General features: G+C 40.7%; 3 protein-coding genes and 13 non-coding genes across 16 annotated transcripts; 1 reads left to right on the top strand and 15 right to left on the bottom strand.

Moving 5' to 3' along the window:
* Positions 1–7,570: 7,570 nt before the first annotated feature.
* Positions 7,571–7,642, bottom strand: trnaq-cug (transfer RNA glutamine (anticodon CUG)). Its single transcript has one exon. It is a non-coding gene; the product is annotated as a tRNA-Gln (tRNA).
* Positions 7,643–7,826: 184 nt separating this feature from the next.
* Positions 7,827–7,898, bottom strand: trnap-cgg (transfer RNA proline (anticodon CGG)). The gene has a single exon. It is a non-coding gene; the product is annotated as a tRNA-Pro (tRNA).
* Positions 7,899–8,888: 990 nt separating this feature from the next.
* Positions 8,889–8,960, bottom strand: trnap-ugg (transfer RNA proline (anticodon UGG)). The gene has a single exon. It is a non-coding gene; the product is annotated as a tRNA-Pro (tRNA).
* A 2,064-nt stretch (positions 8,961–11,024) lies between these two features.
* Positions 11,025–11,096, bottom strand: trnap-agg (transfer RNA proline (anticodon AGG)). The gene has a single exon. It is a non-coding gene; the product is annotated as a tRNA-Pro (tRNA).
* Positions 11,097–11,848: 752 nt separating this feature from the next.
* On the bottom strand, positions 11,849–11,920 carry trnaq-cug (transfer RNA glutamine (anticodon CUG)). Its single transcript has one exon. It is a non-coding gene; the product is annotated as a tRNA-Gln (tRNA).
* A 394-nt stretch (positions 11,921–12,314) lies between these two features.
* Positions 12,315–12,386, bottom strand: trnaq-cug (transfer RNA glutamine (anticodon CUG)). Its single transcript has one exon. It is a non-coding gene; the product is annotated as a tRNA-Gln (tRNA).
* Positions 12,387–29,539: 17,153 nt separating this feature from the next.
* LOC140679682 (nucleoporin NUP42-like) lies at positions 29,540–43,584 on the bottom strand. Its single transcript, XM_072915580.1, has 7 exons — positions 43,369–43,584; positions 35,084–35,330; positions 34,881–34,975; positions 34,735–34,793; positions 34,588–34,656; positions 32,312–32,411; positions 29,540–30,141 (listed from the first exon to the last, which is right to left on the bottom strand). The coding sequence occupies exons 1-7, from the start codon at positions 43,499–43,501 to the stop codon at positions 29,687–29,689; spliced, it is 1,158 nt and encodes a 385-aa protein (XP_072771681.1). The 5' UTR covers positions 43,502–43,584; the 3' UTR covers positions 29,540–29,686.
* A 17,680-nt stretch (positions 43,585–61,264) lies between these two features.
* Positions 61,265–61,336, bottom strand: trnaq-cug (transfer RNA glutamine (anticodon CUG)). Its single transcript has one exon. It is a non-coding gene; the product is annotated as a tRNA-Gln (tRNA).
* Positions 61,337–61,520: 184 nt separating this feature from the next.
* Positions 61,521–61,592, bottom strand: trnap-cgg (transfer RNA proline (anticodon CGG)). Its single transcript has one exon. It is a non-coding gene; the product is annotated as a tRNA-Pro (tRNA).
* Positions 61,593–62,591: 999 nt separating this feature from the next.
* trnap-ugg (transfer RNA proline (anticodon UGG)) lies at positions 62,592–62,663 on the bottom strand. The gene has a single exon. It is a non-coding gene; the product is annotated as a tRNA-Pro (tRNA).
* A 1,551-nt stretch (positions 62,664–64,214) lies between these two features.
* On the bottom strand, positions 64,215–64,286 carry trnaq-cug (transfer RNA glutamine (anticodon CUG)). Its single transcript has one exon. It is a non-coding gene; the product is annotated as a tRNA-Gln (tRNA).
* A 521-nt stretch (positions 64,287–64,807) lies between these two features.
* On the bottom strand, positions 64,808–64,879 carry trnah-aug (transfer RNA histidin (anticodon AUG)). Its single transcript has one exon. It is a non-coding gene; the product is annotated as a tRNA-His (tRNA).
* Positions 64,880–68,331: 3,452 nt separating this feature from the next.
* On the bottom strand, positions 68,332–68,403 carry trnap-agg (transfer RNA proline (anticodon AGG)). The gene has a single exon. It is a non-coding gene; the product is annotated as a tRNA-Pro (tRNA).
* Positions 68,404–69,678: 1,275 nt separating this feature from the next.
* Positions 69,679–69,750, bottom strand: trnaq-cug (transfer RNA glutamine (anticodon CUG)). Its single transcript has one exon. It is a non-coding gene; the product is annotated as a tRNA-Gln (tRNA).
* Positions 69,751–88,450: 18,700 nt separating this feature from the next.
* Positions 88,451–100,587, bottom strand: LOC133620931 (nucleoporin NUP42-like). Its single transcript, XM_061982603.2, has 7 exons — positions 100,367–100,587; positions 94,361–94,607; positions 94,158–94,252; positions 94,012–94,070; positions 93,865–93,933; positions 91,179–91,278; positions 88,451–89,008 (listed from the first exon to the last, which is right to left on the bottom strand). The coding sequence occupies exons 1-7, from the start codon at positions 100,497–100,499 to the stop codon at positions 88,554–88,556; spliced, it is 1,158 nt and encodes a 385-aa protein (XP_061838587.1). The 5' UTR covers positions 100,500–100,587; the 3' UTR covers positions 88,451–88,553.
* A 15,481-nt stretch (positions 100,588–116,068) lies between these two features.
* On the top strand, positions 116,069–143,299 carry LOC133620932 (protein phosphatase 1 regulatory subunit 36). The gene is made up of 10 exons (XM_061982604.1): positions 116,069–116,084; positions 116,164–116,228; positions 116,511–116,647; positions 118,563–118,632; positions 118,708–118,797; positions 121,282–121,431; positions 121,655–121,697; positions 129,051–129,262; positions 139,289–139,489; positions 142,761–143,299. The coding sequence occupies exons 2-10, from the start codon at positions 116,164–116,166 to the stop codon at positions 142,849–142,851; spliced, it is 1,059 nt and encodes a 352-aa protein (XP_061838588.1). The 5' UTR covers positions 116,069–116,084; the 3' UTR covers positions 142,852–143,299.
* Positions 143,300–144,179: the final 880 nt, after the last annotated feature.

Here is a 144,179-nt window from a genome sequence, read left to right as displayed (position 1 = left end):
ATGGCGGAGAACAAACGTGACTAATGAAACAAAACTTGCACAAAGGCAGAGACTATGAACATGAAAACGAAAACAGCACTTACTGTGGCGTGAAACAGCATGAATGGAATGAAAGGTAGCAGAGGTAGATATGATATCAGAAGTAGCATGGTATGATAGGATGATGTCACCAGGACGATCAACAGACACAGACAGGCTTAAATAGCATTGACATGATTAGTGACAGGTGTGCGAGTGCAAAGCGTGAGACAGGTGCGTGACATGAGGACAGGTGGAAACTAATAGTAGTCACGGAAACAAAACAATGGAGCGTAAACAGAAAACTAAAGAGTCCAATAACCAAACAAAACAAAACATGATCCAAAAGACATGACAGTGAAAGAATGGGCCGCTCTCAGTGATTTCCTCGCTCCTAAATATTCCAAAGTCAACTTTATTATATGAAAAGTGAAAAGTTTGGGAACAACCGCAACTCAGCCACAAAGTGGTAGGCCACGTAAACTGACAGAGAGGGGTCAGCGGATGCTGAAGCGCATAGTGCAAAGACTCTCTGCGCAGTCAGTTGCTACACAGCTCCAAACTTCATGTGACCTTCCAATTAGCCCACGTACAGCACGCAGACAGCTTCATGGAATGGGTTTCCATGGTCGAGCAGCTGCATCCAAGCCATGCATCACCAAATCCAATGCAAAGCGTGGGATGCGGTGGTGTAAAGCACGTCGCTACTGGACTCTAGAGCAGTGGTCCCCAACCTTTTTGTAACCGCGGACCGGTCAACGCTTGAAAATTAGTCCCAAGGACTAATACATTCATGTGTGCTTACGAACTGTATCCCTGCAGACTGTATTGATCTATATTGATATGTAATGTAGGAACCAGAAATATTAATAACAGGAAGGAACAACCCTTTTTAGTGTGAATGAGTGGGAGGGAGGTTTCTTGGGTTGCTGCACTAATTGTAAGTGTATCTTGTGTTTTTTATGTTGATTTAATTTTTTTATTTTTTTTTATTTCTTGTGTGGCCCGGTACCAATCGATCCACGGACCGGACTGCTCTAGAGCAGTGGAGACGCCTTCTCTGGACTGATGAATCACGCTTTTCCATCTGGCAATCTAATGGACGAGTCTGGGTTTGGAGGTTGCCAGGAGAACGCTACATTTCGGACTGCATTGTGCCGAGTGTGAAATTTGGTGGAGGAGGAATTATGGTGTGGGGTTGTTTTTCAGGAGTCGGGCTTGGCCCCTTAGTTCCAGTGAAAGGAACTTTGAATGCTCCAGGATACCAAAACATGTTGGACAATTCCATGGGATGGCACTTCAAGTTCATATATGAATACTTTTGGCAATATAGTGTATCTTATGTGGTACTGTCAAAATAAAAATTGCAAAAAAACATATTAAAAGTGAAAAAATAAAATATTTGAACTCACTATTCAACGCCGTATAACCCGTCGTCGACTTATTCGAGTGGAAATAGCGAGCATTTCCATATTTCATCGCCGGAACAGCTGAGTTTGGCCGACATCGTCCCACAAGATGTAGTTTCTCTTTAAATATCCTTCTTGAAAATGGCCTTGCAAATATATATCTGCCACCTAATCAACGTTTAGTTCTCCTTCTCTGCTATCCTGGTCTGGCTACGGCGCAACACTTCCTGCTTCCTGCTGTATTGAAACTTGTGAATGGATACCCACTTTGGAATGACGAGTGAGTATCCAATCACAGTCTCATTAACATCAGGCTACCTAGATAGGCTACTGTCAACAACTTGTGATCTGATTGGCTATCGCAACTGTCTCTCAACTCTATGTGTTCTCAAATTCATCCGCCGACGGTCCCGATGAGTATCCAATCACAGGACGCGTAAATGTCACGTTCTACCTGAGACCATAGAAGGCCTTACTGACAACAACTCCTGATCTGATTGGCAGTGTTGGGTTAGTTACTGAAAACCAGTAACTAGTTACAGTTACTAGTTACTTTATTTCAAAAATAACTCAGTTACTAACTCAGTTACTTACACCAAAAAGTAATGCGTTACTGTGAAAAGTAACTATTTAGTTACTTCTACTTTTTGTTTTTAAAGCTCCCATTAATGCCCTTTTAGCCTTCATTTCAGTACTGTTATTGCACTGGAGAATAATACAATCTGTTGATCAACTTGACATGCATTTGCATCACTGAACTCTGCTAAGCAATGTGCTCTACATACAACACACAAACAATGTGCTCTACATACAACACACAAAGACAAAGATATGTTTCAAAAGGCCAATTTATTTTGGACCATAACAAATTGACAAAACTATTTTAAATAGCTGCAACATAACATACATAAGTAACAAACAGCATAATAACACTAACACTAACACTAACCACGTTAAACCCAGATTCCGAACTAACAAAGGTCTTAACTCCTTCTCCTTCTATGTCACATCAATATGGAATGCACTCCCAACAAGTGTAAAATAAAGGGCATCTCTATCCTCTTTCAAAACCGCACTAAAAGAACACCTCTAGGCAACTACAACCCTAAACTAACACCCTCCCATCCACATAATACCTCTTTGGATTGTAAATAATCAAATGTAGACATTTTTTCTTATACTTTCTGATCTCTCTCTCTGTGTCCACTACTTGCTGTACATATCCTACCAAGTCAGTCATACACTGTTTCAATGTCCATTTCTCTGATGATGCAATTGTTGATGCTGATTGTTGATGACAGAAGTGTTGATACCAACCAAACCTAACCCACACCACCCCCCTCCTCTATATCCCACACCCCGGATTGTAAATAATTCAATGTCTATACCCTGATGATTATCTTGTGTGATGACTGTATTATGATGTTAGTATATATTTGATAGTATATATCTGTATCATGAATCAGTGGACCCCGACTTAAACAAGTGTGAAAAACTTATTTGGGTGTTACCATTTAGTGGTCAATTGTACGGAATATGTACTGTACTGTGCAATCTACTAATAAAAGTTTCAATCAATCAATCAATCAACAACATAGCTGTAAAGCTGGCTTCACCTAAGGAAGGCACACGTGACATACACAGAGCCTAACCAGGCAGATTGGAATTGTTGTTTTGGGCAGTAGACGGGATCTTTGATCCAAGACACAACTTACATTTAACTAAAATGTTCTTTTCTTTGTGCTCGACAAAAGAAAAGAAGTGAGAATATCTCATACTTGCCAACCCTCCCGAATTTCAGTGCCTCTCCTCGGGACAACCATTCTCCAAATTTCTCCCGATTTCCAGCCGGACTTAAGGCACGCCCCCTCCAGGTCCGTGCGGACCTGAGTGGGGACAGCCTGTCGTCACGTCCGCTTGGCCAACCAAAAAGTAACCATAGAACACTATACCGTATAGGCGTTTAGTGTTCTGTGGTTACTTTTTTGTTGGCCAACGGTTTACGTTGTATTGCGCACCCCCCTCCCCTCCCCTTCCCACACCCAGACACGCACACACACACAGAGAGCGCAGAGGAAGAATCAGAAGCATGCAATAAAACACGATCAGATCCTCAGTTTCCAGCCGATACTACATAAAAAATAACGTAAAATAACGCAGTAACGCATCATGTAGTAACGGTAACTGAGTTACTGAATATAAAAAATAACGCGTTAGATTACTAGTTACCGCCGAAACTAATGGCGTTACAGTAACGCGTTACTTTGTAACGCGTTAGTCCCAACACTGCTGATTGGCTATCGCAACTGTCTATCAACTGTATGCCCTCGATTGCTTACAGTGCGTAGACACTCGCATTGTTGATTCTGAAGGCCTTGGGCAGATTTGGTACAGCATGGCAACATAAGCTAGCTGAATTCTGATTGGATAAAAACTCTAAACTAAAAACAACAGCACTGGAAGGAGCATAATATGACATGAAGAGAATATGAATATGTTTAGATATTTAGGGAAAGTAAATAAACAAATAATTTTCTGGTTATGTTAGGCCAGCAGAGAAGGCCTTGCTGGCCCTGACGGCACACCACTGATTTTCTCATATACTTTAATTAGCAAACCAAAACAATGATTATATGCATACATTTATTTCAAGCATGCATAAAACATTGACATTTGCACAAATCACCATGGTCAAAAAGGAAGTAGGAAAAAGCAAATTGTATATTTTACTTTGAAAATGAACTACATAATATACATATTATGTAAAGTATATATATTTTTTGCTTTTAAGTATTGAAAATTATAGAAAATATTATTTATGTTGTTATTATGATGGTTATTATTAACCATATGTATTATTTACAACTTATTATATAGAAAACAAATATTTATATTATCATAATACAAAATATTGATAACAATAATATGATTATTGCAATCATAAAAAATAAATAACAAAAATAATAGTCAAAATAATTATTGCCTTTAAATAATTAATAGTACCGTATTTTCCGGACCATAGGGCGCACCGGATTATAAAGCGCACTGCCGGTGAGCGGGTCTAGTCAGGTCTATTTTCATACAAAAAGCGCACCGAATTATGGGGTGCATTACAGAAGTCTGTGGAGGGGGGCGTGGCCTGCGGGCCTGCCATGGAACGGGGTGTTGCCAGGACCGGCCTCAGAGACAGCGACAGGTGCGTAGATGGCCCAGGTGGGCCTTGTTATCTAATCACCTGTTGCCTTTATTAGCAGCAGCCGTGATGAGACGAGTAGTTGGAGTTGGAGGTGCTGCTGAGCGGACGCAGGAGAGAAAGACAGTTTACTGGAAAGCAAAAGACTTTGCACTATTATATGAAAATAAATTAATATACCCGGAATTCCTGGCTCTCCTGGCAGTGTGCGGTGGTCTGAAGAACCCACTAGAGGGCAACCTCTACAGAGTCATAATATTTTTTAGTTTTTTTCTAAATGTAAAACACTTCCTTGTGGTCTGCATAACATGTAATGGTGGTTCTTTGGTCAAAATGTTGCATAGATTATGTTTTACAGATCATCTTCAAGCCGCTTTTCTGACAATCGCTTCTGGATGCGCCGTTTTGTGACTTCATCAGGACACCAGCATTGAATCACGGGCAGTTTGTTACATTTGATACAAAAAGAGTATGGGACCGGGGATAGGTTGATTGGCAACACTAAATTGGCCCTAGTGTGTGAATGTGAGTGTGAATGTTGTCTGTCTATCTGTGTTGGCCCTGTGATGAGGTGGCGACTTATCCAGGGTGTACCCCGCCTTCCGCCCGAATGCAGCTGAGATAGGCTCCAGCACCCCCCGCGACACCGAAAGGGACAAGCGGTAGAAAATGGATGGATGGATGATATTAACAATTGACTTCAGGACAACACACTGCTGTTTAGAAAATTGGGGTAAACGTTAAGATCAAGTCTCACGTCACAAATGAAATGATTTTACAACTGTCTGTGTGAGGTAAAAAGTCACGATTGAATAAAGGAATTACAAACACCAGGCCTTGCAAAATGTAAGTTAATTGGAGGTCACAGCTTTCACAAGGAGGTTCCACTAAGATTTGAACTTCGATAACTGGATTCAAAGTCCAGTGTGCTAACCATTACACCATTGAACCTGCATAAACAAGTGCAAAACTATGGGATCCAACAGCACACAGGGTTAGATTTCATAGATTTGTATTGATCCATTGAGTGTGTGCCGTGAGAAAAATAGAGGTTAAAGTTTAAAATTAAGTCAAAAGTCATACATGAAAATAAATTACACTGTGGACAAATGGAAAACTCATGCCTGATAAACACAAGGTCTTGTCTAGGAATTGAATTCAGGGCCTCTCGCACCCTTAGCGAGAAACATACGACGAGACCAACAAGCCCAAGGTAATCATGTTTCAACAAAAAATGTCATGAATTGTGAGATTTTTTACAGGGAACACAATCTAAAACTAGGTTAGTATATTGCACTTTTACCACTAATTTAAAGGTACGGCTATTTTCATGCAAAAAAGAACTGTCCTAAAACAATTAGAGTTCGTAAATTGAGGTACCACTGTATTTGATTTTATACATTTTCATTGATCCCTTGAGTGTGCAGTTTGGAAAATTGAGCTAAGAGTTTAAAATCACCGTTAAAGGCTTGTCCAGGAATTTAACCCAGAACCTCTCGCAGCCAAAGCAAGAATCGTATCACGAGACCAACAAGCCCTGAGGTGTGCTTTACCCAATTTTTAAAGAACAATATATTTTATCTGGGGAGACAATCTGTAACTGCACTTTTATTAACACAAATTTTGATTCACTACAATTTTCATGCATAAATGAACAAGAGCTTTTTCAGGAATTGAACCTCAGACCTGAGCCAAAAATCATACGACTAGACCAACAAGCTCTGAGTTGTGATTTTGCAAACATCTCAATAAATATTATATTTTACAACGGGACACAATCTGAAACTGGGCTTCAATATTGCACTTTTAACCCAAATTGGATTTACTGCAATTTTTTTTTATACCAAAATGAACTAAGGCTTATTGAATACGACAAAATGTGGTCGTAGATTTAAGTACAACTGTATTTGAGTTTATAACATTTCGTTGATCCCTTGAGTGTGTGCAGTTTAGAAACTTGAGCTAAGAGTATAAAATCACTGTTAAGGGCTTGTCAGGGAATTTAACCCAGGACCTCTCGCACACTAAGCGACAATCATACGACTGGACCAACAAGCCCCAAAAAGTCATGTTTCAACAAAAAATCTCGTGAATTGTGAGATTTTAACTGGGAACGCATTCTGAAACTGGGTTAGTATATTGCACTTTTACCACTAATTTAAAGGTCTGGCTATTTTCATGCAAAAAAGAACTAAGGGTTACAAGCTCTGTCCTAAAACAATTAAAGCTTGTAAATTGAGATACCACTGTATTTGATTTTATACATTTTCATTGATCCCTTGAGTATGTGCAGTTTGGAAAATTGAGCTCAGAGTTTAAAATCACAGTTAAGGGCTTGTCCGGGAATTGAACCCAGGACCTCTCGCACCCTAAGCAAGAATCATACTACTAGACCAACAAGTCCTGAATTTGCCTTTACCAAATAAAAAAAAAAATTTATAGTTGAGGAAAATTGAGCGAAAGTCGAAAGTCAAAAAAAAAAAAAAAAAAGACAAGACTTACAACTGTGTCTACGGGGGAAAGTAATGACTGAAAACAGGAATTATAAACTCAAGGGCTTGTCCATGGCACACAACCTGAAACAGTATTTTTCCACAAATCTCATGAAAGGTGAGATGTAAATAGGGTACACATTCTAAAATGTAATTACAGGGTACACTTTTCACCTAAATTAAAATTAAAAGTGATTTTCATGCGCTCAGGCCAAAAGCAACTTGTATTGGTAAATGTATTTACCACTGTATTTGATTTTATTTGATAGATCTTCATTGATCCCTTGAGTGTCTGCTGTTTGGGACATTGAAGTAAACGTTAAGATAAAGTCTCACGTCACAAATGAAACAACTTTACAACTGTCTGGTTGAGGTAAAAAGTCATGAATGAGTAAAGGAATTAGAAACACCAGGGCTTGCAACAAGGAAGTCAAGTGGAGGTCATAGCTTTCAGAATGAGGTTCCCCCAAGAACTGAACTTGGATCACTGGATTCAGAGTCCAGTGTGCTAACCATTACACCATGGAACCTGCATAAACGTGTAAAACTATGGGATCCAACAGCACACAGGGTTAGATTTCATAGATTTGTATTGCTCCATTGAGTGTGTGCCGTGAGAAAAATAGAGGTTAAAGTTTAAAATTAAGTCAAAAGTCATACATGAAAATAAATTACACTGTGGACAAATGAAGAACTCATGCCTGATAAACACAAAGGCTCGTCCGGGAATTGAACCCGGGACCTCTCGCACCCGAAGCGAGAATCATACGACTAGACCAACAAGCCCTGAAGAATCATGTTTCATCGAAAAATCTCATGAATTGTGAGATTTTAACGGGGAACACGATCTAAAACTAGGTTAGTCTATTCACTTTTACCACTAATTTAAACGGCTATTTTCATGCAAAAAAGAACTAAGGGTTACAAGCTCTGTCCTAAAACAATTAGAGCTTGTAAATTGAGGTACCACTGTATTTGATTTTATGGATTTTCATTGATCCCTTGAGTGTGTGCAGTTTGAATAATTGAGGTAAGAGTTTAAAATTACACTGAAGGGCTTGTCCGGGAATTGAACCCGGGACCTCTCGCACCCTAAGCCAGAATCATACTACTAGACCAACAAGCCCTGCAGTTACCTTTACCAAATAAAAATAAAACATTTCATTTTATTTGGGCCGACTCTGTAACTGCACTTTTATTAACACAAATTTCGATTGACTACAATTTTCATGCATAAATGAACAAGAGCTTTTTCAGGAATTGAACCCCAGACCCCAGGCGAAAATCATACGACTTGACCAACAATTTCTGACTTGTGATTTTTCAAGAATCTCAATAAATGTGATATTTTGATAGGGGACACAATCTGAAACTGGGCTTCCATATTGGATCCTTTCATATTACAATTATATTTGCAGGTTCCATGTTGTAATGGTCAACACTCTGGACTTCAGAGGGGAGACAATCTTTAACTGCAGTTTTACAAACACAAATTTTGATTCAATACAATTGTCATGCATAAATGAACAAGAGCTTTTTCAGGAATTGAAGCCAAGACTCGAGGTGAAAATCATACGACTCGACCTGAGTTGTAATTTTGCAAAAATCTCAATAAATGTGATATTTTGATAGGGGACACAATCTGAAACTGGCCTTCCATATTGCACTTTTAACCCAAATTGAATTTACTGCAATTTGTATTATACCAAAATGAAATAAGCTTATGAACTCAGTCCTCGAGTGGACAAATGAAAAACACATGCCTGATAAACACAAGGGCTTGTCCGGGAATTGAACCCGGGACCTCTCGCACCCAAAGCGAGAATCATACGACTAGACCAACAAGCCCTGAAAAATCATATTTCATAGAAAATTTCATGAATTGTGAGATTTTAACAGGGAACACGATCTAAAACTAGGTTAGTATATTGCACTCTTACCACTAATTTAAAGGTCTGGCTATTTTCATGCAAAAAAGAACTAAGGGTTACAAGGTCTGTCCTATTACACTTAGAGTTCGTAAATTGAGGTACGACCATATTTGATTTTATACATTTTCATTGATCTCTTGCGTGTGTGCAGTTTGGAAAATTGAGCTAAGAGTTTAAAATCACAGTGAAGGGTTTGTCTGGGAAGCTCTCGTACCCTAAGCGAGAATCATACTACTAGACCAACAAGCCTTGAGTATGCCTTTACCAAATGTTTTTTTTAAATTTCATTTTATTTGGGGCGACTCTGTAACTGCACTTTTATTAATACAAATTTTGACTGACTACAATTTTCATGCATAAATGAACAAGAGCTTTTTCAGGAATTGAACCCCAGACTCAAGGCGAAAATCATACGACGAGACCAACAAGCTCAGAGTTGTGATTTTGCAAACATCTCAATAAATGTGATATTTTAATAAGGGACACAATCTGAAACTTGGCTTTCATATTGCACTTGTAACCCAAATTGGATTTATTGCAATTAGTTTCAAACCAAATTGAACTAAGCTTATGAACTCAGTCCAAGAATAAAATGTGGTCGTAGATTTAAGTACGACTGTATTTGATTTTATACATTTTCGTTGATCCCTTGAGTGTGTGCAGTTTGGAAAAATGAGCTAAGAGTTTAAAATCACTGTTAAGGGCTCGTCCGGGAATTGAACCCGGGACCTCTCGCACCCTAAGCGAGAATCTTACGACTCGACCAACAAGCCCCGAAAAGCTATTTTCAACAGAAAATCTCATGAATTGTGAGATTTTAACAGGGAACACATTCTGAAACTGGGTTAGTATATTGCACTTTTACCACTAATTTAAAGGTATGGCTAATTTAATGCAAAAAAAGAATTAAGGGTTACAAAGTCTGTCCTAAAACAATTAGGGATCATAAATTGAGGTACCACTATATTTTGTATTTTCATTGATCCCTTGAGTGTGTGCAGTTCGGAAAATTGAGCTAAGAGTTTCAAATCACTATGAATGATTTAACCTTCTCGCACCCAAAGTGAGAGTCACACTACTAGACCAACAAGTCCTGAACTGTGCTTTACCAAATTCTCAAAAGAGTTGATATTTTATTTGGGGAGACACTCTGTATCTGCACTTTTATGAATACACATTTTGATTCACTACAATTTTCATGCATAAATAAACAAGAGCTTTTTCAGTAATTGAACCCCAGACCCGAGGTGAGAATCATACGACGAGACCACAATAATTATGTTTCAACAAGAAAATCTCATGAATTGTGAGATTTTAACAGAGAACACAATCTAAAACTAGGTTAGTATATTGCACTTTTACCACTAAAGGTACGGCTTTTTTCATGCAAAAAAGAACTAAGGGTTACAAGCTCTGTCCTAAAACAAATAGAGCTTGCAAACATCTTGCAAACATCTCAATAAATGTGATATTTTAATAAGGGACACAATCTGAAACTCGGCTTTCATATTGCACTTTTAACCCAAATTGGATTTACTGCAATTAGTTTCATACCAAAATGAACTAAGCTTATGAACTCAGTCCAGGAACAAAATGTGGTCGTAGATCTAAGTACCACTGTATTTGATTTTATACATTTTCGTTGATCCCTTAAATAAATGATAAATGGGTTGTACTTGTATAGCGCTTTTCTACCTTCAAGGTACTCAAAGCGCTTTGACACTACTTCCACATTTACCCATTCACACACACATTCACACACTGATGGAGGGAGCTGCCATGCAAGGCGCTAACCAGCAGCCATCAGGAGCAAGGGTGAAGTGTCTTGCTCAGGACACAACGGACATGACGAGGTTGGTACTAGGTGGGGATTGAACCAGGGACCCTCGGGTCGCGCACGGCCATTCTTCCACTGCGCCACGCCCTCCTTTGAGTGTGTGCAGTTTGGAAAAATGAGCTAAGAGTTTAAAATCACTGTTAAGGGCTTGTCCGGGAATTGAACCCGGGACCTCTCGCACCCTAAGCGAGAATCATACGACTAGACCAACAAGCCATGTTTCAACAAAAAAATCTCATGAATTGTAAGATTTTAACAGGGAACGCATTCTGAAACTGGGTTAGTATATTGCACTGTTACCACTAATTTAAAGGTATGGCTAATTTAATGCAAAAAAAGAATTAATGGTTACAAAGTCTGTCCTAAAACAATTAGAGCTCGTAAATTGAGGTACCACTGTACTTGATTTTATGGATTTCCATTGATCCCTTGAGTGTGTGCAGTTCAGCAGTTGAGGAAAATTGAGCTAAGAGTTTAAAATCAGGTCGAAAGTCAAAACAAAACAAAAAAGACAAGACTTACAACTGTGTCTACGGGGGAAAGTAATGACTGAAAACAGGAATTATAAACTCAAGGGCTTGTCCATGGCACACACCCTGAAACAGTATTTTTCCACAAATCTCATGAAAGGTAAGATGTAAATAGGGTACACAATCTAAAATGTAATTACCGGTACACTTTTCACCTAAATTAAAAATAAAAGTGATTTTCATGCGCTCAGGCCAAAAGCAACTTGTATTGGTAAATGTATTTACCATGTATTTGATTTTATTTGATGGATCTTCATTGATCCCTTGAGTGTCTGCTGTTTGGAAAATTGAAGTAAACGTTAAGATCAAGTCTCACGTCACAAATTAAACGACTTTACAACTGTCTGTGTGAGGTAAAATGTCACGATTGAATAAAATAATTACAAACACCAGGGCTTGCACTAAAAAAGTCAAATGGAGGTCATAGCTTTCACAAGGAGGTTCCACCAAGATTTGAACTTGGATCACTGGATTCAGAGTCCAGCATGCTAACCATTACACCATGGAACCTGCAAAAAAATGTGTAAAACAAAAGGATCCAACAGTACACAAGGTTTGATTTGATTTGATAGATTTTTCTTGATCCATTGAGTGTGTGTCGTGAGAAAAATAGAGGTAAAAGTTTAAATTTAAGTCGAAAGTCATGGATGAAAATAAATTTGACTGTGGACAAATGAAAACCCCACTTCTGATAAATACAAGGGCTTGACCTGGAATCAAAGCGAGAATCAGACGGCTAGACCAACAAGCCCCGAAACCCTGTGTTCAGACCAAAGATCAAGTCTCACGTCACAAATGAAACGACTTTACAACTGTCTTGTGAGGTAAAAAGTCATGAATGAATAAAGGAATTAGAAACACCAGGGCTTGCAACAAGGAAGTCAAGGTCATAGCTTTTAGAAGGAGGTTCCACCAAGATTTGAACTTGGATCACTGGATTCAGAGTCCAGTGTGCTAACCATTACACCATGGAACCTGCAAAACCATGTGTAAAACGTTGGGATCCAACAGCACACAGGATTTGATTTCATAGATTTGTATTGATCCAATGAGTGTGTGCCGTGAGAAAAATACAAGTTGAAGTTTAAAATTAAGTCAAAAGTCATACATGAATAGAAATTCAACTGTGGACAAATGAAGAACACATGCCTGATAAACACAAGGGCTTGTCCGGGAAGCGAGAATCATACGACTAAACCAACAAGCCCTGAAGAATCAGGTTTCTTTAAAAAATCTCATGAATTGTGAGATTTTAACAAGGAACACGATCCAAAACTAGGTTAGTATATTGCACTTTTACCACTAATTTAAAGGTCTGGCTATTTTCATGCAAAAAAGAACTAAGGGTTACAATCTCTGTCCTGAAACAATTAGAGTTCATAAATTGAGGTACCACTGTATTTGATTTTATACATTTTCATTGATCCCTTGCGTGTGTGCAGTTTGGAAAATTGAGCTAAGAGTTTAAAATCACAGTTAAGGGCTTGTCCAGGAATTGAACCCGGGACCTCTCGCATCTGTAATATTCTTAGGTAATACGATCTCCGAGCGGTCCCTGAAGTATACACGAATATGATTGGCCCAAGAAATGAGGTACTTCCTGTTTAAGCGTTGCCGGACATGTGATGTGTTATCCCACGAGTCGTGAATAAGAGTACAGTTAGCAGCACGTCGTGTGTTGGCTCAACTTATTTCCACAACACGGAACAAGACATGGTGTCAGAATAAAAGGAAAGAAGAACTTTGCAACAAGATGGACGTCGCTGGAGTTCCTTCACCTCGAATGGATTGGGATGCGAGCAACCTGCCCGAAGCATGGCGGAAGTTTAAGCTCCACGTAGAGTTGATGTTTTCAGGTCCTTTTAAGAAAAAAGGAGAGGAAGAAAAGTGCAGCTATCTTCTCATTTGGATTGGCGAAAGAGGACGGGACATATTTAACACATGGACACTTACAGACGACGAACGAAAGGTACTGATTACGTACTATGAGCGCTATGAAGCATACGTGATGCCGAAGCCAAACATAATATTTGCTCGTTATAAATTTCACGAAAAAGTCCAAGGAGCTAACGAGCCATTTGAACAGTTTTTGACGGATTTGAGACTGCTTGTGAAGGACTGCAATTATGCAAACAAGGAGGAGATGGTGAGAGACCGTGTCGTGTTTGGGATCCATTCACCTAAAGTAAGAGAAAAGCTAGAGTGTCGGTTCCGATTTGACGTTGGATAAAGCTAAGGCTGAAACGACGTGTCGACGTCATCGGTTACGTAAATACGTCGACGTCGTTTTTATGCTTCGACGCGTCGCATATTTACGTCACACTGCCGTCATGGCGGAGCGCAAAGCAGATGATGCGAGCGGTGCGAGCGAGGGAAAAAAAGCACGCCAAAAGTCGTCAAAAGTGTGGGAGTATTTCAATAAACTGCCTAATAATGTTGTAGCGGTGAACAGCTGTCTCATGTGTGCTTAGTCTGGAGGCTAAATACACACAGTGTGTTATGTAACTGTTGTTTAGTGTTGATATTCTTTGCTTAGTTTGATAAATGTTGGAGCAGTTTGCTTCATCAGGAGGGTGAAGTCGCTCAATTTAAAGTGTTGGATTTAACTGTGTTGGTGAGGGCGTAGAAAAAGGGGCATTTTTCTACCAGTAGACAGCGTTTAAGATTGAGTGTTTCACTGCTAAATTAATAATATATTTATATTGAATATGGATTTTAAATATGTATCTAAATAGGTGGTTAATTGGTTAGGTATTTATGTATTTGCATATTGGGTTTTCTGTTGCATTTATCTATTGTGTTTCTGGTGTTAAATGTATTTTATATGTATCTTGGTGCATTTATGTTGAGACAATTTATTTAAAATCTGTTTTAACTTAAAGGGAAAAGATGTGTCCATTTTCTTGCACTTGTTTAATGGTTAAGAGTTTGATAGCCTAATTAATAGTTGTAAATTATGGGATTGATAATTGATTGATTTTTTACAGCATGTTTATCTTGTGGTGTTTTGTCCTTAAAGGTTTTTCACCTACTAAAGAAACTAAAGGCTACTAAAGGCTACTAAAGACAGCTAATGACAGCTAAAGAAACTAAAGTCTATTAACACTGCTAAAGACTGCTAAAAAGACTAAAGAAGAAAAAAGAAGCTGTTTCTTGGTTGGAAAAACTGTTGCAAACTAAAGGAAAATAAAAGGAAAAAGTAACTACGGTCTGGTCTTTTGAGTGAAATCCAGAAGCCACATTCAGCATTGGTACATCCCTTCAAGTGTGGGATAAGCACAGCGAAAAAAGCAAAACACTTGACAGTTGTTGTATGCACACTGTGTCGAGCGGAAATGGCTTATCATAGCAGCACAACGGCTATGAAGGAACATTTGAAAAGAAAACACCCGACAGCGTTCTTGCCATCACCATCAACTAGTCAATCGTCCGCGTGAGTATACGTTGTCATCATTACACAAAATCATGAATGTGTCATTTGTATCTGCGTTGTAAATTCATAAACTAAAACACTGTTTCGCTCTGAGAGGCGCGTTTGGCGTGCCTGTTCAGTGTTTACAAAGACGCGCTCCTCTTTAACGCTAACGTTAATTAGTTGTGCAAATACCTTTTACAACATTAACAGTTACATATACTATGTACAAACCAACAATTAACTTTCACTTTAATCATACTATCATTGTTGTGTTATTAAGCAAAATAAGCAATACTTTTACTTTTGTTGAAATGTTTACACTGTTACAGAATATTTCGTTTTGCACTTTTTTGTATTGGATGTTTATCTTTATTTTTGCACATTTTAAAGCAAAATAAGCAATACTTTTACTTTAGAAATGCTTATAATATTGCAGAATATTAAGATTTGCACTGGATGTTTACTTTTATATTTGCACATTAAAAAGCAAATAAGCTACTTTTAATTTTGTTAAATGTTAAAAGTTTTAAATGTTTACATTGTTACAGAATATTTTGTCATGTTGTTGTCAATGTTGACTGAGTGGCCATACTTTTTTTTTTGTATATAAAAGTCATGCCTTTTGAAAAAACTGGCCAACATTTATTTTTTCATCTTCATTTTAAATAAAAAAAATAATCGGTAAAAGGAAAAATAATCTATAGATTAATCGAAAAAATAATCTATAGATTAACCGATTAATCAAAAAAATAATCTATAGATTAATCGATAGAAAAATAATCGTTAGCTGCAGCCTTAGATAAAGCTATAGATATAGTCAGGTCTCATGACATGGCACAAGCACAGCTCAAAACTATAGCTAGCGGCTACAGCGGCCTGCACGAGCAGACTGTCCATGCTATCAGTCGCCATTATCCAAGGAAGACAGCTTGGAAAACGCGCCACGACAAGGCAACAGAGCACACCTACAGACCTGATGGGGACAGAGAGCGTCATAAAAGTTGTGGCTACTGCGGAAACAAGACTCATGGAGCAAAAGACAGCTGTCCAGCCAAAGGTAAACAGTGCAAGATATGCAGCAAATGGAACCATTTCGCAAAAGTATGCCGCTCAAAGCAGAGTACAGGAGTGCACACTGTAAGTGAAATAGACTCACTCAACAAGACAGACAATGAAGAATTATTTATTGATGCAGTTACACAAGGCAGCGGTAACAAAAGAGAAACTGAACAGGCATATGCAGATGTGTTGGTTGGACCAAGTAAAACTACTGTCACCTTCAAGCTAGACACCGGAGCTTCAGCTAATGTCATTCCCACTAATGTTTTCCAAAGGCTTGGGATACAGGACACACTACAACCAACAACACGCCCTCTCTATGGCTATGGGGGTGAGAAGTTATCCGTCAGAGGAAAATGCAACATTAAATGCCAGTACAAAAGCATCCATCTGACATTAAAGGTCCACATCGTTGACACACAAGCTCCTCCTGTGTTAGGATTAAAAGCCTGTTTGGATTTTGGACTCATTAAACTTATACTGTCCGTGCACAGCACACCTGAGACATCGGTTATGGATGAGTTTGCTGATGTGTTCACAGGAATAGGACTGTTTCCTGGAGAGTGTACAATTCACATTAAACCCGAATCAGTACCTGTAGTTCACCCACCTAGGCGCGTCCCTCTGGCCCTTCGTGACCGCCTCAAAGAGGAATTACAAAACATGGAAAAACAAGACATCATTGTAAAAGTCACTGAACCAACCGAATGGGTTAATTCAATGGTAGCAGCAGAAAAACCACGCACAGGAAAACTAAGAGTATGTCTGGATCCAAGGGATCTAAATAAAGTCATCAAACGCCCGCACTACCCCTTACCTACCCTTGAGGACACCACATCCAAATTGGCAGGAGCCTGTTTCTTCAGTGTAATGGATGCAAGGTCAGTCTACTGGGCCATCAAGCTTTCAGATGAGTCCTCAAAGCTGACAACCTTCAACACTGTTTTCGGACGATACAGATTCCTCCGCTTACCTTTTGGACTGATTTCGGCTCAAGATGAGTTTCAGCGTAAAGTTGACGAGACTTATGAGGGTTTGCAGGGTGTCACAGCAATAGTCGATGATATCCTCATCTATGGCAAGACTAAAGAAGAACATGATACCAACCTCCGTGCAATGTTGCAGTGCTCCAGGGAGCGAGGAGTTAAGCTCAACCCAGATAAGAGTACAATCTGTGCTACTGAAGTCAGTTACTTTGGGCACCGAATCACCAAGGATGGAATCAAGCCTGATCCAGCCAAGATTACAGCTGTGAAGGACATGGAGCCACCAAGAGACAAAGGTGAGCTGGAAACAATCCTTGGCATGATTAACTACTTGTCCAAATTTGCCCCTGGACTGTCTGATGTCAATGCACCCATGCGTCACCTATTAAAAGATTTGAGTGAATTCAGATGGGATGCACAGCAAGGGGAAGCATTCGGAAAGATTAAAGAGCTCCTCACTCAGGAACCAGGTCCAGTGTTAAGGTATTTTGACCCGAGCAAGGAACTCAGACTCCAAGTTGACGCATCAAAATATGGATTAGGGGCAGTACTATTACAAGAAGGAAAGCCCATAGGCTATGCATCTAAGTCACTAACTGATTGTGAAGTCAATTATGCACAAATTGAGGAGTTATTTGCTATTCTGTTTGGGTGCAAGCGTTTCCACCAGTACATATATGGTCGCCACATCACCGTGGAAAGTGACCATAAGCCACTTGAATCCATTTTGCAAAAACCACTTGCAGCAGCTTCTCCAAGGTTACAAAGAATGATGCTACAGCTACAGAGGTATAACTTCACCATCACTCACAGACCAGGAAAAGACATTCTTGTCGCAGACACTCTCTCCAGAAAGTCACTGCCTAACCAGGACACCAGCCTCAGTGAAGGTATGGACATGCAGGTGCACACCGTTTATAGCAACCTACCTGTCAGTGACACCAGACTTGAAGACATCAAGGTGGAGACTGGAAAGGATGCTCAACTCATCTTGCTGGAAAAGATAATTAAGTCAGGATGGCCCGAGGAGAGGAAACGATGCCCTCAGAACATAGCGGAGTATTGGAACTACCGGGACGAGCTCTCGCAGATGAATAACATCCTGTTCAAGGGGGAAAAAATCATCATACCCAACTCACTGCGCACAGAGATGTTATCCCGTATCCATGCAGGTCACATGGGTATGGAAAAGTGTAAACAAAGAGCGCGTGACATCATCTTCTGGCCTGGGATGAACAAACAGATTGAGGAGTTAGTTGGTAAATGCCACATCTGCAATGAACATAAACCATCAAACACTAAAGAGCCAATGATAAGTCACAAGATCCCAGACAGGCCATGGCAAACAGTGGCTACTGACCTGTTCACTTGGAACAATGATGATTATTTAGTCACAGTAGACTATTACAGCAGATACTTTGAGCTAAACAGATTAAACAGCACCACAGCTGCTGCTGTTATACATAAACTAAAATCTTCTTTTGCAAGACACGGGATACCAGAGACTGTTATATCAGACAATGGTCCACAGTACAGATGTAGAGAGTTTGATGTTTTTGCCAACACATGGGGATTCACACATATTACCTCCAGCCCATGCTATCCTCAAAGTAATGGGTTAGCCGAGAAGTCGGTTCACATTGCAAAGTCCCTTATGGAAAAGGCCAAAGCTGATCAGAAAGACCCTTATCTGAGTCTGCTTGAATATCGCAATACCCCAGTGGACAACTTAAAATCACCAGTTCAGCTGCTCATGAGTCGTCGCACACGATCAATCCTGCCTAACACCCATCAACAGCTGCAACCCAAAACTATATGCCACAAGGATGTTCACATCATGAGAACCAACAAACAACACCAGCAGAAGAAATACTATGACAGATCAGCTAAGCAAATGTCACCTTTGCATGAAGGACAATACATCCGTTTTCAGGAGAAAGGCTACTGGAAACCAGCAGTTGTCATTCGTTCAGCTGATACCGAAAGATCATGCCACATACGTGCATCAGGAGGACAAGAATATAGGCGAAATAGACGACATCTCTTGGACACAAGAGAGACACTGACCACTCAGACTGAAGAAAACACAAAACATGACACACAACATGCACCGCACACTGACACACCACACACCTCAAAGATAACAGAAGAAACAGCCCCACAGCATGTGCGGTATCAGACAAGGTCTGGACGTGAGGTTAAGCCCAGAGTTGTTATGGACTTATAAAAATTATGCTCAATGGTGTTCAGATATACTACTCAGTGGCCTAGTGGTTAGAGTGTCCGTCCTGAGATCGGTAGGTTGGGAGTTCAAACCCCGGCCGAGTCATACCAAAGACTATAAAAATGGGACCCATTACCTCCCTGCTTGGCACTCAGCATCAAGGGTTGGAATTGGGGGTTAAATCACCAAAATGATTCCCGGGCGCAGCCACCGCTACTGCCCACTGCTCCCCTCACCTCCCAGGGGGTGATCAAGGGTGATGGGTCAAATGCAGAGAATAATTTCGCCACACCTAGTGTGTGTGTGACAATCATCGGTACTTTAACTTTTTAACTTTATATGTACAATTCAATAACATTGTGATTGTGTTTCTATTTACAACAGTATGACATTCGAGCAGGTTAAGTGATAATTGAAATCTGTTGTTGAATTCTTACTTTATGACAGTCGTACATGTGCTACTTGAATTTCAATACGTTTCAGTAATGGTTATTGCACAGAGTGTGTTTTCTTAAATGTTGTGTTCCATATTTTTCTAAAAGAAGGGGGATGTAATATTCTTAGGTAATACGATCTCCGAGCGGTCCCTGAAGTATACACGAATATGATTGGCCCAAGAAATGAGGTACTTCCTGTTTAAGCGTTGCCGGACATGTGATGTGTTATCCCACGAGTCGTGAATAAAAGTACAGTTAGCAGCACGTCGTGTGTTGGCTCAACTTATTTCCACAACACGGAACAAGACAGCACCCTAAGCGAGAATCATACTACTAGACCAACAAGCCCTGCATTTACCTTTACCAAATAAAAATAAACAATTTCATTTTATTTGGGCCGACTCTGTAACTGCACTTTTATGAACACACATTTTGATTGACTACAATTTTCATGCATAAATGAACAAGAGCTTTTTCAGGAATTGAACCCCAGACCCGAGGCGAAAATCAAATGACTAGACCAACAAGCTCTGAGTTGTGATTTTGCAAAAATCTCAATAAATGTGATATTTTAATAAGGGACACAGTCTGAAACTGGGCTTCCATATTGCACTTTTAACCCAAATTGAATTTACTGCATTTTTTTTTCATACCAAAATGAACTAAAGATTATGAGCTCATTCCTAGAACAAAATGTGGTCGTAGATTTAAGTACAACTGTATTTGATTTTATAAAATGTCGTTGATCCCTTGAGTGTGTGCAGTTTGGAAAATTGAGCTAAGAGTTTATAATCACTGTTAAGGGCTTGTCTGGGAATTTAACCCAGGACCTCTCACACACATAGCGAGAATCATACGACTAGACCAACAAGCCCCGAAAAGTCATGTTTCAACAAAAAATCTCATGAATTGTGAGATTTTGACACGCAACACAATATAAATTAGTATATTGCACTTTTACCACTAGTTTAAAAGTATGATTATTTTCATGCAAAAAAGAACTAAGGGTTACAAGGTCTGTCCTAAAACAATTAGAGCTCGTAAATTGAGGTACCACTGTACTTGATTTTATGGATTTTCATTGATCCCTTGAGTGTGTGCGGTTTGGAAAATTGAGCTAACAGTTTAAAAATCACTGTTAAGGGTTTGTCTGGCAGTTCAACCCAAGACCTCTCGCACCCAAAGTGAGAATCATACGACTAGACCAACCTGAGTGGTCCTTCACCAAATTCTCAAAAAAAGTTGATATTTTATCTGGGGACACAATCTGTAACTGCACTTTTATTACAGTTTTTTTTTCCATTTACTTACACACAATTTTACTAACTGTGTCTTTTTTTCAAAAGATATACACACTTTTCCAAACACCACATTCAATCTTCTTGATCCCTAGATTATTTGCAAAATGACACACTTCGGTCAAAACATATGCCCATTCTTCAAAATAAAGCAAGCATTTGTAAAAACGCAGTTTTATTGTCATCTCACTCACACAGACTTCAAATGATAAGACACTATTGGAGTGTCTTGCACCTGGCTCGCTGACAACAAGCTATCCATACACTTGGGTAAAACGGAATCCATCCTGTTTGGGTCCCACATCAACCTTAAGAAAGTCAATGACTTCACTATAAAAGTGGGTGACATTGTTATCACCAGGAAGGATGAGGTCACCTACCTAGGTTCCATTCTAGAGGCTAATCTTTCCTGTGATAAAATGGCAACCAAGGTAATCAAAAAGGTCAACCAACGAACGAGATTTCTCTGTAGAATTTCCTCTCTGGTCAACAAAAGCACCATGATTTTAGCGGGAACTCTCGTTCAACCCTTTTTCGATTACGCATGCACCTCCTGGTACCCTAGCACTTCCAAAACCCTCAAATCTAAACTCCAAACATCCCAGAACAAGCTAGTCAGATTACTTCTAGACCTCCACCCCAGATCCCACCTCACTCCTACCCACTTCTCCAAAGTGGGCTGGCTCAGGGTGGAGGACAGAGTAAAACAACTTGCACTGAGCCTAGTCTATAAAATCCGCTACACCTCCCTGATACCGAAGTACATGTCAAACTACTTCCTTAACGTAAATGACCGCCATAACCACAACACCAGGGGGAGCTCCACTAACCACGTTAAACCCAGATTCCGATCTAACAAAGGTCTTAACTCATTCTCTTTCTATGCCACATCAATGTGGAGTGCGCTCCCAACAGGTATAAAAGAAAGGGCATCTCTATCCTCCTTCAAAACCGCAATAAAAGTACACCTCCAGGCAACTACAACCCTAAACTAAAACCCTCCCTGGATTGTTAATAATCAAATGTAAACAATCAAATGTAGATACTTTTCTTATGCCTTCTGATCTCTCTCTCTCTCTCTCTCTCTCTCTATGTCCACTACTTGCTGTACATATCCTACCAAGTCAGACCTACACTGTTTCAATATCCATTTCTCTGTTCTCAATTGTTGATGACTGATGATAACAACCAAACCTAACCCCCACCCCCCGAATTGTAAATAATGTAAATAATTCAATGTATACACCCTGACGATTATCTTGTGTGATGACTGTATTATGATGATAGTATATATGATAGTATATATCTGTATCATGAATCAATTTAAGTGGACCCGACTTAAACAAGTTGAAAAACGTATTCGGGTGTTACCATTTAATGGTCAATTGTACGGAATATGTACTTCACTGTGCAACCTACTAATAAAAGTCTCAATCAATCAATCAATCAATGAGTTACCCAGAACAGTGATAAATACAAAACACATTTAAAAAAAAAAAAAAAACTATTTTACTATAAGAAATCACATGATTGGGACATTTTGCCCGACCCTTTTAGCATATGTGATGAATGATTACCGTAACTTGACAAAATATATTGGCAAATCCATAGCAATCGTCATTGTTTACTTTGAAGTGGGCCTATACGTAAGTAAGGACCTAAAGATAAAGTAAAATAATCCTGTAATCTTTTCAAGAATTGCTCAACAATGATGCTGCAAACTGAAAATATTTATTTTTTTACCACAGTCAGGTAAAGTAGCATATCACAGTAGTCAACAATGACATGCAATAAAAATTATAATCTGAGACAAATAAAAAGGTTTGAAAAAAAATCTGGATAAAGATGTGTGTATCACAATCCTAGAGTGTGTGAAAATGTGTGTATCACAATCGTTGTGTGTAATATTTCGCAAACACTGTGAAGCAGAGTCTATGCCTAATATTAGGCAAATCTGCGCAGTGGTTTTGTTTACTGTGTGTAGACTTTGTTAACTGTGTGAACATTTAAAATGTAGTGTGTAAGCAATTGGAAAATAATTTAATTTGTACTGCATGTCATTGTTGACTACTGTGATATGTTACTTATAAATATATGAAGTTTGCAGCATCATTGTTGAGCAGTTCTTGAAAAGATTACAGGATATTTGTATTCTCTTTATTTAGGTCCTTACATATAGGCCCACTTCAAAGTAAACAATGACGATTGCTATGGATTTCCAATATGTTTTGTCAAGTTACGGTAATCATTCATCACATATTCTAAAAGGGTCGGGCAAAATGTCCCAAACATGTGATTTCTTATAGTAAAATAGTTTTTTTTTTTTACAAATGTGTTTTGTATTTATCACTGTTGTGGGTAACTCACTCCAATAGTGTCTTATCATTTGAAGTCTGTGTGAGTGAGATGACAATAAAACTGCATTTTTACAAATGCTTGTTTTATTTTGTTGAATGAACGTATGTTTTGACCAGTGACGTGCAGTCAGGGGAGGCAGGTGAGGCAGGGCCTCACCTGCCATCATGGAAAGAAAAAAAATGTAAAAAGAAAAAAAAAAAATGTAATTGTTATATGTATCCAGTGATTATACTATCGAGTTATTTTCCATTTAACTTCACCAGTTTTAGATTATTTTTTATTCAAAATCGCTGAATTTTCACATTTGCCGTTCAAATACTGAAAAGAGACTTGCGGTGAGTCACCAGCCAGTTGAGGCACGTCACTGAGTTGAGCCTCACCATGGATTGCGCAATGACTCGGCTAACTGCTGGCCTGCTGTGCAGTGAGACCATATTGCTATATGAATTATATTATACATTTCCATAGTTTAGTTAGCTGAGGTATATAATGTACAGTGTATTTTGTCAACAACTGTATGTGTGTAACGTATTTCTTGTGCTGAGCAATGATAAAACTGCTGCGAAGACGCACTGTGTGAGGCTCGCAGTAATCCCGCCTCATGGTGGTAGAGGGCGCTAGTGATCCCAGAGATCATTTTTGCCACTACTCGGCTGCAGAATAAGTGACAACAAGCAGCAACAGCTAGCAGCGATCGTTTATTTTTTCCTCTCGCCTGGACTATTAACATGGAGGATTACATATCTAAAATAAAACAGTTTTCTAAACTGGACTGGCCGCAAGGTAGTTGGTGCTCTTCGTGGCGGTAATCCTAGAACCCGCTGGTGGACACCGGCGGTGAGGGATGCCGTCAAGCTGAAGAAGGAGTCCTATCGGGTTCTTTTGACTCACAGGACTCCTGAGGCAGCGGACAGGTACCGACAGGCCAAGCGGTGTGCGGCTTCAGCGGTCGCAGAGGCAAAAACTCGGACATGGGAGGAGTTCGGTGAGGCCATGGGAAGCGACTTCCGGACGGCTTCGAAGCAATTCTGGACCACCATCCGCCGCCTCAGGAAGGGGAAGCAGTGCACTATCAACACCGTGTATGGTGAGGATGGTGTTCTGCTGACCTCGACTGCGGATGTTGTGGATCGGTGGAGGGAATACTTTGAAGACCTCCTCAATCCCACCAACACGTCTTCCTATGAGGAAGCAGTGCCTGGGGAATCTGTGGTGGGCTCTCCTATTTCTGGGGCTGAGGTTGCTGAGGTAGTTAAAAAGCTCCTCGGTGGCAAGGCCCCGGGGGTAGATGAGATCCGCCCGGAGTTCCTTATGGCTCTAGATGCTGTGGGGCTGTCTTGGTTGACAAGACTCTGCAGCATCGCGTGGACATCGGGGGCGGTACCACTGGATTGGCAGACCAGGGTGGTGGTTCCTCTCTTTAAGAAGGGGAACCGGAGGGTGTGTTCTAACTATCGTGGGATCACACTTCTCAGCCTTCCCGGTAAGGTCTATTCAGGTGTACTGGAGAGGAGGCTACCTCGGATTCAGGAGGAACAGTGTGGTTTTCGTCCTGGTCGTGGAACTGTGGACCAGCTCTATACTCTCGGCAGGGTCCTTGAGGGTGCATGGGAGTTTGCCCAACCAGTCTACATGTGTTTTGTGGACTTGGAGAAGGCATTCGACCGTGTCCCTCGGGAAGTCCTGTGGGGAGTGCTCAGAGAGTACGGGTATCGGACTGTCTGATTGTGGCAGTCCGCTCCCTGTATGATCAGTGCCAGAGCTTGGTCCGCATTATCGGTAGTAAGTCGGACACGTTTCCAGTGAGGGTTGGACTCCACCAAGGCTGCCCTATGTCACCGATTCTGTTCATAACTTTTATGGACAGAATTTCTAGGCGCAGTCAAGGCGTTGAGGGGATCTGGTTTGGTGGCTGCAGGATTAGGTCTCTGCTTTTTGCAGATGATGTGGTCCTGATGGCTTCATCTGGCCAGGATCTTCAGCTCTCTCACTGGATCGGTTCGCAGCTGAGTGTGAAGCGACTGGGATGAGAATCAGCACCTCCAAGTCCGAGTCCATGGTTCTCGCCCGGAAAAGGGTGGAGTGCCATCTCCGGGTTGGGGAGGAGATCTTGCCCCAAGTGGAGGAGTTCAAGTACCTCGGAGTCTTGTTCACGAGTGAGGGAAGAGTCGATCGTGAGATCGACAGGCGGATCGGTGCGGCGTCTTCAGTAATGCGGACGCTGTATCGATCCGTTGTGGTGAAGAAGAAGCTGAGCCGGAAGGCAAAGCTCTCAATTTACCGGTCGATCTACGTTGCCATCCTCACCTACGGTCATGAGCTTTGGGTTATGACCGAAAGGACAAGATCACGGGTACAAGCAGCCGAAATGAGTTTCCTCCGCCGGGTGGCGGGGCTCTCCCTTAGAGATAGGGTGAGAAGCTCTGCCATCCGGGAGGAGCTCAAAGTAAAGCCGCTGCTCCTCCACATCGAGAGGAGCCAGATGAGGTGGTTCGGGCATCTGGTCAGGATGCCACCCGAACGCCTCCCTAGGGAGGTGTTTAGGGCACGTCCGACTGGAAGGAGGCCGCGGGGAAGACCCAGGACACGTTGGGAAGACTATGTCTCCCGGCTGGCCTGGGAACGCCTCGGGGTCCCACAGGAAGAGCTGGACGAAGTGGCTGGGGAGAGGGAAGTCTGGGCTTCCCTGCTTAAGCTGCTGCCCCCGCGACCCGACCTCGGATAAGCGGAAGAAGATGGATGGATGGATAAACTGGACTTTCAATCGAAGCAGGAGGTAATACTTAAAGGAAGATCTCCATCGAGACAGAGACTTTTAAAACTGAAGAAAGATAAGGAAGACTTCTATAAACAAGTTATCGATGCTTTTGTTCAAAAGGAGCTCCGCATGGACTTCATTTATAAGTAAAGGTAAGACCATAATAACATTTTTTTTTATCAAATGTGCTTTTTTGTGTGCTACAGTTTGTATGTGTAAAGTTAAAGTTAAGTTAAAGTACCAATGATTGTCACACACACACTAGGTGTGGTGAAATTTGTCTTCTGCATTAGACCCATCCCCTTGATCACCCCCTGGGAGGTGAGGGGAGCAGTGGGCAGCAGCGGCGCCGCGCCCGGGAATAATTTTTGGTGATTTAACCCCCAATTCCAACCCTTGATGCTGAGTGCCAAGCAGGGAAGAATGCTGGTATGAGCTTTTAAACATAACCCGTTAACTGCTGCCAATCAAATGGTGAATAAGATACTCTTTAGGGTTCATATGTTTGTAAATCTGACTGTGATGAAGTCAGTGCCTCACCAGTCATGAACCTCACCGCACGTCACTGATATATATATATATATATATATATACATATATATATATATATGTATATATATATATGTGTATATATATATATATATATATATATGTGTGTGTGTATATATATATATATATATATATATATATGTATATGTATATATATATATATCTCATGTATAAATCCACAGATTAATCACACAATTTATTTTGAGCGCACATACTCCTGTTGGTTACCTGAAAGGTGGAGTGGGCTGTTATACGGTCAATGCATACGTCGGAGCAAAGATGAGTGAGGGACTATGACTCGTGTCCTCACTTGTTAAAAATGTTTTCAAAATAAACCCAGACAGTAGTTTAGATAAAAATCTAGAACCAATAAATGAAGTGCAATCACTTTCAAACATTTTCCTGTATGATATTCTGACTATAAAATGGCATTTGTGCTCATACATTGGGCTCTTTTTTATTAGGTGAATATATATAATGGAAGTGAGTAATATGTACTTGCATGATAAATACACATTTGAAAGTGTGATTATTCTGATTTAAAAAAAATAATAATTTGACAGCACTATATATATACACACACACACATATTTACAGTATATACACATACATATTAATTGATTTATTTAATAAATAATAATAAAGTTGTCCCTTGTGTATCGCTGACATCAATCATAGGTTATTACTCGCTTGCACAATATAAATTACCTTTAAAAAAAACCATTTGAGCAAAAATGCAATGTTATAGTCAGAATGTAGTACACAATAAAAAGGTTACAGAAATAAATGAATTTCCGTGAAGTAGGAAATAGGAATCATTCATTATATATCAAATATGTTAATAGCCCGAGCATAAAAAAAGCTGTTCTATGATCTTCTAAATACATTTTTTAACATTTGAGACCCTTCAAGACATAAATGAACACATTTTAGTCACATTTACACTGTAAGGCTGAGCCAATCGGTGGCCACAATACTTAAAAGCGCGTTCTGATGAGTATGGGCTCCTTTTAGTTGCCAATCGTACTGTAGTGTTGATATTTTTAGTTGTCGTTTAGCCATTTTTATGCTTGAAAATATTTTATTCAGGCCAAAAAATGAATAATATGCTTTTAAAAAAGTATATTTTTATGCAGTGAATATCTAAATATATGTGAATATTCACAATATTTTTAAGAGCGATATGGTAGTACAGCAATTTAGTTTAAGATTAAATTACGGTCATAAACAATAAAAATCCAAATTCTAATATGTTACAGCAAAAAACCCTATTTAAGTGTAATTACAGCATACTGTATGACGATTGTGGGTTTCTACGGTCAAAGTTCACACTGAGTGTGTCAGTTATGGCACCACAATGTAAACTTTAATGTTTTAACCTGCATTTAAAGGGGAACATTATCACCAGACCTATGTAAGCGTCAATATATACCTTGATGTTGCAGAAAAAAGACCATATATTTTTTAACCGATTTCCGAACTCTAAATGGGTGAATTTTGGCGAATTAAAACGCCTTTCTATTATTCGCTCTCGTTGTGACGTCACATCGGGGAGCAATCCGCCATTTTTTCAAACACATTACAAACACCGAGTCAAATCAGCTCTGTTATTTTCCGTTTTTTCGACTGTTGTCCGTACCTTGGAGACATCATGCCTCGTCGGTGTGTTGTCGGAGGGTGTAACAACACGAACAGGGACGGATTCAAGTTGCACCAGTGGCCCAAAGATGCGAAAGTGGCAAGTTTGTTCCGCACACTTTATCGACGAAAGCTATGCTACGACAGAGATGGCAAGAATGTGTGGATATCCTGCGACACTCAAAGCAGATGCATTTCCAACGATAAAGTCAAAGAAATCTGCGAGCGGATGAGGGTATGTCTACAGAATTTATTAATTGATGAAAACTGGGCTGTCTGCACTCTCAAAGTGCATGTTGTTGCCAAATGTATTTCATATGCTGTAAACCTAGTTCATAGTTGTTAGTTTCCTTTAATGCCAAACAAACACATACCAATCGTTGGTTAGAAGGCGATCGCCGAATTCGTCCTCGCTTTCTCCTGTGTCGCTGGCTGTCGTGTCGTTTTCGTCGGTTTCGCTTGCATACGGTTCAAATCGATATGGCTCAATAGCTTCAGTTTCTTCTTAAATTTTGTTAACGCTGCCTGCCTCCACACTACAACCATCCGTTTCAATACACGCGTAATCTGTTGAATCGCTTAAGCCGCTGAAATCAGTCTGAATCCGAGCTAATGTCGCTATAAACTTGCTGTTCTATCCGCCATGTTTGTTTGTATCGGCATCACTATGTGACGTCACAGGAAAATGAACGGGTGTATATAACGATGGTTAAAATCAGGCACTTTGAAGCTTTTTTTAGGGACATTGCGTGATGGGTAAAATTTTGAAAAAAACTTCGAAAAATAAAATAAGCCACTGGGAACTGATTTTTAATGGTTTTAACCCTTCTGAAATTGTGATAATGTTCCCCTTTAAAGTCATAAAGTGCACATCTGCCCTGCCAATTCCACAGACACTCTGCTCTCATCACTTCTTTGATGGCCGACAACTGCAGATACTTTTTATCCATGTTGATGTACAATCCCAAACTTTATAAAGGTAACTTTACATTCTGTTTCAAATGTACTGTAGTTACTTTACATCAACAGGCCAGGAAGTGATACATGGTCACAACCACTTGGCATTCAAAGCTAATTCTGGTATTTGTGAGACTAAATACTGTATATTTTTCAATGACTTGCGTTTAAGGTACACCCTTTGTTGTGCATTTTGTTTGTAGATATTAAAACTGTAACTTTAAAGTGCAACATAGAGCAACCTATTTTGGACGTCACAGTACTCAGTATCCCCCGTTTCCTTCACTGTTCCCCACTTTGCCCTGGGAGGATTTGTTGAAATTAAATTAAATTCAGAAACTCTGAAATCCCGGGTATGTAGTGGTCTCATGTCACTCAGTAAAAAAACAGTACTCGAAGCTAGGGTTGCATGGGAAAAAGAACACTCATGTAGTTTTCTTTTATTCACTTTTTATTTTATTTTATGTGAATTTAATTTTTCCAAGAACTGTTTGGAGTGTGGGGTTTGTTATAAATATTTGTATAAGTGCATACATTTAAATCAATAAAAACTGTTCATGAAAAATAAATAAATAAATACATAAATAAATTTAAGCATTAAATCGCAAGCATTGCAGCAGAAGGTGGCTTCAGAGGAATCAGACCCAAAGTGAACCTTTGTGCTTTGAACTGATCCAGCTCCTCCTGGGTTAGCTCGCTCTCAAGGGAGTAAAGACCGCCTGAGGTTTCCACCGCACGCACCTGTCCTGGCAAATTTCCTGCAGGTGCGCCGGACTTCTCCATCGCTTTGTTGGTCTCGTCTGCGGAGGAGGAACCTGTCCCTGAAGATGGAGCCGCAAGTTTTTCGCCGGACGAGCGGGGGAGGGGGGAACCCGGAGAGGCATCGGAACTTGTAGACGGCCTGGCGTCAAACCCGGAGGGCGGTTGTGTCACAGCTGGGATGGCACCGCTGAAACCTGGAGGAGATGTTGGGGCCACTGGAGAGACTAATCCACTCGCTGGAGAAGCTAAACTGATATTAGTTGCTTGGGCTGGTGGTTCGGCATCAAACCCTAAAGAACAACAAGATGAGGAATGACATGTTTGTACGTTACACATCTACCGCTAAAAACCCTCCAAAATCAGAAAAATATAACATGCACAGACGATGAGCTCACCAAACATCTGACTAAGAGCTGCACCAGGGCCATTTTTTAGCTCGCATCATTGGCTTACAGTTTTAAAATGAGTGTCATATATTTTTATTCCGTCCTTTCAGGATTCTGCAGGCTTTTTTTTGTTAATGTATATATATGTTCTGCACATTAAAGGGCAACTGCACCTTTTTGGGGGAATTTTGCCTATCGTTCACAATCATGAGAGACACGAAGACAAAAGTTGTTTTTTTTTGCATTCTAACCTGTCAAAATCGTCTCGTTCTTGTTGGCTAGCAATGCAGCTAATGGGAGCAATCATATTGAACTTTAAATCACTTTAAAAAAATGCATTCAAAAACCGTCAACAATACTTCATGTACGTTCTGTAGCCTGTATAATAACCAAACTGTAGTGACATTATTATTGTAAGAGCGAACATTGAGACACTATTTTTTGGGTAAGCACTATTGTCAAAATAGCTTGGACCAAGTTCCACATTTACAGCTTCAAGTCACGCCGACATCACTCTCTCTGCTTTCATCTACTCTAACGTCTCACCCTTCCTTTGTGCTTGATTCTAGAAGCAGTAGTTCATCCTCTGTATATTCAGCTTCAAAAATATAAGGTCGTGAATTCTCATTTGTCCAAAAATAGTCATCTTTGCTGTTTATTACCAAGTCTGCCATTACTACAGCACACTTGTGTTTGTTTTTGGAAGTAGGAGCACTCATTTGTTGCCGGAGGTCGGAAATGCGCTGCTATGAAAACGGAAATCAATGCGCGAAACAAATTAGTCCGGCAATGATTGAAATTACCAAAATATTGTACATATTACATACTGTTATGAACGTGTCTGTTACTACATCATTTATATATATACTTGCAGTTTGTATATAAAACGGAGGGCTTTGAAGTTGTTTTAGAGGGCTTTGAAGGCTACAACGATGATTCCCATTAGCTGTTTTTTTATCTTTAATATCCTAAAAAAAAAAGACAAAAAAGAAAAGACGTGTGCTCTCGTCTCTCATGATTGTGAACGACAGGCATAATGCCAAAAAAAAAGGTGCAGTTCCCCTTTAAGAGCTTTAGTTAACTGTTGGTAGTGACTATATCCATGGTAATTTTAATTAACTTACTCTGGATGAATAAAGGTTAAATAAATATACTAATACATGTAAACTCGTGGTGTGTTGCTAAATGTTTATATATTACATTATCAGAAGGCTTAGCACTGTAGACGGTGTTCGGAAGTAAGTGTGAGCTACACAGGCAGACAAAAACTGTGCTGTTTAAGTAATAAATAGTTTATATATTGTTACACGTTGCTGTTCCTGCTTTGTCTACACCAAAAACAACCAGTTTTGATTGGACTTTTTCTACCAGTCTAATTGGAAGGCCAATAACTCAATTATCTTAAATAAGTAAACAAACATAACAATAAAATGGACTGTTAATTTATGTTAGCAAAAATTGCACTTCAGTATTGAACATCTTGAAGTGCAGTTTTTCCTTAATTGGAAAAAAACTGGATCAGGTGTTTTTGTTGTCTTTTTTTAATTAGATGTTTGGCTTTACAATCATCTTTTTCCTCCTAAATTTTCTTACTTGGCAGTGCTTTTCACTGGCGAGGCAATGTCCGTGTATTCTGTCTGTAAGCCAGCCTGCTCACACCGACACAAAGATTGTTGATGACTGACAAAAAGCTTACTCTGTTCACTTAATTCATTCTGCTGTCAAAGAGGCATGCTCAGGTGCTGAGAGCGATGTACAGAGTGAGACAGCTAGTATCCATTTTGAAAGCCAGAGACGAAGAAAAAAAACAGACGTAGGATTTTATCGATGCCAGCAAAAATACAGTTCATTTTATCGTTCAATCAATTGACTTTTTCGGCCAAGGTCTACAATTATATGAATATTTTTAATGCCTCTGGACATCAAATTTCATTATTTTTAATGCCATTTAATGTCTTAGTTTTTGCAAAATCAATTTGTTGACTTTTAATGCTTTTTAAAGACCCGCAGAAACCCTGAAGAATGCATTCACAAGCTTTCTGAAACTGACCCTTAGAAAAAAGTTAACTCTTACCTTTATTGCCAACATCAAGGGAAGAGGACCCACATCCAGTAGGTGCTGAGCCAAAGCCACTTGACGAGGTCCGAGGCGCTGGATATCTTAGTTCTGCCAGCTGTGAAATGATCAAACAATTAGGTACTGCATCAAAAATAAATACATGTATTAATCAGGGCTGTCTTCAAATAGTTGAATATTCCAGTGGGAGTAACCTGATTTGACAATTAACCCTGCAGTGGAATCGTCTGATATTAAACTACCGTATTTTCCGCACTATAAGGCGCTCCGGATTATTAGCCGCACCTTCTATGAATTACATATTTCATAATTTTGTCCACCAATAAGCCGCCCCGGACTAAAAGCCGCGCCTACGCTGCGCTAAAGTGAATGTCAAAAAAACGCTGCGCTAAAGTGAATGTCAAAAAAACAGTCAGATAGTTCAGTCAAACTTTAATAATATATTGAAAACCAGCGTTCTAACAACTCTGTCCCAAAATGTACGCAAATGTGCAATCACAAACATAGTAAAATTCAAAATGGTGTAGAGCAATAAATAGCAACATAATGTTGCTCGAACGTTAATGTCACAACACACAAAATAAACATAGCGCTCACCTTCTGAAGTTATTCTTCATTCGTAAATCCTTCGAATTCTTCGTCTTCGGTGTCCGAATTGAAAAGTTGCGCAAGCGTGGGATCCAAAATGGCCGGTTCCGTCTCGTAGAAGTCATCGGGAGTCAGTGTCGCTGTTGTTCTGTGAATCCTGCCTTCCGGAAAGCTCGGACCACAGTTGTGACCGAAATATCTGCCCAAGCATTTACGATCCACTGGCAAATGTTGGCGTATGTCGTCCGAGGCTGTCTGCCCGTCTTAGTGAAGGTGTGTTCGCCTTCGGAGCTGTGTGAAAAAAGCCACCCGGCCTCTTCGCGTAAACTTCCCTTAACCACTCGCTCATCTTTTCTTCATCCATCCATCCCTTCGAGTTAGCTTTTATGATGACGCCGGCTGGAAAGGTCTCTTTTGGCAAGGTCTTCCTTTTGAATATCACCATGAGTGGAAGTTAGCATGGCAAGCTAGAACCACAGTGAAGGATGACTTCTCATTCCCTGTGGAGCGAATATTCACCGTACGTGCTCCCGTTCCACAGTGCGGTTCAGTTGCTGTGAAATACGGTAGTAATCCGTGTGCGGATGGAGAGATTGCGTCTTTTTATGAACCGGATCGTTTAGTAGGAGCCATTTTGTGGTCTTTACAGATGTAAACAGGAAATGAAACGTACGGTGATATCCGCGCGTTTTTTCTTCTTCCGGGGGCGGGTGAAGCGCTTCCTGTTCTATGGGGGCGGGTGAAGCGCTTCCTGTTCTATGGGGGCGGGTGCTTTCCTTGGCGGTTGCTTGCGTAGAAGAAGAAGCGCTTCCTGTTCTACCGGGAAAAAAGATGGCGGCTGTTTACCGAAGTTGCGAGATCGAAACTTTATGAAAATTAATCGTAATAAAGCGCACCGGGTTATAAGGCGCACTGTTAGCTTTTGAGAAAATTTGTGGTTTTTAGGTGCGCCTTATAGTGCGGAAAATACGGTAAGTCAATTCCTGCGGGTGCCTCGCATGCAGCAGGTTTGTTGGGAGGATACATTGATTGTTTTCATCATGTCTTCTTTAAATATTACAACAATATTCTTCTGTGCAGACAAATAGTTTTTAAAAAGTAAAAGATAAATCTTAATCTCGGTTGTCACTTTCTTCCTGGTGTGACGTCACGTCTCTAAAATCAGATGGCCATGTTTCGGCCACCTCTTATTATATTAAATCTACCGCTTAGCCCCACAGACTTAACTCTGCTCTTAAAAAAGGTAATGATCCTTCAGCAGGTTCACGTATGGAAACTTTGTTAATACTTTTACATTCTCTATTTGGTCAAGTTTGATGTCCACTCGGTGCTGCGTCAAAGCAGAGGACTTCACACACCGCACTTTTTGTGAGGTGGAAAAAATAGCGAATTAGATCTTTGTATTGTTCATTTTAATGTAATACGGTATTCCTTTCACAAGTACCTTTTATTAACTTTGGAATATAGAGAACATCCATGTGACATTAATCACACCTAGTGGCTAGTCAGTATACACTATTACCGTATATATCATAGATTTGTTTCTCTTAAAAAAACAACAACAAAAAAACCTGCCTGATCAATGGACAATGGGCAAACTCTAACAAATCAGATTTGACTGTGAAAATAGAGAAGAAAACAGCCCTAGTATAAATACTCATTATGAGTGACTGTGTGTGCCTCACCAAAGCTGCACGAGTAGATTGATTCATTCGGTTTCCCCACTGAATGAGCAGCCAGCAGATGCGATCGAGCTAAAGAAGTAGACCAGGACCAATCATTAAACACTTTTCACACCAATTCAAGATTTCAACATTCAACGCTACACTTACGTAACTCTCGGTGGAGTAATATTCAAACCTCTGCTCTTCTGGAGATATGTCCGCAAACCCTACAGTGGTGGGGTTAGAGGGGAGAGACATCATGTTTGTCTGCTGGCGTAATACTAAAACAAATGTTGTGTGTGTTTGATACCGACCAGATAACGGTGCCTTGGAGCCGCTAGAACATGAAAAGCTTGACTGGCCTGAGCTCTCCCAAACCATCATGTCACTCTGAGTCTGAATGATCTCCCTGAGAAGGACAAGGATGTTAACATTTTTAGGGGACGACATCAGAGGGCAATTTGTGCTTTTTACGTCATTGTTGCATGATTCATAGTTAAGGAAACTGACAACTCACAGTTTTTGCTCTTCATCTTCTTCACCTGGTGCTGGTCCTCTGTCTCCTTCTCCTCCTCTTCCACAACGCTCATCGTCCCCGCGGTTGATGCCCAGTGTCGAAACACTGTTTTGAGAAGAGACGCTAAATTCGGAGCTCTTCAAGCTGTGTCCACTCCCGCCACACTGACTACTCACGCGGGAGGACACTTGCTGGCTATATCCTCCTTTTTGGTGAGAGGGATTCACCGAAACCTTGTTTCTATGCCCTGAAACACACACAGGAGTGACATTGGAGTTGTTTTTATCAAAACAGTCGAGACAGCCTGGGTTCTGTTTGAGGGAGTATTCCCTCGCCTGTGTCTTGGTCTTGTTCACACTGCAGGTCAATTCCAATATTTTTTCCTCATATGTGACCTGTATCGGAATTTTTAATGTCAGTGTCAACAGTGCAATTCCAAATTTTTCATATTTGACCCAGGCCTCTTTCATAAGAGGATAAAAATTGGATATAAATGCGATGTGTCCTCAGTGTGAACGATCCCACGCTCCGGTCGCGTTCATCTGACCAGGACGTCACTAAAAAGCAATAAGCGTCATAATTATTCTCCTAAATAGACAGTTACAAAGTAAATTGTTGACAAATGAACAGAAAATAGGTGAAAAAAATATTCTAGGAAATGTCGTGAAACTTCCACCACTCCTGTCTCCGACTGCTCGCCCACAGACACCCTCCTTAAGCAAAACATCCCTAAAACATTACTTGTTTTGGGGATGGTATGAAAATAGGGTGTACCAGAATATACTACCGTATTTTTCGGACTATAAGTCGCAGTTTTTTTCATAGTTTGGCCGGGGGTGCAACTTATACTCAGAGCGACTTATGTGTGAAACTATTAACACATTACCGTAAAATATCAAATAATATTATTTAGCTCATTCACGTAAGAGACTAGACGTATAAGATTTCATGGAATTTAGCGATTAGGAGTGACAGATTGTTTAGTAAACGTATAGCATGTTCTATATGTTATAGTTATTTGAATGACTCTTACCATAATATGTTATGTCAACATACCAGGCACGTTCTCAGTTGGTTATTTATGCCTCATATAACGTACACTTATTCAGCCTGTTGTTCACTATTCTTTATTTATTTTAAAATTGCCTTTCAAATGTCTATTCTTGGTGTTGGGTTTTATCAAATAAATTTCCCCAAAAAATGCGACTTATACTCCAGTGCGACGTATATAAGTTTTTTTCCTTCCTTATAATGCATTTTCGGCCGGTGCGACTTATACTCCGTAGCGACTAATAGTCCGAAAAATACGGTAAATGCAAACATTTATGTGGGTAAGATGCATCTACAAGGCAATTGTTAAAATGCAGAAAATAAAACAAATTATCTCGTAAAACTGCGAGAGCCAAAATACTTATTCTCTTCCTTCTTATTCTTATATGCGCAATAATTTCGGTTCATCCATCCATCCAATTTTCTACCGCTTATCCATTTCGGGGTCGCTGGAGCCTATCTTAACCGCATTCGGCCGGTAGGCGGGGTACACCCTAGACAAGTCTCCACCTCATCGCAGGGCCAACACAGATAGACAGACAACATTCACACAATGGGGCCAATTTTAGTGTTGCCAATCAACCTATCCCCGGTGCATAGAAAACTTTGAACTTGATCGCAAAAAATCCTTGAAATTGTCACAAATGTGCCAGTACTGAGACCGACTAGAGCTGAAGCCAAATTTACTTCTGTAAACGTCATGTCTGCATGCGGGTCAGGTTGCATTCACATTAGAAATCGCATTTTCTTGTAATGTGAACGGCCACTAAACAGATTGGATTTGACGAAAAAAATGTGCGGTGTGAACGCAGCCTAACTACTTCAGTAGGGTCTTTTTATGTATGAGGAGTCTAGTTCTGGACCTGTTGTATGTATAGAGTGCCTTGAGATAACTTATTTTGTTAATTATTAGCCCCTCACATGTTAGTTATCCAAGTACCGTATTTTTCGGACTATAAGTCGCGTTTTTTTTCATAGTTTGGCCGGGCTCCAGTGCGATTTATATATGTTTTTTTCCTTCTTTATTATGCATTTACGCCAGGTGCGACTTATACTCCGAAAAATACGGTACTTGTCTATATTTAAGTTAACTGTTAATACCTGTTGTTTCCATTAAACACAGAGCAGTCTACCAAGTCAAATTGGCCAATAATGCTGATTCTGAAATGGCAGCTATAGAAATACAATTAACTTTACTTGATTAGCATGTCTTTTGGTCATTGAATTTGTGTTTCAAAAATGGGAATTGAAAAACAAATAACTACCGTATTTTCCGCACTATAAGGCGCACCGGATTATTAGCCGCACCTTCTATGAATTACATATTTCATAATTTTGTCCACCAATAAGCCGCCCCGGACTAAAAGCCGCGCCTACGCTGCGCTAAAGTGAATGTCAAAAAAACGCTGCGCTAAAGTGAATGTCAAAAAAACAGTCAGATAGTTCAGTCAAACTTTAATAATATATTGAAAACCAGCGTTCTAACAACTCTGTCCCAAAATGTACAAATGTGCAATCACAAACATAGTAAAATTCAAAATGGTGTAGAGCAATAGCAACATACCGGTAATGTTGCTCGAACGTTAATGTCACAACACACAACACACAAAATAAACATAGCGCTCACTTTCTGAAGTTATTCTTCATTCGTACCGGTAAATCCTTCGAATTCTTCGTCTTCGGTGTCCGAATTGAAAAGTTGCGCTAGCGTGGCTTCCAAAATGGCGGGCTCCGTCTCTTCGAAATCATCGGATTCAGTGTCGCTGTTGTTGTGCAGCAGTTCTGTGAATCCTGCCTTCCGGAAAGCTCGGACCACAGTTGTGACAGAAATATCTGCCCAGGCATTTACAATCCACTGGCAGATGTTGGCGTATGTTGTCCGGCGTTGTCTGCCCGTCTTAGTGAAGGTGTGTTCGCCTTCGGTCATCCATTTTTCCCACGCAGTTCGCAGTCGTGATTTGAATGCCCTGTTGACACCAATATCCAGCGGTTGGAGTTCTTTGGTTAATCCACCCGGAATGACGGCGAGTGTTGTATTTGTGTGCTTCACTTGTTTTTTGACACCATCTGTGATGTGGGCGCGCATAGAGTCATATATCAACATGGACGGAGCAGCGTGAAAAAAGCCACCCGGCCGCTTCGCGTAAACTTCCCTTAACCACTCGCTCATCTTTTCTTCATCCATCCATCCCTTCGAGTTAGCTTTTATGATGACGCCGGCTGGAAAGGTCTCTTTTGGCAAGGTCTTCCTTTTGAATATCACCATGAGTGGAAGTTAGCATGGCAAGCTAGAACCACAGTGAAGGATGACTTCTCATTCCCTGTGGAGCGAATATTCACCGTACGTGCTCCCGTTCCACAGTGCGGTTCAGTTGCTGTGAAATACGGTAGTAATCCGTGTGCGGATGGAGAGATTGCGTCTTTTTATGACCCGGATCGTTTAGTAGGAGCCATTTTGTGGTCTTTACAGATGTAAACAGGAAATGAAACGTACGGTGATATCCGCGCGTTTTTTCTTCTTCTTCCGGGGGCGGGTGAAGCGCTTCCTGTTCTATGGGGGCGGGTGAAGCGCTTCCTGTTCTATGGGGGCGGGTGCTTTCCTTGGCGGTTGCTTGCGTAGAAGAAGAAGCGCTTCCTGTTCTACCGGGAAAAAAGATGGCGGCTGTTTACCGAAGTTGCGAGACCGAAACTTTATGAAAATGAATCGTAATAAAGCGCACCGGGTTATTAGGCGCACTGTCAGCTTTTGAGAAAAATTGTGGTTTTTAGGTGCGCCTTATAGTGCGGAAAATACGGTAGATTAAAAAAAAAAGTTTACTTTTAATTTTAGATTTCATACAACAAATATGAAATCATCAGTCAGCAGAAAAAAACTGTATATGTCCTATCACATTGTGTTGTGCATTACAAACTCATAAGCGATTCAGCTGCTGACGCAGAAGCCAGCTTGCCTCTTGTTAATGCCGTAGCAGTGTGAGTGTCTCTGTGAACAATGCGATGTGTTACTATACCAAAAAAAAAATACCAGTGTTCGCTCTTACAATAACAATGGCTGCACTGCTTGGTTATTATACAGGTTAAAGCAGTGTTTTTCAACCACCGTACCGCGGCACAATAGTGTGCCGTGAGATATTGTCTGGTGTGTTGTGGGAAATTATGCAACTTCACCTAATTGGTCCAAAAAATATTTTTTGCAAATCAATAATTATAATCTGCAAATAATGTGCCGTTGCTTAGTGTCTGTGCTGTGTAAAACTCGGCAGGGTAACCACGTAATACTCCATGTCAGTAGGTGGCAGCAGGTAGTTAATTGCTTTGTAAAAGTCGGAATGTGTCGGGTGAGACGAGGATGGTTTGTTGTGATACCAATATGCAGACCACAGCGGGAGGCAGTGTGCAGGTTAAAGGGTATGTAATGCTTAAACCAAAAATGAACAAAAGGGAAAGGAAAAGGCAATGGCTATGCAAAACGAAAGTAAAACTGAACTGGCTACAAAGTAAACAGAAACAGAATGCTGGACGACAGCAAAAACTTACGGCATCCACAAAGTACATCCATACATGACATGATAATCAACAATGTCCACACAAAGAAGGATAGAAACAACATAAATAGCCTTGCTTGCTAACACAACGCAGGTGCGCGGAATAGCACTCAAAGGAAGACATGAAACTGCTACAGGAAAACACCAACAAAACAGGTAGGGCCACCAAAATAACAGCGCAAGACAAGAACTAAATCACAACACACAGGGAAACACCAACAAACGCAAAATAAGGCACGACGACCTGGTGGAGTTTAATTTTTTAACGTTTTCTGCTGGTGGTGTGCCTCCGAGTTTTTTAATGAAAAAAATGTGCCTTGCCTCAAAAAAGGTTGAAAAACATCAGGTTACGGAACGTAAATGAATGTAGCGCCCCTTTAAACGCACCAGACAGAGTGTTAAACATGGCTTTCATTGGTCATGCAGGACTTTGTTGCTCCTTTCAAAATAAGACATCATGCATGCCGCCCGCACCAAATGCCCTGCTAACACTCTGCTAGGAAGAATAAGTGTATACCTCACCAGCCACCCCGAATGGCCGCCAGCCTTCATGCCTCAAAAGTCCATGAAGACGCTTCCACCGGCAAAGAAGCTGCCGGAAGAAAAGCCGCCGGCCGTTCTCATTTCTGCGGCGTCTGAAAAGTGCAAAAAGGCCGTCAGAGACGCCCGTGAGGCCAAGGTGTTTTGCAATTTGCTCATGAGAAAAACATGATGGCAGTGGACAGAGCGAGCCAACAGCGAGCCTTACCGTTCCCCACACTAGCGTGGCGACTGGCCTGCTCGGGTGGGCCTTCATTTGATTTCCACGCTGTGTGTACGTCCCAACAGGCTAAGCTGTCAATGATATCATCCGAGAGAAGCACAGATAAAACAATACATGAATCAGTGATACATTTGACCGCTGTGAAATCAGAGATGCATTGGACCCCCGCCCCCACCATCACTGAAGACACTGGACCTCTCCACAGCAGACCTTCTGGACGCACTTTTTTTGACCGCCCTATTTTTAAGATGTGTGTTTGCAAGCTAAATCCAATGTGATTGCCACACTCCTGCACACACTGACGGGTGAAAATCAGGACATTAGATTTAATTCTAATTTATGGGTGTGATGTTAGCTGGGGCTGCACAATTAGTCGAGATTGAGGATTAAATTAGTGCAAAAACGGCAATATGGGCCCATCAACACGGACAAAGAGCGAGAATGCTGTGATCACGTGATGGCAACAAACAAAAAGACAACGTCCTTATCCTACTGGGAAAAAAGCACTTTAAGATGTTCTATATTTATTTAAGTACAATTTATGTTTACATAAATGAGTCCATGCAATTGTTTTGCTTGTTTATTTATATAGGATAAAGTTATTATTTTCCAATTACAGCAGTGGTCCCCAACCCCGGTACCAATCCGGGCCGCACAAGGGAAAAAAAAAAAAAAAAAAAAAAAATTTTTTGTAATAAATCAACATAAAAACACAATATACAGGTAAAAGCCAGTAAATTAGAATATTTTGAAAAACTTGATTTATTTCAGTAATTGCATTCAAAAGGTGTAACTTGTACATTATATTTATTCATTGCACACAGACTGATGCATTCAAATGTTTATTTCATTTAATTTTGATGATTTGAAGTGGCAACAAATGAAAATCCAAAATTCCGTGTGTCACAAAATTAGAATATTACTTAAGGCTAATACAAAAAAGGGATTTTTAGAAATGTTGGCCAACTGAAAAGTATGAAAATGAAAAATATGAGCATGTACAATACTCAATACTTGGTTGGAGCTCCTTTTGCCTCAATTACTGCGTTGACTCCATGCCACGCCGCATTAACGCAGTAATTGAGGCAAAAGGAGCTCCAACCAAGTATTGAGTATTGTACATGCTCATATTTTTCATTTTCATACTTTTCAGTTGGCCAACATTTCTAAAAATCCCTTTTTTGTATTAGCCTTAAGTACCGGTAATATTCTAATTTTGTGACACACGGAATTTTGGATTTTCATTTGTTGCCACTTCAAATCATCAAAATTAAATGAAATAAACATTTGAATGCATCAGTCTGTGTGCAATGAATAAATATAATGTACAAGTTACACCTTTTGAATGCAATTACTGAAATAAATCAAGTTTTTCAAAATATTCTAATTTACTGGCTTTTACCTGTATACACTATATATCAATGTATATCAATACAGTCTGCAGGGATACAGTCCGTAAGCACACATGATTGTATTTCTTTCAAATTTTCAAGCGTTGACCGGTCTGCAGCTACCAAAAGGTTGGGGACCACTGAATTACAGTACAATGATAACCAATTCCACAGTAAAGAGAAATACAAGTTTAAATCCTTTCAACTGGATAGTCGTTTTAAAACCAAATTAATTGTCTGTGGTTATGTATTTTTGAAACTAAAGAATATATTCAAATACTTTAGACCAGAGGCCCGCAGCTATTATTTTTACGGCCTGCGACAGATTTGAAAAATATTAATAAAAAACAAACAAAACATAAAATCTGGAATTAAAGAGCAAACAGGTGTAATGTAATTACAAAATGTTGCAATATTGACACTAGTAACACAAAGCTGCCATGCAGGCTATTTAATACTTTAAAACTGGCATTGCTCATCAAATATTTATGAATCAAAATCAGTGTTGTAAATTTTTCACCTAATCAAGGCTTCAATTACTTAACATGCAATATTCCACTTTTATGGGGGTAATCTATTGCATATGTTGTGTGTTTGTCAATACAAACAAGGTCTTCTTTGACAACAAGAGCAATAAACAAAATAAAAAAAACGTATACAAGTATTTTGAGCATGGAAAGTAAAATATATATATACATATGTGACTTAACACTAACAACTCATGAGTGGGGTTTTTTAGGATACCTTTAGTCAGACTGTTTAAATAAACTGTCATTATTCAAAAACTACAATGAACCAAAAGCAATGTTGTTATGAATGATTAATAAGGCTCTAATTACTTCACATCAAATATTCCTCTTTAAACTTAATTTGGGGAAAATATTGCAAACCCAGTTTTTAAAATGTTCTTTGGTCTTAACATGCAGTTGAGAAACATATTCATTCTATCCTGTCCTAAAATTATACTTAAACCCTTTTCTGTCGAAATGGTTTTCTACCTAATATTTAAGCAATTAGTAATGTACGATTTAGATGGATAACTTATCGTTATTTTAAAAGAGTAGTTGTCGATTATTTGAATTTAGTTGATACATTTGCGAAACGTTGTAAAAAGTTAAACGTGTGAAACGGAAGTTGCTGACTTTTAGCGCATGCGCAAACGGATAAACAGTTTTTGCCCCCCCTTTAGACCAATCAGCTGTCGTGTATTTAAACAGCAACTTCCGGTTCCCGAATTTGAAAAAAAACGTCCGTTAATTAACTGATAATTTTTATTTTTGTCATATGAACTATAAAGTGATAATCGAACCGTCTTTGGATCGAATTATTGCTTTTCGACAACGAAAAAAAAGAAAGCTACGTTGCTCAATTGAACATTTGAAATTACATTGAAATAAACCAATCGTTTTTTTTGTTTTTCCAATTCCCATTCATTAAACGAGAATATCCATTACCAAACTATACACTGACCCTAAAAGCGCCCCAACTATTTGTTTCAAAATACAACTAAGTAGATATAAATATAATATGTCTTACCTGTATCTCCTCTGGAGTGCTGTTGAGAGGTGGAGCGGTTATGGCCTCTTCCTCCTCCTCCAACCGGGTGCTCGTTCCAGCATTTAAGACCAAATTGACAACGTCCTTGTAGAAAATACTTACAGACGGCCATAATTTCTCTTTTTATGGCTGCACACTTAACCGTCAGCTTGTCTTGTCGGTCTGACTTAGTGACTTGCTTCGCGATCCACCTATAAATACTATCAGACTGCGCATGCGCTGAAATTTCGTCACTTCCGTCGCTGTCAATTTTGACAGTACTGTGACGTCATCGCTGAGCTTCTCCTTACCTTCGTTGCCATGTTTTTCCACCTCAACAGAAAATAAACCAACAACCCGTCATTTCCATGATATGTTTCTGAACTTTGTGTTAAGCCTACACTTCCTTGTCTGAGTGTAAAAAGCAGCGTTGCTTCACTTTCGGCACCTGAATTGGCGCGCGTACGTGTGCTGTAAAAGGGGTCTATTGGTCAGAATTTATATATATATATATATATATATATATATATATATACTAAAGTAGAATGCAATATATATATATATATATATATATATATATATATATATATATATATATGTATATATATATATATATATTGCATTCTACTTTAGTTGCTTATTGAGTTTACAACCCTCTGGCACTGTTTTGTTTTGTACTGTTTCTGTACTTGTTTTGATTATTATTATTTATTTGCGTGTTGAATATTAAAAATATAGGTTTAAAAAAAAAAGAAGCTTCAATTGGCTGCTCTGTTTAACCAATCATGTGACAGTTTAATCGGAGGTCAAGAAGACGCGGGAAGGGGGCGTGGCGAGCAGGGTTGCCAAATTCTGACCAATAGACCCCTTTTACAGCACACGTACGCGCGCCAATTCAGGTGCCGAAAGTGAAGCAACGCTGCTTTTTACACTCAGACAAGGAAGTATAGGCTTAACACAAAGTTCAGAAACATATCATGGAAATGACGGGTTGTTGGTTTATTTTCTGTTGAGGTGGAAAAACATGGCAACGAAGGTAAGGAGAAGCTCAGTGATGACGTCACAGTACTGTCAAAATTGACAGCGACGGAAGTGACGAAATTTCAGCGCATGCGCAGTCTGATAGTATTTACAGGTGGATCGCGAAGCAAGTCACTAAGTCAGACCGACAAGACAAGCTGACGGTTAAGTGTGCAGCCATAAAAAGAGAAATTGAAGCTTCTTTTTTTTTTTAAACCTTTATTTTTAATATTCAACACGCAAATAAATAATAATAATCAAAACAAGTACAGAAACAGTACAAAACAAAACAGTGCCAGAGGGTTGTAAACTCAATAAGCAACTAAAGTAGAATGCAATATATATATATATATATATATATATATATATATTTTTTTTTTTATATATATATATATATATATATATATATATATATATATATATATATATATATATATATATATGTGTGTGTGTGTGTGTGTGTAAAGTCATAGGCTCACATAAGTTCCGTAAATAATCCAAATTTTAAGCACAGCTTCATAGTTTTCACAGCTTTTTGTTTGTTAGAGTTAGAAAGCGTTTTGAAGTAAAGGTCTAATTCTTTTTTTAAAGGCACAAAAAACAGGTCGTGTATTGAGAAACTTACATTTATAAATATAAAACTTAGCCAATAGTATAATGAGGTTGCAAAGGTAAAATTCCTTTTCAATGTATTTTCTTATATTGTGTAAAACCAAAAAGCCCATCTTTAAAACAAAGCACAAATGTGTCATGAATATTGTCCAGGATGAAAGGACAGATGCCCTGCCATAGTGATCGAGTGCTTTCCCAAGTCCAAAACAGGCGCTAAACAGTCTCTGGATGCATGTTACATAAGGTGCAGGTAACATCAATGTCCTTTTTGCATCTAACCATCATAGTCTTTACAGGGTAATAACCTTGAATGATTTTGAAAGAAATATATTTAACTTTGTTGGTAAGTTAGGAAGAGACCACGTTTTAAACCCAGCAGATGTCATTCACAACATTATTCCAGAGCGCAATTACATAGGAGACAGACACACAATCATTTTGGAATAAGCTGCAGATTTTTCTGTTATTTTTCTGATTAAAACAAAGTTTCTCTACAGGAGTGTCAAGTGGATCATTCACAATTGTAACAGTAGAAAGAGGAAATGAGTAAGCCCTGTACAACATAACAACACCTGATGGAATGGCATCAAAGACAATGGCAAATTGTTTGGGAGTCACAGGGACCTTAAAATGGTTGAGCAATTCTTGGTAATTAAAAAGTTTACCTTCCTTAGTGAAAAGCTGATTCACTAAAATAATACAATTATTGAACTAATTGTTGAGGAAAAGAGATTTCCTTTTGTAACATATGTCTTTATTGTTCCAAATGAAGTATTTCATAGGTGAGAAATTGTGCTTATAGAGAAGAGACCATGCCAGAAGGGCTAGTTTGTGGAAGTTTGAAAGAGAAACAGGAATCCTATCAATGTTTTAGTTACACAATAACAACAATTTTAGGCCTCCAAGATTAGAAAATACATGATGAGAAATGAAGTTCCAAATTGAGGTAGGATCTTTCAAATAGTGTCTTATCCAATTAATCTTGAAAGTGTTGCTTAGTGTAGTGAAATCCAGAACGTCTAGACCACCCTGTGTCAAGACTTGGACTTTGGAGTTTTTGTTTTCCCGAGATGCAAGTGAACTTGGATCGGACATGGCTTGAAGGTGGGTACATGATTTATTTTAAACACTAACAAACTACAAACAGAAGCAAACAAAAGGCGCGCACAATGGCGGAGGTAAAAAACTTGGCGAATGAAAACAAAATTTGCACAAAGGCAGAAACTATGAACACAAAACAAAAACGCTTACTGTGGCATGGGACTGCGAACATGGCTTGATACGAGAGAATAGCGGGGTTAGAAAGGATATGACACCAGGACGAACAACAGAAAATGAAAAGCTTAAATAACACAGACATGATTAACAACAGGTGCGTGACTCAAAACAGGTGCGTGACATGACAGGTGAAAACTAATGGGTTGTTATGGAAACAAAAACAATGGAGCGTAAACAGAAACTAAAGAGTCCAATAACTAAACAAAACAAAACATGACTAAAACAAAACATGATTACACAGACATGACACCCTGATTGTAATTGTTCATTATAACAGATTTCTTAATATCATTAATTTTGTTTTTCCAAACAAAGTCAACAAGTATTTTGTCAATAGTCTTACATATTTTTTGGTTTACATCTAAAGAAGCCTGGAGATACCTTCTGCTTTGGAGAGTAAGGTTCTGCCTTTTAAGGATAAATCCCTCTGCAGCCATTGGTTAAATATTTTATTGTTTTTTTTCTACAATTGGAGTAAAGTTCAAGACTGATCTAGAACTCTGATTTTTAGTAATAAATATTCCTAGGTAATTAATAGTCTCCTTAATTGGAATTTGACATTCAGACAGCATTTCACATCTCTTCACGTTCACACTTGTTCACATTTAAATGGAGACCACAAGCCAAAGAGAATACACAAATCACATCCAAGGCCAGAGGAATTTGAGGAGAGTCCTTCAAAAAGAGTGTTGTGCCTTCAGCCAGTTGGCTGATAGTTATTTCTCTGTCTAATATAGAGATCTCCTTTAAATGACTAGTTTTTATATGAACAGATAACAATTGGGTGGCTAACAAAAATAGATATGGAGAAATAGGACAACCTTGCCGTATCCCATAATTCGAACCTTGTAGATGTACCAGTTTTTAACTTTACTGAGCTATTGCCATTGCAGTACAAAGTCTTGATTGTTTTGCGGAAACAATTGCCGAAGCCAAATTTGTCAAGTGTCTTGAAGAAAAATTCATGTTCGATCAAGTCAAAAGCTTTGTAGAAGTCCAAGAAAAGAAGGAAGCCTTCATCACTAATAACCTCTGGGTAATCCAGTATGTCAAGTACAAGCCTGATATTATTCCATATGTGCCTCCCTCTCATAAATCCTGACTGTGTCTCGTCAATTATGTCATCCAGTACCATTTTTAAACGTTTAGCAAAAATAATAGCTACAATCTTATAGTCATTGTTTAGAAGGCTAATTGGACGCCAATTATCAATGACTAGAAAATCTTTGTTTGGTTTAGGTATAAGAGTAATGAGGCCTTGTGTTAAAGTTGGAGGAAAGACACCTGTATCAATACTTTCACAAAACACTTTTAGTAAGAAGGGAGCTAGCTCCTTTGGAAATATTTTATGGAATTCAGATGTGTTATTTTTTAAGTTATTAATTGATTCCACTACTTCTTTGAGACAGATTGCACGGTCACAGAAATCTTGGTCAGCTGTGCTGATTGATTTAGTTTCAGTTAAGGCATCCATAAACGAAACAGCATCACTTTCACAGTATTGACTATTGTATATATTTTTTTTGTAAAGCTGAGAACTGTCACTGCGTGGACTCGAACACGCTTCCCTCCTGCAACTGAGTGTCACAGTTCCTCCTCTGACTGCTCACCTGGACACGCCCCCGCTCACTCTGAGCGCAGCACGCCCACGCAGCGACAAGCCTGTATTTTGGTCACACACTCCATTTCCTTAGTTTATATTATTATTGTTTTATTATATATATATATATATATATATATATATATATATATATATATATATATATATATATATATATATATATATATATATATATATATATATATATATATATATATATATATATATATGTATGTGTGGGAAAAAAAATCACAAGACTATTTCATCTCTACAGGCCTGTTTCATGAGGGGGGGTACCCTCAATCATCAGGAGATTTTAATGGGAGCATTCGCATACCATGGTTTATATAGGGCACAGAGTGGGTGGGTACAGGCTGGCCTAGGGGCGTGGTGATTGGCTCATGTGTTACCTAGGAGGTGTTTCCGTCTATGGCGGCATGTTGTTACAATTTCGCTGCGCTTGTTGAGGGATGACAGGTCTGGACGGTAGATAATAAACAGTTTCTCTTTCAAGCATAGGTTGCATCTTTTATTACCACTATTGTAAGGTGTGCTGGATGCAAGAATTTGCCATGTTATTGAATATTCAACATTATTGTCTTTGAGGTCCCAAATGTGTTTGCTGAGTTCTGTGGTATTTCGCAGGTTTTTGTTCCTGAAAGAAGCCTTGTGATTGTTCCATCTGGTTTTGAATTCTCCCTCGGTTAATCCTACATATGTGTCGGATGTGTTAATGTCCTTGCGTATTACCTTAGATTGGTAGACAACTGATGTTTGTAAGCACCCCCCGTTGAGATGGCAATCAGGTTTCTTTCGACAGTTACATCCTTTGTTGGTTTTGGAGTCGCTCTGTCTGGGGGCCGACGGCTCATTTGCAATTGTTTTGTTGTGGTTTGAGATGATTTGTCGTATATTGTTCATGCAGCTGTAGCTCAATTTAATGTTGTTCTTGTTGAATACTTTTCTTAGGGTGTTGTCTTTGGGAAAGTGTTTGTCAATCAGATTGAGGAATTTGTGTCCAATGTTAGTTGAGACGTTTTTGCTGTATGGGGGGCTGTACCAGATGATGTCGTTTCGTTTTCTGTTCTTTTTTGGCTGGTTTCCTGGTGTGGGTTCATAGGTGAGGGTGAAATTGTATCCGCTTTCATCAAGGGCTTTTTGGTACGGGGGGTTTGCTTGGTCAAATTCAGCTTTGCTAGATGACAGCATCGATAGCCTTTTATTGATTCCGGTAGGTATTCTTTTCGTGGTGGTGGGTGGGTGGTTGCTGTCATGGTGCACGTATTGGAGTGTTGTGTTGGGTTTCGTGAATGGTTGGTAGCTGTTATTTCTCAGGTTGAAAGTGACGTCAAGGAAGTTGACGGTTTGCTTGTTGGCTTCAATCGTGATCCGTAGGCCGTTCTCTTTGAAAATTTGGCATATGCGCTTCTTGGTATTCTCGCTGCTCCTTGGCGAGGCACGACACACTGCCAGTCCGTCATCACGGTAAATACCAAGGTTCAGATTGAGGCTAGCGAGCTGGGAGAGGAGGAAACTCCCAACGAGTTCACACGTTTCTGCTCCGTCAAAACTTCCCATAGTGACGTCAAATGTTGCATTGTTCTTTTTTTGCCATGGTGTACTGTTGTGGATGAGAATGGAGTTTTTTGCGTGGATGATGATGTTTCTTTCGTTGCCTGTGATTGAGTCGTAGTCTGAGGCGAAGTCTAGTGCTCCTGATGATTGAGGGTACCCCCCCTCATGAAACAGGCCTGTAGAGATGAAATAGTCTTGTGATTTTTTTCCCCACACATACATATATTACGCTCTACTACGGTATCGAGCACTATTTTTTGGATAACCTTATTAAGACATATATATATATATATATATATATATATATATATACAATAAATTATTGAACCTGGTGCCCGTTGCCGTCACATCCCCTTAGTAAACACTACAGTAAGTTCCCGCCAAAATTGATTAGGGACCTGACGGGACAGTTCCTTAGCCCCGCCCCCAGTGACTTTCGTTCCGCCCCCTGTGAATTATTTTTTATTTTTTTCCTTCTCTTGCCCCATTCACCAATTCCACCTGTCTTCCACTTTTCCCAGCCGCAGCTACCAGTCCCCTGGCTAGCCTCCGAGCTAGCACCAGTCCCCTGGCTAGCCTCCGAGCTAGCACCAGTCCCCTGGCTAGCCTCCGAGCTAGCACCAGTTCCCAGGCTAGCCTCCAAGCTAGCACCAGTCCCTAGGCTAGCCTCCGAGCTAGCACCAGTCCCTAGGCTAGCCTCCGAGCTAGCACCAGTCCCTAGGCTAGCCTCCAAGCTAGCACCAGTCCCTAGGCTAGCCTCCGAGCTAGCACCTGTCCCCGAGCTAGCCTCCGAGCTAGCACCTGTCCCCGAACTAGCCTCCGAGCTAGCACCTGTCCCCGAGCTAGCCTCCGAGCTAGCACCTGTCCCCGAGCTAGCCTCCGAGCTAGCACCTGTCCCCGAGCTAGCCTCCGAGCTAGCACCAGCTTCCAGGCTGAACCCTGCGTCTCCGCCAGCTTCCAGGCTGGCCTCGACCTATGCCCCTCGGCCTGTAGCGCCGACCTCAGCACCTCGGCCTGCTCCTCAGCTGCCCTCCTCGTCTCCGACTACGATGCCGTCCGCCGCTTCCACGCCGCCGATGTCCGCTGCTTCCATGACAGCGTCTTCCTCTTCCTCTTCGCCTCAGACGACAACGTGCCCTCTCCGTGTCCTGCGGACCCTACCACGGCGTTGCCCTCCTCTTCGTTTCCGGCGGGACGCACCACGGTGCCATTCGCGCATCCGCCTTACCGACGGCCAAGAAGTCGACCGTTCCTTGGTCGTCCACCCCGCCGGCCGCAGCGGCGGTCTACTCGCCGCCGCCACCAGACTTGTCCCCGATGACTTCTGAGACACTTGGGCTGGCGACCCACCACCAGTTCTCCCCTCCGCCCTCCGTTACTTTTTGAGTTTGTTTATATTTTCTACCGTACCTATCCTAATGCTCGTCGGGTGCCTCGCCTTGGGGGGTGGGGGGTAGTACTGTCACGGCGCAGATTCGAACCCGCTTCCCTTCTGCAACTGAGTGTCACAGTTCCTCCTCTGGCTGCTCACCTGGACACGCCCCCGCTCACGCTGAGCGCAGCACGCCCACGCAGCGACGAGCCTGCACGCAATCGCAATCTGCACACCTGCGACTGATGAAGATGAGCTATATAAAGGACCAATGGACCCAAGGATTGAGGCGGGAACTTAGTTTACCCTTTGGATACCATAAGGCTTATGCTCTCTCTCTCTGCGTTTTCGCTTGTGTCTGACATCCTTGTTTGTTCTCCCGTAGTTACCTCTTGATGTACCTGCCTTCCCGAGTCTCCCCTTCGAGATCTCCCGTTGTTTCCCCCCTGTGTTTTGGACTGCCTTCCTCGTTCCTGACTCCTCGTTCGCCCCCTGGACTCTGACGTCTCTCTCTCGCCCCGGATCACCCGTCTGCCCCACGGACCCCTCGCGGATCTTGGACCCCTTTTGCCTTGCCCTCTTTGGACTTGTCTGCTTCCTCATCCAACATCACGGTAATACACAACAGCTAATTACACACAGTCTTACACTACACACTCAATTTCCTTAGTTTATATTATTATTGTTTTTTTATTATAAATAAATTATTGAACATACTGCCCGTTGCCGTCACATCCCCTTAGTAAACACTACAAGAACAATCATTTGCAATCTGTTTTGCATCATTGCAAACCATATCGTTTATTTTCAGTTGATCAATGGTATTTTGAGCCTGCGATTTTTCTAAACGAAATAAATACGCGGAATTTTGTTCACCTTCCTCCAACCATTGTTTCCTAGATCTTACAAAGGCTCCTTTTAATTACCATTTATATGGTAATTAATATTCTGAGACTGTAAATTGTTTGCTTGTTAATGATTTTTATTTGTTTATGTATTGTGTAGTAATAATTGTATGCTTTTACTTGTAATTGTATAGAGTTTGTGGACCCCAGGAAGACTCGTGGGTTGTTGTGGCAACCCACTAATGGGGATCCTTAATACAAATCAAAAATCAAATCCTTCTGCTTTTGATTGATACATTTTGTCTAATTTACCTTGGCTTTCTAAGAGCCTTTCTTTTTCTTCTGCTGACATATTATCTGGACATATAGAGGATAATGCAGGAATGATGGAAATCACATTTCCTTACATTGACCCTAATGTAAACATTGCAATGACGTCTATTATTGTGCGACAGTACCCTCTAGTGGGCAAAACATCGCTAAGCACTAACATGCGGTACATTGTACACTCCGTAAACCACGACAAAAGAAGAGTTTACTTCACAAATTATATCACCAACCTTGTCACCTCTTACTCAAGGGACCGTAAATAGCTACGATGTACACTTTAGTAGTAGCTTCATCTTCCTTTTAAACCAGGCCTGGGCAATTATTTTGACTCAGGGGGCCACATTTAGAGAAAACAATGTGTCTGGGGCAGGTATATCTATTTTAGGGACACTAATACAAAACCTCACAATAATGTCTGATTGAATGCTAAAAACGTTATGACAGACCGCCTTAAAAAACGGAATGGAATTGTACGTGTTTCTATGAACGATAAAACACTGAATATTGACAAAATATGAATGTCACACCCCCTTTCGATCGACATATTTTACAATCAAGTGAAACGCAACAAAAATGCAACAAACAGTGAAATATGAACGCGAAAGGTACAAAATAAACCCACCTACAATCTGATATATCACTAAGCTTTAGAACTTTGTTGTGAAAATCTCCTTCCGCGTCTGTGGAAACGCTTCCCGCCCACACTGCTTGGTGCCTCGTCTGAGCTGCTGTGACGTAGATTACCATAGTAACTAATTAGATTACTATAGTAACTGGTAGGGCTTCACGGTGGCAGAGGGGTTAGTGCATCTGCCTCACAATACGAAGGTCCTGAGTAGTCTTGGGTTCAATCCCGGGCTCGGGATCTTTCTGTGTGGAGTTTGCATGTCCTCCCCGTGACTGCGTGGGTTCCCTCCGGGTACTCCGGCTTCCTCCCACCTCCAAAGACATGCACCTGGGGATAAGTTGATTGGCAACACTAAATTGGCCCTAGTGTGTGGATGTGAGTGTGAATGTTGTCTGTCTATCTGTGTTGGCCCTGCGATGAGGTGGCGACTTGTCCAGGGTGTACCCCGCCTTCCGCCCGATTGTAGCTGAGATAGGCTCCAGCGCCCCCCGCGACCCCAAAGGGAATAAGCGGTAGAAAATGGATGGATGGATGGATAGTAACTGGTATATCATCCAAAAGTGCAGATTCCAACCATTGAAATACGTTGTATAGTTCAAGACTTACGGGCATTAGAACACATGACTGCCCATCATAATGGCAGCTACAGTTTCCATCTTAAAGATCTAAAAAAAATATTTGGGAATGTCCGGCGGGCCAGATTGAAAAGCTTAACGGGCCGCATGTGGCCCCCGGGCCTTAATTTGCCCAGGTCTGCTTTAAACTGTGGAGCTCACATTATGTACCATGGAGTTCCCGCCCCAGTACATTTTTCAACAGCTGCTACTCATTTTCGACACGGACAGCTTGTGGTGGACTTTTCAAAATAAAAGTTCAACACATCACTGCAGTAGAATGACAAACATTAACTTTATTCCAGACGGCGGTAGAAATGGAAGGATTTATGTAACTAAGGTATAGCTGTAGCTTGTTTACTTCAAATGCAGCCATTTGTTCAACTTAGTTACATTCGTGGTGTTCCTTAAGGTTCTGTTTTAGGTCCGCTCTTTTTAATCATTTGGGTTATTCAACTGGTAGCTTTGTGATAGACTAACTAAAAATAAGGAAGGGGTGGAAACAAGCTGATAATGCGTCCATGGTGGAAATGCATGTGAAAACAAGACTTTATTGTTTTCTATTCAAACAGACGGCTGAAAAGACTCAGTATCAGGATATGTTAGTGCAGGAGTGTATATTCCAGATGTTAACAGATAGGCTGTATTTTAGTGTGGGAAAAGCTCCCAATTTGGCGGAAAATAAAGACAGTAAATAAATTACTGGCTGATATTTGCATTTCTTTCACAGTAACATTTCACTGTGAAATATTTTTACACAGCAGACTACTGTAATTGCAGAGGTACGATTTAACGATGCTGTAACTTCACAAATGTATTTTTCATAGTTAATATCTGTCTTGGTTTAACATGCCGCCACCTACTCTACAAGATTGTGACGTAGTTTACGGAACTTAAGGGAGACATACTGTATATATATACATATATATATATATATGTATATATGTATATATGAAGCGCATAGTGCAAAGACTCTCTGCGCAGTCAGTTGCTACACAGCTCCAAACTTCATGTGACCTTCCAATTAGCCCACGTACAGCACGCAGACAGCTACATGGAATGGGTTTCCATGGTCGAGCAGCTGCATCCAAGCCATGCATCACCAAATCCAATGCAAAGCGTGGGATGCAGTGGTGTAAAGCACGTCGCTACTGGACTCTAGAGCAGTGGTCCCCAACCTTTTTGTAACCGCGGACCGGTCAACGCTTGAAAATTAGTCCCAAGGACTAATACATTCATGTGTGCTTACGGACTGTATCCCTGCAGACTGTATTGATCTATATTGATATGTAATGTAGGAACCAGAAATATTAATAACAGGAAGGAACAACCCTTTTTAGTGTGAATGAGTGGGAGGGAGGTTTCTTGGGTTGCTGCACTATTTGTAAGTGTATCTTGTGTTTTTTATGTTGATTTAATTATTTTTTATTTTTTTATTTCTTGTGTGGCCCGGTACCAATCGATCCACGGACCGGACTGCTCTAGAGCAGTGGAGACGCCTTCTCTGGACTGATGAATCACGCTTTTCCATCTGGCAATCTGATGGACGAGTCTGGGTTTGGAGGTTGCCAGGAGAACGCTACATTTCGGACTGCATTGTGCCGAGTGTGAAATTTGGTGGAGGAGGAATTATGGTGTGGGGTTGTTTTTCAGGAGTCGGGCTTGGCCCCTTAGTTCCAGTGAAAGGAACTTTGAATGCTCCAGGATACCAAAACATGTTGGACAATTCCATGGGATGGCACTTCAAGTTCATATATGAATACTTTTGGCAATATAGTGTATCTTATGTGGTACTGTCAAAATAAAAATTGCAAAAAAACATATTAAAAGTGAAAAAATAAAATATTTGAACTCACTATTCAACGCCGTATAACCCGTCGTCGACTTATTCGAGTGGAAATAGCGAGCATTTCCATATTTCATCGCCGGAACAGCTGAGTTTGGCCGACATCGTCCCACAAGATGTAGTTTCTCTTTAAATATCCTTCTTGAAAATGGCCTTGCAAATATATATCTGCCACCTAATCAACGTTTAGTTCTCCTTCTCTGCTATCCTGGTCTGGCTACGGTGCAACACTTCCTGCTTCCTGCTGTATTGAAACTTGTGAATGGATACTCACTTTGGAATGACGAGTGAGTATCCAATCACAGTCTCATTAACATCAGGCTACCTAGATAGGCTACTGTCAACAACTTGTGATCTGATTGGCTATCGCAACTGTCTCTCAACTCTATGTGTTCTCAAATTCATCCGCCGACGGTCCCGATGAGTATCCAATCACAGGACGCGTAAATGTCACGTTCTACCTGAGACCATAGAAGGCCTTACTGACAACAACTCCTGATCTGATTGGCAGTGTTGGGTTAGTTACTGAAAACCAGTAACTAGTTACAGTTACTAGTTACTTTATTTCAAAAGTAACTCAGTTACTAACTCAGTTACTTACACCAAAAAGTAATGCGTTACTGTGAAAAGTAACTATTTAGTTACTTCTACTCTTTGTTTTTAAAGCTCCCATTAATGCCCTTTTAGCCTTCATTTCAGTACTGTTATTGCACTGGAGAATAATACAATCTGTTGATCAACTTGACATACATTTGCATCACTGAACTCTGCTAAGCAATGTGCTCTACATACAACACACAAACAATGTGCTCTACATACAACACACAAAGACAAAGATATGTTTCAAAAGGCCAATTTATTTTGGACCATAACAAATTGACAAAACTATTTTAAATAGCTGCAACATAACATACATAAGTAACAAACAGCATAATAACACTAACACTAACACTAACCACGTTAAACCCAGATTTCGAACTAACAAAGGTCTTAACTCCTTTTCCTTCTATGTCACATCAATATGGAATGCACTCCCAACAGGTGTAAAATAAAGGGCATCTCTATCCTCTTTCAAAACCGCACTAAAAGAACACCTCCAGGCAACTACAACCCTAAACTAACACCCTCCCATCCACATAATACCTCTTCGGATTGTAAATAATCAAATGTAGACATTTTTTCTTATACTTTCTGATCTCTCTCTCTGTGTCCACTACTTGCTGTACATATCCTACCAAGTCAGTCATACACTGTTTCAATGTCCATTTCTCTGATGATGCAATTGTTGATGCTGTTGTTGATGACAGAAGTGTTGATACCAACCAAACCTAACCCCCACCCCCCACCCCACCCCCACCCCCCTCCTCTATATCCCACACCCCGGATTGTAAATAATTCAATGTCTATACCCTGATGATTATCTTGTGTGATGACTGTATTATGATGTTAGTATATATTTGATAGTATATATCTGTATCAAGAATCAGTGGACCCTGACTTAAACAAGTGTGAAAAACTTATTTGGGTGTTACCATTTAGTGGTCAATTGTACGGAATATGTACTGTACTGTGCAATCTACTAATAAAAGTTTCAATCAATCAATCAATCAACAACATAGCTGTAAAGCTGGCTTCACCTAAGGAAGGCACACGTGACATACACAGAGCCTAACCAGGCAGATTTGAATTGTTGTTTTGGGCAGTAGACGAGATCTTTGATCCAAGACACAACTTACATTTAACTAAAATGTTCTTTTCTTTGTGCTCAACAAAAGAAAAGAAGTGAGAATATCTCATACTTGCCAACCCTCCCGAATTTCAGTGCCTCTCGTCGGGACAACCATTCTCCAAATTTCTCCCGATTTCCAGCCGGACTTAAAGCACGCCCCCTCCAGGTCCGTGCGGACCTGAGTGGGGACAGCCTGTCGTCACGTCCGCTTGGCCAACCAAAAAGTAACCATAGAACACTATACCGTATAGGCGTTTAGTGTTCTGTGGTTACTTTTTTGTTGGCCAACGGTTTACGTTGTATTGCGCACCCCCCTCCCCTCCCCTTCCCACACCCAGACACGCACACACACACAGAGAGTGCAGAGGAAGAATCAGAAGCATGCAATAAAACACGATCAGATCCTCAGTTTCCAGCCGATACTACATACAAAATAACGTAAAATAACGCAGTAACGCATCATGTAGTAACGGTAACTGAGTTACTGAATATAAAAAATAACGCGTTAGATTACTAGTTACCGCCGAAACTAACGGCGTTACAGTAACGCGTTACTATGTAACGCGTTAGTCCCAACACTGCTGATTGGCTATCGCAACTGTCTATCAACTGTATGCCCTCGATCGCTTACAGTGCGTAGACACTCGCATTGTTGATTCTGAAGGCCTTGGGCAGATTTGGTACAGCATGGCAACATAAGCTAGCTGAATTCTGATTGGATAAAAACTCTAAACTAAAAACAACAGCACTGGAAGGAGCATAATATGACATGAAGAGAATATGAATATGTTTAGATATTTAGGGAAAGTAAATAAACAAATAATTTTCTGGTTATGTTAGGCCAGCAGAGAAGGCCTTGCTGGCCCTGACGGCACACCACTGATTTTCTCATATACTTTAATTAGCAAACCAAAACAATGATTATATGCATACATTTATTTCAAGCATGCATAAAACATTGACATTTGCACAAATCACCATGGTCAAAAAGGAGTAGGAAAAAGCAAATTGTATATTTTACTTTGAGAATGAACTACATAATATACATATTATGTAAAGTATATATATTTTTTGCTTTTAAGTATTGAAAATTATAGAAAATATTATTTATGTTGTTATTATGATGGTTATTATTAACCATATGTATTATTTACAACTTATTATATAGAAAACAAATATTTCTATTATCATAATACAAAATATTGATAACAATAATATGATTATTGCAATCATAAAAAATAAATAACAAAAATAATAGTCAAAATAATTATTGCCTTTAAATAATTAATAGTACCGTATTTTCCGGACCATAGGGCGCACCGGATTATAAAGCGCACTGCCGGTGAGCGGGTCTAGTCAGGTCTATTTTCATACAAAAAGCGCACCGAATTATGGGGTGCATTACAGAAGTCTGTGGAGGGGGGCGTGGCCTGCGGGCCTGCCATGGAACGGGGTGTTGCCAGGACCGGCCTCAGAGACAGCGACAGGTGCGTAGATGGCCCAGGTGGGCCTTGTTATCTAATCACTTGTTGCCTTTATTAGCAGCAGCCGTGATGAGACGAGTAGTTGGAGTTGGAGGTGCTGCTGAGCGGACGCAGGAGAGAAAGACAGTTTACTGGAAAGCAAAAGACTTTGCACTATTATATGAAAATAAATTAATATACCCGGAATTCCTGGCTCTCCTGGCAGTGTGCGGTGGTCTGAAGAACCCACTAGAGGGCAACCTCTACAGAGTCATAATATTTTTTAGTTTTTTTCTAAATGTAAAACACTTCCTTGTGGTCTGCATAACATGTAATGGTGGTTCTTTGGTCAAAATGTTGCATAGATTATGTTTTACAGATCATCTTCAAGCCGCTTTTCTGACAATCGCTTCTGGATGCGCCGTTTTGTGACTTCATCAGGACACCAGCATTGAATCACGGGCAGTTTGTTACATTTGATACAAAAAGAGTATGGGACCGGGGTTAGGTTGATTGGCAACACTAAATTGGCCCTAGTGTGTGAATGTGAGTGTGAATGTTGTCTGTCTATCTGTGTTGGCCCTGTGATGAGGTGGCGACTTATCCAGGGTGTACCCCGCCTTCCGCCCGAATGCAGCTGAGATAGGCTCCAGCACCCCCCGCGACACCGAAAGGGACAAGCGGTAGAAAATGGATGGATGGATGATATTAACAATTGACTTCAGGACAACACACTGCTGTTTAGAAAATTGGGGTAAACGTTAAGATCAAGTCTCACGTCACAAATGAAATGATTTTACAACTGTCTGTGTGAGGTAAAAAGTCACGATTGAATAAAGGAATTACAAACACCAGGGCTTGCAAAATGTAAGTTAATTGGAGGTCACAGCTTTCACAAGGAGGTTCCACTAAGATTTGAACTTCGATCACTGGATTCAAAGTCCAGTGTGCTAACCATTACACCATTGAACCTGCATAAACAAGTGCAAAACTATGGGATCCAACAGCACACAGGGTTAGATTTCATAGATTTGTATTGATCCATTGAGTGTGTGCCGTGAGAAAAATAGAGGTTAAAGTTTAAAAATAAGTCAAAAGTCATACATGAAAAGAAATTACACTGTGGACAAATGGAAAACTCATGCCTGATAAACACAAGGTCTTGTCTAGGAATTGAATTCAGGGCCTCTCGCACCCTTAGCGAGAAACATACGATGAGACCAACAAGCCCAAGGTAATCATGTTTCAACAAAAAATGTCATGAACTGTGAGATTTTTTACAGGGAACACAATCTAAAACTAGGTTAGTATATTGCACTTTTAACACTAATTTAAAGGTACGGCTATTTTCATGCAAAAAAGAACTGTCCTAAAACAATTTGAGTTCGTAAATTGAGGTACCACTGTATTTGATTTTATACATTTTCATTGATCCCTTGAGTGTGCAGTTTGGAAAATTGAGCTAAGAGTTTAAAATCACCGTTAAAGACTTGTCCAGGAATTTAACCCAGAACCTCTCGCAGCCAAAGCAAGAATCGTATCACGTGACCAACAAGCCCTGAGGTGTGCTTTACCCAATTTCTAAAGAACAATATATTTTATCTGGGGAGACAATCTGAAACTGCACTTTTATTAACACAAATTTTGATTCACTACAATTTTCATGCATAAATGAACAAGAGCTTTTTCAGGAATTGAACCTCAGACCTGAGCCAAAAATCATACGACTAGACCAACAAGCTCCGAGTTGTGATTTTGCAAACATCTCAATAAATATTATATTTTACAACGGGACACAATCTGAAACTGGGCTTCAATATTGCACTTTTAACCCAAATTGGATTTACTGCAATTTTTCTTTATACCAAAATGAACTAAGGCTTATTGAATACGACAAAATGTGGTCGTAGATTTAAGTACAACTGTATTTGAGTTTATAACATTTCGTTGATCCCTTGAGTGTGTGCAGTTTAGAAACTTGAGCTAAGAGTTTAAAATCACTGTTAAGGGCTTGTCAGGGAATTTAACCCAGGACCTCTCGCACACTAAGCGACAATCATACGACTGGACCAACAAGCCCCGAAAAGTCATGTTTCAACAAAAAATCTCATGAATTGTGAGATTTTAACTGGGAACGCATTCTGAAATTGGGTTAGTATATTGCACTTTTAACACTAATTTAAAGGTCTGGCTATTTTCATGCAAAAAAGAACTAAGGGTTACAAGCTCTGTCCTAAAACAATTAGAGCTTGTAAAATGAGATACCACTGTATTTGATTTTATACATTTTCATTGATCCCTTGAGTATGTGCAGTTTGGAAAATTGAGCTCAGAGTTTAAAATCACAGTTAAGGGCTTGTCAGGGAATTGAACCCAGGACCTCTCGCACCCTAAGCAAGAATCATACTACTAGACCAACAAGCCCTGAATTTGCCTTTACCAAATAAAATAAAAAAATTTATAGTTGAGGAAAATTGAGCGAAGAGTTTAAAATCAGGTCGAAAGTCAAAAAAAAAAAAAAAAAGACAAGACTTACAACTGTGTCTACGGGGGAAAGTAATGACTGAAAACAGGAATTATAAACTCAAGGGCTTGTCCATGGCACACAACCTGAAACAGTATTTTTCCACAAATCTCATGAAAGGTGAGATGTAAATAGGGTACACATTCTAAAATGTAATTACAGGGTACACTTTTCACCTAAATTAAAATTAAAAGTGATTTTCATGCGCTCAGGCCAAAAGCAACTTGTATTGGTAAATGTATTTACCACTGTATTTGATTTTATTTGATAGATCTTCATTGATCCCTTGAGTGTCTGCTGTTTGGGACATTGAAGTAAACGTTAAGATAAAGTCTCACGTCACAAATGAGACAACTTTACAACTGTCTGGTTGAGGTAAAAAGTCATGAATGAGTAAAGGAATTAGAAACACCAGGGCTTGCAACAAGGAAGTCAAGTGGAGGTCATAGCTTTCAGAATGAGGTTCCCCCAAGAATTGAACTTGGATCACTGGATTCAGAGTCCAGTGTGCTAACCATTACACCATGGAACCTGCATAAACGTGTAAAACTATGGGATCCAACAGCACACAGGGTTAGATTTCATAGATTTGTATTGCTCCATTGAGTGTGTGCCGTGAGAAAAATAGAGGTTAAAGTTTAAAATTAAGTCAAAAGTCATACATGAAAAGAAATTCAACTGTGGACAAATGAAGAACTCACGCCTGATAAACACAAGGGCTCGTCCGGGAATTGAACCCGGGACCTCTCGCACCCGAAGCGAGAATCATACGACTAGGCCAACAAGCCCTGAAGAATCATGTTTCATCGAAAAATCTCATGAATTGTGAGATTTTAACAGGGAACACGATCTAAAACTAGGTTAGTCTATTCACTTTTACCACTAATTTAAATGGCTATTTTGATGCAAAAAAGAACTAAGGGTTACAAGCTCTGTCCTAAAACAATTAGAGCTTGTAAATTGAGGTACCACTGTATTTGATTTTATGGATTTTCATTGATCCCTTGAGTGTGTGCAGTTTGAATAATTGAGGTAAGAGTTTAAAATCACACTGAAGGGCTTGTCCGGGAATTGAACCCGGGACCTCTCGCACCCTAAGCCAGAATCATACTAGTAGACCAACAAGCCCTGCAATTACCTTTACCAAATAAAAATAAAACATTTCATTTTATTTGGGCCGACTCTGTAACTGCACTTTTATTAACACAAATTTCGATTGACTACAATTTTCATGCATAAATGAACAAGAGCTTTTTCAGGAATTGAACCCCAGACCCGAGGCGAAAATCATACGACTTGACCAACAATTTCTGACTTGTGATTTTTCAAGAATCTCAATAAATGTGATATTTTGATAGGGGACACAATCTGAAACTGGGCTTCCATATTGGATCCTTTCATATTACAGTTATATTTGCAGGTTCCATGGTGTAATGGTTAGCACTCTGGACTCCAGAGGGGAGACAATCTTTAACTCCACTTTTACAAACACAAATTTTGATTCAATACAATTGTCATGCATAAATGAACAAGAGCTTTTTCAGGAGTTGAAGCCCAGACTCGAGGCGAAAATCATACGACTCGACCAACAAGCTCTGAGTTGTAATTTTGCAAAAATCTCAATAAATGTGATATTTTGATAGGGGACACAATCTGAAACTGGCCTTCCATATTGCACTTTTAACCCAAATTGAATTTACTGCAATTTGTATTATACCAAAATGAACTAAGCTTATGAACTCAGTCCTTGAGTGGACAAATGAAAAACTCATGCCTGATAAACACAAGGGCTTGTCCGGGAATTGAACCCGGGACCTCTCGCACCCAAAGCGAGAATCATACGACTAGACCAACAAGCCCTGAAAAATCATATTTCATCGAAAATCTCATGAGTTGTGAGATTTTAACAGGGAACACGATCTAAAACTAGGTTAGTATATTGCACTCTTACCACTAATTTAAAGGTCTGGCTATTTTCATGCAAAAAAGAACTAAGGGTTACAAGGTCTGTCCTATTACACTTAGAGTTCGTAAATTGAGGTACGACCATATTTGATTTTATACATTTTCATTGATCTCTTGCGTGTGTGCAATTTGGAAAATTGAGCTAAGAGTTTAAAATCACAGTGAAGGGTTTGTCTGGGAACCTCTCGCACCCTAAGCGAGAATCATACTACTAGACCAACAAGCCTTGAGTATGCCTTTACCAAAATTTTTTTTTAAATTTCATTTTATTTGGGGCGACTCTGTAACTGCACTTTTATTAATACAAATTTTGACTGACTACAATTTTCATGCATAAATGAACAAGAGCTTTTTCAGGAATTGAACCCCAGACTCAAGGCGAAAATCATACGACGAGACCAACAAGCTCGGAGTTGTGATTTTGCAAACATCTCAATAAATGTGATATTTTAATAAGGGACACAATCTGAAACTCGGCTTTCATATTGCACTTGTAAGCCAAATTGGATTTATTGCAATTAGTTCCAAACCAAATTGAACTAAGCTTATGAACTCAGTCCAAGAATAAAATGTGGTCGTAGATTTAAGTACGACTGTATTTGATTTTATACATTTTCGTTGGTCCCTTGAGTGTGTGCAGTTTGGAAAAAATCACTGTTAAGGGCTCGTCCGGGAATTGAACCCGGGACCTCTCGCACCCTAAGCGAGAATCTTACGACTCGACCAACAAGCCCCGAAAAGCTATCTTCAACAAAAAATGTCATGAATTGTGAGATTTTAACAGGGAACGCATTCTGAAACTGGGTTAGTATATTGCACTTTTACCACTAATTTAAAGGTATGGCTAATTTCATGCAAAAAAAGAATTAAGGGTTACAAAGTCTGTCCTAAAACAATTAGAGCTTGTAAATTGAGGTACCACTATACTTGATTTTATGGATTTCCATTGATCCCTTGAGTGTGTGCAGTTCAGCAGTTGAGGAAAATTGAGCTAAGAGTTTAAAATCAGGTCGAAAGTCAAAAAAAAAAAAAAATGACAAGACTTACAACTGTGTCTACGGGGGAAAGTAATGACTGAAAACAGGAATTATAAACTCAAGGGCTTGTCCATGGCACACACCCTGAAACAGTATTTTTCCCCAAATCTCATGAAAGGTGAGATGTACATAGGGTACACATTCTAAAATGTAATTACCGGTACACTTTTCACCTAAATTAAAATTAAAAGTGATTTTCATGCGCTCAGGCCAAAAGCAACTTGTATTGGTAAATGTATTTACCAATGTATTTGATTTTATTTGATAGATCTTCATTGATCCCTTGAGTGTCTGCTGTTTGGGAAATTGAGGTAAACGTTAAGATCAAGTCTCACGTCACAAATTAAACGACTTTACAACTGTCTGTGTGAGGTAAAAAGTCAACTGGAGGTCATAACTTTCACAAGGAGGTTCCACCAAGATTTGTACTTGGATCACTGGATTCAGAGTCCAGCATGCTAACCATTACACCATGAAACCTGCATAAACATGTGTAAAACGTTGGGATCCAACAGCACACAGGATTTGATTTCATAGATTTTTATTGATCCATTGAGTGTGTGCCATGAGAAAAATAAAGGTTGAAGTTTAAAATTAAGTCAAAAGTCATACATGATAATAAATTCAACTGTGGACAAATGAAGAACTCATGCCTGATAAACACAAGGGCTTGTCCGGGAATTAAACGTAGGACCTCTCGCACCCGAAGCGAGAATCATACGATTAGACCAACAAGCCCTGAAGAATCATGTTTCATCGAAAAATCTCATGAATAGTGAGATTTTAACAGGGAACACGATCTAAAACTAGGTTAGTATATTGCACTTTTACCACTAATTTAAAGGTCTGGCTATTTTCATGCAAAAAAGAACTAAGGGTTACAAGGTCCACTTAGAGTTCGTAAATTGAGGTACCACTATATTTGATGTTATACATTTTCATTGATCCCTTGCGTGTGTGCAGTTTGGAAAAGTGAGCTAAGAGTTTAAAGTCACAGTTAAGGGCTTGTCCGGGAATTAAACCCGGGACCTCTCGCACCATAAGCGAGAATCATACTACTAGACTAACAAGCCTTGAGCTTTTCTTTACAAATTTTTTTTTTAAATGTCATTTTATTTGGGGCGACTCTCTGTAACTGCTCTTTTATGAACACAAATTTTGATTGACTACAATTTTCATGCATAAATGAACAAGAGCTTTTTCAGGAATTGAACCGCAGACCCGAGGCGAAAATCATACGACTAGACCAACAAGCTCTGAGTTGTGATTTTGCAAAAATCTCAATAAATGTGATATTTTAATAAGGGACACAATCTGAAACTGGGCTTTCATATTGCACTTTTAACCCAAATTGGATTTACTGCAATTTGTTTCATATCAAAATGAACTAAGCTTATGAACTCAGTCCTAGAACAAAATGTGGCCGTAGATTTAAGTACCACTGTATTTGATTTTGTACAATTTCGTTGATCCCTTGAGTGTGCGCAGTTTGTAAAATTGAGCGAAAAGTTTAAAATCACTGTTAAGGGCTTGTCTAGGAATTGAACCCAGGACCTTTAACACCCTAAACGAGAAACATACGACTAGACCAACTAGCCCCAAAAAATCATGTTTCAACAAAAAATCTCATGAATTGTGAGATTTTAAAGGGGAACATTATCACCAGACCTATGTAAGCGTCAATATATACCTTGATTTTGCAGAAAAAAGACCATATATTTTTTTAACCGATTTCCGGACTCAAAATGGGTGAATTTTGGCGAATTAAACGCCTTTCTATTATTCGCTGTCGGAGCGATGCCAACGTGACGTCACATCGGGAAGCAATCCGCCATTTTCTCACTTTCGTCGGTGTGTTGTCGGAGGGTGTAACAACACGAACAGGGACGGATTCAAGTTGCACCAGTGGCCCAAAGATGCGAAAGTGGCAAGAAATTGGACGAAATTTGTTCAAAATACGAGGGTGTGGGGAAAGCCGACGAAATGGTCAGTCGTTTGTTCCGCACACTTTACCGACAAAAGCTATGCTACGACAGAGATGGCAAGAATGTGTGGATATCCTGCGACACTCAAAGCAGATACATTTTCAACGATAAAGACCCTAGCTTCCCTGGCCTGCTGACATCAACTCCAAAACTGGACGGATCAGCTTTCAGGCAAAGAGAGCGGATGAGGGTATGTCTACAGAATATATTAATTGATTAAAACTTTATTCATTACTCGCGGTTTTATGTAAATTATTATACATAAACTGTGTTTACCAATAATTTAGCTTAAAAACATTTATTTTTTTCAATCATTCGAATACATTCGGGTAGTCTTGTGTAATGCAGTATTTTGTGTCTATTTAGGTATGGTTAACCTGAGTGCTGAAATCGTGGAAAAATATATGTTCTTAGCGCGCCTGAAATGGGCTGTCTGCACTCTCAAAGTGCATGTTGTTGCCAAATGTATTTCATATGCTGTAAACCTAGTTCATAGTTGTTAGTTTCCTTTAATGCCAAACAAACACATAGCAATCGTTGGTTAGAAGGCGATCGCCGAATTCGTCCTCGCTTTCTCCCGTGTCGCTGGCTGTCGTGTCGTTTTCGTCGGTTTCGCTTGCATACGGTTCAAACCGACATGGCTCAATAGCTTCAGTTTCTTCTTCAATTTCGTTTTCGCTACCTGCCTCCACACTACAACCATCCGTTTCAATACATGCGTAATCTGTTGAATCGCTTAAGCCGCTGAAATCCGAGTCTGAATCCGAGCTAATGTCGCTATAATTTGCTGTTCTATCCGCCATGTTTGTTTGTATTGGCATCACTGTGTGACGTCACAGGAAAATGGACGGGTGTTTATAACGATGGTTAAAATCAGGCACTTTGAAGGTTTTTTTAGGGATATTGCGTGATGGGTAAAATTAAAAATAAAACTTCGAAAAATAAAATAAGCCACTGGAAACTGATTTTTAATGGTTTTAACCCTTCTGAAATTGTGATAATGTTCCCCTTTAACAGGGAACGCAGTCTGAAACTGGGTTAGTATATTGCACTTTTACCACTAATTTAAAGGTAGGGCTTTTTTCATGTAAAAAAGAACTAAGGATTACAAGCTCTGTCCTAAAACAATTAGGGATCATAAATTGAGGTACCACTATATTTTGTATTTTCATTGATCCCTTGAGTGTGTGCAGTTCGGAAAATTGAGCTAAGAGTTTCAAATCACTATGAATGATTTAACCTTCTCGCACCCAAAGTGAGAGTCACACTACTAGACCAACAAGTCCTGAACTGTGCTTTACCAAATTCTCAAAAGAGTTGATATTTTATTTGGGGAGACACTCTGTATCTGCACTTTTATGAATACACATTTTGATTCACTACAATTTTCATGCATAAATAAACAAGAGCTTTTTCAGTAATTGAACCCCAGACCCGAGGTGAGAATCATACGACGAGACCACAATAATTATGTTTCAACAAGAAAATCTCATGAATTGTGAGATTTTAACAGAGAACACAATCTAAAACTAGGTTAGTATATTGCACTTTTACCACTAAAGGTACGGTTTTTTTCATGCAAAAAAGAACTAAGGGTTACAAGCTCTGTCCTAAAACAAATAGACTCTCTGTAATTGCACTTTTATTAACACAAATTTTGATTGACTACAATTTTCATGCATAAATGAACAAGAGCTTTTTCAGGAATTGAACCCCAGACCCGAGGCGAAAATCATACGACTTGACCAACAATTTCTGAGTTGTGATTTTGCAAGAGCCTCAATAAATGTGATATTTTAATAAGGGACACAATCTGAAACTGGGCTTCCATATTGCACTTTTAACCCAAATTGGATTTACTGCAATTTGTATCATACCAAAATGAACTAAGATTATGAACTCAGTCCTCGAGTGGACAAATGAAAAACTCATGCCTGATAAACACAAGGGCTTGTCCGGGAATTGAACCCGGGACCTCTCGCACCCGAAGCGAGAATCATACGACTAGACCAACATCCATCCATCCATCCATTTTCTACCGCTTATTCCCTGTGGGGTCGCGAGGGGCGCTGGAGCCTATCTCAGCTACAATCGGGCGGAAGGCGGGGTACACCCTGGACAAGTCGCCACCTCATCGCAGGGCCAACACAGATAGACAGACAACATTCACACTCACATCCACACACTAGGGCCAATTTAGTGTTGCCAATCAACTTATCCCCAGGTGCATGTCTTTGGAAGTGGGAGGAAGCCGGAGTACCCGGAGGGAACCCACGCATATTTCATCAAAAAATCTCATGAATTGTGAGATTTTGACAAGGAACACGATCTAAAACTAGGCTAGTATATTGCACTTTTACCACTAATTTAAAGGTCTGGCTATTTTCATGCAAAAAAGAACTAAGGGTTACAAGCTCTGTCCTATTAGACTTAGAGTTCGTAAATTGAGGTACCACCATATTTGATTTTATACATTTTCATTGATCCCTTGCGTGTGTGCAGTTTGGAAAATTGAGCTAAGAGTTTAAACTCACAGTGAAGGGCTTGTCCGGGAATTGAACCCGGGACCTCTCGCACCCTAAGCGAGAATCATACTACTAGACCAACAAGCCTTGAGTTTCCCTTTACCAAATTTTTTTTTTAAATTTATTTTATTTTGGGCGACTCTGTAACTGCACTTTTATTAACACAAATTTTGATTGACTACAATTTTCGTGCATAAATGAACAAGAGCTTTTACAGGAATTGAACCCCAGACCCGAGGCGAAAATCATACGACTTGACCAACAATTTCTGAGTTGTGATTTTGCAAACATCTCAATAAATGTGATATTTTAATAAGGGACACAATCTGAAACTCGGCTTTCATATTGCACTTTTAACCCAAATTGGATTTACTGCAATTAGTTTCATACCAAAATGAACTAAGCTTATGAACACAGTCCAAGAACAAAATGTGGTCGTAGATTTAAGTACCACTGTATTTGATTTTTTACATTTTCGTTGATCCCTTGAGTGTGTGCAGTTTGGAAAAATGAGCTAAGAGTTTAAAATCACTGTTAAGGGCTTGTCCGGGAATTGAACCCGGGACCTCTCACACCCTAAGCGAGAATCATACGACTAGACCAACAAGCCATGTTTCAACATAAAACTCTCATGAATTGTGAGATTTTAACAGGGAACGCATTCTGAAACTGGGTTAGTATATTGCACTGTTACCACTAATTTAAAGGTATGGCTAATTTAATGCAAAAAAAGAATTAATGGTTACAAAGTCTGTCCTAAAACAATTAGAGCTCGTAAATTGAGGTACCACTGTACTTGATTTTATGGATTTCCATTGATCCCTTGAGTGTGTGCAGTTCAGCAGTTGAGGAAAATTGAGCTAAGAGTATAAAATCAGGTCAAAAGTCAAAACAAAACAAAAAAGACAAGACTTACAACTGTGTCTACGGGGGAAAGTAATGACTGAAAACAGGAATTATAAACTCAAGGGCTTGTCCATGGCACACACCCTGAAACAGTATTTTTCCACAAATCTCATGAAAGGTAAGATGTAAATAGGGTACACATTCTAAAATGTAATTACCGGTACACTTTTCACCTAAATTAAAAAAAAAAGTGATTTTCATGCGCTCAGGCCAAAAGCAACTTGTATTGGTAAATGTATTTACCATGTATTTGATTTTTTTTGATAGATCTTCATTGATCCCTTGAGTGTCTGCTGTTTGGAAAATTGAAGTAAACGTTAAGATCAAGTCTCACGTCACAAATTAAACGACTTTACAACTGTCTGTGTGAGGTAAAATGTCACGATTGAATAAAATAATTACAAACACCAGGGCTTGCACTAAAAAAGTCAAATGGAGGTCATAGCTTTCACAAGGAGGTTCCACCAAGATTTGAACTTGGATCACTGTATTCAGAGTCCAGCATGCTAACCATTACACCATGGAACCTGCAAACATTTTGTAAAACAAAAGGATCCAACAGTACACAAGGTTTGATTTGATTTGATAAATTTTTATTGATCCATTGAGTGTGTGTCGTGAGAAAAATAGAGGTAAAAGTTTAAATTTAAGTCGAAAGTCATGGATGAAAATAAATTTGACTGTGGACAAATGAAAACCCCACTTCTTATAAATACAAGGGCTTGACCTGGAATCAAAGCGAGAATCAGACGACTAGACCAACAAGCCCCGAAACCCTGTGTTCAGACCAAAGATCAAGTCTCACGTCACAAATGAAACGACTTTACAACTGTCTTGTGAGGTAAAAAGTCATGAATGAATAAAGGAATTAGAAACACCAGGGCTTGCAACAAGGAAGTCAAGTGGAGGTCACAGCTTTCAGAAGGAAGTTCCACCAAGATTTGAACTTGAATCACAGGATTCAGAGTCCAGTGTGCTAACCATTACACCAAAGAACCTGCAAAAACATGTGTAAAACGTTGGGATCCAACAGCACACAGGATTTGATTTCATAGATTTGTATTGATCCAATGAGTGTGTGCCGTGAGAAAAATACAAGTTGAAGTTTAAAATTAAGTCAAAAGTCATACATGAATAGAAATTCAACTGTGGACAAATGAAGAACACATGCCTGATAAACACAAGGGCTTGTCCGGGAATTGAAAAGGAATTGACCTCTCACACCCGAAGCGAGAATCATACGACTAAACCAACAAGCCCTGAAGAATCAGGTTTCTTTAAAAAATCTCATGAATTGTGAGATTTTAACAAGGAACACGATCCAAAACTAGGTTAGTATATTGCACTTTTACCACTAATTTAAAGGTCTGGCTATTTTCATGCAAAAAAGAACTAAGGGTTACAATCTCTGTCCTGAAACAATTAGAGTTCATAAATTGAGGTACCACTGTATTTGATTTTATACATTTTCATTGATCCCTTGCGTGTGTGCAGTTTGGAAAATTGAGCTAAGAGTTTAAAATCACAGTTAAGGGCTTGTCCAGGAATTGAACCCGGGACCTCTCGCACCTGTAATATTCTTAGGTAATACGATCTCCGAGCGGTCCCTGAAGTATACACGAATATGATTGGCCCAAGAAATGAGGTACTTCCTGTTTAAGCGTTGCCGGACATGTGATGTGTTATCCCACGAGTCGTGAATAAGAGTACAGTTAGCAGCACGTCGTGTGTTGGCTCAACTTATTTCCACAACACGGAACAAGACATGGTGTCAGAATAAAAGGAAAGAAGAACTTTGCAACAAGATGGACGTCGCCGGAGTTCCTTCACCTCGAATGGATTGGGATGCGAGCAACCTGCCCGAAGCATGGCGGAAGTTTAAGCTCCACGTAGAGTTGATGTTTTCAGGTCCTTTTAAGAAAAAAGGAGAGGAAGAAAAGTGCAGCTATCTTCTCATTTGGATTGGCGAAAGAGGACGGGACATATTTAACACATGGACACTTACAGACGACGAACGAAAGGTACTGATTACGTACTATGAGCGCTATGAAGCATTCGTGATGCCAAAGTCAAACATAATATTTGCTCGTTATAAATTTCATGAAAAAGTCCAAGGAGCTAACGAGCCATTTGAACAGTTTTTGACGGAGTTGAGACTGCTTGTGAAGGACTGCAATTATGCAAACAAGGAGGAGATGGTGAGAGACCGTGTCGTGTTTGGGATCCATTCACCTAAAGTAAGAGAAAAGCTACTGAGTGTCGGTTCCGATTTGATGTTGGATAAAGCTATAGATATAGTCAGGTCCAGAGGTGGGTAGTAACGCGCTACATTTACTCCGTTACATCTACTTGAGTAACTTTTGGGATACATTGTACTTCTAAGAGTAGTTTTAATGCAACATACTTTTACTTTTACTTGAGTATATTTATAGAGAAGAAACGCTACTTTTACTCCGCTACTTTTATCTACATTGAGCTCGCTACTCATTTTTATCGATCTGTTAATGCACGCTTTGTTTGTTTTGGTCTGTCAGACAGACTTTCATAGTGCCTGCGTTTCAACAAATACAGTCACTGGTGACGTTCACTCCGTTCCACCAATCAGATGCAGTCACTGGTGACGTTGGACCAATCAAACAGAGCCAGGCGGTCACATGACCTGACTTAAACAAGTTGAAAAACTTATTGGGGTGTTACCATTTAGTGGTCAATTGTACGGAATATATACTGTACTGTGCAATCTACTAATAAAAGTTTCAATCAATCAATCAAAAGTGTGAAGGAAAAAATACCCTTTTTTATTTCAACCGTACATCCCGTCAAAAGCCTAAAGACTGGCTGCACAGTTCCTGTCTTCACAATAAAAGTGCCGCTCCATCGCGCCTGCGCTTTCAAAACAAGAGTCTCCGAAAGCCAGCGCAAACAAGCTAGCAAGCTACGGAGTTTGCCGCCAATGTATTTCTTGTAAAGTGTATAAAAACGAATATGGAAGCTGGACAAATAAGATGCCAAAAACCAACCACTTTCATGTGGTATTAGACAGAAAGGAGGAACTTTTTTTCTCCTCCATTTGAAAACGTGGACGCTATCAGCACTACTATCTGATTACAATCAATGCAAGTCATCAGAATCAGGTAATACACCAACTTATATTCTTGTCTTCATGAAAGAAAGGAATCTATATGTGTTAAACATGCATGTATATTCATTAAAACACCTTTAACATGTAAACAAAAACGGCAAAATAAATAAATATAAATTATATACTGTATATATATATATATATATATATATATGTATGTATATATAAATGTGTGTATATATATATATATATATATATATATATATATATATATATATATATGTGTGTGTATGTATATATATATATATATATGTGTATATATATATATATATATATATATGTATATATATATATATATATATATATATATATATATGTATATATATATATATATATATATATATATATATATATATATATATATATATATATATATATATATATATATATATATATATATATGTGTGTGTGTATGTTACTCATCAGTTACTCAGTACTTGAGTAGTTTTTTCACAACATACTTTTTACTTTTACTCAAGTAAATATTTGGGTGACTACTCCTTACTTTTACTTGAGTAATAAATATCTAAAGTAACAGTACTCTTACTTGAGTACAATTTCTGGCTACTCTACCCACCTCTGGTCAGGTCTCATGACATGGCACAAGCACAGCTCAAAACTATAGCTAGCGGCTACAGCGGCCTGCACGAGCAGACTGTCCATGCTATCAGTCGCCATTATCCAAGGAAGACAGCTTGGAAAATGCGCCACGACAAGGCAACAGAGCACACCTACAGACCTGATGGGGACAGAGAGCGTCATAAAAGTTGTGGCTACTGCGGAAACAAGCCTCATGGAGCAAAAGACAGATGTCCAGCCAAAGGTAAACAGTGCAAGATATGCAGCAAATGGAACCATTTCGCAAAAGTATGCCGCTCAAAGCAGAGTACAGGAGTGCACACTGTAAGTGAAATAGACTCACTCAGCAAGACAGACAATGAAGAATTATTTATTGATGCAGTTACACAAGGCAGCGGTAACAAAAGAGAAACTGAACAGGCATATGCAGATGTGTTGGTTGGACCAAGTAAAACTACTGTCACCTTCAAGCTAGACACCGGAGCTTCAGCTAATGTCATTCCCACTAATGTTTTCCAAAGGTTTGGGATACAGGACACACTACAACCAACAACACGCCCTCTCTATGGCTATGGGGGTGAGAAGTTATCCGTCAGAGGAAAATGCAACATTAAATGCCAGTACAAAAGCATCCATCTGACATTAAAGGTCCACATCGTTGACACACAAGCTCCTCCTGTGTTAGGATTAAAAGCCTGTTTGGATTTTGGACTCATTAAACTTATACTGTCCGTGCACAGCACACCTGAGACATCGGTTATGGATGAGTTTGCTGACGTGTTCACAGGAATAGGACTGTTTCCTGGAGAGTGTACAATTCACATTAAACCCGAATCAGTACCTGTAGTTCACCCACCTAGGCGCGTCCCTCTGGCCCTTCGTGACCGCCTCAAAGAGGAATTACAAAACATGGAAAAACAAGACATAATTGTAAAAGTCACTGAACCAACCGAATGGGTTAATTCAATGGTAGCAGCAGAAAAACCACGCACAGGAAAACTAAGAGTATGTCTGGATCCAAGGGATCTAAATAAAGTCATCAAACGCCCGCACTACCCCTTACCTACCCTTGAGGACACCACATCCAAATTGGCAGGAGCCTGTTTCTTCAGTGTAATGGATGCAAGGTCAGGCTACTGGGCCATCAAGCTTTCAGATGAGTCCTCAAAGCTGACAACCTTCAACACTGTTTTCGGACGATACAGATTCCTTCGCTTACCTTTTGGACTGATTTCGGCTCAAGATGAGTTTCAGCGTAAAGTTGACGAGACTTATGAGGGTTTGCAGGGTGTCACAGCAATAGTCGATGATATCCTCATCTATGGCAAGACTAAAGAAGAACATGGTACCAACCTCCGTGCAATGTTGCAGCGCTCCAGGGAGCGAGGAGTTAAGCTCAACCCAGATAAGAGTACAATCTGTGCTACTGAAGTCAGCTACTTTGGGCACCGAATCACCAAGGATGGAATCAAGCCTGATCCAGCCAAGATTGCAGCTGTGAAGGACATGGAGCCACCGAGAGACAAAGGTGAGCTGGAAACAATCCTTGGCATGATTAACTACTTGTCCAAATTTGCCCCTGGACTGTCTGATGTCAATGCACCCATGCGTCACCTATTAAAAGATTTGAGTGAATTCAGATGGGATGCACAGCAAGAGGAAGCATTCGGAAAGATTAAAGAGCTCCTCACTCAGGAACCAGGTCCAGTGTTAAGGTATTTTGACCCGAGCAAGGAACTCAGACTCCAAGTTGACGCATCAAAATATGGATTAGGGGCAGTACTATTACAAGAAGGAAAGCCCATAGGCTATGCATCTAAGTCACTAACTGATTGTGAAGTCAATTATGCACAAATTGAGAAGGAGTTATTTGCTATTCTGTTTGGGTGCAAGCGTTTCCACCAGTACATATATGGTCGCCACATCACCGTGGAAAGTGACCATAAGCCACTTGAATCCATTTTGCAAAAACCACTTGCAGCAGCGCCTCCAAGGTTACAAAGAATGATGCTACAGCTACAGAGGTATAACTTCACCATCACTCACAGACCAGGCAAAGACATTCTTGTCGCAGACACTCTCTCCAGAAAGTCACTGCCTAACCAGGACACCAGCCTCAGTGAAGGTATGGACATGCAGGTGCACACCGTTTATAGCAACCTACCTGTCAGTGACACCAGACTTGAAGACATCAAGGTGGAGACTGGAAAGGATGCTCAACCCATCTTGCTGGAAAAGATAATTAAGTCAGGATGGCCCGAGGAGAGGAAACGATGCCCTCAGAACATAGCGGAGTATTGGAACTACCGGGACGAGCTCTCGCAGATGAATAACATCCTGTTCAAGGGGGAAAAAATCATCATACCCAACTCACTGCGCACAGAGATGTTATCCCGTATCCATGCAGGTCACATGGGTATGGAAAAGTGTAAACAAAGAGCGCGTGACATCATCTTCTGGCCTGGGATGAACAAACAGATTGAGGAGTTAGTTGGTAAATGCCACATCTGCAATGAACATAAACCATCAAACACTAAAGAGCCAATGATAAGTCACAAGATCCCAGACAGGCCATGGCAAACAGTGGCTACTGACCTGTTCACTTGGAACAATGATGATTATTTAGTCACAGTAGACTATTACAGCAGATACTTTGAGCTAAACAGATTAAACAGCACCACAGCTGCTGCTGTTATACATAAACTAAAATCTTCTTTTGCAAGACACGGGATACCAGAGACTGTTATATCAGACAATGGTCCACAGTACAGATGTAGAGAGTTTGATGTTTTTGCCAACACATGGGGATTCACACATATTACCTCCAGCCCATGCTATCCTCAAAGTAATGGGTTAGCCGAGAATCGGTTCACATTGCAAAGTCCCTTATGGAAAAGGCCAAAGCTGATCAGAAAGACCCTTATCTGAGTCTGCTTGAATATCGCAATACCCCAGTGGACAACTTCAAATCACCAGTTCAGCTGCTCATGAGTCGTCGCACACGATCAATCCTGCCTAACACCCATCAACAGCTGCAACCCAAAACTATCAGCCACAAGGATGTTCACATCATGAGAACCAACAAACAACACCAGCAGAAGAAATACTATGACAGATCAGCTAAGCAAATGTCACCTTTGCATGAAGGACAATACATCCGTTTTCAGGAGAAAGGCTACTGGAAACCAGCAGTTGTCATTCGTTCAGCTGATACCGAAAGATCATACCACATACGTGCATCAGGAGGACAAGAATATAGGCGAAATAGACGACATCTCTTGGACACAAGAGAGACACTGACCACTCAGACTGAAGAAAACACAAAACATGACACACAACATGCACCGCATACTGACACACCACACACCTCAAAGATAACAGAAGAAACAGCCCCACAGCCTGTGCGGTATCAGACAAGGTCTGGACGTGAGGTTAAGCCCAGAGTTATGGATTTATAAAAATTATGCTCAATGGTGTTCAGATATGTACAATTCAATAACATTGTGATTGTGTTTCTATTTACAACAGTATGACATTCGAGCAGGTTAAGTGATAATTGAAATCTGTTGTTGAATTCTTACTTTATGACAGTCGTACATGTGCTACTTGAATTTCAATACGTTTCAGTAATGGTTATTGCACAGAGTGTGTTTTCTTAAATGTTGTGTTCCATATTTTTCTAAAAGAAGGGGGATGTAATATTCTTAGGTAATACGATCTCCGAGCGGTCCCTGAAGTATACACGAATATGATTGGCCCAAGAAATGAGGTCTTCCTGTTTAAGCGTTGCCGGACATGTGATGTGTTATCCCACGAGTCGTGAATAAAAGTACAGTTAGCACCACGTCGTGTGTTGGCTCAACTTATTTCCACAACACGGAACAAGACAGCACCCTAAGCGAGAATCATACTACTAGACCAACAAGCCCTGCATTTACCTTTACCAAATAAAAATAAACAATTTCATTTTATTTGGGCCGACTCTGTAACTGCACTTTTATGAACACAAATTTTGATTGACTACAATTTTCATGCATAAATGAACAAGAGCTTTTTCAGGAATTGAACCCCAGACCCGAGGCGAAAATCAAATGACTAGACCAACAAGCTCTGAGTTGTGATTTTGCAAAAATCTCAATAAATGTGATATTTTAATAAGGGACACAGTCTGAAACTGGGCTTCCATATTGCACTTTTAACCCAAATTGAATTTACTGCATTTTTTTTTCATACCAAAATGAACTAAAGATTATGAGCTCATTCCTAGAACAAAATGTGGTCGTAGATTTAAGTACAACTGTATTTGATTTTATAAAATGTCGTTGATCCCTTGAGTGTGTGCAGTTTGGAAAATTGAGCTAAGAGTTTATAATCACTGTTAAGGGCTTGTCTGGGAATTTAACCCAGGACCTCTCACACACATAGCGAGAATCATACGACTAGACCAACAAGCCCCGAAAAGTCATGTTTCAACAAAAAATCTCATGAATTGTGAGATTTTGACACGCAACACAATATAAATTAGTATATTGCACTTTTACCACTAGTTTAAAAGTATGATTATTTTCATGCAAAAAAGAACTAAGGGTTACAAGGTCTGTCCTAAAACAATTAGAGCTCGTAAATTGAGGTACCACTGTACTTGATTTTATGGATTTTCATTGATCCCTTGAGTGTGTGCGGTTTGGAAAATTGAGCTAACAGTTTAAAAATCACTGTTAAGGGTTTGTCTGGCAGTTCAACCCAAGACCTCTCGCACCCAAAGTGAGAATCATACGACTAGACCAACCTGAGTGGTCCTTCACCAAATTCTCAAAAAAAGTTGATATTTTATCTGGGGACACAATCTGTAACTGCACTTTTATTACAGTTTTTTTTTCCATTTACTTACACACAATTTTACTAACTGTGTCTTTTTTTCAAAAGATATACACACTTTTCCAAACACCACATTCAATCTTCTTGATCCCTAGATTATTTGCAAAATGACACACTTCGGTCAAAACATATGCCCATTCTTCAAAATAAAGCAAGCATTTGTAAAAATGCAGTTTTATTGTCATCTCACTCACACAGACTTCAAATGATAAGACACTATTGGAGTGTCTTGCACCTGGCTCGCTGACAACGAGCTATCCATACACTTGGGTAAAACGGAATCCATCCTGTTTGGGTCCCACATCAACCTTAAGAAAGTCAATGGCTTCACTATAAAAGTGGGTGACATTGTTATCACCAGGAAGGATGAGGTCACCTACCTAGGTTCCATTCTAGAGGCTAATCTTTCCTGTGATAAAATGGCAACCAAGGTAATCAAAAAGGTCAACCAACGAACGAGATTTCTCTGTAGAATTTCCTCTCTGGTCAACAAAAGCACCATGAGGATTTTAGCGGGAACTCTCGTTCAACCCTTTTTCGATTACGCATGCACCTCCTGGTACCCTAGCACCTCCAAAACCCTCAAATCTAAACTCCAAACATCCCAGAACAAGCTAGTCAGATTACTTCTAGACCTCCACCCCAGATCCCACCTCACTCCTACCCACTTCTCCAAAGTGGGCTGGCTCAGGGTGGAGGACAGAGTAAAACAACTTGCACTGAGCCTAGTCTATAAAATCCGCTACACCTCCCTGATACCGAAGTACATGTCAAACTACTTCCTTAACGTAAATGACCGCCATAACCACAACACCAGGGGGAGCTCCACTAACCACGTTAAACCCAGATTCCGATCTAACAAAGGTCTTAACTCATTCTCTTTCTATGCCACATCAATGTGGAGTGCGCTCCCAACAGGTATAAAAGAAAGGGCATCTCTATCCTCCTTCAAAACCGCAATAAAAGTACACCTCCAGGCAACTACAACCCTAAACTAAAACCCTCCCTGGATTGTTAATAATCAAATGTAAACAATCAAATGTAGATACTTTTCTTATGCCTTCTGATCTCTCTCTCTCTCTCTCTCTCTCTCTATGTCCACTACTTGCTGTACATATCCTACCAAGTCAGACCTACACTGTTTCAATATCCATTTCTCTGTTCTCAATTGTTGATGACTGATGATAACAACCAAACCTAACCCCCACCCCCCGAATTGTAAATAATGTAAATAATTCAATGTATACACCCTGACGATTATCTTGTGTGATGACTGTATTATGATGATAGTATATATGATAGTATATATCTGTATCATGAATCAATTAAAGTGGACCCCGACTTAAACAAGTTGAAAAACGTATTCGGGTGTTACCATTTAATGGTCAATTGTACGGAATATGTACTTCACTGTGCAACCTACTAATAAAAGTCTCAATCAATCAATCAATCAATGAGTTACCCAGAACAGTGATAAATACAAAACACATTTGTAAAAAAAAAAAAAAACTATTTTACTATAAGAAATCACATGATTGGGACATTTTGCCCGACCCTTTTAGCATATGTGATGAATGATTACCGTAACTTGACAAAATATATTGGCAAATCCATAGCAAAGAGCAGCTCGAAGACCTCGATGAAGAACACAAACAAAGGACCCAGATTTCCCTCGCCCGGACGCGGGTCACCGGGGCCCCCCTCTGGAGCCAGGCCCGGAGGTGGGGCACGATGGCGAGCGCCTGGTGGCCGGGCCTGTCCCCATGGGGCCCGGCCGGGCACAGCCCGAAGAGGCAACGTGGGTCCCCCCTCCAATGGGCTCACCACCCATAGCAGGGGCCATAGAGGTCGTGTGCAGTGTGAGCTGGGCGGCAGCCGAGGGCAGGGCACTTGGCGGTCCGATCCTCGGCTACATAAGCTGGCTCTTGGGACGTGGGACGTCACTTCGCTGGGGGGGAAGGAGCCTGAGCTAGTGCGTGAGGTGGAGAAGTTCCGGCTAGACATAGTCGGACTCACTTCGACGCACAGCAAGGGCTCTGGAACCACTTCTCTTGAGAGGGGCTGGACTCTCTTCCACTCTGGCGTTGCCGGCAGTGAGAGGCGACGGGCTGGGGTGGCAATTCTTGTTGCCCCTCGGCTCAAAGCCTGCACGTTGGAGTTCAACCCGGTGGACGAGAGGGTAGCTTCCCTCCGCCTTCGGGTGGGTAGACGGGTCCTGACTGTTGTTTGCGTTTACGCGCCAAACGGCAGCTCAGAGTACCCACCCTTTTTGGATTCACTCGAGGGAGTACTGGAGAGTGCTCCCCCGGGTGATTCCCTCGTTCTACTGGGGGACTTCAACGCTCATGTTGGCAGCGACAGTGAAACCTGGAGAGGTGTGATTGGGAAGAATGGCCGCCCGGATCTGAACCCGAGTGGTGTTCTGTTATTGGACTTTTGTGCTTGTCACAGATTGTCGATAACAAACACCATGTTCAAACATAAGGGTGTCCATATGTGCACTTGGCACCAGGACACCCTAGGCCGCAGTTCCATGATCGACTTTGTAGTTGTGTCATCGGATTTGCGGTCTCATGTTTTGGACACTCGGGTGAAGAGAGGGGCGGAGCTTTCTACCGATCACCACCTGGTGGTGAGTTGGCTGCGATGGTGGGGGAGGATGCCGGACAGACCTGGCAGGCCCAAACGCATTGTGAGGGTTTGCTGGGAACGCCTGGCAGAGTCTCCTGTCAGAGAGAGTTTCAATTCCCACCTCCGGAAGAACTTTGAACATGTCACGAGGGAGGTGCTGGACATTGAGTCCGAGTGGACGATGTTCCGTACCTCTGTTGTCGAGGTGGCCGATTGGAGCTGTGGCCGCAAGGTAGTTGGTGCCTGTCGTGGCGGTAATCCTAGAACCCGTTAATGGACGCCGGCGGTGAGGGATGCCGTCAGGCTGAAGAAGGAGTCCTATCGGGTTCTTTTGGCTCATGGGACTCCTGAGGCAGCAGACATGTACCGACAGGCCAAGCGGTGTGCGGCTTCAGCGGTCGCGGAGGCAAAAACTCGGACATGGAAGGAGTTCGGGGAGGCCATGGAAAAAGACTTCCGGACGGCTTCGAAGCAATTCTGGACCACCATCCGCCGCCTCAGGAAGGGGAAGCAGTGCAGTGTCAACACCGTGTATGGTGGGGATGGTGCTCTGCTGACCTCGACTGCGGATGTTGTGGATCGGTGGAGGGAATACTTCGAAGACCTCCTCAATCCTACCAGCACGTCTTCCTATGAGGAAGCAGGGCCTGGGGAATCTGTGGTGGGCTCTCCTATTTCTGGGGCTGAGGTTGCCGAGGTAATTAAAAAGCTCCTCGGTGGCAAGGCCCCGGGGGTGGATGAGATCCGCCCGGAGTTCCTTAAGGCTCTGGATGTTGTGGGGCTGTCTTGGTTGACAAGACTCTGCAACATCGCGTGGACATCGGGGGCGGTACCTCTGGATTGGCAGACCAGGGTGGTGGTTCCTCTCTTTAAGAAGGGGAACCGGAGGGTGTGTTCCAACTATCGTGGGATCACACTCCTCAGCCTTCCCGGTAAGGTCTATTCAGGTGTACTGGAGAGGAGGCTACGCCGGATAGTCGAACCTCGGATTCAGGAGGAACAGTGTGGTTTTCGTCCTGGTCGTGGAACTGTGGACCAGCTCTATACTCTCGGCAGAGTCCTTGAGGGTGCATGGGAGTTTGCCCAACCAGTCTACATGTGCTTTGTGGACTTGGAGAAGGCATTCGACCGTGTGCCCCGGGAAGTCCTGTGGGGAGTGCTCAGAGAGTATGGGGCAACGGACTGTCTTATTGTGGCAGTTCGCTCCCTGTATAATCAGTGTCAGAGCTTGGTCCGCATTGCCGGCAGTAAGTCGGACACGTTTTCAGTGAGGGTTGGACTCCGCCAAGGCTGCCCTTTGTCACCGATTCTGTTCATAACCTTTATGGACAGAATTTCTAGGCGCAGCCAGGGCGTTGAGGGGATCTGGTTTGGTGGCTGCAGGATTAGGTCTCTGCTATTTGCAGATGATGTGGTCCTGATGGCTTCCTCCGGCCAAGATCTTCAGCTCTCACTGGATCGGTTCGCAGCCGAGTGTGAAGCGACTGGGATGGGAATCAGCACCTCCAAGTCCGAGTCCATGGTTCTCTCCCGGAAAAGGGTGGAGTGCCATCTCCGGGTTGGGGAGGAGATCTTGCCCCAAGTGGAGGAGTTCAAGTACCTCGGAGTCTTGTTCACGAGTGGGGGAAGAGTGGATCGTGAGATCGACAGGCGGATCGGTGCGGCGTCTTCAGTAATGCGGACGCTGTATCGATCCGTTGTGGTGAAGAAGGAGCTGAGCCGGAAGGCAAAGCTCTCGATTTACCGGTCGATCTACGTTCCCATCCTCACCTATGGTCATGAGCTTTGGGTCATGACCGAAAGGACAAGATCACGGGTACAAGCGGCTGAAATGAGTTTCCTCCGCCGAGTGGCGGGGCTCTCCCTTAGAGATAGGGTGAGAAGCTCTGTCATTCGGGGGGAGCTCAAAGTAAAACCGCTGCTCCTCCACATCGAGAGGAGCCAGATGAAGTGGTTCGGGCATCTGGTCAGGATGCCACCCGAACGCCTCCCTAGGAAGGTGTTTCGGGCACGTCCGACCGGTAGGAGGCCACGGGGAAGACCCAGGACACGCTGGGAAGACTATCTCTCCCGGCTGGCCTGGGAACGCCTCGGGATCCCCCGGGAGGAGCTGGACGAAGTGGCTGGGGAGAGGGAAGTCTGGGCTTCCCTGCTTAAGCTGCTGCCCCTGCGACCCGACCTCGGATAAGCGGAAGAAGATGGATGGATGGATGGATGTTTTGTATTTATCACTGTTGTGGGTAACTCACTCCAATAGTGTCTTATCATTTGAAGTCTGTGTGAGTGAGATGACAATAAAACTGCATTTTTACAAATGCTTGTTTTATTTTGATGAATGAACGTATGTATTGACCAGTGACGTGCAGTCAGGGGAGGCAGGTGAGGCGGGGCCTCACCTGCCATCATGGAAAGAAAAAAAATTTAAAAAGAAAAAAAAAATGTAATTGTTATATGTATCCAGTGATTATACAATCGAGTTATTTTCCATTTAACTTCACCAGTTTTAGATTATTTTTTATTCAAAATCGCTGAATTTTCACATTTGCCGTTCAAATACTGAAAAGAGACTTGTGGTGAGTCACCAGCCAGTTGAGGCACGTCACTGAGTTGAGCCTCACCATGGATTGCGCAATGACTCGGCTAACTGCTGGCCTGCTGTGCAGTGAGACCATATTGCTATATGAATTATATTATACATTTCCATAGTTTAGTTAGCTGAGGTATATAATGTACAGTGTATTTTGTCAACAACTGTATGTGTGTAACGTATTTCTTGTGCTGAGCAATCATAAAACTGCTGCAAAGACGCACTGTGTGAGGCTCACAGTAATCCCGCCTCATGGTGGTAGAGGGCGCTAGTGATCCCAGAGATCATTTTTGCCACTACTCGGCTGCAGAATAAGTGACAACAAGCAGCAACAGCTAGCAGCGATCGTTTATTTTTTCCTCTCGCCTGGACTATTAACGTGGAGGATTACATATCTAAAATAAAACAGTTTTCTAAACTGGACTGGCCGCAAGGTAGTTGGTGCTTGTCGTGGCGGTAATCCTAGAACCCGCTGGTGGACACCGGCGGTGAGGGATGCCGTCAAGCTGAAGAAGGAGTCCTATCGGGTTCTTTTGACTCACAGGACTCCTGAGGCAGCGGACAGGTACCGACAGGCCAAGCGGTGTGCGGCTTCAGCGGTCGCAGAGGCAAAAACTTGGACATGGGAGGAGTTCGGTGAGGCCATGGAAAACGACTTCCGGACGGCTTCGAAGCAATTCTGGACCACCATCCGCCGCCTCAGGAAGGGGAAGCAGTGCACTATCAACACCGTGTATAGTGAGGATGGTGTTCTGCTGACCTCGACTGCGGATGTTGTGGATCGGTGGAGGGAATACTTTGAAGACCTCCTCAATCCCACCAACACGTCTTCCTATGAGGAAGCAGTGCCTGGGGAGTCTGTGGTGGGCTCTCCTATTTCTGGGGCTGAGGTTGCTGAGGTAGTTAAAAAGCTCCTCGGTGGCAAGGCCCCGGGGGTGGATGAGATCCGCCCGGAGTTCCTTAAGGCTCTGGATGCTGTGGGGCTGTCTTGGTTGACAAGACTCTGCAGCATCGCGTTGACATCGGGGGCGGTACCACTGGATTGGCAGACCGGGGTGGTGGTTCCTCTCTTTAAGAAGGGGAACCGGAGGGTGTGTTCTAACTATCGTGGGATCACACTCCTCAGCCTTCCCGGTAAGGTCTATTCAGGTATACTGGAGAGGAGGCTACCTCGGATTCAGGAGGAACAGTGTGGTTTTCGTCCTGGTCGTGGAACTGTGGACCAGCTCTATACTCTCGGCAGAGTCCTTGAGGGTGCATGGGAGTTTGCCCAACCAGTCTACATGTGTTTTGTGGACTTGGAGAAGGCATTCGACCGTGTCCCTCGGGAAGTCCTGTGGGGAGTGCTCAGAGAGTACGGGGTATCGGACTGTCTGATTGTGGCAGTCCGCTCCCTGTATGATCAGTGCCAGAGCTTGGTCCGCATTGCCGGTAGTAAGTCGGACACGTTTCCAGTGAGGGTTGGACTCCACCAAGGCTGCCCTATGTCACCGATTCTGTTCATAACTTTTATGGACAGAATTTCAAGGCGCAGTCAAGGCGTTGAGGGAATCTGGTTTGGTGGCTGCAGGATTAGGTCTCTGCTTTTTGCAGATGATGTGGTCCTGATGGCTTCATCTGGCCAGGATCTTCAGCTCTCACTGGATCGGTTCGCAGCTGAGTGTGAAGCGACTGGGATGAGAATCAGCACCTCCAAGTCCGAGTCCATGGTTCTCACCCGGAAAAGGGTGGAGTGCCATCTCCGGGTTGGGGAGGAGATCTTGCCCCAAGTGGAGGAGTTCAAGTACCTCGGAGTCTTGTTCACGAGTGAGGGAAGAGTCGATCGTGAGATCGACAGGCGGATCGGTGCGGTGTCTTCAGTAATGCGGACGCTGTATCGATCCGTTGTGGTGAAGAAGGAGCTGAGCCGGAAGGCAAAGCTCTCAATTTACCGGTCGATCTACGTTCCCATCCTCACCTATGGTCATGAGCTTTGGGTTATGACCGAAAGGACAAGATCACGGGTACAAGCGGCCGAAATGAGTTTCCTCCGCCGGGTGGCGGGGCTCTCCCTTAGAGATAGGGTGAGAAGCTCTGCCATCCGGGAGGAGCTCAAAGTAAAGCCGCTGCTCCTCCACATCGAGAGGAGCCAGATGAGGTGGTTCGGGCATCTGGTCAGGATGCCACCCGAACGCCTCCCTAGGGAGGTGTTTAGGGCACGTCCGACTGGTAGGAGGCCGCGGGGAAGACCCAGGACACGTTGGGAAGACTATGTCTCCCGGCTGGCCTGGGAACGCCTCGGGGTCCCACAGGAAGAGCTGGACGAAGTGGCTGGGGAGAGGGAAGTCTGGGCTTCCCTGCTTAGGCTGCTGCCCCCGCGACCCGACCTCGGATAAGCGGAAGAAGATGGATGGATGGATGGATATATATATATATATATATATATATGTGTGTGTGTGTATATATATATATATATATATATATCTCATGTATAAATCCACAGATTAATCACACAATTTATTTTGAGCGCACATACTCCTGTTGGTTACCTGAAAGGTGGAGTGGGCTGTTATACGGTCAATGCATACGTCGGAGCAAAGATGAGTGAGGGACTATGACTCGTGTCCTCACTTGTTAAAAATGTTTTCAAAATAAACCCAGACAGTAGTTTAGATAAAAATCTAGAACCAATAAATGAAGTGCAATCACTTTCAAACATTTTCCTGTATGATATTCTGACTATAAAATGGCATTTGTGCTCATACATTGGGCTCTTTTTTATTAGGTGAATATATATAATGGAAGTGAGTAATATGTGCTTGCATGATAAATACACATTTGAAAGTGTGATTATTCTGATTTAAAAAAAATAATAATTTGACAGCACTATATATATACACACACACATATTTACAGTATATACACATACATATTAATTGATTTATTTAATAAATAATAATAAAGTTGTCCCTTGTGTATCGCTGACATCAATCATAGGTTATTACTCGCTTGCACAATATAAATTACCTTTAAAAAAAAACATTTGAGCACAAATGCAATGTTATAGTCAGAATGTCGTACACAATAAAAAGGTTACAGAAATAAATGAATTTCCGTGAAGTAGGAAATAGGAATCATTCATTATATATCAAATATGTTAATAGCCCGAGCATAAAAAAAGCTGTTCTATGATCTTCTAAATACATTTTTTAACATTTGAGACCCTTCAAGACATAAATGAACACGTTTTAGTCACATTTACACTGTAAGGCTGAGCCAATCGGTGGCCACAATACTTAACAGCGCATTCTGATGAGTATGGGCTCCTTTTAGTTGCCAATAGTACTGTAGTGTTGATATTTTTAGTTGTCGTTTAGCCATTTTTATGCTTGAAAATATTTTATTCAGGCCAAAAAATGAATAATATGCTTTTAAAAAAGTATATTTTTATGCAGTGAATATCTAAATATATGTGAATATTCACAGTATTTTTAAGAGCAATATGGTAGTACAGCAATTTAGTTTAAGATTAAATTACGATCATAAACAATAAAAATCCAAATTCTAATATGTTACAGCAAAAAACCCTATTTAAGTGTAATTACAGCACACTGTATGACGATTGTGGGTTTCTACGGTCAAAGTTCACACTGAGTGTGTCAGTTATGGCACCACGATGTAAACTTTAATGTTTTAACCTGCATTTAAAGGGGAACATTATCACCAGACCTATGTAAGCGTCAATATATACCTTGATGTTGCAGAAAAAAGACCATATATTTTTTAACCGATTTCCGAACTCTAAATGGGTGAATTTTGGCGAATTAAAACGCCTTTCTATTATTCGCTCTCGGAGCGATGACGTCACAACGTGACGTCACATCGGGGAGCAATCCGCCATTTTTTCAAACACATTACAAACACCGAGTCAAATCAGCTCTGTTATTTTCCGTTTTTTCGACTGTTTTCCGTACCTTGGAGACATCATGCCTCGTCGGTGTGTTGTCGGAGGGTGTAACAACACGAACAGGGACGGATTCAAGTTGCACCAGTGGCCCAAAGATGCGAAAGTGGCAAGTTTGTTCCGCACACTTTATCGACGAAAGCTATGCTACGACAGAGATGGCAAGAATGTGTGGATATCCTGCGACACTCAAAGCAGATGCATTTCCAACGATAAAGTCAAAATCTGCGAGCGGATGAGGGTATGTGTACAGAATTTATTAATTGATGAAAACTGGGCTGTCTGCACTCTCAAAGTGCATGTTGTTGCCAAATGTATTTCATATGCTGTAAACCTAGTTCATAGTTGTTAGTTTCCTTTAATGCCAAACAAACACATACCAATCGTTGGTTAGAAGGCGATCGCCGAATTCGTCCTCGCTTTCTCCCGTGTCGCTGGCTGTCGTGTCGTTTTCGTCGGTTTCGCTTGCATACGGTTCAAACCGATATGGCTCAATAGCTTCAGTTTCTTCTTCAATTTTGTTAACGCTGCCTGCCTCCACACTACAACCATCCGTTTCAATACATGCGTAATCTGTTGAATCGCTTAAGCCGCTGAAATCAGTCTGAATCCGAGCTAATGTCGCTATAAACTTGCTGTTCTATCCGCCATGTTTGTTTGTATCGGCATCACTATGTGACGTCACAGGAAAATGAACGGGTGTATATAACGATGGTTAAAATCAGGCACTTTGAAGCTTTTTTTAGGGACATTGCGTGATGGGTAAAATTTTGAAAAAAACTTCGAAAAATAAAATAAGCCACTGGGAACTGATTTTTAATGGTTTTAACCCTTCTGAAATTGTGATAATGTTCCCCTTTAAAGTCATAAAGTGCACATCTGCCCTGCAAAATTCCACAGACACTCTGCTCTCATCACTTCTTTGATGGCCGACAACTGCAGATACTTTTTATCCATGTTGATGTACAATCCCAAACTTTATAAAGGTAACTTTACATTCTGTTTCAAATGTACTGTAGTTACTTTACATCAACAGGCCAGGAAGTGATACATGGTCACAACCACTTGGCATTCAAAGCTAATTCTGGTATTTGTGAGACTAAATACTGTATATTTTTCAATGACTTGCGTTTAAGGTACACCCTTTGTTGTGCATTTTGTTTGTAGATATTAAAACTGTAACTTTAAAGTGCAACATAGAGCAACCTATTTTGGACGTCACAGTACTCAGTATCCCCCGTTTCCTTCACTGTTCCCCACTTTGCCCTGGGAGGATTTGTTGAAATTAAATTAAATTCAGAAAGCTCTGAATGTAGTGGTATGTAGTGGTCTCATGTCACTCAGTAAAAAAACAGTACTCGAAGCTAGGGTTGCATGGGAAAAAGAACACTCATGTAGTTTTCTTTTATTCACTTTTTATTTTATTTTATGTGAATTTAATTTTTCCAAGAACTGTTTGGAGTGTGGGGAGTGTGGGGTTTGTTATAAATATTTGTATATGTGCATACATTTAAATCAATAAAAACTGTTCATGAAAAATAAATAAATAAATACATAAATAAATTTAAGCATTAAATCGCAAGCATTGCAGCAGAAGGTGGCTTCAGAGGAATCAGACCCAAAGTGAACCTTTGTGCTTTGAACTGATCCAGCTCCTCCTGGGTTAGCTCGCTCTCAAGGGAGTAAAGACCGCCTGAGGTTTCCACCGCACGCACCTGTCCTGGCAAATTTCCTGCAGGTGCGCCGGACTTCTCCATCGCTTTGTTGGTCTCGTCTGCGGAGGAGGAACCTGTCCCTGAAGATGGAGCCGCAAGTTTTTCGCCGAACGAGCGGGGGAGGGGGGAACCCGGAGAGGCATCGGAACTTGTAGACGGCCTGGCGTCAAACCCGGAGGGCGGTTGTGTCACAGCTGGGATGGCACCGCTGAAACCTGGAGGAGATGTTGGGGCCACTGGAGAGACTAATCCACTCGCTGGAGAAGCTAAACTGATATTAGTTGCTTGGGCTGGTGGTTCGGCATCAAACCCTAAAGAACAACAAGATGAGGAATGACATGTTTGTACGTTACACATCTACCGCTAAAAACCCTCCAAAATCAGAAAAATATAACATGCACAGACGATGAGCTCACCAAACATCTGACTAAGAGCTGCACCAGGGCCATTTTTTAGCTCGCATCATTGGCTTACAGTTTTAAAATGAGTGTCATATATTTTTATTCCGTCCTTTCAGGATTCTGCAGGCTTTTTTTTGTTAATGTATATATATGTTCTGCACATTAAAGGGCAACTGCACCTTTTTGGGGGAATTTTGCCTATCGTTCACAATCATGAGAGACACGAAGACAAAAGTTTTTTTTTTTTGCATTCTAACATGTCAAAATCGTCTCGTTCTTGTTGGCTAGCAATGCAGCTAATGGGAGCAATCATATTGACCTCTAAATCACTTTAAAAAAATGCATTCAAAAACCGTCAACAATACTTCATGTACGTTCTGTAGCCTGTATAATAACCAAGCTGTAGTGACATTATTATTGTAAGAGCGAACATTGAGACACTATTTTTTGGGTAAGCACTATTGTCAAAATAGCTTGGACCAAGTTCCACATTTACAGCTTCAAGTCACGCCGACATCACTCTCTCTGCTTTCATCTACTCTAACGTCTCACCCTTCCTTTGTGCTTGATTCTAGAAGCAGTAGTTCATCCTCTGTATATTCAGCTTCAAAAATATAAGGTCGTGAATTCTCATTTGTCCAAAAATAGTCATCTTTGCTGTTTATTACCAAGTCTGCCATTACTACAGCACACTTGTGTTTGTTTTTGGAAGTAGGAGCACTCATTTGTTGCCGGAGGTCGGAAATGCGCTGCTATGAAAACGGAAATCAATGCGCGAAACAAATTAGTCCGGCAATGATTGAAATTACCAAAATATTGTACATATTACATACTGTTATGAACGTGTCTGTTACTACATCATTTATATATATACTTGCAGTTTGTATATAAAACGGAGGGCTTTGAAGTTGTTTTAGAGGGCTTTGAAAGCTACAACGATGATTCCCATTAGCTGTTTTTTTATCTTTAATATCCTAAAAAAAAAAGACAAAAAAGAAAAGACGTGTGCTCTCGTCTCTCATGATTGTGAACGACAGGCATAATGCCAAAAAAAAAGGTGCAGTTCCCCTTTAAGAGCTTTAGTTAACTGTTGGTAGTGACTATATCCATGGTAATTTTAATTAACTTACTCTGGATGAATAAAGGTTAAATAAATATACTAATACATGTAAACTCATGGTGTGTTGCTAAATGTTTATATATTACATTATCAGAAGGCTTAGCACTGTAGACGGTGTTCGGAAGTAAGTGTGAGCTACACAGGCAGACAAAAACTGTGCTGTTTAAGTAATAAATAGTTTATATATTGTTACACGTTGCTGTTCCTGCTTTGTCTACACCAAAAACAACCAGTTTTGATTGGACTTTTTCTACCAGTCTAATTGGAAGGCCAATAACTCAATTATCTTAAATAAGTAAACAAACATAACAATAAAATGGACTGTTAATTTATGTTAGCAAAAATTGCACTTCAGTTTTGAACATCTTGAAGTGCAGTTTTTCCTTAATTGAAAAAAAACTGGATCAGGTGTTTTTGTTGTCTTTTTTTAATTAGATGTTTGGCTTTAAAATCATCTTTTTCCTCCTAAATTTTCTTACTTGGCAGTGCTTTTCACTGGCGAGGCAATGTCCGTGTATTCTGTCTGTAAGCCAGCCTGCTCACACCGACACAAAGATTGTTGATGACTGACAAAAAGCTTACTCTGTTCACTTAATTCATTCTGCTGTCAAAGAGGCATGCTCAGGTGCTGAGAGCGATGTACAGAGTGAGACAGCTAGTATCCATTTTGAAAGCCAGAGACGAAGAAAAAAAACAAACGTAGGATTTTATCGATGCCAGCAAAAATACAGTTCATTTTATCGTTCAATCAATTGACTTTTTCGGCCAAGGTCTACAATTATATGAATATTTTTAATGCCTCTGGACATCAAATTTCATTATTTTTAATGCCATTTAATGTCTTAGTTTTTGCAAAATCAATTTGTTGACTTTTAATGCTTTTTAAAGACCCGCAGAAACCCTGAAGAATGCATTCACAAGCTTTCTGAAACTGACCCTTAGAAAAAAGTTAACTCTTACCTTTATTGCCAACATCAAGGGAAGAGGACCCACATCCAGTAGGTGCTGAGCCAAAGCCACTTGACGAGGTCCGAGGCGCTGGATATCTTAGTTCTGCCAGCTGTGAAATGATCAAACAATTAGGTACTGCATCAAAAATAAATACATGTATTAATCAGGGCTGTCTTCAAATACCGTATTTTCCGCACCATTAGCCGCACCTAAAAACCACAAATTTACTCAAAAGCTGACAGTGCGGCTTTTAACCCGGTGCGCTTTATATATGGATAAATATTAAGATTCATTTTCATAAAGTTTCGTTCTCGCAACTTCGGTAAACAGCCGCCATCTTTTTTCCCGGTAGAGCAGGAAGCGCTTCTTCTTCTACGCAAGCAACCGCCAAGGTAAGCACCCGCCCCCATAGAACAGGAAGCGCTTCTTCTTGTACTGTAAGCAACCACCCGCCCCCGGAAGAAGAAGAAGAAGCGCGCGGTGCATGCTGGGATATGTGACGTTACATTTCCATTTGTGTGTTTATGTAAAGACCCCAAAATGGCTCCTATTAAGTGTGTTGTCTGTCTAATTATAAATAATGCAGACGAGGCGTGTTAACTGAGTTCTCAACGTTTACTCACAGCGTGCTCATAACCACATTCTAACTCCCAGCATACAACAACGCTTCTCAGGGCTACCGCGCATGCTCGTAACTATCGTTGCATGCTGGGTAGTGTAGTTGTTATATTTGCTAGCTCATAACATCACATTAAGAGACACGCTTACGCGCTTAATTCAATACTCGCCGTCATTCCGGGTGGATTGACAAAAGACCTCCAGCCGCTAGATATTGGTGTCAACAGGGCATTCGAAGCTAGACTGCTAACTGCGTGGGAACAGTGGATGACGAAGAAGCGCGCGGTGCATGCTGGGATATGTGACGTTTCATTTCCATTTGTGTGTTTATGTAAAGACCCCAAAATGGCTCCTATTAAGTGTGTTGTCTGTCTAATTATAAATAATGCAGACGAGGCGTGTTAACTGAGTTCTCAACGTTTACTCACAGCGTGCTCATAACCACATTCTAACTGCCAGCATACAACGCTTCTCAGGGCTACCGCGCATGCTCGTAACTATCGTTGCATGCTGGGTAGTGTAGTTGTTATATTTGCTAGCTCATAACATCACATTTAGAGACACGCTTACGCGCTTAATTCAATACTCGCCGTCATTCCGGGTGGATTGACAAAAGACCTCCAGCCGCTAGATATTGGTGTCAACAGGGCATTCGAAGCTAGACTGCTAACTGCGTGGGAACAATGGATGACAGAAGGCGAACACACCTTCACTAAGACAGGGAGGCAGCGCCAGACGACGCCAACATCTGCCAGTGGATCGTAAATGCCTGGGCAGATATTTCGGTCACAACTGTGGTCCGAGCTTTCCGGAAGGCAGGATTCACAGAACTGCTGGATAACAGTGACACTGACTCCGATGACTTCGACGAGACGGAACCGGCCATTTTGGATCTCACATTTGCCCAACTTTTCACTTCGGACACCGAAGACGAAGGATTTACGAATGAAGAATAACTTCAGAAAGTGAGCGCTATGTTTATTTTGTGTGTTGTGACATTAACGTTCGAGCAACATTATGTTGCTATTGCTCTGCACTATTTTGAATTTTACTATGTTTGTGATTGCACATTTGCGTACATTTTGGGAGTGAACAGAGTTGTTAGAACGCTGGTTTTTAATATATTATTAAAGTTTGACTGACCTATCTGACTGTTTTTTTGACATTCCCTTTAGCGCAGCGTAGGCGCGGCTTATAGTCCGGGGCGGCTTATTGGTGGACAAAGTTATGAAATATGCCATTCATTGAAGGTGCGGCTAATAATCCGGTGCGCCTTATAGTGCGGAAAATACGGTAGTTGAATATTCCAGTGGGAGTAACCTGATTTGACAATTAACCCTGCAGTGGAATCGTCTGATATTAAACTAAGTCAATTCCTGCGGGTGCCTCGCATGCAGCAGGTTTGTTGGAGGATACATTGATTGTTTTCATCATGTCTTCTTTAAATATTACAACAATATTCTTCTGTGCAGACAAATACTTTTTAAAAAGTAAAAGATAAATCTTAATCTCGGTTGTCACTTTCTTCCTGGTGTGACGTCACGTCTCTAAAATCAGATGGCCATGTTTCGGCCACCTCTTATTATATTAAATCTACCGCTTAGCCCCACAGACTTAACTCTGCTCTTAAAAAAGGTAATGATCCTTCAGCAGGTTCATGTATGGAAACTTTGTTAATACTTTTACATTCTCTATTTGGTCAAGTTTGATGTCCACTCGGTGCTGCGTCAAAGCAGAGGACTTCACACACCGCACTTTTTGTGAGGTGGAAAAAATAGCGAATTAGATCTTTGTATTGTTCATTTTAATGTAATACGGTATTCCTTTCACAAGTACCTTTTATTAACTTTGGAATATAGAGAACATCCATGTGACATTAGTCACACCTAGTGGCTAGTCAGTATACACTATTACCGTATATATCATAGATTTGTTTCTCTTAAAAAAACAACAACAAAAAAACCTGCCTGATCAATGGACAATGGGCAAACTCTAACAAATCAGATTTGACTGTGAAAATAGAGAAGAAAACAGCCCTAGTATAAATACTCATTATGAGTGACTGTGTGTGCCTCACCAAAGCTGCACGAGTAGATTGATTCATTCGGTTTCCCCACTGAATGAGCAGCCAGCAGATGCGATCGAGCTAAAGAAGTAGACCAGGACCAATCATTAAACACTTTTCACACCAATTCAAGATTTCAACATTCAACGCTACACTTACGTAACTCTCGGTGGAGTAATATTCAAACCTCTGCTCTTCTGGAGATATGTCCGCAAACCCTACAGTGGTGGGGTTAGAGGGGAGAGACATCATGTTTGTCTGCTGGCGTAATACTAAAACAAATGTTGTGTGTGTTTGATACCGACCAGATAACGGTGCCTTGGAGCCGCTAGAACATGAAAAGCTTGACTGGCCTGAGCTCTCCCAAACCATCATGTCACTCTGAGTCTGAATGATCTCCCTGAGAAGGACAAGGATGTTAACATTTTTAGGGGATGACATCAGAGGGCAATTTGTGCTTTTTACGTCATTGTTGCATGATTCATATTTAAGGAAACTGACAACTCACAGTTTTTGCTCTTCATCTTCTTCACCTGGTGCTGGTCCTCTGTCTCCTTCTCCTCCTCTTCCACAACGCTCATCGTCCCCGCGGTTGATGCCCAGTGTCGAAACACTGTTTTGAGAAGAGACGCTAAATTCGGAGCTCTTCAAGCTGTGTCCACTCCCGCCACACTGACTACTCACGCGGGAGGACACTTGCTGGCTATATCCTCCTTTTTGGTGAGAGGGATTCACCGAAACCTTGTTTCTATGCCCTGAAACACACACAGGAGTGACATTGGAGTTGTTTTTATCAAAACAGTCGAGACAGCCTGGGTTCTGTTTGAGGGAGTATTCCCTCGCCTGTGTCTTGGTCTTGTTCACACTGCAGGTCAATTCCAATATTTTTTCCTCATATGTGACCTGTATCGGAATTTTTAATGTCAGTGTCAACAGTGCAATTCCAAATTTTTCATATTTGACCCAGGCCTCTTTCATAAGAGGATAAAAATTGTATATAAATGCGATGTGTCCTCAGTGTGAACGATCCCACGCTCCGGTCGCGTTCATCTGACCAGGACGTCACTAAAAAGCAATAAGCGTCATAATTATTCTCCTAAATAGACAGTTACAAAGTAAATTGTTGACAAATGAACAGAAAATAGGTGAAAAAAATATTCTAGGAAATGTCGTGAAACTTCCACCACTCCTGTCTCCGACTGCTCGCCCACAGACACCCTCCTTAAGCAAAACATCCCTAAAACATTACTTGTTTTGGGGATGGTATGAAAATAGGGTGTACCAGAATATACTACCGTATTTTTCGGACTATAAGTCGCAGTTTTTTTCATAGTTTGGCCGGGGGTGCAACTTATACTCAGAGCGACTTATGTGTGAAACTATTAACACATTACCGTAAAATATCAAATAATATTATTTAGCTCATTCACGTAAGAGACTAGACGTATAAGATTTCGTGGAATTTAGCGATTAGGAGTGACAGATTGTTTAGTAAACGTATAGCATGTTCTATATGTTATAGTTATTTGAATGACTCTTACCATAATATGTTATGTCAACATACCAGGCACGTTCTCAGTTGGTTATTTATGCCTCATATAACGTACACTTATTCAGCCTGTTGTTCACTATTCTTTATTTATTTTAAAATTGCCTTTCAAATGTCTATTCTTGGTGTTGGGTTTTATCAAATAAATTTCCCCAAAAAATGCGACTTATACTCCAGTGCGACGTATATAAGTTTTTTTCCTTCCTTATAATGCATTTTCGGCCGGTGCGACTTATACTCCGTAGCGACTAATAGTCCGAAAAATACGGTAAATGCAAACATTTATGTGGGTAAGATGCATCTACAAGGCAATTGTTAAAATGCAGAAAATAAAACAAATTATCTCGTAAAACTGCGAGAGCCAAAATACTTATTCTCTTCCTTCTTATTCTTATATGCGCAATAATTTCGGTTCATCCATCCATCCAATTTTCTACCGCTTATCCATTTCGGGGTCGCTGGAGCCTATCTTAACCGCATTCGGCCGGTAGGCGGGGTACACCCTAGACAAGTCTCCACCTCATCGCAGGGCCAACACAGATAGACAGACAACATTCACACAATGGGGCCAATTTTAGTGTTGCCAATCAACCTATCCCCGGTGCATAGAAAACTTTGAACTTGATCGCAAAAAATCCTTGAAATTGTCACAAATGTGCCAGTACTGAGACCGACTAGAGCTGAAGCCAAATTTACTTCTGTAAACGTCATGTCTGCATGCGGGTCAGGTTGCATTCACATTAGAAATCGCATTTTCTTGTAATGTGAACGGCCACTAAACAGATTGGATTTGACGAAAAAAATGTGCGGTGTGAACGCAGCCTAACTACTTCAGTAGGGTCTTTTTATGTATGAGGAGTCTAGTTCTGGACCTGTTGTATGTATAGAGTGCCTTGAGATAACTTATTTTGTTAATTATTAGCCCCTCACATGTTAGTTATCCAAGTACCGTATTTTTCGGACTATAAGTCGCGTTTTTTTTTCATAGTTTGGCCGGGCTCCAGTGCGATTTATATATGTTTTTTTCCTTCTTTATTATGCATTTACGCCAGGTGCGACTTATACTCCGTTAACTGTTAATACCTGTTGTTTCCATTAAACACAGAGTAGTCTACCAAGTCAAATTGGCCAATAATGCTGATTCTGAAATGGCAGCTATAGAAATACAATTAACTTTACTTGATTAGCATGTCTTTTGGTCATTGAATTTGTGTTTCAAAAATGGGAATTGAAAAACAAATAACTAGATTAAAAAAAAAAGTTTACTTTTAATTTTAGATTTCATATAACAAATATGAAATCATCAGTCAGCAGAAAAAAACTGTATATGTCCTATCACATTGTGTTGTGCATTACAAACTCATAAGCGATTCAGCTGCTGACGCAGAAGCCAGCTTGCCTCTTGTTAATGCCGTAGCAGTGTGAGTGTCTCTGTGAACAATGCGATGTGTTACTGTACCAAAAAAAAAATACCAGTGTTCGCTCTTACAATAACAATGGCTGCACTGCTTGGTTATTATACAGGTTAAAGCAGTGTTTTTCAACCACTGTACCGTGGCACAATAGTGTGCCGTGAGATATTGTCTGGTGTGTTGTGGGAAATCATGCAACTTCACCTAATTGGTCCAAAAAATATTTTTTGCAAATCAATAATTATAATCTGCAAATAATGTGCCGTTGCTTAGTGTCTGTGCTGTGTAAAACTCGGCAGGGTAACCACGTAATACTCCATGTCAGTAGGTGGCAGCAGGTAGTTAATTGCTTTGTAAAAGTCGGAATGTGTCGGGTGAGACGAGGATGGTTTGTTGTGATCCCAATATGCAGACCACAGCGGGAGGCAGTGTGCAGAAAAGGCAATGGCTATGCAAAACGAAAGTAAAACTGAACTGGCTACAAAGTAAACAGAAACAGAATGCTGGACGACAGCAAAAACTTACGGCATCCACAAAGTACATCCATACATGACATGATAATCAACAATGTCCACACAAAGAAGGATAGAAACAACATAAATAGCCTTGCTTGCTAACACAAAGCAGGTGCGCGGAATAGCACTCAAAGGAAGACATGAAACTGCTACAGGAAAACACCAACAAAACAGGAAGGGACACCAAAATAACAGCGCAAGACAAGAACTAAATCACAACACACAGGGAAACACCAACAAACGCAAAATAAGGCACGACGACCTGGTGGAGTTTAATTTTTTAACGTTTTCTGCTGGTGGTGTGCCTCCGAGTTTTTTAATGAAAAAAATGTGCCTTGCCTCAAAAAAGGTTGAAAAACATCGGGTTACGGAACGTAAATGAATGTAGCGCCCCATTAAACGCACCAGACAGAGTGTTAAACATGGCTTTCATTGGTCATGCAGGACTTTGTTGCTCCTTTCAAAATAAGACATCATGCATGCCGCCCGCACCAAATGCCCTGCTAACACTCTGCTAGGAAGAATAAGTGTATACCTCACCAGCCACCCCGAATGGCCGCCAGCCTTCATGCCTCAAAAGTCCATGAAGACGCTTCCACCGGCAAAGAAGCTGCCGGAAGAAAAGCCGCCGGCCGTTCTCATTTCTGCGGCGTCTGAAAAGTGCAAAAAGGCCGTCAGAGACGCCCGTGAGGCCAAGGTGTTTTGCAATTTGCTCATGAGAAAAACATGATGGCAGTGGACAGAGCGAGCCAACAGCGAGCCTTACCGTTCCCCACACTAGCGTGGCGACTGGCCTGCTCGGGTGGGCCTTCATTTGATTTCCACGCTGTGTGTACGTCCCAACAGGCTAAGCTGTCAATGATATCATCCGAGAGAAGCACAGATAAAACAATACATGAATCAGTGATACATTTGACCGCTGTGAAATCAGAGATGCATTGGACCCCCGCCCCCACCATCACTGAAGACACTGGACCTCTCCACAGCAGACCTTCTGGACGCACTTTTTTTGACCGCCCTATTTTTAAGATGTGTGTTTGCAAGCTAAATCCAATGTGATTGCCACACTCCTGCACACACTGACGGGTGAAAATCAGGACATTAGATTTAATTCTAATTTATGGGTGTGATGTTAGCTGGGGCTGCACAATTAGTCGAGATTGAGGATTAAATTAGTGCAAAAACGGCAATATGGGCCCATCAACACGGACAAAGAGCGAGAATGCTGTGATCACGTGATGGCAACAAACAAAAAGACAACGTCCTTATCCAACTGGGAAAAAAGCACTTTAAGATGTTCTATATTTATTTAAGTACAATTTATGTTTACATAAATGAGTCCATGCAATTGTTTTGCTTGTTTATTTATATAGGATAAAGTTATTATTTTCCAATTACAGCAGTGGTCCCCAACCACCGGGCCGCGGCCCGGATTGGTACCGGGCCGCACAAGGAAAAATAAATAAATTAAAAAAAATAAAAAATTTGTTTGTAATAAATCAACATAAAAACACAATATATACACTATATATCAATGTATATCAATACAGTCTGCAGGGATACAGTCCGTAAGCACACATGATTGTATTTCTTTCAAATTTTCAAGCGTTGACCGGTCTGCAGCTACCAAAAGGTTGGAGACCACTGAATTACAGTACAATGATAACCAATTCCACAGTAAAGACAAATACAAGTTTAAATCCTTTCAACTGGATAGTCGTTTTAAAACCAAATTAATTGTCTGTGGTTATGTATTTTTGAAACTAAAGAATATATTCAAATACTTTAGACCAGAGGCCCGCAGCTATTATTTTTACGGCCTGCGACAGATTTGAAAAATATTAATAAAAAACAAACAAAACATAAAATCTGGAATTAAAGAGCAAACAGGTGTAATGTAATTACAAAATGTTGCAATATTGACACTAGTAACACAAAGCTGCCATGCAGGCTATTTAATACTTTAAAACTGGCATTGCTCATCAAATATTTATGAATCAAAATCAGTGTTGTAAATTTTTCACCTAATCAAGGCTTCAATTACTTAACATGCAATATTCCACTTTTATGGGGGTAGTCTATTGCATATGTTGTGTGTTTGTCAATACAAACAAGGTCTTCTTTGACAACAAGAGCAAAAAACAAAATAAAAAAAACGAATACAAGTATTTTGAGCATGGAAAGTAAAATATATATATACATATGTGACTTAACACAAACAACTCATGAGTGGGGTTTTTTAGGATACCTTTAGTCAGACTGTTTAAATAAACTGTCATTATTCAAAAACTACAATGAACCAAAAGCAATGTTGTTATGAATGATTAATAAGGCTCTAATTACTTCACATCAAATATTCCTCTTTAAACTTAATTTGGGGAAAATATTGCAAACCCAGTTTTTAAAATGTTCTTTGGTCTTAACATGCAGTTGAGAAACATATTCATTCTATCCTGTCCTAAAATTATACTTAAACCCTTTTCTGTCGAAATGGTTTTCTACCTAATATTTAAGCAATTAGTAATGTACGATTTAGATGGATAACTTATCGTTATTTTAAAAGAGTAGTTGTCGATTATTTGAATTTAGTTGATACATTTGCGAAACGTTGTAAAAAGTTAAACGTGTGAAACGGAAGTTGCTGACTTTTAGCGCATGCGCAAACGGATAAACAGTTCCCCCCCCCCCCTTTAGACCAATCAGCTGTCGTGTATTTAAACAGCAACTTCCGGTTCACGAATTTGAAAAAAACGTCCGTTAATTAACTGATAATTTTTATTTTTGTCATATGAACTATAAAGTGATAATCGAACCGTCTTTGGATCGAGTTATTGCTTTTCGACACGAAAAAAAGAAAGCTACGTTGCTCAATTGAACATTTGAAATTACATTGAAATAAACCAATCGTTTTTTTTGTTTTTCCAATTCCCATTCATTAAACGAGAATATCCATTACCAAACTATACACTGACCCTAAAAGCGCCCCAACTATTTGTTTCAAAATACAACTAAGTAGATATAAATATAATATGTCTTACCTGTATCTCCTCTGGAGTGCTGTTGAGAGGTGGAGCGGTTATGGCCTCTTCCTCCTCCTCCAATCGGGTGCTCGTTCCAGCATTTAAGACCAAATTGACAACGTCCTTGTAGAAAATACTTACAGACGGCCATAATTTCTCTTTTTATGGCTGCACACTTAACCGTCAGCTTGTCTTGTCGGTCTGACTTAGTGACTTGCTTCGCGATCCACCTGTAAATACTATCAGACTGCGCTTGCGCTGAAATTTCGTCACTTCCGTCGCTGTCAATTTTGACAGTACTGTGACGTCATCGCTGAGCTTCTCCTTACCTTCGTTGCCATGTTTTTCCACCTCAACAGAAAATAAACCAACAACCCGTCATTTCCATGATATGTTTCTGAACTTTGTGTTAAGCCTACACTTCCTTGTCTGAGTGTAAAAAGCAGCGTTGCTTCACTTTCGGCACCTGAATTGGCGCGCGTACGTGTGCTGTAAAAGGGGTCTATTGGTCAGAATTTGGCAACCCTGCTCGCCACGCCCCCTTCCCGCGTCTTCTTGACCTCCGATTAAACTGTCACATGATTGGTTAAACAGAGCAGCCAATTGAAGCTTCTTTTTTTTTTTAAACCTTTATTTTTAATAGTCAACACGCAAATAAATAATGATAATCAAAACAAGTACAGAAACAGTACAAAACAAAACAGTGCCAGAGAGTTGTAAACTCAATAAGCAACTAAAGTAGAATGCAATATATATATATATATATATATATATACATATATATATATATATATATATATATATACATATATATATATATATATATATATATATATGTATATATATATATATATATATATATATATATATATATATATCAGAATCAGAATCAGAATCAGCTTTATTGTCATTACGCAAGGTAACGAGATTGAGGCCATTCCATACAGTGCAATGTGTGCATGCTAGAAAAACAATGTGCAAATATATAAAAATTTAAAAAATGTAGAAGTGCAATGAATATGGTGTGAAATGAATATATACATGAAAAAACAAAACAAAAACAGGGTTGTTGGTGGAATGGGTTATTGCACCGAAGAGAAGGCAGTTATGAGGGACAATGGGGCAGTCCGTTCAGGATGGTTATGGCCCTGGGGAAGAAGCTGTTCTTTAGCCTGTTTGTTTTGGTTTTAATGCACCTGTAGCGCTTCCCAGAGGGCAGCAGGTGGAACAGGTCAGAGCCAGGGTGGGTGCTGTCTTTGATGATGGCACTGGCTCTGTTGAGGCAGCGGGAGGTGTAGATGTCCGTCAGAGAGGGGAGAGAGCGGCCGATGATCTTCTGAGCCGTCTTGACCACTCTTTGCAGCCTCTCCCTGTCTGCTGCAGTGCAGCTGCCGTACCATACCGTAATACAGTAGGTCAGCAGGCTCTCGATGGACGAGCGATAGAAGGTCAGCAGCAGGTCAGGCTTCAGGTTGTACTTCCCGAGGACTCTAAGGAAGTGTAGCCGCTGCTGAGCCTTCTTGATGATTGATGTGGTGTTGACTGTCCAGGAGAAGTCATTAGAGATGTGGACTCCAAGGTACCTGAAGGTGTGGACCCTCTCTACACGCTCGCCGTTGATGTAGAGGGGGGCAGGGTCGGTGCTGCTCCTCCTGAAGTCGACGATGATCTCTCTGGTCTTGCTGGTGTTGAGAGCGAGGTTGTTCTCCGAAGACCAGGCCGTCAGCTTCAGGACCTCCTCTCTGTAGGCAGCCTCGTCACCCCTGGAGATGAGCCCGACCACTGTGGTATCGTCGGCAAACTTGACGGTAAGGTTGTCACTGTGGGCCGGACTGCAGTCATGGGTGTAAAGGCAGTAGAGGAGGGGGCTCAGCACACAGCCCTGTGGGGAGCCGATGCTCAGCGTGCGGGAGGATGAGAGGTGCGGGCCAAGTCTCACATTCTGGGGTCGGTCCGTTAGGAAGTCCCTTATCCAGGCGTTTGTGAGAGGGGGGAGGCCAAGAGTGTCCAGTTTATTGCAGAGTCTGTCCGGGATTATTGTATTGAAGGCAGAGCTAAAGTCCACAGAGAGCATCCGGACGTAGCTCTGCTGCTGCTCCAGGTGGTTCAGAGCAGAGTGGAGAGCAACAGCGATGGCGTCCTCTGTGGACCTATGCGAACTGGTGGGGGTCGAAGTCTGGAGGGATATGGTCCTTGATGTGCTGGAGAACAAGTCGCTCGAAGCACTTCATGATTACCGGAGTGAAGGCCACTGGTCGGTAATCATTCAGGCTGGTGATGGGAGACTTCTTCGGCACCGGGATTATTGTAGATGACTTCAGGCAGGATGGGATGACTGCCTGAGCCAGGGAGAGGTTGAAGATCCTGGTGAGGGGGGGAGCGAGCTGGTGGGCGCACGTCCTGAGCACCTTTCCAGGTACTCCGTCTGGTCCGGTAGCCTTCCTGGGGTTCACAGCCAGGAGCACTCGTCTGACACTGTGCTCCTGTACAGTGAGTGGAGTGGCGCCGGAGCCCGGTGGGGGCGGGGGCAGGGCTGGAGCAGATGAGTGTCGCTGGGGGGTTTCGAAACGGGCAAAGAAACAGTTAAGCTCCTCTGCCAGTGTCGCACTCTGATCCGCAGTTGTCATATTGCAGCCTCTGAAGTTCGTGATGTCATGAATGCCCCGCCACACCTCCCGTGAGTTTTTGCTGGACAGATGGGACTCTATGCACCTCCTGTGGTCCGCCTTTGCTTTTTTAATCCCTCTCTTCAGGTCGGCTCTAGCAACACTGTACAGTGCCCTGTCCCCTGACCTGAAGGCTGCGTCGCGGGCCCTGAGGAGTGTGCGGACCTGGCTGGTCATCCAGGGTTTCTTGTTGGGGTAAACCCGGATGGTTTTTTCCACAGTCACATTCCCGATGCAGAACTTTATGTAGTCCAGCACCGTTCCTGTGGCTGTGTCCAGCTCCTGTTGTTGGAAGAGGTCCCAGTCTGTGTGTTGGAAGCAGTCCTGAAGTTTGGGGAGTGCATCGTCAGGCCAGGTCATAACAGTCTTTGTGATAGGCCTGGCCTGGCGTCTGATGGGGGTGTAGGTAGGAGAGAGCAGGAGGGAAAGATGGTCTGACTGTCCAAGCTGGGGGAGGGGTGTAGCTCTGTACGCGTGCTTTATGTTGGTATACACGTGGTCCAGGGTGTTCTTGCCCCTTGTAGAACACTTCACGTGCTGGTAGAACTTAGGGAGTACAGTCTTCAGATTGGCCTTATTAAAATCCCCTGCTATGATATGAACACCGTCGGGGTGGGCCCGCTGCTGTTCGTTGACGGTGTTCAGCAGAAGAGAGAGCGCTGTGTTTACTTTGGTGTCCGGTGGAATATACACAGCCGTGATGATAACAACAGACAGCTCTCTCGGGAGAAAAAAAGGCCGACATCTAACAGACATGTACTCCAGCAACAGTGCTGTTCAGTGATTGTCCCGTTCTCATGCACGTAGATACAGAGCCCCCCTCCTCTGCTCTTACCGGAGTCCTTAGTTCTGTCCCGGCGGAGCAGAGTGCGTCCGGCTAGCTGCATGCTAGCATCGGGTATTTCCGGGTGAAGCCAGGTTTCGGTGATAATCATAGCACAACAGTCTCGAACATAGCGGTTTCCAGCAAGTTGTAACTCCAGGTCGTCCATCTTCTGTACAAGGGATCTGGCATTAGAGAGGAACAGGCTCGGTATATATATATATATATATATATATATATATATATATATATATATATATATATATATATATATATATACTAAAGTAGAATGCAATATATATATATATATATATATATATATATATACTAAAGTAGAATGCAATATATATGTATATATATATATATATATATATATATTGCATTCTACTTTAGTTGCTTATTGAGTTTACAACCCTCTGGCACTGTTTTGTTTTGTACTGTTTCTGTACTTGTTTTGATTATTATTATTTATTTGCGTGTTGACTATTAAAAATAAAGGTTTAAAAAAAAAAGAAGCTTCAATTGGCTGCTCTGTTTAACCAATCATGTGACAGTTTAATCGGAGGTCAAGAAGACGCGGGAAGGGGGCGTGGCGAGCAGGGTTGCCAAATTCTGACCAATAGACCCCTTTTACAGCACACGTACGCGCGCCAATTCAGGTGCCGAAAGTGAAGCAACGCTGCTTTTTACACTCAGACAAGGAAGTGTAGGCTTAACACAAAGTTCAGAAACATATCATGGAAATGACGGGTTGTTGGTTTATTTTCTGTTGAGGTGGAAAAACATGGCAACGAAGGTAAGGAGAAGCTCAGCGATGACGTCACAGTACTGTCAAATTGACAGCGACGGAAGTGACGAAATTTCAGCGCAAGCGCAGTCTGATAGTATTTACAGGTGGATCGCGAAGCAAGTCACTAAGTCAGACCGACAAGACAAGCTGACGGTTAAGTGTGCAGCCATAAAAAGAGAAATTGAAGCTTCTTTTTTTTTTTAAACCTTTATTTTTAATATTCAACACGCAAATAAATAATAATAATCAAAACAAGTACAGAAACAGTACAAAACAAAACAGTGCCAGAGGGTTGTAAACTCAATAAGCAACTGAAGTAGAATGCAATATATATATATATATATATATATATATATATATATATATATATATATATATATATATATATATTTATATATATATATATATATATATATATATATATATATATATATATATATATATATATATATATATATATATATATATATATATATATATATATATATATATATATATATATGTGTGTGTGTGTGTGTAAAGTCATAGGCTCACATAAGTTCCGTAAATAATCCAAATTTTAAGCACAGCTTCATAGTTTTCACAGCTTTTTGTTTGTTAGAGTTAGAAAGCGTTTTGAAGTAAAGGTCTAATTCTTTTTTTAAAGGCACAAAAAACAGGTCGGGTATTGAGAAACTTACATTTATAAATATAAAACTTAGCCAATAGTATAATGAGGTTGCAAAGGTAAAATTCCTTTTCAATGTATTTTCTTATATTGTGTAAAACCAAAAAGCCCATCTTTAAAACAAAGCACAAATGTGTCATGAATATTGTCCAGGATGAAAGGACAGATGCCCTGCCATAGTGATCGAGTGCTTTCCCAAGTCCAAAACAGGCGCTAAACAGTCTCTGGATGCATGTTACATAAGGTGCAGGTAACATCAATGTCCTTCTTGCATCTAACCATCATAGTCTTTACAGGGTAATAACCTTGAATGATTTTGAAAGAAATATATTTAACTTTGTTGGTAAGTTAGGAAGAGACCACGTTTTGACCCAGCAGATGTCATTCACATCATTATTCCAGAGCGCAATTACATAGGAGACAGACACACAATCATTTTGGAATAAGCTGCAGATTTTTCTGTTATTTTTCTGATTAAAACAAAGTTTCTCTACAGGAGTGTCAAGTGGATCATTCACAATTGTAACAGTAGAAAGAGGAAATGAGTAAGCCCTGTACAACATAACAACACCTGATGGAATGGCATCAAAGACAATGGCAAATTGTTTGGGAGTCACAGGGACCTTAAAATGGTTGAGCAATTTTTGGTAATTAAAAAGTTTACCTTCCTTATTGAAAAGCTGACTCACTAAAATAATACAATTATTGAACTAATTGTTGAGGAAAAGAGATTTCCTTTTGTAACATATGTCTTTATTGTTCCAAATGAAGTATTTCATAGGTGAGAAATTGGGCTTATAGAGAAGAGACCATGCCAGAAGGGCTTGTTTGTGGAAGTTTGAAAGAGAAACAGGAATCCTATCAATGTTTTAGTTACACAATAACAACAATTTTAGGCCTCCAAGATTAGAAAATACATGATGAGAAATGAAGTTCCAAATTGAGGTAGGATCTTTCAAATAGTGTCTTATCCAATTAATCTTGAAAGTGTTGCTTAGTGTAGTGAAATCCAGAACGTCTAGACCACCCTGTGTCAAGACTTGGACTTTGGGGTTTTTGTTTTCCCGAGATGCAAGTGAACTTGGATCAGACATGGCTTGAAGGTGGGTACATGATTTATTTTAAACACTAACAAACTACAAACAGAAGCAAACAAAAGGCGCGCACAATGGCGGAGGTAAAAAACTTGGCGAATGAAAACAAAACTTGCACAAAGGCAGAAACTATGAACACAAAACAAAAACGCTTACTGTGGCATGGGACTGCGAACATGGCTTGATACGAGAGGATAGCGGGGTTAGAAAGGATATGACACCAGGACGAACAACAGAAAATGAAAAGCTTAAATAACACATACATGATTAACAACAGGTGCGTGACTCAAAACAGGTGCGTGACATGACAGGTGAAAACTAATGGGTTGTTATGGAAACAAAAACAATGGAGCGTAAACAGAAACTAAAGAGTCCAATAACTAAACAAAACAAAACATGACTAAAACAAAACATGATTACACAGACATGACACCCTGATTGTAATTGTTCATTATAAAAGATTTCTTAATATCATTAATTTTGTTTTTCCAAACAAAGTCAACAAGTATTTTGTCAATAGTCTTACATATTTTTTGGTTTACATCTAAAGAAGCCTGGAGATACCTTCTGCTTTGGAGAGTAAGGTTCTGCCTTTTAAGGATAAATCCCTCTTCAGCCATTGGTTAAATATTTTATTGTTTTTTTTTACAATTGGAGTAAAGTTCAAGACTGATCTAGAACTCTGATTTTTAGTAATAAATATTCCTAGGTAATTAATAGTCTCCTTAATTGGAATTTGACATACAGACAGCATTTCACATCTCTTCACGTTCACACTTGTTCACATTTAAATGGAGACCACAAGCCAAAGAGAATACACAAATCACATCCAAGGCCAGAGGAATTTGAGGAGAGTCCTTCAAAAAGAGTGTTGTGTCGTCAGCCAGTTGGCTGATAGTTATTTCTCTGTCTAATATAGAGATCTCCTTTAAATGACTAGTTTTTATATGAACAGATAACAATTGGGTGGCTAACAAAAATAGATATGGAGAAATAGGACAACCTTGCCGTATCCCATAATTCGAACCTTGTAGATGTACCAGTTTTTAACTTTACTGAGCTATTGCCATTGCAGTACAAAGTCTTGATTGTTTTGCGGAAAAAATTGCCGAAGCCAAATTTGTCAAGTGTCTTGAAGAAAAATTCATGTTCGATCAAGTCAAAAGCTTTGTAGAAGTCCAAGAAAAGAAGGAAGCCTTCATCACTAATAACCTCTGGGCAATCCAGTATGTCAAGTACAAGCCTGATATTATTCCATATGTGCCTCCCTCTCATAAATCCTGACTGTGTCTCGTCAATTATGTCATCCAGTACCATTTTTAAACGTTTAGCAAAATTAATAGCTACAATCTTATAGTCATTGTTTAGAAGGCTAATTGGACGCCAATTATCAATGACTAGAAAATCTTTGTTTGGTTTAAGTATAAGAGTAATGAGGCCTTGTGTTAAAGTTGGAGGAAAGACACCTGTATCAATACTTTCACAAAACACTTCTAGTAAGAAGGGAGCTAGCTCCTTTGGAAATATTTTATGGAATTCAGATGTGTTATTTTTTAAGTTATTAATTGATTCCACTACTTCTTTGAGACAGATTGCACGGTCACAGAAATCTTGGTCAGCTGTGCTGATTGATTTAGTTTCAGTTAAGGCATCCATAAACGAAACAGCATCACTTTCACAGTATTGACTATTGTATATATTTTTTTTGTAAAGCTGAGAACTGTCACTGCGTGGACTCGAACACGCTTCCCTCCTGCAACTGAGTGTCACAGTTCCTCCTCTGACTGCTCACCTGGACACGCCCCCGCTCACTCTGAGCGCAGCACGCCCACGCAGCGACAAGCCTGTATTTTGGTCACACACTCCATTTCCTTAGTTTATAGTATTATTGTTTTATTATATATATATATATATATATATATATATATATATATATATATGTATATATATATATATATATATATATATATATATATATATATATATATATATATATATATATATATATATATATATATATATATATATACAATAAATTATTGAACCTGGTGCCCGTTGCCGTCACATCCCCTTAGTAAACACTACAGTAAGTTCCCGCCAAAATTGATTAGGGACCTGACGGCACAGTTCCTTAGCCCCGCCCCCAGTGACTTTTGTTCCGCCCCCTGTGAATTATTTTTTATTTTTTTCCTTCTCTTGCCCCATTCACCAATTCCACCTGTCTTCCGCTTTTCCCAGCCGCAGCTACCAGTCCCCTGGCTAGCCTCCGAGCTAGCACCAGTCCCCTGGCTAGCCTCCGAGCTAGCACCAGTCCCCTGGCTAGCCTCCGAGCTAGCACCAGTTCCCAGGCTAGCCTCCAAGCTAGCACCAGTCCCTAGGCTAGCCTCCGAGCTAGCACCAGTCCCTAGGCTAGCCTCCGAGCTAGCACCAGTCCCTAGGCTAGCCTCCAAGCTAGCACCAGTCCCTAGGCTAGCCTCCGAGCTAGCACCTGTCCCCGAGCTAGCCTCCGAGCTAGCACCTGTCCCCGAACTAGCCTCCGAGCTAGCACCTGTCCCCGAGCTAGCCTCCGAGCTAGCACCTGTCCCCGAGATAGCCTCCGAGCTAGCACCTGTCCCCGAGCTAGCCTCCGAGCTAGCACCAGCTTCCAGGCTGAACCCTGCGTCTCCGCCAGCTTCCAGGCTGGCCTCGACCTCTGCCCCTCGGCCTGTAGCGCCGACCTCAGCACCTCGGCCTGCTCCTCAGCTGCCCTCCTCATCTCCGACTACGATGCCGTCCGCCGCTTCCACGCCGCCGATGTCCGCTGCTTCCATGACAGCGTCTTCCTCTTCCTCTTCGCCTCAGACGACAACGTGCCCTCTTCGTGTCCTGCGGACCCTACCACGGCGTTGCCCTCCTCTTCGTTTCCGGCGGGACGCACCACGGTGCCATTCGCGCGTCCGCCTTACCGACGGCCAAGAAGTCGACCGTTCCTTGGTCGTCCACCCCGCCGGCCGCAGCGGCGGTCTACTCGCTGCCGCCACCAGACTTGTCCCCGATGGCTTCTGAGACACTTGGGCTGGCGACCCACCACCAGTTCTCCCCTCCGCCCTCCCTTACTTTTTGAGTTTGTTTATATTTTCTACCGTACCTATCCTAATGCTCGTCGGGTGCCTCGCCTTGGGGGGTGGGGGGTAGTACTGTCACGGCGCAGATTCGAACCCGCTTCCCTTCTGCAACTGAGTGTCACAGTTCCTCCTCTGGCTGCTCACCTGGACACGCCCCCGCTCACGCTGAGCGCAGCACGCCCACGCAGCGACGAGCCTGCACGCAATCGCAATCTGCACACCTGCGACTGATGAAGATGAGCTGTATAAAGGACCAGTGGACCCAAGGATCGAGGCGGGAACTTAGTTTACCCTTTGGATACCATAAGGCTTATGCTCTCTCTCTCTGCGTTTTCGCTTGTGTCTGACATCCTTGTTTGTTCTCCCGTAGTTACCTCTTGATGTACCTGCCTTCCCGAGTCTCCCCTTCGAGATCTCCCGTTGTTTCCCCCCTGTGTTTTGGACTGCCTTCCTCGTTCCTGACTCCTCGTTCGCCCCCTGGACTCTGACGTCTCTCTCTCGCCCCGGATCACCCGTCTGCCCCACGGACCCCTCGCGGATCTTGGACCCCTTTTGCCTTGCCCTCTTTGGACTTGTCTGCTTCCTCATCCAACATCACGGTAATACACAACAGCTAATTACACACAGTCTTACACAACACACTCAATTTCCTTAGTTTATATTATTATTGTTTTTTTATTATAAATAAATTATTGAACATACTGCCCGTTGCCGTCACATCCCCTTAGTAAACACTACAAGAACAATCATTTGCAATCTGTTTTGCATCATTGCAAACCATATCGTTTATTTTCAGTTGATCAATGGTATTTTGAGCCTGCGATTTTTCTAAACGAAATAAATACGCGGAATTTTGTTCACCTTCCTCCAACCATTGTTTCCTAGATCTTACAAAGGCTCCTTTTAATTACCATTTATATGGTAATTAATATTCTGAGACTGTAAATTGTTTGCTTGTTAATGATTTGTATTTGTTTATGTATTGTGTAGTAATAATTGTATGCTTTTACTTGTAATTGTATAGAGTTTGTGGACCCCAGGAAGACTCGTGGGTTGTTGTGGCAACCCGCTAATGGGGATCCTTAATACAAATCAAAAATCAAATCCTTCTGCTTTTGATTGATACATTTTATCTAATTTACCTTGGCTTTCTAAGAGCCTTTCTTTTTCTTCTGCTGACATATTATCTGGACATATAGAGGATAATGCAGGAATGATGGAAATCACATTTCCTTACATTGACCCTAATGTAAACATTGCAATGACGTCTATTATTGTGCGACAGTACCCTCTAGTGGGCAAAACATCGCTAAGCACTAACATGCGGTACATTGTACACTCCGTAAACCACGACAAAAGAAGAGTTTACTTCACAAATTATATCACCAACCTTGTCACCTCTTACTCAAGGGACCGTAAATAGCTACGATGTACACTTTAGTAGTAGCTTCATCTTCCTTTTAAACCAGGCCTGGGCAATTATTTTGACTCGGGGGGCCACATTTAGAGAAAACAATGTGTCTGGGGCAGGTATATCTATTTTAGGGACACTAATACAAAACCTCACAATAATCAATCAATCAATCAATCAATCAATGTTTATTTATATAGCCCTAAATCACAAGTGTCTCAAAGGGCTGCACAAGCCACAACGACATCCTCGGTATAGCCCACATAAGGGCAAGGAAAAACTCACCCCAGTGGGACGTCGACCGCATATGTGGGTAACCCCCCCCCCCCCCCCTCTAGGGAGACCGAATGCAATGGATGTCGAGTGGGTCTAACATAATATTGTGAGAGTCCAGTCCCTAGTGGATCCAGCATAACAGTAAGAGTCCAGTCCACAGTGGGGTCAGCAGGAAACCATCCCGAGCGGAGACGGGTCAGCAGCGCAGAGATGTTCCCAACCGATATACAGGCGAGCGGTCCACCCCGGGTCCCGACCCCGGACAGCCAGCACCCCATCCATGGCCACCGGATCTGTGTGTCTCCCCTTCCACAAGGGATAGGGGGGAGCAGAGGAGAAAAGAAAAGAAACGGCAGATCAACTGGTCTAAAAAAGGGGGGCTATTCAAAGGCTAGAGTATACAAATGAGTTTTGAGATGGGACTTAAATGTTTCTACTGAGGTAGCATCTCTAACTGTTACCGGGAGGGCATTCCATAGTGCTGGAGCCCGAATAGAAAACGCTCTACAGCCCGCAGACTTTTTTTGGGCTCTGGGAATCACTAATAAGCCGGAGTTCTTTGAACGCAGATTTCTTGCCGGGACATATGGTACAATACAATCGGCAAGATAGGCTGGAGCTAGACCGTGTAGTATTTTATACGTAAGTAGTAAAACCTTAAAGTCGCATCTTAAGTGCACAGGAAGCCAGTGCAGGTGAACCAGTATAGGCGTAATATGATCAAACTTTCTTGTTCTTGTCAAAAGTCTAGCAGCCACATTTTGTACCAACTGTAATCTTTTAATGCTAGACATAGGGAGACCCGAAAATAATACGTTACAGTAATCGAGACGAGACGTAACGAACGCATGAATAATGATCTCAGCGTCGCTAGTGGACAAAATGGAACGAATTTTAGCGATATTACGGAGATGAAAGAAGGCCGTTTTAGTAACACTCTTAATGTGTGACTCAAAGGAGAGAGTTGGGTCGAAGATAATACCCAGATTCTTTACTGAGTCGCTTTGTGTAATTGTTTGGTTGTCAAATGTTAAGGTGGTATTATCAAATAAATGTCGGTGTTTAGCAGGACCGATAATCAGCATTTCCGTTTTCTTAGTGTTGAGTTGCAAGAAGTTAGCGGACATCCATTGTTTAATTTCATAAAGACACGCCTCCAGCTGACTACAATCCGGCGTGTTGGTCAGCTTTAGGGGCATGTAGAGTTGGGTGTCATCAGCATAGCAATGAAAGCTAACACCGTATTTGCGTATGATGTCGCCTAGCGGCAGCATGTAAATACTAAAGAGTGCAGGGCCAAGAACCGAACCTTGGGGGACTCCGCACGTTACCTTAACATAGTCCGAGGTCACATTGTTATGGGAGACGCACTGCATCCTGTCAGTAAGATAAGAGTTAAACCACGACAAGGCTAAGTCTGACATACCAATACGTGTTTTGATACGCTCTAATAAAATGTTATGATCGACGGTATCGAAAGCAGCGCTAAGATCAAGAAGCAGCAACATAGATGACGCATCAGAATCCATCGTTAGCAGTAGATCATTAGTCATTTTTGCGAGGGCTGTCTCCGTAGAGTGATTTGCCCTGAAACCGGATTGAAAAGGTTCACAGAGATTGTTAGACATTAAGTGTTCATTTAGCTGCTGTGCGACAATTTTTTCGAGGATTTTCGAGATAAACGGAAGGTGGGACACCGGCCGGTAGTTTACCATGAGGTCAGGATCGAGGTTAGGTCTTTTGAGCAAAGGATGAATAACCGCTTTTTTGAATGCTAGTGGAACAGTGCCAGAGGAAAGTGATAAGTTTATAATATTTAGCACTGATGGACCTAATAATACAAAAAGCTCCTTAATAAGTTTCCCAGGAAATGGGTCAAGTAAACATGTTGTTTGTTTTGTCCCCTTAACACATCTTAACAATTCCTCTAATGTTATTTCATCAAAGAGAGAGAAACTATTTTGGAGGGCGGTATCCTTCGTAGATACAGTCGTATCTGTGTTAATAGAACCCAGTTGTAGCTGCGATGCATTGTCTTTAATCTCCTTTCTAATGAGTTCAATTTTCTTATTAAAGAAATTCATAAAATCATCTGCTGAGTGTGTGGAGCTACTGGGAGGAGTCCCTTGTTGGGTTAGCGATGCTACTGTACTAAACAAAAATTTCGGATCATTTTTGTTGAGGTGGATGAGATTTGAGTAATATTTAGCTTTAGCTAGGGTAAGCATGTGTTTATAAGTTATTAAACTATCACTCCATGCTTGATGGAAAACCTCAAGTTTAGTAGCGCGCCATTTGCGTTCCAGCTTTCTACATGATAATTTATGGGCTCTAGTTTCTTCTGTAAACCATGGGGTGCGCCTTTTAGGGGCTCTTTTAAGCTTTAGCGGTGCTATACTATCAATGGTGTCGCGCAGGGCGTCGTTAAAGTTGTTAGTGAGGTTATCAATAGAGCCGACATAATTTGGGAATGGTGCCATTACCGAAGGCAGTAGGCCAGCAAGAGTCATCGTTGTGGCAGCATTAATGTTGCGGCTGCTATAGTAATTATTATTATTAGTTTGTTGACAATGAGTCAGAACTTCGAATTTTATAAGGTAATGATCGAACATTACTTTAGTATACGGGAGTATCGTAACTTTGGAGGTGGTGACACCCCTGACCAGCACTAGATCTATCGTATTTCCGTTGCGATGCGTAGGTTCATTTATTATTTGTGTAAGACCACAGCTATCAATTATAGTCTGGAGCGCCATGCACTGAGGGTCCGATGGGGTATTCATATGGATATTAAAGTCCCCCATTATGATTATATTGTCGGCGTGCGTCACTAAATCAGCAACGAACTCTGAAAATTCACTGATGAAGTCCGAATTGGGTCCTGGGGGGCGGTAGATAACAGCCAGGTGGAGAGGCAACGGTGCGACAAACCTCATAGTAAGCATCTCAAACGAGTTATATTTATTATTTAGGTTCGGGGTAAGATTAAAGTTTTTATTGTGGATGAGTGCAACTCCCCCACCCCTTTTAATGGGACGGGCAATCTGCGCTAATGTCTGATTGAATGCTAAAAACGTTATGACAGACCGCCTTAAAAAACGGAATGGAATTGTACGTGTTTCTATGAACGATAAAACACTGAATATTGACAAAATATGAATGTCACACCCCCTTTCGATCGACATATTTTACAATCAAGTGAAACGCAACAAAAATGCAACAAACAGTAAAATATGAACGCGAAAGGTACAAAATAAACCCACCTACAATCTGATATATCACTAAGCTTTAGAACTTTGTTGTGAAAATCTCCTTCCGCGTCTGTGGAAACGCTTCCCGCCCACACTGCTTGGTGCCTCGTCTGAGCTGCTGTGACGTAGATTACCATAGTAACTAATTAGATTACTATAGTAACTGGTATATCATCCAAAAGTGCAGATTCCAACCATTGAAATACTTTGTATAGTTCAAGACTTACGGGCATTAGAACACATGACTGCCCATCATAATGGCAGCTACAGTTTCCATCTTAAAGATCTAAAAAAAATATTTGGGAATGTCCGGCGGGCCAGATTGAAAAGCTTAACGGGCCGCATGTGGCCCCCGGGCCTTAATTTGCCCAGGTCTGCTTTAAACTGTGGAGCTCACATTATGTACCATGGAGTTCCCGCCCCAGTACATTTTTCAACAGCTGCTACTCATTTTCGACACGGACAGCTTGTGGTGGACTTTTCAAAATAAAAGTTCAACACATCACTGCAGTAGAATGACAAACATTAACTTTATTCCAGACGGCGGTAGAAATGGAAGGATTTATGTAACTAAGGTATAGCTGTAGCTTGTTTACTTCAAATGCAGCCATTTGTTCAACTTAGTTACATTCGTGGTGTTCCTTAAGGTTCTGTTTTAGGTCCGCTCTTTTTAATCATTTGGGTTATTCAACTGGTAGCTTTGTGATAGACTAACTAAAAATAAGGAAGGGGTGGAAACAAGCTGATAATGCGTCCATGGTGGAAATGCATGTGAAAACAAGACTTTATTGTTTTCTATTCAAACAGACGGCTGAAAAGACTCAGTATCAGGATATGTTAGTGCAGGAGTGTATATTCCAGATGTTAACAGATAGGCTGTATTTTAGTGTGGGAAAAGCTCCCAATTTGGCGGAAAATAAAGACAGTAAATAAATTACTGGCTGATATTTGCATTTCTTTCACAGTAACATTTCACTGTGAAATATTTTTACACAGCAGACTACTGTAATTGCAGAGGTACGATTTAACGATGCTGTAACTTCACAAATGTATTTTTCATAGTTAATATCTGTCTTGGTTTAACATGCCGCCACCTACTCTACAAGATTGTGACGTAGTTTACGGAACTTAAGGGAGACATATATATATACATACATATATATATATATATATAATAACATTTCACTACGATACAAGAGTTAATTCCATTGAAATGTAAGGATATCGTAATTTTACGGTCATTTGTTGTAATGCTACAGTAAATTTAGATTTCAGTGTTTTACTCTAAAATGCTGTGTGAAATCCTGGTAATTTTTTGGGGCCATTACACAACATTAGGTACATTTTTACTATTGTATGAGATCCAATACAAGAGTTGTTTATGTTGAATGTGTTTATAATGGCAACAATAGATTGAGGTATGCTAAATGTAATTTAGTGTTGTTTCAACCAAATATTCGATAATAATAATGATGTAAGACAAAAAGTTATTTTTGAAGCAGCCCTGAAAGAGTTAAAGTTGTTTTTGCGGGAGGAGACCTGCTATTCTCCCATTGGCTGTTGCCTAGTTACCGTTTGCAACATTTGAAGACACAAGAACGGACTGAAGGTTGTCACGTGATAAAATACACAATATCCCAAGGCGACACGAAAGGTAAGTTAGGACAAGTGGAATTTAAGGATGCTTACTGGTCAATACTGAACGTTTTTAAATTGTTTTTTCCCCCTTACAGATGACAACAGTCCCCTCTAGTGGCTGGATGTGGAATGATGACAGCAACACTTTGGAGTTTAAAGGGTGAGAAAAGGTTTAAACTTCCATCCATCCATTTTTTACCGCTTGTCCATACTTTGTATGTGAAATACTAGAGGTATTTGAAGATGGTGACTTTTAATAGCCCTGCTGCAGAAAAGGATGGTGTTTTGGAGAAAGGAATACCTACTCGTGACCACATGAAGGATCTTCAGAAAAGATCAGAATGGTGACATGTTTGTAGTTATTACACATGCAGATGGAATATTTAGACGGTTATTCACACGGTGGTAGGGTGCAATTGTTGACAGTAAACGTTCCTCCCAGGTTGGCTGATGTCTGCATCTTGACCACTAGAGGGCGCCAAAGCTCAAGGAAGAGCCTGAGTACAGCCCGTTTGAATGCATACAGGACATCTGTGCTGCAAAAGCAAGGCGATCACGTCACTATTGATGACGTCAAACGTGAGTATTCATATTTTTATACTTAACTTTCTACGTTACAATACTTTGTCATTACACATCACTCACAAGCTCACCAATGTCACGTGAGGCTGTATTACTAAGGTATATATATATATATATATATAAATATATGCCTCACAATACGAAGGTCCTGAGTAGTCTTGGGTTCAATCCCGGGCTCGGGATCTTTCTGTGTGGAGTTTGCATGTTCTCCCCGTGACTGCGTGGGTTCCCTCCGGGTACTCCGGTTTCCTCCCACCTCCAAAGACATGCACCTGGGGATAAGTTGATTGGCAACACTAAATTGGCCCTAGTGTGTGAATGTGAGTGTGAATGTTGTCTGTCTATCTGTGTTGGCCCTGCGATGAGGTTGCGACTTGTCCAGGGTGTACCCCGCCTTCCGCCCGATTGTAGCTGAGATAGGCTCCAGCGCCCCCCGCGACCCCAAAAGGGAATAAGCGGTAGAAAATGGATGGATGGATGGATATATAAATATATATATATATATATATATATATACATGTCCAGGGTGTACCCCGCCTTCCGCCCGATTGTAGCTGAGATAGGCTCCAGCGCCCCCCGCGACCCCAAAAGGGAATAAGCGGTAGAAAATGGATGGATATATATATATATATACATATACACACACACAAACCTTGTTTCCATATGAGTTGGGAAATTGTGTTGGATGTAAATATAAACGGAATACAATGATTTGCAAATCCTTTCAACCCATATTCAATTGAATGCACTACACAGACAAGATATTTGATGTTCAAACTCATAAACTTTTTTTTTTTTTTGCAAATAATAATTAACTTAGAATTTCATGGCTGCAACACGTGCCAAAGTAGTTGGGAAAGGGCATGTTCACCACTGTGTTACATGGCCTTTCCTTTTAACAAAACTCAGTAAACGTTTAGGAACTGAGGAGACACATTTTTTAAGCTTCTTAGGTGGAATGCTTTCCCATTCTTGCTTGATGTGCAGCTTAAGTTGTTCAACAGTCCGGGGGTCTCCGTTGTGGTATTTTAGGCTTCATAATGCGCCACACATTTCAATGGGAGACAGTTCTGGACTACATGCAGGCCAGTCTAGTACCCGCTCTCTTTTACTATGAAGCCACGTTGTTGTAACACGTGGCTTGGCATTGTCTTGCTGAAATAAGCAGGGGCGTCCATGGTAACGTTGCTTGGATGGCAACATATGTTGCTCCAAAACCTGTATGTACCTTTCAGCATTAATGGCGTCTTCACAGATGTGTAAGTTACCCATGTCTTGGGCACTAATACACCCCCATACCATCACAGATGCTGGCTTTTCAACTTTGCACCTATAACAATCCGGATGGTTCTTTTCCTCTTTGGTCCGGAGGACACGACGTCCAGTTTCCAAAAACAATTTGAAATGTGGACTCGTCAGACCACAGAAGACTTTTCCACTTTGTATCAGTCCATCTTAGATGAGCTCAGGCCCAGCGAAGCCGACGGCGTTTCTGGGTGTTGTTGATAAACGGTTTTTGCCTTGCATAGGAGAGTTTTAACTTGCACTTACAAATGTAGTGACCAACTGTATTTACTGACAGTGGGTTTCTGAAGTGTTCCTGAGCCCATGTGGTGATATCCTTTACACACTGATGTCGCTTGTTGATGCAGTACAACCTGAGGGATCGAAGGTCACAGGCTTAGCTGCTTACGTGCAGTGATTTCTCCAGATTCTCTGAACCCTTTGATATTACGTTCTAAGGTGGCCAAGCACCGACTAAATTGGTTTAAAGTCATTTCAATGGGAGACTTTGAGGTGAGATACAAGTTAACCAGTCAAGCTTGTTAGTTGGGGTACTGCAGTACTGTAGGGTCAATACTCTTAAAAGTATACTATGGCTATTGATCCTGTTTGTGTGCGTGTGATCTAGAGGTGGCTGTGGCTTTGCTCCAGGAAAACTATTCACTGCCAATCCCGCTCTGCTTCATGGCGTTACTGAAGTAAGACATTGCATTGTTTCCAAAATGATGGCAGCCACTGACATATTCTAAGTCACACTTTAACTTTTTTTCTAGGAGGAAAGAGCTTGATGATGTCCTGACTGCGCTTCTTCTTTACGTGTCTTATTATATTGAGCACCGCAAAGCAGCTCAGACGTCATTGTTGTAAGTATATATCGTATTTTCCGGACCATAGGGCGCACCGGATTATAAGGCGCACCACCGATGAATGGTCTATTTTCGATCTTTTTTCATATATAAGGCGCACCGGATTGTAGGGCGCATTAAAGGAGTCATATTAATACTTTTTTTCTAAATGTAAAACACTTCCTTGTGGTCTACATAACATGTAATGGTGGTTCTTTGGTCAAAATGTTGCATAGATTATGTTTTACAGATCATCTCCAAGCCGCTTTCTGACAGTCGCTTCAGGATGCGCCGTTTTGTGGGCGGTCTTATTTACGTGGCTCACCTTCGGCAGCGTCTTCTCCCCGTCATCTTTGTTGTAGCGGTGTAGCGTGCAAGGATGGGAGTGGAAAAAGATGGAGCTAACTGTTTTAATGACATTTAGACTTTACTTAAATCAGTAGCGGAGCAGCATCTCCTCTTCCGGAAACAACAACAAGGCCAGAAATGTGTCCCGTGAAAAAACGACCAACCGGAACTCTCTAATAACTAAAGTTCCTTGGGTGAATAATTTAAACTCACTACACCGGTATGTTTTAGCGCTTTCATGGCGAGTTTACTGACAGATATAAGTAAGAACTTTACACTACTTTATGTTAGAAATAGCAACAGCGAAGGATGAATGTCCCATAACAAGAATATAGAGAAAAAGAAGAAGCTTATCAATCGACACGGACTACAAAGGCCAATGCACGCCATTTTTCAGGATTTATGCAGATCTCAAATACAGATCAGCAAGTACCAGAAGGTAAGAAAAGTTGCTTTTGCATTATGTTACGAAACAAAACGCCAGATAATGTCTTACCTGATACACACACCGTAAGTGGCTCGTACAATCCATCAAGCGGTGCGGCTTCATAGCTTACCAAAGTCGTACTAAAACATTTTGATAGATTTTTGAGCGCCGTGTGTAATGTTCTATATTTTCAATGGAACATATAAAATGTTGGTGTTTACTTGGAGTAATGGTGCCTTCACAGATGTGCAAGTTACCCATGCCTTGGGCACTAATACACCCCCATACCATCACAGATGCTGGCTTTTCAACTTTGCGCCTATAACAATCCGGATGTTTTTTTTCCTCTTTGGTCCGGAGGACACGACGTCCACAGTTTCCAAAAACAATTTGAAATGTGGACTCGTCAGACCACAGAACACTTTTCCACTTTGTATCAGTCCATCTTAGATGAGCTCAGGCCCAGCGAAGCCGACGGCGTGTCTGGGTGTTGTTGATAAACGGTTTTAACTTGCACTTACAGATGTAGCGACCAACTGTAGTTACTGACAGCGGGTTTCTGAAGTGTTCCTGAGCCCATGTGGTGATATCCTTTACACACTGATGTTGCTTGTTGATGCAGTACAGCCTGAGGAATCGAAGGTCACGGGCTTAGCTGCTTACGTGCAGTGATTTCTCCAGATTCTCTGAACCCTTTGATGATATTACGGACCGTAGATGGTGAAATCCCTAAATTCCTTGCAATAGCTGGTTGAGAAAGGTTTTTCTTAAACTGTCCAACAATTTGCTCACGCATTTGTTGACAAAGTGGTGACCCTCGCCCCATCCTTGTTTGTGAATGACTGAGCATTTCATGGAATCTACTTTTATGCCCAATCATGGCACCCACCTGTTCCCAATTAGCCTGCACACCTGTGGGATGTTCCAAATAAGTGTTTGATGAGCATTCCTCAACTTTATCAGTATTTATTGCCACCTTTCCCAACTTCTTCGTCACGTGTTGCTGGCATCAAATTCTAAAGTGAATGATTATTTGCAAAAAAAAAAAAAATGTTTATCAGTTTGAACATCAAATATGTTGTCTTTGTAGCATATTCGACTGAATATGGGTTGAAAATGATTTGCAAATCATTGTATTCCGTTTATATTTACATCTAGCACAATTTCCCAACTCATAATGTCATTTTACCTGATCATTACTCTCCTGGTTCATGCATCTTGGGGTCACAATACTGCAGCCATGCGAGTTCCTAACAGTATGCATGTTCGAAATAAACCAATACCATAACCCAGTGGTTCTCAAACTTTTTTTCACCAAGTACCCCCTCAGAAAAAACTTGGCTCTCCAGGTAGCACCATAATGACCACCATTAAAATACAGTAGCGTATTAGGCCTAAATACTAATTAAAAACAAAGCATTGATATTTTTGGCCACTGTAACATTACACACAGTTTGAACAGTAACACTGTGTTTGAATATTCAATCGATTCATTGGCGTAACCCTGGTCAGACCCCGCTTATCACTAGTGGTATGCATACCACAGTTTGAGAATCTCTGCCATAACCCCAAGAGATGTTGATTTTACTTGTATTACACTGATGGATGGCACCTAATTTCGTTGTTAATGGCAGTAAAATGATTCTATTCTATAGTGATTATAGATCTCACAGGCTGTTTCGTTAATGTTCTTTCTCCACTGCCCTCTTTCACTATACATTTGCTAGTTTGGAGACAAACACTGATCATCAAAAGGTGGCAAAGATCCAGGCTAAAAAGGAGATTGCCCAGAAGATACTGGCTGTCCATTACTTCAGTCTGATCATGGACCTGGTTGTGGCTCAAGGCATGCAGCATTCGCACACAGCATTTCAGAAGTAAGATGAGATGTTTTTTGTCCACTGGTATTTTTGCTACTTGTTGTCAGTACAGTAGTTGCCTTTGAGTATTAATAGCAGTCATTGTTGGGTTCTCAATATTTGCTGTTATCTGGTCTTTTACAAGAAAATCCATATTTGATCTCAAGGTAGCCATCCAGCACATGCTGGTTTATGTTGTCATTTCATAACAACAAATAATGTTATTTGTGCGTCTGTCCAGGGGCCAGATGGGAGTGAGCAAAAATGAATGGCTTCTGCATGCGGTAGGTGTACTTCAGAGTCATCTGCTACCAAAACAACACAAAACTGATGAATTTACTTTTTTGAAGCACATACAGGCAGTTCTCGTCTTGTTACGACACACTCCCATGAATTATTACCACTGTGCATGAAGAAAAACACAGAGAATCACCCTATTTTCCAGATATTAAGCTGCTACTGTTTTCCCACGCTTTGCACCCAGAGGCTAATAAAACGGTGCGGCTAATTTATGGATTTTTCTACGCTAACTGTCATAATGTTTGGTATTAAAAAAATAGTTTTCATATTACACCGACAGAGACACCGAAAGGTGTGTTATTGTTTGTGCTATGGTGCCACCTTTTTAGACGAGTTCGCTCACTGCAGTTGCTGCGGGTTGAAAATGTACTTCCTGGTTCGTTCCTTAAACTGGAAGTATTTATCGACAGTGTTTCTGCTCGGAATAATTATTTATTCATCACTCCAAGCAACGTTTGTAAGTTTTACAATATAACTAAAACAATTTTACGTAACCGTCCCATGTGTGATGTTTCTTGGAGTGTTTTCATGCATATTTGTATGTGCTATTGTAATGTAATCAAGCCAGCGTTGTTAGCATTAGGGAATAGGCTAACACGTTCACAAGTGTCTGTGTCGGTTTTATCAACTTACAATGGCGTTCATTTTGTATTGTTTCACTTTCGTAAATTCACCAAAATGTCACCGTGGAGTTATTGAGTCTGTTTAGCTGATTGGAGAGCTAACTTTGGCAGATAGTGGGTCCATGACGATGACTTCTGTTTTGTTTGCCTTTTTTACTTTCGTGGTACAGGCACTGTTTGAAAACAATTAAGGTAAATAAACATCAACATAAATCTTTCATACTGGCTTATAGTTCGGTGCGGCTAATATATGTAAAATCTTTATTTCTTTTAAAATCTCCCCCATATAATGTTAACATGATGATCATTATCATAATTACATTTTAATTATTTGTTTTAATTACCCAATTACAATTAACCTATTCCAGTTGTCATACCCAGGAGAGCTCATTGGTCAACGCCCTCAATTAGAGATGTCCGATAATATCGGCCTGCCGTTATCGGCCGATAAATGCGTTAAAATTTAATATCAGAAATTATCGGTATTGGTTTGTTTAATATCGGTATCTGTGTTTTTTTATTATTATTATTTTTTTTTATTAAGTCAACATAAAAAACACAAGATAATAATAATAATAATACCTGGGATTTATATAGCGCTTTTCTAAGTACCCAAAGTCGCTTTACATGTAGAACCCATCATTCATTCACACCTGGTGGTGGTAAGCTACTTTCATAGCCACAGCTGCCCTGGGGTAGATACACTTACAATTAGTGCACCAACCCAAAAAACCTCCCTCCCCCATTTACACTCATTCACACTCATTCACACAAAAGGGTTGTTTCTTTCTGTCATTAATATTCTGGTTCCTACATTATATATCAATATATATCAATACAGTCTGCAAGGGATACAGTCCGTAAGCACACATTATTGTGCGTGCTGCTGGTCCACTAATTGTACTAACCTTTAACAGTTAATTTGACTAATTTTCATTAATTACTAGTTTCTATGTACGGTATTTTTCGGAGTATAAGTTGCACCGGAGTATAAGTCGCACCTGCCGAAAATGTATAATAAAGAAGGAAAAAAACATATAAGTCGCACTGGAGAACTATGAAAAAAACTGCGACTTATAGTCCGAATAATACGGTAACTGTTTTTATATTGTTTTACTTTTTTTTTTATTCAAGAAAATGTTTTTAATTTATTTATCTTATTTTATTAATTTTTTTAAAAAGTACCTTATCTTCACCATACCTGGTTGTCCAAATTAGGCATAATAATGTGTTAATTCCACGACTGTATATATCGGTTGATATCGGTAATTAAAGAGTTGGAGAATATCGGATATCGGCAAAAAGCCATTATCGGACATCCCTACCCTCAATTATTAACCTTCTACTCCCACCCACCTCCGGAACCTGAGGTGTTATCATTGGCTATTTGACAATGTTTTATTATTATTATCTTTACCATTTACTATATGGTCATTAACCAAATACCACATAACATTACTTTGTGTGGGTGAGTTGAAACACCCCCCAATGAATGTCGTCCTGATGCCATACAGCCGTAGCTTTATAAGTTACTAATCAACGTGACTGGGATTCGAACCCAGTAGCCATTATTGGGAACCATCGGTCTTGACCATCAAGACATGATTCCAGTAACCCTGTCTCAGTAAACTACGATGCAGGTGACATAAAATACTGACTGAAATTTACATTTGGAATCTGATTGGGATTTGAACCTAGTACCACTTGTTGAAAGCCAGCAGTGTTACCCACTGCGCGAGCCAGGGTCTTTCGAGACCAGGATTGCGCTGATTGAGATAACTAATGACAGCGTTGAAACATAACATTGAGTTACCAATCGACATAACTGAGATTAAGAGTCAGTAAAATAAACCACTAAAATTGTTTTAGGAGTACAGTACTAGGTGTAGTACTAGAGCTAGAGCCTAAACTAGGAACCTGAGTGTCACACCTGGTGGTCGTCGACTCATATGGTGGGGGAGGATGCTGGCAGACTTTCCTTAAGAGAGACTTTCAATTCCAACCTTTGGAAGAGCTTCAAACTTGAGGGAGGCAGTGGACATGAAAACTTGGCATACATTAAGACTTAGTGGACTTGAGGTCTTAGTAGACATGAAGACTTCGTCAAATACTGCACTGTAGTACATATAAAAAAATAAAAGTAAATTTCGGCTAAAAAAATTAAGAATATGCTGATTTTTTTGTAGCTGCTGACCTCACATACGGTCGTGGTCAAAAGTTTACATACACTTGTAAAGAACATAATGTCATGGCTGTCTTGAGTTTCCAATCATTTCTACAACTCTTATTTTTTTGTGATAGAGTGATTGGAGCACATACTTGTTGGTCACAAAAAACATTCATGAAGTTTGGTTCTTTTATGAATTTATTATGGGTCTACTGAAAATGTGAGCAAATCTGCTGGGTCAAAAGTATACATACAGCAATGTTAATATTTGGTTACATGTCCCTTGGCAAGTTTCACTGCAATAAGGCACTTTTGGTAGCCATCCACAAGCTTCTGGTTGAATTTTTGACCACTCCTCTTGACAAAATTGGTGCAGTTCAGCTAAATTTGTTGGTTTTCTGACATGGACTTGTTTCTTCAGCATTGTCCACACGTTAAAGTCAGGACTTTGGGAAGGCCATTCTAAAACCTTAATTCTAGCCTGATTTAGCCATTCCTTTACCACTTTTGACGTGTGTTTGGGGTCATTGTCCTGTTGGAACACCCAACTGCGCCCAAGACCCAACCTCTGGGCTGATGATTTTAGGTTGTCTTGAAGAATTTGGAGGTAATCATCCTTTTTTATTGTCCCATTTACTCTCTGTAAAGCACCAGTTCCATTGGCAGCAAAACAAGCCCAGAGCATAATACTACCACCACCATGCTTGATGGTAGTAATGGTGTTCATGGAAGTAATGGCCTCACCTTTTCTCCTCCAAACATATTGCTGGGTATTGTGGCCAAACAGCTCAATTTTTGTTTCATCTAACCACAGAACTTTCCTCCAGAAGGTCGTATCTTTGTCCATGTGATATCAGATGAAACAAAAATTTAGCTGTTTGGCCACAATACCCAGCAATATGTTTGGAGGAGAAAAGGTGAGGCAAGTACCGGTTAAGTGTATGTAAACTTTTGACCACGACTGTAGGTACTTTGCTTTGACAGGCTCTCTTGGGTATTTAGACAGGTGGCTTCACAGGGAGGGAAATGCCATGTCAGCTGTGCCAGCTTATTGCCTTCTGTTGGACAGGAATAACAGTTTGTGACCTTTTGAGAACACAGGAAGAGAAGTTGAGGCTGAGTTCTTATGCCAAATTCACGTGAGAATGTGTTGCCTCCATAATGATAAAACAAATTACTAGTCAGGAGGATTGGCAAAGAAAGTAAACATTGAGCTGGTGGATTGTAATGAGATTGTAAGTCGCGTAAAAGTATGCAAAAAGAAGAAAGAGGTGCAAAATATAAAAGTTGTCAGTATGCAAGCTTTTCATTCACTGAGCAAATGTTTAAGACTACAGCCAATAAAATGTCCAAATCTGCACAAAAATTGTTCGTTCAGTATTTTTCACACATACGCTGTCTTACGATTTTTTGGGCTGCAATCATGATCAGTAAGTGTCTTAATTTAAGTTGTGTGCTGTGGAGTAAATGAATCATGGGTTCTCAGTGTGAAGCACTTTGAGTCTCTCCAAAAAGTCAAATCTATTAGTGTTTTTGCCTCTGTTGCCCGTTATCGAGCTGTGTGCCTCGACATCCCACCGGATTTTGGATTGCCTCCCTCGATCCTCGACCTTGGACACCTCCCTCGATCCTTGTCCTTGGACACGGACCTCGTCGCCTCTCTCCAGCCCCCGACATTCTCGCCTTACCCCTTTGGTCTGACGAAGGATTCATCCAACACGCACATACTGTCACGACGCGGACTCAAACCCGCTTCCCTCCTGCAACTGAGTGTCACAGTTTCTCCTCTGGCTGCTCGCACAGACACGCCCCCGCTCACACTGAGCGCGGCACGCCCACGCAGCAACAAGCCTGCAGACAATCGGCAATCCGCACACCTGGGACTGATGAGGGCGAGCTGGATAAAGGACCAGTGGACCCAAGGATCCATGCGGGAACTTAGTTACCTCTTTGTGTACCTGCCTTCCCGAGTCTTCCCCTTCGAGATCTCCCGTTGTTTCCCCTGTGTTTTGGACAGCCTTCCTCGATTTCCGACCCTCGCCTGGACACGGGCCTTGTCTCTTTTCTCCTGCCTTGGATCATCTGCCTTCCCCCCAGACTTCCTTGTTCCTTCGCTCTCGACAACACTTGGTAACACACACTTCAGTTAACCTTACACATAGACTTACACACACACTCTTGGGTTTTGACACACACTCCATTTCCTTAGTTAATTTGGTATTGTTTAGTATCATTTATATAAATGTATGTATATATGTGTATGTGTATATGTGTGTATGTGTATGTATGTATGTATGTATATGTGTGTATGAGTGTATATATATATATATATATATGTATATATATATATATATATATATATATATATATATGGTAACTATAAACAAACCCCGTTTCCATATGAGTTGGGAAATTGTGTTAGATGTAAATATAAACGGAATACAATGATTTGCAAATCCTTTTCAATCCATATTTTATTGAATGCACTACAAAGACAAGATATTTGATGTTCAAACTCATGAACTTTTTTTTTTTTTTTTTTTTGCAAATAATAATTAACTTAGAATTTCATGGCTGCAACACGTGCCAAAGTAGTTGGGAAAGGGCATGTTCACCACTGTGTTACATGGCCTTTCCTTTTAACAACACTCGTTTGGGAACTGAGGAGACACATTTTTTAAGCTTCTCAGGTGGAGTTCTTTACCATTCTTGCTTGATGTACAGCTTAAGTTGTTCAACAGTGCGGGGGTCTCCGTTGTGGTATTTTAGGCTTCATAATGCGCCACACATTTTCAATGGGAGACAGGTCTGGACTACAGACAGGCCAGTCTAGTACCTGCACTCTTTTACTATGAAGCCACGTTGATGTAACACGTGGCTTGGCATTGTCTTGCTGAAATAAGCAGGGGCGTCCATGGTAACGTTGCTTGGATGGCAACATATGTTGCTCCAAAACCTGTATGTACCTTTCAACATTAATAGCGCCTTCACAGATGTGTAAGTTACCCATGTCTTGGGCACTAAAGTTAAAGTTAAAGTCCCAATGATTGTCACACACACACTAGGTGTGGTGAAATTTGTCCTCTGCATTTGACCCATCCCCTTGATCACCCCCTGGGAGGTGAGGGGAGCAGTGGGCAGCAGCGGTGCCGCGCCCGGGAATCCTTTTTGGTGATTTAACCCCCAATTCCAACCCTTGATGCTGAGTGCCAAGCAGGGAGGTAATGGGTCCCATTTTTATAGTCTTTGGTATGACTCGGCCGGGGTTTGAACTCACAACCTACCGATCTCAGGGCGGACACTCTAACCACTAGGCCACTGAGTAGTAATACACCCCCATACCATCACAGATGCTGGCTTTTCAACTTTGCGCCTATAACAATCCGGATGGTTCTTTTCCTCTTTGGTCCGGAGGACACGACGTTCACAGTTTCCAAAAACAATTTGAAATGTGGACTCGTCAGACCACAACACTTTTCCACTTTGTATCAGTCCATCTTAGATGAGCTCAGGCCCAGTGAAGCCGACGGCATTTCTGGGTGTTGTTCATAAACGGTTTTCGCCTTGCATAGGAGAGTTTTAACTTGTACTTACAGATGTAGCGACCAACTGTAGTTACTGACAGTGGGTTTCTGAAGTGTTCCTGAGCCCATGTGGTGATATCCTTTACACACTGATGTCTCTTGTTGATGCAGTACAGCCTTAGGGATCGAAGGTCACGGGCTTAGCTGCTTACGTGCAGTGATTTCTCCAGATTCTGTGAACCCTTTGATGATTTTATGGACTGTAGATGGTGAAATCCCTAAATTCCTTGCAATAGCTGGTTGAGAGGTTTTTCTTAAACTGTTCAACAATTTGCTCACGCATTTGTTGACAAAGTGGTGACCCTCGGCCCATCCTTGTTTGTGAATGACTGAGCATTTCATGGAATCTACTTTTATACCCAATCATGGCACCCACCTGTTCCCAATTTGCTTGTTCACCTGTGGGATGTTCCAAATAAGTGTTTGATGAGCATTCCTCAACTTTATCAGTATTTATTGCCACCTTTCCCAACTTCTTTGTCACGTGTTGCTGGCATCAAATTCTAAAGTTAATGATTATTTACAAAAAAAAATGTTTATCAGTTTGAACATCAAATATGTTGTCTTTGTAGCATATTCAACTGAATATGGGTTGAAAATGATTTGCAAATCATTGTATTCCGTTTATATTTACGCCTAACACAATTTCCCAACTCATATGGAAACGGGGTTTGTATATAATAAATAATCTTTGAACATACTGCCCCCTGGTGTCCGAGCCGTCATCTCCCCCTGTGTAAACATAACACATACAACAAACTCTGGTAACATTTACATTGTTAATTCTACACATCGTCTTGCACCATTCACGTCGAGTAGCATACACACCCCAACTATTCATCACGGTGCTTCTCTTTCACTGGAATTTAAACTCACATTTCTATCATTCGAAAGTCGTCAAAGTGGATTAAAATGACTCTCCACTAAATGTAACGATTCCCTCTTCTTCTCTTCTTTTTTTAGTGCCTATACAGCTTCTTCTGCTGTGTGGCCTGGGTGGCGTTTGGCCGGAAGTACATGAGCAACATTCAGGAGGAAGTGGGACGACTTTTGTACTCGGACGCCTTTAACACGGCCGTGAGGAACACAACCGAGGAAACGAGCTCATTTGCCTACAATGGTTCCACGGTGGTGCACGACTCTCAGGGCAAACGAAGAAGCACACACGGCCAACGGTACGTCGAAATAAGGGGACTCATATAGTGCCGTCACTACATATACCTTTATTTGGGATAGGTTGATTGGCAACACTAAATCGGCCCTAGTGTGTGAATGGGAGTGTGAATGTTGTGATGAGGTGGCGACTTGTCCAGGGTGTAGCCCGATTGTAGCTGAGATAGGCCCCATCACCCCACGCAACCCCGAAGGGAATAAGCGGTAGAAAATGGATGGATGGATATTTTTACCAAAAATTTAGTTTTGAAGTCTGAAAAATTGTGTAAATCTTAATTGAACAATCATGTTTTGTCATCTTTATTGAACTCCCTATTAGAGATGTCCGGCAGGCCGATATTATCGGCCGATAAATGCTTTAGAATGTAATATCGGAAATTATCGGTATCGTTTTTTTTATTATCGGTATCGTTTTTTTTTAATTAATGTATTTATTTATTTATTTATTTATTTTTTATTTTATTTTAATTAAATCAACATAAAAAACACAAGATACACTTACAATTAGTTCACCAACCCAAAAAACCTCCCTCCCCCATTTACACTCATTCACACTCATTCACACAAAAGGGTTGTTTCTTTCTGTTATTAATATTCTGGTTCCTACATTATATATCAATATATATCAATACAGTCTGCAAGGGATACAGTCCGTAAGCACACATGATTGTGCGTGCTGCTGGTCCACTAATAGTACTAACCTTTAACAGTTAATTTTACTCATTTTCATTAATTACTAGTTTCTATGTAACTGTTTTTATATTGTTTTACTTTCTTTTTTATTCAAGAAAATGTTTTTAATTTATTTATTTTATTTTTATAATTTTTTAAAAAAAGGACCTTATCTTCACCATACCTGGTTGTCCAAATTAGGCATAATAATGTGTTAATTCCACGACTGTATGTATTGGTATCGGTTGATATCAGTATCGGTAATTACGGGTTTGGTCAATATCGGATATTGGCAAAAAGCCATATCGGACATCCCATCGACAGCACTCCACATTGTTTATCCAGTATTGCCCTGTATTAAAGAAACTTGTGTTGCCCTGGCAACCCATAAGCAAATGTTTTAGCTCTCTAATCCTGAACAATGCTCATGTTGTATTGTTGAGCGTTGTGTGCAGTGCCACAGATATATATATATATATATATATATATATATATATATATATATATAGTACAAAGTAGGGTTCTACAGTATACCGGTACTAGTATAGTATCGCGGTACTAATGAATCAAAAACGGTACTATACACTCTTTGAAAAGTACCGGTTCCCTTTTATATTTAACGGACATGACAGCACGCGTCGACACGTTGTGACATTGCTGGTTTTACGAGCAGCGGAGCATGTTCGGCAGCGCACTATACAAAAGTACTTACAAGCAGACACAGTGTGTAGACAGAAAAGGGAGAATGGACGCATTTTGGCTTAAAAACTAACGATAAAGGTGAAGCTATAACACTGAAACGCCGCACAACAAAAGGTGCTTTAAAACGTGGCTAGCTAGTTCGCGTCTAACGTCTATCCGCAGTGTTTTAGCTACTTCTAAATGACTAATCCTCGCCTCCATGGCGACAAATAAAATACGTTTCTTACAAGTATCATCCCTACAGGATGAGGAATAGCTAAACATGTTTCACTACACACCGTAGGAGGATACGATAGCTCACTGGCGTCACCGCTAACAAAAGATAGTGCTCCTAAATGTAAACAAATGCCATGGGTGGATAACTGTAATGATACCAAGTACAAGAGCGTATCTAGTCGATAGTACTATGATAACATCAATATATATATATTTTTTTCTAAATTCATATTATGTTTATAAACTGAGGAAATATGTCCCTGGACACATGAGGACTTTGAATATGACCAATGTATGATCCTGTAACTACTTGGTATCGGATTGATACCTACATTTGTGGTATCATCCAAAACTAATGTAAAGTATCCAAACAACAGAACATTAAGTGATGATTACATTTTAACAGAAGTGTAGATAGAACATGTTGAAACAGAAAATGACCAGATATTAATAGTAAATGAAGTAGATTAATAATCCATTTTTACAGCTTGTCCTTTATAATTTTGACAAAATAGAATGGAAAATGACACAATATGTTACTGCATATGTCAGCTCCCAAATTAGGAGCCTTTGTTCACTATTTTATTTAAGGACAAAATTGTTCTTCTATTGCAATAAAAAAAAACATATGTTTAATGTACCGTAAGATTTTTTTTGTTAAAATAAAGCCAATGATGCCATTTTTTGTGGTCCCCTTTATTTAGAAAAGTATCCCAAAGTATTGAAATACATTTTGGTACCGGTGCCAAAGTATTGGTATCGGGACCACCCGAGTATACAGTATATAATAATGCAGACAAATTGTTTTTTGTATGATGCTTCAAAGTTAGGAAATGTTAATGTACACTGAATCTACAGCAGGGATATTCAACATAATTGTTTTGGGGGCCAAATTTACAGAAATCTAAGGACCGGGGGGCCACACTTTTCAATGTTATGAATAACGGAGAAACAGCATCCTCTACAGTGGACATTTGATTTTAGTCTTTTTTTTTTGTCATAGTTACAGGACCTTTTTTAAGGACCTTCTGCAAAAAAAAGCTTGTTGAAGACCATCTCAATGACAGCACTCTGGTGTTTTCGTTTAAGAATCTGCTGCAAAAGTGTGAGTTTCTCACAAGTTTTTGGAACTGAGTAGTCCGAATGATGAAAAAGAGAGGACCTAAAGGGGAACCTTGAGGAACACTAGTAGTATAACTAAAGACGTTGAACAAACGACTACGGACTGCATCTGACGTAAAAAAGCTACAGCAACACATTAAAAGGTCAAAAGTTTACATACACTTGTAAAGAACATAATGTCATGGCTGTCTTGAGTTTCCAATCATTTCTACCACTCTTGTTTTTTTGTGATAGAGTGATTGGAGCACATACTTGTTGGTCACAAAAAACATTCATGAAGTTTGGTTCTTTTATGAATTTATTATGGGTTTACTGAAAAACCAAAGAGCTCAATTTTCTCCAGAAGGTATTATCTTTGTCCATGTGATGTCAGATTAAACAAAAACTGAGCTGTTTGGCCACAATACCCAGCAATATGTTTGGAGGAGAAAAGGTGAGGCCTTTAATTCCAGGAACACCGTTCCTAAAGTCAGGCATGGTGGTGGTAGTATTATGCTCTGGGCCTGTTTTGCTGCCAATAGAACTGGTGCTTTACAGAGAGTAAATGGAACAATGAAAAAGGACAACTGTAGAAGTTGCTTCCTCGCAGTTCCACTGTAGACACGGCACAGGAGCCAAGCGTGCAGTTTTAACAAAGTTTTGAAGTACATAGATTTTTCAGTCACGTCCGTATCCTCTCTCCCCCCCTGCTCTCGGCCGCCTACTGTTAAAGACAACAGATGATTAGATTAACACGTACCACCTGGGAAATCTAATTACCTGTCAGCTGTGTCTCGCCGTCAGCACATGCCCCGCCCCCATCCTATGGTGCTCGTCCTCAGCACCACAGACAGAAGCAGTGACCTTTGCTCCTGCAGGCGTGCTGGCCACACCTCCCTCCACAACTACCTAAAATCATCAGCCCGGAGGTTGGGTCTTCGGCGCAGTTAGGTGTTCCAAAGTCCTGACTTAAACGTGTGGACAATGCTGAAGAAACAAGTCCATGTCAGAAAACCAACAGACTTAGCTGAACTGCACCAATTTTGTCAAGAGGAGTGGTTAAAACATTCAACCAGAAGCTTGCCAGAAGCTTGTGGATGGCTACCAAAAGCGCCTTATTGCAGTGAAACTTGCCAAGGGACATGTAAGCAAATATTAACATTGCTGTATGTATACTTTTGACCCAGCAGATTTGCTCACATTTTCAGTAGACCCATAATAAATTCATAAAAGAACCAAACTTCATGAATGTTTTTTGTGACCAACAAGTCTGTGCTCCAATCACTCTATCACAAAAAAAAAAGAGTTGTAGAAATGATTGGAAACTCAAGACAGCCATGACATTATGTTCTTTACAAGTGTATGTAAACTTTTGACCACAACTGTACATAAATCACATTACAAAAAAACAAAAAAAAAACTGCCAAAGAAGAGAGGACTTAAAGGGGTGCCTTGAGGAACATCTCAGTTAGCACAAGGTCAAAATGCAAGGACCTGCCAATGTGTACATCTATACAACAGGAGCACTCAATGGTTTTTAGGAATTTTCTGAAAAAAAAAAAAAAAAGCCCTGTTATGCAACACACAAATGTCCACTTTAGAGTACGCTGGTTCTCAGGAGGATGTTCAATATACTGTAGATCCAGTATATTTCCTGACTGCAAAGACATGGTGCAAATAGCTCTAAACCAGTGTTTTTCAACCACTGTGCCGCGGCACACTAGTGTGCCGTGAGATGCAGTCTGGTGTGCCGTGGGAGATGATCTAATTTCACATATTATAATTTCACATATTATACATATTTTTTGCAAATCAGTAATGCTAGTCTGCAAATGATGTGTTGTTGTTGTTGAGTGTCGGTGCTGTCTAGAGCTCTGCTGAGTAACCATGTAATACTCTTCCATATCAGTAGGTGGCAGCCGGTAGCTAATTGCTTTGTAGATGTCTGAAACAGCGGGAGACAGTGTGAAGGTAAAAAGGTGTCTGATGCTTAAACCAAAAATAAACAAAAGTTGAGTGCCCCTAAGAAAGGCATTGAAGCTTAGGGAAGACTATGCAGAACAAAACTAAAATTGAACTGGCTACAAAGTAAACAAAAACAGAATGCTGGACGACAGCAAAGACTTACTGTGGAGCAAAGACAATGTACATCCGAACATGACATGACAATCAACAAAGTCCCCACAAAGAAGGATAAAAACAACTGAAATATTCTTGATTGCTAAAACAAAGTAGATTTGGGAAATATTGTTCAAAGGAAGACATGAAACTGCTACAGGAAAATACCAAAAAAAGAGAAAAAGCCACAAAAATAGGAGCACAAGACAAGAAGTAAAACACTACACACAGGAAAACAGCAATAAACTCCAAATAAGTCAGTGAGTGATGTGACAGTACACCTACTTTGAGACAAGAGCTATAGTGATGCACGCTTGGTTATGCTTTAAAGTCATATCCAACAATTGCGACAACGACTTTTTACTGTCAACTGAGTTTCGTTTTTTAATGATTTCTGCTGGTGGTGTGCCTCCGGATTTTTTCATCGCAGAAAATGTGCCTTGGCTCAAAAAAAGGTTGAAAAACACTGCTCTAAACAGTGGCTTTAAAGCAACTAGAGCAAACATAAAAATCAAACACATCCTTGCTCGTCTCTTATTAGTTGCTTTGCTGGCACACCATTGGCGTCATTATAAATCATCCGAGGCAAAGCGCTTGTTCCTGTTTACAAGTTGCAGGATCATAATCAAACGCTCAGCTTGAAGTCTGATCCCTGTGGGTTCACGCTACATGACTTGGATTCACGTCAGCACCACTTCCAGCTGTCAAACAGTGAGAAGATTGTAAAGTAAGAATCTTTAGAGCTTGTCGCTATAGCAACAGCCCTGGTGATTGAGTGATAAATGCAGTATTTGCACACTGGAGATACAAAAGGATTGCGTTGTTCTGAATAGATTTGCTGAGAACGAGCGTACTCTGTCGCGGATATTTGTGTTTTGCATGAAAGGCTATTTTTTCCCCCCGAAATTTGTAACTCTGGCAAAAGAAATAGACTAAAAACCAGTGACGTGCAGTGACTTTTATGACAAGTGAAGCATTAAAGAGTTTGTTTTTTATCAAATTAAATGAATGTACTCTAACTTCTAATAATACAGGTTGCTCATATTAAGTAATTCACTTTCATAAAAATGTTATCAAACACTTATTGGTGCCATTGTTTGCGTCGACAAAATGTAAAAAACCTTACTGTATTTGTATCCAAAGTACTCGCACTATCCTCCATGAAAACCTCCTTTGTTTTGTCTACAAATTCAGAAGAAGTATTTAATCCTGCATTCCTTCTTTCAGCACAGCATTACAAACAGTTCTTGCATCCGGGGATGGTACCGACTAGAGATGTCCGATAATATCGGACTGCCGATATTATTGGCCGATAAATGCTTTAAAACGTAATATCGGAATTTATCGGTATCTGTTTCAAAAAGTAAAATTTATGACTTTTTAATACGCCGCTGTGCTATAGGGAGAAGTTCAGAGCGCCAATAAACCTTAAAGACACTGCCTTTGCGTGCCGGCCCAATCACATAATATCTACGGCTTTTCACACACACAAGTGAATGCAATTCATACTTGGTCAACAGCCATACAGGTCACACTAAGGGTGGCCGTATAAACAACTTTAACACTGTTACAAATATGCGCCACACTGTGAACCCACACCAAACAAGAATGACAAACACATTTCGGGAGAACATCCGCACCGTAACACAACATAAACACAGCAGAACAAATACCCAGAACCCCTTGCAGCACTAACTCTTCCGAGACGCTACTATACACACCCTCCGGTACACCCCCCCACCCCCCCCCCCACAACCCCGCCCACCTCAACCTCCTCATGCTCTCTCAGGTAGAGCATGTCCCAAATTCCAAGCTGCTGTTTTGAGGCATGTTAAAAAAAAAATAATGCACTTTGTGACTTCAATAATAAATATGGCAGTGCCATGTTGGCATTTTTTTTCCATAACTTGAGTTGATTTATTTTGGAAATCCTTGTTACATTGTTTAATGCATCCAGCGGGGCATCACAACAAAATTAGGCATAATAATGTGTTAATTCCACGACTGTATATATTGGTATCGGTTGATATCGGAATCGGTAATTAAGAGTTGGACAATATCGGAATATCGGATATCGGCAAAAAAGCCATTATCGGATATCTCTAATTTTTACTAATGAAAGCAACAACCAGCATCACACTAAAATGAACTTGATATTCTTGATAGGAGGCAACATCACACAGTAAACAACACGTAAATTTACACGCGCGCACACACTACGACTTTGAGGGAATAATGAATAATAAATCATTGATTGAATTGTCAAGCTTCCAATCTTACAATACCCTGTCATCCGTCGAAGGACATTAAATCTATTACTAGCGCTAACACAATAAAGTGAAAATATTTAACAGAGCTGCCTTAACCGCCCGCAAACTACTAGTCTGAACTACAGATGTCCGATAATGGCTTTTTTGACGATATTCCGATATCAGTGTGTGAATGTGTGAATGTGTGTGTGTGAATGGGTGAATGTGGAAAATAGTGTCAAAGCGCTTTGAGTTCCTTAAAAAAAGGTAGAAAAGCGCTATACAAGTACGACCCATTTACCATTTACCATTGTCTAACTCTTAATTACCGATTCCGATATCAACCGATACCGATATGTACAGTCGTGGAATTAACACATTATTATGCCTAATTTTGTTGTGATGCCCCGCTGGATGCATTAAACAATGTAACAAGAATTTCCAAAATAAATCAACTCAAGTTATGGAAAAAAGTGCCAACATGGCACTGCCATATTTATTATTGAAGTCACAAAGTGCATTATTTTTTTTAACATGCCTCAAAACAGCAGCTTGGAATTTGGGACATGCTCTCCCTGAGAGAGCATGAGGAGGTTGAGGTGCGCGGGGTTGGGGTGGGGGGTAGGGGGTAGCGGGGGTGTATATCGTAGCTTCCCGGAAGAGTTAGTGCTGCAAGGGGTTCTGGGTATTTGTTCTGTTGTGTTTATGTTGTGTTACGGTGCGGATGTTCTCCCGAAATGTATTTGTCATTCTTGTTTGGTGTGGGTTCACAGTGTGGCGCATATTTGTAACAGTGTTAAAGTTGTTTATACGGCCACCCTCAGTGTGACCTGCATGGCTGTTGACCAAGTATGAATTGCATTCACTTGTGTGTGTGAAAAGCCGTAGATATTATGTGATTGGGCCGGCACGCAAAGGCAGTGCCTTTAAGGTTTATTGGCGCTCTGTACTTCTCCCTACGTCCGTGTACCACTCCGTACAGCGCCGTTTTAAAAAGTCGTTAAATTTTACTTTTTGAAACCGATACCGATAATTTTCCAATATTACATTTTAAAGCATTTATCGGCCTTTAATATCGGCAGCCCGATATTATCAGACATCTTTAGTCCGAACTGCATTTTTTGGGGAATTTTGCCTATTGTTCATAATAATTATGAAAGACAATTCGAAATATTAAATAAATGTGTTTAAAAGTCTTCTAAGCGCATTTACGTTTTTTTTAAGAGTTAGAATTTTTTTTTTTTAAAATACATCCGTCAAATCTTTTATAATTATTGTGATCAATAGGCAATATTCCGGAAAAAGTGCAGTTCCCCTTTAAAGGCACATACAGTCGTGGTCAAAAGTGTACATACACTTCTAAAGAACATAATGTCATGGCTGTCTTGAGTTTCCAATCATTTCTACAACTCTTATTATTTTGTGAAAGAGTGATTGGAGCAAATACTTGTTGGTCACAAAAAATATTTATGAAGTTTGGTTAGGAGGCCGCGGGGAAGACCCAGGACACGTTGGGAAGACTATGTCTCCCGGCTGGCCTGGGAACGCCTCGGGGTCCCACAGGAAGAGCTGGACGAAGTGGCTGGGGAGAGGGAAGTCTGGGCTTCCCTGCTTGGGCTGCTGCCCCCGGCCTCGGATGAGGGGAAGAGGATGGATGGATGGATGGATGGTTCTTTTATGAATTTATTATGGGTCTACTGAAAATGTGACCAAATCTGCTGGGTCAAAAGTATACATACAGCAATGTCAATATTTGCTTACATGTCCCTTGGCAAGTTTCACTGCAATAAGGCGCTTCTGGTAGTCATCCACAAGCTTCTGGCAAGCTTCTGCTTGAATTTTTGACCACTCCTCTTGACAAAATTGGTGCAGTTCAGCTAAATTTGTTGGTTTCCTGACATGGACTTGTTTCTTCAGCATTGTCCACATGTTTAAGTCGGACTTTGGGAAGGCCATTCTAAAACCTTCATTCTAGCCTGATTTAGCCATTCCTTTACCACTTTTGACGTGTGTTTGGGGTCATTGTCCTGTTGGAACACCCAACTGTGCCCAAGAACCAACCTCCGGTCTGATGATTTTAGGTTGTCCTGAAGAATTTGGAGGTAATCCTCCTTTTTCATTGTCCCATTTAAAGCACCAGTTCCATTGGCAGCAAAACAGGCCCAGAGCATAATACTACCACCACCATGCTTGACGGTAGGCATGATGTTCCTGGGATTAAAGGCCTCGTCTTTTCTCTTCCAAATATATTGCTGGGTATTGTGGCCAAACAGCTAAATTTTTTGTTTCATCAGACCATAGAACTTTCCACCAGAACGTCTTATCTTTGTCCATGTGATGTCAGAACCAAACTTCATGAATGTTTTTTTGTGACCAACAAGTATGTGCTCCATCACTCTATCACAAAAAGAGCTGTAGAAATTATGTTCTTTACAAGTGTATGTAAACTTTTGACCACGACTATATACACGCTCTGGTCTTATGAAACATCTCAACTGCATTTAGCATATATTTAAAGTTTTCTTTTTTAAGTAACACAAAAATGACTTCCCCTACTAATTTATTACTAACACTTATTAAAGAGTAATTCCATTAGTAATTAAATTCCTTTTTTTTTTTTTTTTTTTTGGCAAAGTAACAAGTAGTTATGATTAATTACTTTTAAAAGTCATTTTCCAAACACTTGGTAACCTCTAACAGAAGTGTAGCTGGAACCAGGAAACCCGCAGGTATAATAATAAGAACCGAGGGGGAGAATTTTACAACATACATTTATATATCAACCTTAATGTCCACTGCAAACAATTACTGGTTCTCAGGGGGTAATGGACAGAAGTTAAGTGTAATGTGAAAATTGCAAACTGACACAACAGGAAATACCAAATAAAGTGAAATGCATTGCCTATTATGTGGGTGTTGGTACATAAATAATCTTGGTTGGATTCATACTTCTGCTAACTTTCTCCCCAGCATGTTCAAGAGGCATCCAGCACTGAGCAAGACAGCTAATCAGCGCTCCCCACTGATGGTGTGTCTGCTGCCCACACCAAAAGAACAGTCACCCCATCTGTTCTCTGGCAGCAGGGCCAGAGGGTTGAGTCCAGTGCGGACCGAACACTTTGACAACAAGGTCCTAACGGAGGAAGTCAACCAGCAGCTGGCCAGTGTCAAGTGGGTACATACATGCACTATAAAACAACGCAAGTTATTAGGCATGTTGTTTGTCAAAACACCATGCTTGTATGCATAGGCGCCGATCTACATTTCTGCCAGTGGGTGCTCGGTGTGTGTGTATTAGTGTTGTCCCGATACCAATATTTTGGTTCCAGTACCAAAAGTATTTTGTTACTTTTCGGTACTTTTCTAAACAAACGGAGCACAAAAAATGCCATTATTGGCTTTATTTTAACAAAAAAATCTTAGGGTACATTAAACATATGTTTGTTATTGCAATGCCTTAAGTAAAATAGTGAACATACAAGACATCTTGTCTTTTAGTAGTAAGTAAACAAACAAAGGCTCCTAATTTAGCTGCTCACATATGCAGTAACATATTGTGTCATTTTCCATTCTATTATTTTGTCAAAATTACTAAGGACAAGTGGTAGAAAACAAATTATTAATCTACTTGTTCATTTACTGTTAATATCTGCTTACTTTCTGTTTTAACATGTTCTATCGACACTTCTGTTAAAATGTAATACCGTATTTTTCGGACTCTAAGTCGCAGTTTTTTTCATAGTTTTATACTCAGGAGTGACTTATGTGTGAAATTATTAACACGTTACCGTAAAATATCAAATAATATTATTTAGCTCATTCACGTAAGAGACTAGACGTATAAGATTTCATCGGATTTAGCAATTAGGAGTGACAGTTTGGTAAACGTATAGCATGTTCTATATGTTATAGTTATTTGAATGACTCTTACCATAATATGTTACGTAAACATACCAGGCACGTTCTCAGTTGGTTATTTATGCCTCATATAACGTACACTTATTCAGCCTGTTGTTCACTATTCTTTATTTATTTGAAATTGCCTTTCAAATGTCTATTCTTGGTGTTGGGTTTTATCAAATAAATTTCCCCCAAAAAATGCGACTTATACTCCAGTGCGACTTATATGTTTTTTTCCTTCTTTATTATGTATTTTCAGCCGGTGCGACTTATACTCCGGAGCTACTTATACTCCGAAAAATACGGTTAGTTTTAGATGATACCACAAATTTGGGGTATCAATCCACTACTAAGTAGTTACAGGATCATACATTGGTCATATTCAAAGTCCTCATGTGTCCAGGGACATATTTCCTGAGTTTATAAACACAATATAAATAAAAAAAAACGAAAGAAGATTTTTTGATGTTAAAAAATATCAATGTAATCATAGTAGCATCGACTAGATACGCTCCTGTACTTGGTATCATTACAGCGGATGTTAGGTGTAGATCCACCAATGGCGTTTGTTTATATTGTAGCGTCCCGGAAGAGTTGGTGCTGCAGGGAATTCTGGGAATTTGTTCTGTAGTGTTTATGTTGTGTTGCAGTGCAAATACTCTTCCAAAATGTGCTTGTCATTGTTGTTTAGTGTGGTTTCACTATATGGCACATGTTTATGACAGTGTTGGCATTGTTCATACTGCCACCCTTAGTGTGACTCGTCTGCAGTATGTTTAAAATCAAGATGAATGTGTCATTAGTTCATCACCGGGCATTGATTGATTGATTGATTGATTGAGACTTTTATTAGTAGATTGCACAGTACAGTACATATTCCGTACAATTGACCACTAAATGGTAACACTCGAATAGGTTTTTCAACTTGTTTAAGTCGGGGTCCACAATAATCAATTCATGGCATAATCAAACCTTGGTTAGGTCTTGTTGATTGCAGACTCTATGACTTGCATACTTGCCAACCCTCCTGGATTTTCCGGGAGACTCCCGAAATTCAGCGCCTCTCCCGAAAACCTCCCGGGACAAATTTTCTCCCGAAAATCTCCCGAAATTCAGGCGGACCTGAGTGACGTGTCGACAGCCTGTTTTCACGTCCGCTTTCCCACAATAAAACAGCGTGCCTGCCCAATCACGTTATAACTGTAGAATGATCGAGGGCGAGTTCTTGGTTTCTTATGTGGGTTTATTGTTAGGCAATTTCATTAACGTCCTCCCAGCGCGGTAACAACACACAACAACAGCAGTCACGTTTTCGTGTACCGTAAAGCAGTCCGTCTGCCGTAAACAGCAATGTTGTGACACTCTTAAACAGAACAATACTGCCATCTACTGTACATGCATATGTGACAATAACATCTACGGCTTTTAAAGAGTGCACAACTGCGCACACAACAAGGAGACGAATCAGAATGCATCATCAGAGAGGGTGTTCAGCATGGTTAGAAAAATAGTGACAGAGAAAAGACCAAGGATGGACAATTTTACCCTTAACTCAACAATGAGTAGATGAGTGTTGTGTGTGTGTATATGTGTAAATAAATGAACACTGAAATTCAAGTATTTCTCTTATTTATTTATATATATATATATATATATGGAATTCACTGAAAGTCAAGTATTTCTTATCTTTCTATCTATCTATCTATATATATATATATATATATATATATATATATATATATATATATATATATGAAATACTTGACTTGGTGAATTCTAGCTGTAAATATACTCCTCCCCTCTTAACCACACCCCCAACCACGCCCCGCCCCCCGACCACAACCCCCCACCTCCCGAAATCGGAGGTCTCAAGGTTGGCAAGTATGATGACTTGTGACTTATTTATTTTGTAAAACGTACTAAACCGCCCCAAAAATAACAACAAGAAGATTGATACTGCAAAATAAATTTTAAAAATTGAAAGTAGTCATCAATCCCACGCGGGTGCTCGGCTGTGCTTGTACGTCAGCATCAACAGTGCATCGATGGCATGGCTGCATGAAATGTCAGTTTGTGACTTTTAAAGGGGCCCATTATGCACAACTAACTTTTTTTTAACCGTTTTGTACCTGTTTTGGGGTATTTAGTAACTGCTTAAGTCCTGAAAATTTGAAATCAAACCATGGAGGCATGGCGTAGATATTTATAAAACGATCTTGCCATTTGGAATTCGCCCCATTAGTGACGTTTTTCCAAAGTCTGGCGTGAGCAGATATCTCCATATATAGTGAAAATTTACCCAAAGTGCTTTGCGCGAGTCCGCCATAGTAGTCCGCGCTATAGTTTGAATTAGAACTGATTTTTTTAGATTTACATTATTTCTTATGGGACAATCTGATTTGGTTTTACCACTGCACCGGTACATGCAATAATGATGACATAAGCGTACTGTATAACTAGAAAACGTCCACAGTGAGCAACTCACATTAAATATTAGTAACGTGTTCTTTTCTTTCTCCTTGTTTTGTATTGTCCCTCGCAGATTTGGCATTCTGGGCAAGCCTCTCAATGAGTTCAACCCCAGCACCCTGCTAAGCAAGGAAGAAGAAGAGGGAAACAACAGATTTGGATAGAACAATTTTTTATATATTATCACACAACTCTTATGCTTAAGGGCCGTTGCTATAGTTATTATCAATTGTGCTGAAATTTTATTTTTCTTTGTCTGTGCAAAGCTGGCAATCCAAAAGATTGCAAACCAGTCTCGTATCAGTGTTTGTTTCCAGAATCGGCCTGCTGACTGCCAAGGCCGAACATCGAGTACCATGGCGCAGACAGAGCAGAGACAAGGCGAAATCACGACTGTCAGCACATTTGCATTTTTGTATAATCATATATTGTGTCTAACTGTAGCTGTCGAGATTACCCCCTTCCCTCAGCGACAGCTTCAGTGATGTAACCAGGCACCTCCCAAACAAATAGAGGAAGCACGTGGGCTGGACTTTTAGAACGTAGTTTGGATCTGTAACTAGAGTACAGCCCAAATAACGTCTTTCCTCAATTGAACAAAATTTAACTCTGTCTCTGCATGATTCCTTGCTTCTCGTCTGTTTAATAGATGTCATCAGTGTTTGAACCTGACAAAACCAGAGAATCACAGGGTAACAAAAACAATAACTCTGTCATCTTTGTTTAATGTAGCATGATTTCTTTAACAAGTCTTATTTGACAGGTGTTAGCATATATACATGCATTTACTTCAATAGGATTAGTTATACTGCATGGACATAAAACAGAATCTGTATGTACAGTCGTGGTCAAAAGTTTACATACACTTGTAAAGAACATAATGTCATGGCTGTCTTGAGTTTACAATAATTTCTACAACTCTTATTTTTTTGTGATAGAGTGATTGGAGCACATACTTGTTGGTCACAAAAAACATTCATGAAGTTTGGTTCTTTTATGAATTTATTATGGGTCTACTGAAAATGTGAGCAAAACTGCTGGGTCAAAAGTATACATACAGCAATGTTAATATTTGGTTACATGTCCCTTGGCAAGTTTCACTGCAATAAGGCGCTTTTGATAGCCATCCACAAGCTTCTGGCAAGCTTCTGGTTGAATTTTTGACCACTCCTCTTGACAGAATTGGTGCAGTTCAGCTAAATGTGTTGGTTTCCTGACATGGACTTGTTTCTTCAGCATTGTCCACACGTTTAAGTCAGGACTTTGGGAAGGCCATTATAAAACCTTGATTCTAGCCTGATTTAGCCATTCCTTTACCACTTTTGACATGGGTTTGTGGTCATTGTCCTGTTGGAACACCCAACTACGCCCAAGACCCAACATCCGGGCTGACGATTTTAGGTTGTCCTGGAGAATTTGGAGGTAATCCTCCTTTTTCATTGTCCCATTTACGCTCTGTAAAGCACCAGTTCCATTGGCAGAAAAACAGGCC

The sequence above is a fragment of the Nerophis lumbriciformis genome, linkage group LG21, assembly GCF_033978685.3.
Source record: "Nerophis lumbriciformis linkage group LG21, RoL_Nlum_v2.1, whole genome shotgun sequence".
Taxonomy (NCBI): domain Eukaryota; kingdom Metazoa; phylum Chordata; class Actinopteri; order Syngnathiformes; family Syngnathidae; genus Nerophis; species Nerophis lumbriciformis.
The sequence above is the reverse complement of the archived record's forward strand: the minus strand, read 5'-3'. Positions and strand labels throughout refer to the sequence as shown.

Excerpts from the sequence above, each read along its gene's own strand:
- LOC140679682 (XM_072915580.1), bottom strand. The coding sequence starts at position 43,501 with ATGGCCGTCTGTAAGTATTTTCTACAAGGACGTTGTCAATTTGGTCTT. Across the intron at positions 34,976-35,083 it reads GAAGATGAAGAGCAAAAACT|GGAGATCATTCAGACTCAGA; the intron begins GTGAGTTGTCAG and ends TGTCCTTCTCAG. Across the intron at positions 34,657-34,734 it reads ATTACTCCACCGAGAGTTAC|CTCGATCGCATCTGCTGGCT; the intron begins GTAAGTGTAGCG and ends CTACTTCTTTAG.
- LOC133620931 (XM_061982603.2), bottom strand. The coding sequence starts at position 100,499 with ATGGCCGTCTGTAAGTATTTTCTACAAGGACGTTGTCAATTTGGTCTT. Across the intron at positions 94,608-100,366 it reads GCACTCCAGAGGAGATACAG|GGCATAGAAACAAGGTTTCG; the intron begins GTAAGACATATT and ends TGTGTGTTTCAG. Across the intron at positions 89,009-91,178 it reads CCTTGATGTTGGCAATAAAG|GGTTTGATGCCGAACCACCA; the intron begins GTAAGAGTTAAC and ends GTTGTTCTTTAG.
- LOC133620932 (XM_061982604.1), top strand. The coding sequence starts at position 116,164 with ATGACAACAGTCCCCTCTAGTGGCTGGATGTGGAATGATGACAGCAAC. Across the intron at positions 116,648-118,562 it reads CACTATTGATGACGTCAAAC|AGGTGGCTGTGGCTTTGCTC; the intron begins GTGAGTATTCAT and ends CGTGTGATCTAG. Across the intron at positions 129,263-139,288 it reads AGAAGCACACACGGCCAACG|CATGTTCAAGAGGCATCCAG; the intron begins GTACGTCGAAAT and ends CTTTCTCCCCAG.